Genomic DNA, 115,404 nt, shown 5'->3' with positions numbered 1-115,404 from the left:
TGGCAACAGGTCACACATCTTGTTGCTGTGATGTCACAGCTGTGGTATTGTATTTCAACCAATATCAAGATTGGATTGTTTTCAGATTCTTTGTGGATCTGTGTAATCTGAGGGAAATACGTGTCTCTAATATGGTCATTCATTGGGCAGGAGGTTAGGAAATGCAGTTCGGTCTCCACCTCATTTTGTGGGCAGTGAGCACATAGCCTGTCTTCTCTTGAGAGGCTGGTCTGCCGATGGAGGCCTTTCTCAATAGCAAGGCTATGCTCACTGAGTCTGTGCATAGTCAAAGCCTTCCTTCATCTTGGGTTAGTCACAGTGGTCAGGTATTCTGCCACTGTGTCTCTCTGTTTAGGGCCAAACAGCGTTGTAGTTTTCTCAGTTTTTCTTGGTTGATGAGCGGACCCCAGACCTCACAACCATAGAGGGCAATGGGTTCTATAACCGATTCAAGTATTTTTAGTCAGACCCGAATTGGGATGTCATATTAGATGTTTCTTTTGATGACGTAGAAGGCCCTTCTTGCCTTGTCTCTCAGATCGTTCACAGCTTTGTGGAAGTTACCTGTGGCGCTGATGTTTAGGTCGAGGTATGTATAGTTTTGTGTGCTCCAGTGCAACGGTGTCTAGATGGAATTTGTATTTGTGGTTCTGGCGACTGGACCTTTTTTGGAACACCATTATTTTGGTCTTACTGAGATTTACTGTCAGGACCCAGGTCTGGCAGAATCTGTGCAGAATAGCCAGTAGGAGGCACTCTTTCCTCTGGTCCATTATTTTGGTCTTACTGAGATTTACTTTTCAGGACCCAGGTCTGGCAGAATCTGTGCAGAATAGCCAGTAGGAGGCACTCTTTCCTCTGGTCCATTATTTTGTTCTTACTGAGATTTACTGTCAGGACCAAGTCTGGCAGAATCTGTGCAGAATAGCCAGTAGGAGGCACTCTTTCCTCTGGTCCATTTTTTTGGTCTTACTGAGATTTACTGTCAGGACCCAGGTCTGGCAGAATCTGTGCAGAATAGCCAGTAGGAGGCACTCTTTCCTCTGGTCCATTTTTTGGTCTTACTGAGATTTACTGTCAGGACCCAGGTCTGGCAGAATCTGTGCAGAATAGCCAGTAGGAGGCACTCTTTCCTCTGGTCCATTTTTTTGGTCTTACTGAGATTTACTGTCAGGACCCAGGTCTGGCAGAATCTGTGCAGAATAGCCAGTAGGAGGCACTCTTTCCTCTGGTCCATTGTTTTGGTCTTACTGAGATTTACTGTCAGGACCCAGGTCTGGCAGAATCTGTTCTAGTTCCCCAGTAGGAGTTCATTAAGATCCATTTTGTTGAAGATTGGTCCTTCTGTAGCTCAGTTGGTAGAGCATGGCAGAATTGTAATGCCAGGGTAGTGGGTTCTTTCCTCTGGTCCATTATTTTGGTCTTACAGATTTACTGTCAGAATGTCTGCACACGTGACTGTAAGCCAGTAAAAGCACACTGATAAATGGTCCATATTGAAGGTCTGGGGATCAAGATTCTCACTGTCAGGCCCTGTGGAAAGAAATGGGGTGTTTTCTGCCAATTATAACCATACACTTGCTGTTTGTGCTACATTCATCTTATAATGTTGTTTTCCCCCAACACCATATAGAATGTATGCCATTTGACTGTAAGTCGCTTTGGATAAAAGCGCCTTACAGTCAAATGGCATACATTGAAGAGGGTGGGGATCCCGGGATCGAACCCACTACCCTGTGGAAAGAAATGGGTGTTTTCGCCATGCTCTAACCACACTGAGCATTCATCTTATAAGGACCACTAACACCACTTTCCATCCGTTTGTATAGCAGACCCTCATGCCAGATTGAGTCAAAAGCTTTTTTGAAATCAACAAAGCATGAGAAGACTTTGCTTTTGTTGTGTTTTGTTTGTCAATAAGGGGTTGCAGGGTGAATATGTGTCCTGTCATACGGTAATTTGGTAAAAAGACAATTTGACATTTGCTCAGTACATTGTTTTCACTGAGGAAATGTACGAGTCTGCTGTTAATGATAATGCAGAGGATTTTCCCAAGGTTGGTTGTTGTATCCCAACATATCCCACGGTTTGTTATTTTGTGGTTTGGATGTCTCCATGTTTTGTGGTTTTTGGGGTGATCAGTCCTCGGTTCCATGTTTTAGGGAAGATGCCAGAGCTGAGGATGTGGTTTGGGGTGATCAGTCCTCGGTTCCATGTTTTAGGGAAGATGCCAGAGCTGAGGATGATGTTTGGGGTGATCAGTCCTCAGTTCCATATTTTAGGGAAGATGCCAGAGCTGAGGATGATGTTAAAGAGTTTAAATATAGTGAAGTGAAATTTGTTGTCTGTATAATTAATAATGTCATGTAGGATACCATCAACACCACAGGTCTGTTAGGGTTGGAGGGGTTGTATTGTGTCTGTATAATTAATAATGTCATGTAGGATACCATCAACACCACAGGTCTGTTAGGGTTGGAGGGGTTGTATTGTGTCTGTATAATTAATAATGTCATGTAGGATACCATCAACACCACAGGCCTGTTAGGGTTGGAGGGGTTGTATTGTGTCTGTATAATTAATAATGTCATGTAGGATACCATCAACACCACAGGCCTGTTAGGGTTGGAGGGGTTGTATTGTGTCTGTATAATTAATAATGTCATGTAGGATACCATCAACACCACAGGCCTGTTAGGGTTGGAGGGTTGTATTGTGTCTGTATAATTAATAATGTCATGTAGGATACCATCAACACCACAGGCCTGTTAGGGTTGGAGGGGTTGTATTGTGTCTGTATAATTAATAATGTCATGTAGGATACCATCAACACCACAGGCCTGTTAGGGTTGGAGGGGTTGTATTGTGTCTGTATAATTAATAATGTCATGTAGGATACCATCAACACCACAGGCCTGTTAGGGTTGGAGGGGTTGTATTGTGTCTGTTTAATTAATAATGTCATGTAGGATACCATCAACACCACAGGCCTGTTAGGGTTGGAGGGGTTGTATTGTGTCTGTTTAATTAATAATGTCATGTAGGATACCATCAACACCACAGGCCTGTTAGGGTTGGAGGGGTTGTATTGTGTCTGTTTAATTAATAATGTCATGTAGGATACCATCAACACCACAGGCCTGTCTGCTGGGTTGGAGGGGTTGTATTGTGTCTGTATAATTAATAATGTCATGTAGGATACCATCAACACCACAGGCCTGTTAGGGTTGGAGGGGTTAATTGTTGTGTCTGTATAATTAATAATGTCATGTAGGATACCATCAACACCACAGGCCTGTTAGGGTTGGAGGGAATTGTATTGTGTCTGTATAATTAATAATGTGATGTAGGATACCATCAACACCACAGGTCTGTTAGGGTTGGAGGGGTTGTATTGTGTCTGTATAATTAATAATGTCATGTAGGATACCATCAACACCACAGGCCTGTTAGGGTTGGAGGGTGGAGAGGAGGATCTGATTGTGTCTGTATAATTAATAATGTCATGTAGGATACCATCAACACCACAGGCCTGTTAGGGTTGGAGGGGTTGTATTGTGTCTGTATAATTAATAATGTCATGTAGGATACCATCAACACCACAGGCCTGTTAGGGTTGGAGGGGTTGGATATTGTGTCTGTATAATTAATAATGTCATGTAGGATACCATCAACACCACAGGCCTGTTAGGGTTGGAGGGGTTGTATTGTGTCTGTATAATTAATAATGTCATGTAGGATACCATCAACACCACAGGTCTGTTAGGGTTGGAGGGGTTGTATTGTGTCTGTATAATTAATAATGTCATGTAGGATACCATCAACACCACAGGCCTGTTAGGGTTGGAGGGGTTGTATTGTGTCTGTTTAATTAATAATGTCATGTAGGATACCATCAACACCACAGGCCTGTTAGGGTTGGAGGGGTTGTATTGTGTCTGTATAATTAATAATGTCATGTAGGATACCATCAACACCACAGGCCTGTTAGGGTTGGAGGGGTTGTATTGTGTCTGTATAATTAATAATGTCATGTAGGATACCATCAACACCACAGGCCTGTTAGGGTTGGAGGGGTTGTATTGTGTCTGTATAATTAATAATGTCATGTAGGATACCATCAACACCACAGGCCTGTTAGGGTTGGAGGGGTGTATTGTGTCTGTATAATTAATAATGTCATGTAGGATACCATCAACACCACAGGCCTGTTAGGGTTGGAGGGGTTGTATTGTGTCTGTATAATTAATAATGTCATGTAGGATACCATCAACACCACAGGCCTGTTAGGGTTGGAGGGGTTGTATTGTGTCTGTATAATTAATAATGTCATGTAGGATACCATCAACACCACAGGCCTGTTAGGGTTGGAGGGGTTGTATTGTGTCTGTATAATTAATAATGTCATGTAGGATACCATCAACACCACAGGCCTGTTAGGGTTGGAGGGGTTGTCTGTGACAATTATTGTGGATCTGGGGAGGAGAGGGGAGATAATTAATAATGTCATGTAGGATACCATCAACACCACAGGCCTGTTAGGGTTGGAGGGGTTGTATTGTGTCTGTATAATTAATAATGTCATGTAGGATACCATCAACACCACAGGCCTGTTAGGGTTGGAGGGGTTGTATTGTGTCTGTATAATTAATAATGTCATGTAGGATACCATCAACACCACAGGCCTGTTAGGGTTGGAGGGGTTGTATTGTGTCTGTATAATTAATAATGTCATGTAGGATACCATCAACACCACAGGTCTGTTAGGGTTGGAGGGGTTGTATTGTGTCTGTATAATTAATAATGTCATGTAGGATACCATCAACACCACAGGCCTGTTAGGGTTGGAGGGGTTGTATTGTGTCTGTATAATTAATAATGTCATGTAGGATACCATCAACACCACAGGCCTGTTAGGGTTGGAGGGGTTGTATTGTGTCTGTATAATTAATAATGTCATGTAGGATACCATCAACACCACAGGTCTGTTAGGGTTGGAGGGGTTGTATTGTGTCTGTTTAATTAATAATGTCATGTAGGATACCATCAACACCACAGGCCTGTTAGGGTTGGAGGGGTTGTATTGTGTCTGTTTAATTAATAATGTCATGTAGGATACCATCAACACCACAGGCCTGTTAGGGTTGGAGGGGTTGTATTGTGTCTGTATAATTAATAATGTCATGTAGGATACCATCAACACCACAGGCCTGTTAGGGTTGGAGGGGTTGTATTGTGTCTGTATAATTAATAATGTCATGTAGGATACCATCAACACCACAGGTCTGTTAGGGTTGGAGGGGTTGTATTGTGTCTGTATAATTAATAATGTCATGTAGGATACCATCAACACCACAGGTCTGTTAGGGTTGGAGGGGTTGTATTGTGTCTGTTTAATTAATAATGTCATGTAGGATACCATCAACACCACAGGCCTGTTAGGGTTGGAGGGGTTGTATTGTGTCTGTTTAATTAATAATGTCATGTAGGATACCATCAACACCACAGGTCTGTTAGGGTTGGAGGGGTTGTATTGTGTCTGTTTAATTAATAATGTCATGTAGGATACCATCAACACCACAGGCCTGTTAGGGTTGGAGGGGTTGTATTGTGTCTGTTTAATTAATAATGTCATGTAGGATACCATCAACACCACAGGCCTGTTAGGGTTGGAGGGGTTGTATTGTGTCTGTTTAATTAATAATGTCATGTAGGATACCATCAACACCACAGGCCTGTTAGGGTTGGAGGGGTTGTATTGTGTCTGTTTAATTAATAATGTCATGTAGGATACCATCAACACCACAGGTCTGTTAGGGTTGGAGGGGTTGTATTGTGTCTGTATAATTAATAATGTCATGTAGGATACCATCAACACCACAGGCCTGTTAGGGTTGGAGGGGTTGTATTGTGTCTGTTTAATTAATAATGTCATGTAGGATACCATCAACACCACAGGCCTGTTAGGGTTGGAGGGGTTGTATTGTGTCTGTATAATTAATAATGTCATGTAGGATACCATCAACACCACAGGCCTGTTAGGGTTGGAGGGGTTGTATTGTGTCTGTATAATTAATAATGTCATGTAGGATACCATCAACACCACAGGCCTGTTAGGGTTGGAGGGGTTGTATTGTGTCTGTATAATTAATAATGTCATGTAGGATACCATCAACACCACAGGCCTGTTAGGGTTGGAGGGGTTGTATTGTGTCTGTTTAATTAATAATGTCATGTAGGATACCATCAACACCACAGGCCTGTTAGGGTTGGAGGGGTTGTATTGTGTCTGTATAATTAATAATGTCATGTAGGATACCATCAACACCACAGGCCTGTTAGGGTTGGAGGGGTTGTATTGTGTCTGTATAATTAATAATGTCATGTAGGATACCATCAACACCACAGGCCTGTTAGGGTTGGAGGGGTTGTATTGTGTCTGTAGTTCATTCAATGTAATTGGAGAATTCAGTGGGTTCTGGTCTTTAATAGCTGACTAATATTTTCTATTGTTCATGTATGTGTTTTTGCTGTTTGTTCTTTGTTATAAAAAAACATATGTTTTGAAGTGGCTTACATCTCCATTTTGGATAGATAACTATTTGTGTTTTCCAATTTTCCCAGAAGTGGTTAGAGTCTATGGATTCTTCAATTACATTGAGCTGATTTCTGACATGCTGTTCCTTCTTTTTCCGTAGTGTATTTCTGTATTGTTTTAGTGATTCACCATAGTGAAGGCGTAGACTCAGGTTTTCTGGGTCCCTGTGTTTTTGGTTAGATATGTTCCTCAATTTATTTCTTAGGATTTTGCACTTTTCATCCAACCATTTGTCATTTTTGTTCATTTTCTTAGGTTGTCTGGTTGAAATGTTTAGATCTGATAGTGAAGCTATTTAGGCTTTCTACTGCCAAGTTTACACCTTCGCTACTGCAGTGAAACGTTTTGTCCAGAAAGTTGTCTAAAAGGGATTGAATTTGTTGTGATTAATTACTTTCTGGTCGGTTTCTACACTACTTTCCTTTCATCTATAACATTTCTAAAATGAATGCAGTTTATTCAGCTTGATGCCTCATGATTGAATATTGCTCTGTTCAAGTAGAATGTGATTTTGCTGTGATCTGATAAGGGTAGTCAGTGGGTTCTCTTTCTCCTCTCTCTCTCTTTCTAATGTATAATTTAGTGCATCTTGTTCTCACTTAATAGCAAATTAAAGCTGGAATTGCTCCATTTGCAGACCAGCTCACACATTTACCTCTTCTGGCTCCTGTAAGACCTCTTTGTCTTCACAGAAGAGAGAGAGAAGGGGGAGGGGAGAGAGAGAGAGAGAGAGAGAGAGAGAAGGGGGGGGTGTCTCTGGGATGGATGAGGCTAATATTTCAGGAGAGACAGAGGGAGAAGGGGTATCTGGGATGGATGAGACTAATATTTCAGGAGACAGAAGGAGAAGGGGTATCTGGGATGGATGAGGCTAATATTTCAGGAGACAGAAGGGGTATCTGGGACGGCCCCTGGATGAGTCTGAAGGGAAGTGTGTATCACTTTCTCATAAACTGTTCTAACTCACCACTCAGCCTGTTCCCACTGGAGGCCACAGCAGTCAGTAATAATGCTTTAAGTTCAAGTACACAACTCCGTGAAGAACGGAGTCTCTGGTTCACTCAACCACAAACATGATGATGACTCCCACAGTTAGACAGAGTACGAGTGCAGTTTCGTGTATGACTAAAAATGAATATTCTCTCCATGGTGCCCTCCTACACACGCACGGACACACACGAGCACAAATATATACACACACACACCGACTAGCGTCTTTAAAAACACAGGTCACTGTTTTCATGAGGTTATTGATGTCATTCTGTAAAAAGTGTCAGTGAATTTCTCCAGGAAACCTGCCAAGTAGATTTCCTGGTGTGATGTCACCACCTTGGTCTGTGTTCACGGTTCCCATTAGTTTTCCTGGTGTGATGTCACCACCTTGGTCTGTGTTCACGGTTCCCATTAGTTTTCCTGGTGTGATGTCACCACCTTGGTCTGTGTTCACGGTTCCCATTAGTTTTCCTGGTGTGATGTCACCACCTTGGTCTGTGTTCACGGTTCCCAAGTAGTTTTCCTGGTGTGATGTCACCACCTTGGTCTGTTCCCATTAGTTTTCCTGGTGTGACGGTTCCCATTAGTTTTCCTGGTGTGATGTCACCACCTTGGTCTGTGTTCACGGTTCCCATTAGTTTTCCTGGTGTGATGTCACCACCTTGGTCTGTGTTCACGGTTCCCATTAGTTTTCCTGGTGTGATGTCACCACCTTGGTCTGTGTTCACGGTTCCCATTAGTTTTCCTGGTGTGATGTCACCACCTTGGTCTGTGTTCACGGTTCCCATTAGTTTTCCTGGTGTGATGTCACCACCTTGGTCTGTGTTCACGGTTCCCATTAGTTTTCCTGGTGTGATGTCACCACCTTGGTCTGTGTTCACGGTTCCCATTAGTTTTCCTGGTGTGATGTCACCACCTTGGTCTGTGTTCACGGTTCCCATTAGTTTTCCTGGTGTGATGTCACCACCTTGGTCTGTGACGGTTCCCTTTAGTCCTGGTGTGATGTCCCACCTTGGTCTGTGTTCACGGTTCCCATTAGTTTTCCTGGTGTGATGTCACCACCTTGGTCTGTGTTCACGGTTCCCATTAGTTTTCCTGGTGTGATGTCACCACCTTGGTCTGTGTTCACGGTTCCCTTTAGTTTTCCTGGTGTGATGTCACCACCTTGGTCTGTGTTCACGGTTCCCTTTAGTTTTCCTGGTGTGATGTCACCACCTTGGTCTGTGTTCACGGTTCCCATTAGTTTTCCTGGTGTGATGTCACCACCTTGGTCTGTGTTCACGGTTCCCTTTAGTTTTCCTGGTGTGATGTCACCACCTTGGTCTGTGTTCACGGTTCCTGGTGTTGTCAGTTTTCCTGGTGTGATGTCACCACCTTGGTCTGTGTTCACGGTTCCCTTTTTCCTGGTGTGATTTCCTGGTTCCCATTAGATTTCACCCACCTTGGTCTGTGTTCACGGTTCCCATTTAGTTTTCCTGGTGTGATGTCACCACCTTGGTCTGTGTTCACGGTTCCCTTTAGTTTTCCTGGTGTGATGTCACCACCTTGGTCTGTGTTCACGGTTCCCATTAGTTTTCCTGGTGTGATGTCACCACCTTGGTCTGTGTTCACGGTTCCCTTTAGTTTTCCTGGTGTGATGTCACCACCTTGGTCTGTGTTCACGGTTCCCATTAGTTTTCCTGGTGTGATGTCACCACCTTGGTCTGTGTTCACGGTTCCCATTAGTTTTCCTGGTGTGATGTCACCACCTTGGTCTGTGTTCACGGTTCCCATTAGTTTTCCTGGTGTGATGTCACCACCTTGGTCTGTGTTCACGGTTCCCATTAGTTTTCCTGGTGTGATGTCACCACCTTGGTCTGTGTTCACGGTTCCCTTTAGTTTTCCTGGTGGGATGTCGCCACCTAGTGGTCTTGTGTATTATTAGCTTCTAACCAGTACAGCAAGAGGAGGACGCAGTTAAGCATTTATTGTCATGAATCTTGCCCTAAAGGCAGCCTGCAGAGTGGTCACTAGCTGGCACAGCCACAAAGTCATAAAATATACATTAAAACCTAGCCTTAACCACACTGCTAACCCTAATGACTAATCCCAAACTTAAATGAAGACCAAAAAGCAAATGATTGTTTTCATGAATTTTTACAATACAGACTATTTTGACTTTGCAGCTGGCCCATGTAATGAAAATCACACAGTTCTGCCTCCAGGGCAAGATTAATGACAATAAACGTCAACCTGCGAGAAGGATGGGCCTCCTCCCGCATGAGGGAGAATCTCAAATGCATACTCCTCGCGTCCTCTCTCTCCTCGTCTCCTTCTCAAAAACACATTGGGAAAAAGCTAGAGGTCCTTCCCCTCTGAACTTCTCCTCCAGTGGGTTTTGAGGAGCCGAGGAGAAATTACATTTCTCCCTGACTCTTTGTTTCTCTCAAGGTTTGTTCCTTCTAAGGAGATGTTTACTTGTCACTCTACTGCTGCTTGCATAGGGATCTAGGCCGGCTTACCGTAAAAGCACTTTGTGACTGATGATATAGAAAGGGATTTATGGATGGAATTTGATTTGTCCCAGAGGGCAATTGGTTTAGCAGCAGGTAAGGATGAGACGTAAAAAAACATGTCAAATCCACGAAGATCACAATGATACACCATGACAACAACACAATGATACACCATGACAACAACACAATGATACACCAGAACAACAACACAATGATACACCATGACAACAACACAATGATACACCAGAACAACAACACAATGATACACCATGACAACAACACAATGATACACCAGAACAACAACACAATGATACACCATGACAACAACACAATGATACACCATGACAACAACACAATGATACACCAGACAACAACAATGATACACCATGACAACAACACAATGATACACCATGACAACAACACAATGATACACCAGAACAACAACACAATGATACACCATGACAACAACACAATGATACACCATGACAACAACACAATGATTCACCATGACAACACAATGATACACACTGACAAACAACACAATGATACACACTGACAACAACACAATGATTCACCATGACAACAACACAATGATACACACTGACAAGAACACAATGATTCACCATGACAACAACACAATGATACACACTGACAACAACACAATGATTCACCATGACAACAACACCATTAAAATAACACAATGATACACCATGACAACAACACAATGATACACACTGACAACAACACAATTATTCACCATGACAACAACACAATGTTAGGATCATGGCCGTAACATGTTAGGATCATGGCCGTAACATGTTAGGATCATGGCCGTAATATGTTAGGATCATGCCCGTAACATGTTAGGATCATGCCCGTAACATGTTAGGATCATGGCCGTAACATGTTAGGATCATGCCCGTAACATGTTAGGATCATGCCCGTAATATGTTAGGATCATGGCCGTAATATGTTAGGATCATGCCTGTAACATGTTAGGATCATGCCCGTAACATGTTAGGATCATGCCCGTAACATGTTAGGATCATGCCTGTAACATGTTAGGATCATGCCCGTAACATGTTAGGATCATGCCCGTAACATGTTAGGTTCATGCCCGTAACATGTTAGGTTCATGCCTGTAACATGTTAGGATCATGCCCGTAACATGTTAGGATCATGGCCGTAACATGTTAGGATCATGCCGTAACATGTTAGGATCATGCCCGTAACATGTTAGGATCATGGCTGTAACATGTTAGGATCATGCCCGTAACATGTTAGGATCATGCCCGTAACATGTTAGGATCATGGCCGTAATATGTTAGGATCATGGCCGTAATATGTTAGGATCATGCCTGTAACATGTTAGGATCATGCCTGTAACATGTTAGGATCATGCCTGTAACATGTTAGGATCATGGCCGTAACATGTTAGGATCATGGCCGTAACATGTTAGGATCATGGCCGTAATATGTTAGGATCATGCCCGTAACATGTTAGGATCATGCCTGTAACATGTTAGGATCATGCCCGTAACATGTTAGGATCATGGCCGTAATATGTTAGGATCATGCCTGTAACATGTTAGGATCATGCCTGTAACATGTTAGGATCATGCCCGTAACATGTTAGGATCATGCCTGTAACATGTTAGGATCATGCCTGTAACATGTTAGGATCATGCCCGTAACATGTTAGGATCATGCCTGTAACATGTTAGGTTCATGCCTGTAACATGTTAGGTTCATGCCTGTAACATGTTAGGTTCATGCCCGTAACATGTTAGGATCATGGCCTGTAACATGTTAGGATCATGCCCGTAACATGTTAGGTTCATGCCTGTAACATGTTGTTTCTTACTACATGATGGATGTTGAAGTCAGATTTATTTTTCAAATTATGTAAATTGCCTTTTTTTTCTGTTTGTAATTTTTTTTGTGTGTGTCTTGTTTAGTTTATGATATTTAAAAAGAAGACATTATACTATTACTTAGCGATAGATGTTCTTTCCTTATTGTTTTGTTGAATTTATTTAATATTAGATCAGTTGTTTCTCAACGTGCCATCTGGCTTCTAAGAGTGAAGTGAAACCAAAACGGGGTCAACGATAACCAGTTATTTATGCACTACTTTACCTCCCCCAAAAATAAAGAAATCATTGAAATATTATTTAGTCGTTATCTTTCTTAATTGGAGAAGAACATTTCTTTATGCATTAGACATGGAGGCCCGTTTCCAACTTCCCATTCTGTCTCATTGATCAAACAAATGATTTATAAAAATCACTCACTAGTCAGTTATTGAAAAGAGAATCAGGTCGACACTTTCATTCTTCCACAAAGCAGGACAAAGATGTTGCATCACCCGATTAGTACGTTAAAAAAAATAACTGAAAAATAACTTGAGCTTGTTAATAAATCCCACTGGACTGGTTGGTTCTGATTCAGATGCGTTGGGTTAAATGATGAAGACACAAACGATTGTTTGTTTATCACCTTGTTATCAATGCTTAGTTCACACACAAAAAAAAAAATCATAAACATTTTTTTTTGTCATAGTCATAAATCATAGTACTATGTCATAAATCATAGTACTATATGTCATAAATCATAGTACTATATGTCATAAAATCATAGTACTATATGTCATTAAATCATAGTACTATGTCATTAAATCATAGTACTATATGTCATAAAATCATAGTACTATATGTCATAAATCATAGTACTATATCATTAAATCATAGTACTATATGTCATAAATCATAGTACTTACTTACTATATGTCATAAAATCATGGTACTATATGTCATAAATCATAGTACTATGTCATTAAATCATAGTACTATATGTCATAAATCATAGTACTATATGTCATAAATCATAGTACTATATGCCATAAATCATAGTACTATATGTCATAAAATCATAGTACTATATGTCATAAAATCATAGTACTATATGTCATTAAATCATAGTACTATATGTCATAAATCATAGTACTATGTCATTAAATCATAGTACTATATGTCATAAATCATAGTACTATATGTCATTAAATCATAGTACTATATGTCATTAAATCATAGTACTATATGTCATAAATCATAGTACTATATGTCATTAAATCATAGTACTATATGTCATAAAATCATAGTACTATATGTCATAAATCATAGTACTATATGTCATAAATCATAGTACTATATGTCATAAATCATAGTACTATATGTCATAAATCATAGTACTATATGTCATTAAATCATAGTACTATATGTCATAAATCATAGTACTATATGTCATAAATCATAGTACTATATGTCATAAAATCATGTACTATATGTCATAAATCATAGTACTATATGTCATAAAATCATAGTACTATATGTCATAAATCATAGTACTATATGTCATAAATCATAGTACTATATGTCATAAATCATAGTACTATATGTCATTAAATCCTTATAAAGCAGTAGGATTCAGCGACAGAATAAACTGTTTTCTAAGTGAAGAGCAGAAAGCCGGTAAAGGTGCTGTGGTGATTATTGTCATCAAAGATGTTAAAACCTTCCATCAGTCGAGTGTAGACCTCGTCTCCTGCATCCAACTGCAGTGTGACACCATTGGTTCCACCGTCCTCCGAGTCTGAAACGTCATCGGTCACAGTCACCATTACATGTCCATTTTTATACAGCGACACTCTTCTCCCCTTGCTGTAGGTTGTAAAGGCAGTGTATGTGAAGTAGTAGACTCCATTAACCGGTGCTCTGAAGATACCTGTCACCGGACTGTAAGCCTCACCGATATTGTTGAAGACATGTTTGTAGGCCAGGATGACATCTTCACTATTTGGTCCTTTGGATTCAGACAGCGAGGCTGAGAAGGCCACCTTCGGTCTCTCTCCGTTCTCTCTCTTCAGTTCCTCCACGGTGGCTCCCATCTCATTCAGTTTGGTGCTCTGTTGAGCCACAATGGCTCTCAGCTCCTGGAGTAGGACTCTCTGTTCCTCCAACTGGCTCTCGCTGGTCCTCCGTGTGGTTTCCATAAAGATTGGCTTCTTGTCAATGTCTCTACTGTGAAAAACCTGCAGCTCAGAGAGACAGCTGCCGAGAACAAACAGCAGAGCGACGAAGGTCCTCATCTTTCAGATCAACTCTGGGATCCTTTGGTATCAAAATGCCTAAACTCAAGAGTTCTATACAGATGAATAGTGAACCATTTACTCAGTCATTCAGTGTTAATACTTAACTGTCCTTGGATAGGTGCCGATGTGGCGATGTTCTGATGTTTAAGTTCAAAGTTTTTATTTATCCAATGTGTTACGTTCCCCAGTTTATGTGTTGTAGTTTGTATTTGCATGTGCTTATTTCAGGAAATGGCTTCCTGAAATCCCTCAAGCAGCTGATTGGTCGACTCCATGGCTAATTGGAGAGCTGACCCCGCCCCCTCGTCAAGACGCAGCTGTCTCCAATTACCCATTCATTCTGAAGCTATATAAATGCCAGTGTTCTGTTCAGGAGAGAGAAATTTGCTGGGAGGTCATTGCAGAGATTTTGCTATAGAGATTTTGCTATAGAGATTTTGCTGGGAGGTCATTGCAGAGATGTCAATGCAGAGATTTTGCTAGAGATTTTGCTGGGAGTTCATTGCTGAGAGTTGGTATGTTCTGTGAGTTTGTTGCTCAGAGCTTATTTGATGTCCTTTGTTTCTTAGTTAGTTTGTGAAGTTGTTTAATATTCTGTTTCATTTGTTCCCAGGGTGGAAGGGGAAGGCACGTAGGGAGTGCTTAGGCAAGAGGCCCGCGGGCATACATATACCCGTAGCATATTCGCTGTCTAGGCACACTAGGTAAGACCTGGGCGGACCACCCCCTGTATTTTGGTTAGGGCACCAGGTGGTGCTAAATTAGGTAAGTAGTGGGTAGGCAGGTAAGATAGAGGGGGGGGGGCTTTGAGATTTACTTTCTTTGCTTTGGTTCCTTCCAGCCCCTTTTCCCCATATTACCGAGTGAAGGAATAAAGTCCTTGTAAACGGTACCACATTCTGTCTGTTGTCATTCTTTCTTGCACCTACAGTCCATACCTTTTTCACTTCACGGAGAGTTTAGTTGTAGCAGGGTGTTGCGTTCCCTCTTCATAGAGGCGTGCGTAACGAGAGTAAATGCAGTAAATGGCAGACAGTAAAACACTCTCTGAAATACTTGCCGTGTTGACAGAATTCTTTATATTAAGAGAATGAAATGAACATATGTCTTATAAAAAGATATACGATGTAGAGTGCAGAAAGTCAGTCACAGACATGCTGTAACGGCTGTCGTGGGAAGAAGGTGAGGACCAAAGCGCAGCGTGGTTAGTGTTCATCTAATTTAATGAAAAAAACTGAACACTGAATAACAAAACAACAACCGAAACAGTTGTCTGGTGCAGAAACACACAGACTGAAAACAACCCACAAAACACAATGGAAAACAGGCTACCTAAATATGGTTCTCAATCAGGGACAACGATTGACAGCTGCCTCTGAATGAGAACCATACCAGGCCAAACACTTTGGAACTCGGTAGTGAGTGTTGCAACAGAAGACAGACAATGTTTACGCGTTACGTGCTTCAACACTCAGCGGTCCCATACTGTGAGCTTGTGTGGCCTACCACTTCGCGGCGGAGCCGTTGTTGCTCCTAGACGTTTCCACTTCACAACAGCACTTATATTTGAGAGGGGCAGCTCTAGCAGAGCATACAAGACGAACTAACTTGTTGGAAAAGTGGCATCCTATGACGGTGCCACGTTGAAAGTCACTGAGCTCTTCAGTAAGGCCATTCTACTGCCAGTGTTTGTCTATGGAGATTGCATGGCTGTGTGCTCGGTGTTATACACCTGTCAGCAACAGTTGGGGCTGAAATAGCCGAATCCACTCATTAAGGGGATTCACTATACACACAAAAGTATCTCAATAGTCAGCAGAATCACCCATTCGTATGGTTTAAATAACATGGGTAATATCTGAGTGGTGTAAATTGATATTTAGGTAGACTTCCACATTTGAGTTTTTTATTTAACCTTTATTTAACTAGGCAAGTCGGTTAAGAACAAATTCTTATTTACAATGACGGCCTACCCTGGCCAAACCCGGACAACGCTGGGCCAATTGTGCGCCGGCCTCTGGGACTCCCAATCACGGCCAGATGTAATACAGCCTGGATACAAACCAGGGACTGTAGTGACGCCTCTTGCACGGAGATGCAGTGCCTTAGACCGCTGCGCCACTTGGGAACAACCCAGCCTCTAGAACAACCCAAACCATGAAGACTGCTTCATTGAAGACTGAGCTTGTCAAATGTGTAGGGCAGGGCTGTCCAACCCTGTTCCCGGAGAGATACCCTCCTGTAGGTTTTAACTCCAACCCTGTTCCCGGAGAGATACCCTCCTGTAGGTTCACTCCAACCCCAGTTGTAACTAACCTGATTCAGTTTATCAACCAGCTAATTGTTATAATCAGGTGTGCTAGATTATGGTTGGAGAAAACCTACAGGACAGTAGATCTCTAGGAACAGGGTTGGAGTGAAAACCTACAGGACAGTAGATCTCTAGGAACAGGGTTGGAGTGAAAACCTACAGGACAGTAGATCTCTAGGAACAGGGTTGGAGTGAAAACCTACAGGACAGTAGATCTGCAGGAACAGGGTTGGAGTGAAAACCTACAGGACAGTAGATCTCTAGGAACAGGGGTTGGAGAGCCCTGGTGTAGGGGAATCTCTCTTTATCACGGTGTGGATACAGTATGTAGGTCTACCTGGTCACTGTATTAAGTCTTATGGAGACCAGAGGCTGTAGTGACTGGGTTTAACCAATCAGCACCATGTGGTTAATTCTTATGGAGACCAGAGGCTGTAGTGACTGGGTTTAACCAGTCAGCACCATATGACCAGAGGCTGTAGTGACTGGGTTTAACCAATCAGCACCATATGACCAGAGGCTGTAGTGACTGGGTTTAACCAGTCAGCACCATATGACCAGAGGCTGTAGTGACTGGGTTTAACCAGTCAGCACCATATGACCAGAGGCTGTAGTGACTGGGTTTAACCAGTCAGCACCATATGACCAGAGGCTGTAGTGACTGGGTTTAACCAGCAGCACCATATGACCAGAGGCTGTAGTGACTGGGTTTAACCAGTCAGCAAATGAAATGAAGCGTTTCATCCTGGTGCAGAATAAACCAGGGCAGAGTAGCACATCTGGGTTCAAACACAATACGATATCATTACCAACACTATACCATATCATGACCAATACTTCAGCTGTGACTGAGTTTGGAACTAAAAGTGTAAACCCTGCCTATCTGGCACAAGCAAACATTGTTGAATAGTCTTTGAACCCAGGTCTGTCGAGTAGAGACCAATCATGAATCTCTCCCCGTTTCCCTGCAGAAATCCACCATTGACATGTAATTAAATAACATGAGATCTGGAATGAAGTCTCCCTCCCCGTAGGTCTCCTCTTAGTGGAGCCGGCGCCGTTGGTATCGTCTCAGGAAGTTACACTTTTACAACATGTCCGCCTCCAATCAAAAAGCAGTAGAACATGTTCTCCTCCAATCAGAAGCAGTAGAACATGTCCTCCTCCAATCAAAAGCAGTAGAACATGTCCTCCTCCAATCAAAAGCAGTAGAACATGTCCTCCTCCAATCAAAAGCAGTAGAACATGTCCTCCTCCAATCAAAAGCAGTAGAACATGTCCTCCTCCAATCAGAAGCAGTAGAACATGTCCTCCAATCAGAAGCAGAAGAACATGTCCTCCTCCAATCAGAAGCAGAAGAACATGTCCTCCTCCAATCAGAAGCAGAAGAACATGTCCTCCTCCAATCAGAAGCAGAAGAACATGTCCTCCTCCAATCAGAAGCAGAAGAACATGTCCTCCTCCAATCAGAAGCAGAAGAACATGTCCTCCTCCAATCAGAAGCAGAAGAACATGTCCTCCTCCAATCAGAAGCAGTAGAACATGTTCTCCTCCAATCAGAAGCAGTAGAACATGTTCTCCTCCAATCAGAAGCAGTAGAACATGTCCTCCTCCAATCAAAAGCAGTAGAACATGTCCTCCTCCAATCAGAAGCAGTAGAACATGTCCTCCTCCAATCAGAAGCAGTAGAACATGTCCTCCTCCAATCAGAAGCAGTAGAACATGTCCTCCTCCAATCAGAAGCAGTAGAACATGTCCTCCTCCAATCAGAAGCAGTAGAACATGTCCTCCTCCAATCAGAAGCAGTAGAACATGTCCTCCTCCAATCAGAAGCAGTAGAACATGTCCTCCTCCAATCAGAAGCAGTAGAACATGTTCTCCTCCAATCAGAAGCAGTAGAACATGTCCTCCTCCAATCAGAAGCAGTGCATGACGACCGAACTCTATGTATTCTGAATATGTTTGAGTCTGTAGTGAAGCTTCAATTGTTTCATTAAAAATAAATGACGATGTATTTGACACCTATGTGTTGTAAATAGTTATAATTGTTCTATTACAAAACACACGACACGGCAGTTTAAAAAATTACAATTCCAGAAAGTGTGCTTTCATCCACAATTGTTATTTCATTTTACAATCATTAACAAGACTATTGTACACTTTTCTACACCTGCGTATCGTTTCCCCAAAGCTTGTAAAAAGCAGATAAAACATCCAACGTTATTCATACGTTTTTTTTGTGTTGTTTTTTTTAACAATGTATTTTTTTGTGTGTCATTTACATTTTTCACAGAGCAACTGGGCAAACAGTGGAACAGAAGCATTGATAGTGACGGGTCAGTGCAAAACACCTGCATTTTAAATCAGAGAGAAAGATCAAGAGAGAGGAGGGGAAGAGAGAACTGCCATTTTTCTGTTGTGGTTGTTGTTGAAAAAGCACAATGTCTGTATTCATAAAGGGTCTAAGAGCAGAAATGCTGATCTAGGATCAGTTTAGTCTTTTAGAACTTAAATCAACAAGCTTCAAGAACACAGGTGGGACTCCTACCGAGAAGCTTCAACACAGGTGGGACTCCTACCGAGAAGCTTCAAGAACACAGGTGGGACTCCTACCGAGAAGCTTCAAGAACACAGGTGGGACTCCTACCGAGAAGCTTCAAGAACACAGGTGGGACTCCTACCGAGAAGCTTCAAGAACACAGGTGGGACTCCTACCGAGAAGCTTAAAGAACACAGGTGGGACTCCTACCGAAGCTTAAAGAACACAGGTGGGACTCCTACCGAGAAGCTTCAAGAACACAGGTGGGACTCCTACCGAGAAGCTTAAAGAACACAGGTGGGACTCCTACCGAGAAGCTTCAAGAACACAGGTGGGACTCCTACCGAGAAGCTTCAAGAACACAGGTGGGACTCCTACCGAACTCCTACCGAAGCTTCAAGAACACAGGTGGGACTCCTACCGAGAAGCTTCAAGAACACAGGTGGGACTCCTACCGAGAAGCTTCAAGAACACAGGTGGGACTCCTACCGAGAAGCTTCAAGAACACAGGTGGGACTCCTACCGAGAAGCTTCAAGAACACAGGTGGGACTCCTACCGAGAAGCTTCAAGAACACAGGTGGGACTCCTACCGAGAAGCTTCAAGAACACAGGTGGGACTCCTACCGAGAAGCTTCAAGAACACAGGTGGGACTCCTACCGAGAAGCTTCAAGAACACAGGTGGGACTCCTACCGAGAAGCTTCAAGAACACAGGTGGGACTCCTACCGAGAAGCTTCAAGAACACAGGTGGGACTCCTACCGAGAAGCTTCAAGAACACAGGTGGGACTCCTACCGAGAAGCTTCAAGAACACAGGTGGGACTCCTACCGAGAAGCTTCAAGAACACAGGTGGGACTCCTACCGAGAAGCTTCAAGAACACAGGTGGGACTCCTACCGAGAAGCTTCAAGAACACAGGTGGGACTCCTACCGAGAAGCTTCAAGAACACAGGTGGGACTCCTACCGAGAAGCTTCAAGAACACAGGTGGGACTCCTACCGAGAAGCTTCAAGAACACAGGTGGGACTCCTACCGAGAAGCTTCAAGAACACAGGTGGGACTCCTACCGAGAAGCTTCAAGAACACAGGTGGGACTCCTACCGAGAAGCTTCAAGAACACAGGTGGGACTCCTACCGAGAAGCTTCAAGAACACAGGTGGGACTCCTACCGAGAAGCTTCAAGAACACAGGTGGGACTCCTACCGAGAAGCTTCAAGAACACAGGTGGGACTCCTACCGAGAAGCTTCAAGAACACAGGTGGGACTCCTACCGAGAAGCTTCAAGAACACAGGTGGGACTCCTACCGAGAAGCTTCAAGAACACAGGTGGGACTCCTACCGAGAAGCTTCAAGAACACAGGTGGGACTCCTACCGAGAAGCTTCAAGAACACAGGTGGGACTCCTACCGAGAAGCTTCATGAACACAGGTGGGACTCCTACCGAGAAGCTTCATGAACACAGGTGGGACTCCTACCGAGAAGCTTCATGAACACAGGTGGGACTCCTACCGAGAAGCTTCATGAACACAGGTGGGACTCCTACCGAGAAGCTTCATGAACACAGGTGGGACTCCTACCGAGAAGCTTCATGAACACAGGTGGGACTCCTACCGAGAAGCTTCATGAACACAGGTGGGACTCCTACCGAGAAGCTTCAAGAACACAGGTGGGACTCCTACCGAGAAGCTTCAACACAGGTGGGACTCCTACAGAGAAGCTTCAACACAGGTGGGACTCCTACAGAGAAGCTTCAACACAGGTGGGACTCCTACAGAGAAGCTTCACACAGGTGGGACTCCTACAGAGAAGCTTCATGAACACAGGTGGGACTCCTACAGAGAAGCTTCATGAACACAGGTGGGACTCCTACAGAGAAGCTTCATGAACACAGGTGGGACTCCTACCGAGAAGCTTCAAGAACACAGGTGGGACTCCTACCGAGAAGCTTCAAGAGGTGGGACACAGGAAGCTGGTGGGACTCCTACAGAGAAGCTTCAACACAGGTGGGACTCCTACAGAGAACACAGGTGGGACTCCTACCGAGAAGCTTCATGAACACAGGTGGGACTCCTACCGAGAAGCTTCATGAACACAGGTGGGACTCCTACCGAGAAGCTTCAGAACACAGGTGGGACTTCAAGAACACAGGTGGGACTCCTACCGAGAAGCTTCATGAACACAGGTGGGACTCCTACAGAGAAGCTTCAACACAGGTGGGACTCCTACAGAGAAGCTTCAACACAGGTGGGACTCCTACAGAGAAGCTTCAACACAGGTGGGACTCCTACAGAGAAGCTTCAACACAGGTGGGACTCCTACAGAGAAGCTTCAACACAGGTGGGACTCCTACAGAGAAGCTTCAACACAGGTGGGACTCCTACAGAGAAGCTTCAACACAGGTGGGACTCCTACAGAGAAGCTTCAACACAGGTGGGACTCCTACCGAGAAGCTTCAACACAGGTGGGACTCCTACCGAGAAGCTTCAACACAGGTGGGACTCCTACCGAGAAGCTTCAACACAGGTGGGACTCCTACCGAGAAGCTTCAACACAGGTGGGACTCCTACCGAGAAGCTTCAACACAGGTGGGACTCCTACCGAGAAGCTTCAACACAGGTGGGACTCCTACCGAGAAGCTTCAACACAGGTGGGACTCCTACCGAGAAGCAACACAGGTGGGACTCCTACCGAGAAGCTTCAACACAGGTGGGACTCCTACCGAGAAGCTTCAACACAGGTGGGACTCCTACCGAGAAGCTTCAACACAGGTGGGACTCCTACCGAGAAGCTTCAACACAGGTGGGACTCCTACCGAGAAGCTTCAACACAGGTGGGACTCCTACCGAGAAGCTTCACAGGTGGGACTCCTACCGAGAAGCTTCAACACAGGTGGGACTCCTACCGAGAAGCTTCAACACAGGTGGGACTCCTACCGAGAAGCTTCAACACAGGTGGGACTCCTACCGAGAAGCTTCAACACAGGTGGGACTCCTACCGAGAAGCTTCAACACAGGTGGGACTCCTACCGAGAAGCTTCAACACAGGTGGGACTCCTACCGAGAAGCTTCAACACAGGTGGGACTCCTACCGAGAAGCTTTATGAACACAGGTGGGACTCCTACCGAGAAGCTTTATGAACACAGGTGGGACTCCTACCGAGAAGCTTTATGAACACAGGCCAAGAAAAGAGCTGGATGATGGAATCAAAGGGCTTTCACCACTTCACCACCACAGAAGAAGAAGCAGTACCAAGGGCTTGGACACATTTCCATACAACATGTACATTAGTTTATCAACAATAAAGAAAGATCAGGTTGTTCTTTTCTTCTTTCTCTAAAGTGAAACAAAATGAAGCCTTCAGAGACGGATCACCCCATCATGCACATTATCCTCACGTCTGGGGTATGACTGTTTATGATTTAGAATTTAGTACGGTCTGTTGGTTTGTGTTCATTTGAGAGAGGTGGGGACAGTGTGTGAGTGTGTATTTCACACTAGTGTGTTAGAAGTCCATCTGCTAGTTTGTAGAAAGACTGAGGAGAGGCAGATTCATTCCTTCCATGTTCTCTTCATCACTCAGAGGTCTCATATGGATGGGTCAGGAGGGGGGTCAGAGGTCTCATATGGATGGGGCAGGAGGGGGGTCAGAGGTCTCATATGGATGGGTCAGGAGGGGGGTCAGAGGTCTCATATGGATGGGTCAGGAGGGGGTCAGAGGTCTCATATGGATGGGTCAGGAGGGGGGGAGGGGGTCAGAAGTCTCATATGGATGGGTCAGGAGGGTGGGGTCAGAGGTCTCATATGGATGGGTCAGGAGGGGGGTCAGAGGTCTCATATGGATGGGTCAGGAGGGGGGGTCAGAGGTCTCATATGGATGGGTCAGGAGGGGGGGGTCAGAGGTCTCATATGGATGGGTCAGGAGGGGGGGTCAGAGGTCTCATATGGATGGGTCAGGAGGGGGGGGGTCAGAGGTCTCATATGGATGGGTCAGGAGGGGGTCAGAGGTCTCATATGGATGGGTCAGGAGGGGGGTCAGAGGTCTCATATGGATGGGTCAGGAGGGGGGTCAGAGGTCTCATATGGATGGGTCAGGAGGGTGGGGTCAGAGGTCTCATATGGATGGGTCGGGGGGTGGGGTCAGAGGTCTCATATGGATGGGTCAGGAGGGGGGTCAGAGGTCTCATATGGATGGGTCAGGAGGGGGGTCAGAGGTCTCATATGGATGGGTCGGGGGGTCAGAGGTCTCATATGGATGGGTCAGGAGGGGGGGGTCAGAGGTCTCATATGGATGGGTCAGGGGGGTGTCAGAGGTCTCATATGGATGGGTCAGGGGGTGTCAGAGGTCTCATATGGATGGGTCAGGAGGGGTGTCAGAGGTCTCATATGGATGGGTCAGGAGGGGGGGTCAGAGGTCTCATATGGATGGGTCAGGGGGGGGTCAGAGGTCTCATATGGATGGGTCAGGAGGGGGGTCAGAGGTCTCATATGGATGGGTCAGGAGGGGGGTCAGAGGTCTCATATGGATGGGTCAGGAGGGGGGTCAGAGGTCTCATATGGATGGGTCAGGAGGGGGGGTCAGAGGTCTCATATGGATGGGTCAGGAGGGGGGGTCAGAGGTCTCATATGGATGGGTCAGGAGGGGGGGGTCAGAGGTCTCATATGGATGGGTCAGGGGGGGGTCAGAGGTCTCATATGGATGGGTCAGGAGGGGGGGTGTCAGAAGTCTTATATGAATGAATATTACAGTATAAAGAATGGTATATAAGCACATTGTTCCACAGAGAGAGAAGTGTAGTGAGTAAAGTGGATGACGACTCAGAGGGAGAACAGCAGTCTTCATGTCATAATGAGGGAGATGAGAGGGGAGGCAACAGTCCTGGTTGCTTAAGGGGGGGAAAGAGGGAGGATGGGGTAAGTTGGGACGTGGGGGGTTAAGCGGATGAGCAGCAGCCCCCCGCGGCCGTGGCGGCTTGAGGGTCATCGTCCACGATCTGTACCCCCCTTCGTGATGTCGTTGACTGGCTGGCTCCGTTACCCTTAGCCCTCTCCTCTGCTTGGGCCGTCTCCATCATTCCTGTCAATGAGAGGGAGACGAGAGGGAGAGTCAGTACTGTGGGAGACGAGAGGGAGAGTCAGTACTGTGGGGAGACGAGAGGGAGAGTCAGTACTGTGGGGAGACGAGGTCCTACCAACAAGAGGGAGAGTCACTACTGTGGGGAGACGAAGTCCTACCAACAAGAGGGAGAGTCAGTACTGTGGGGAGAGGGAGAGTCAGTACTGTGGGGAGACAAAGTCCTACCAACAAGAGGGAGAGTCAGTACTGTGGGGAGACGAGAGGGAGAGTCAGTACTGTGGGGAGACGAGAGGGAGTCAGTACTGTGGGAGACGAGAGGGAGAGTCAGTACTGTGGGGAGACGAGAGGGAGTCAGTACTGTGGGAGACGAGAGGGAGTCAGTACTGTGGGGAGACGAGAGGAGAGAGTCAGTACTGTGGGGAGACGAGAGGGAGAGTCAGTACTGTGGGGAGACGAGAGGGAGAGTCAGTACTGTGGGAGACGAGAGGGAGAGTCAGTACTGTGGGGAGACGAGAGGGAGTCAGTACTGTGGGAGACGAGAGGGAGAGTCAGTACTGTGGGGAGACGAGAGGGAGTCAGTACTGTGGGGAGACGAGAGGGAGAGTCAGTACTGTGGGGAGACGAGAGGGAGAGTCAGTACTGTGGGGAGACGAGAGGGAGAGTCAGTACTGTGGGGAGACGAGAGGGAGAGTCAGTACTGTGGGGAGACGAGAGGGAGAGTCAGTACTGTGGGGAGAGACGAGAGGGAGTCAGTACTGTGGGGAGACGAGAGGGAGTCAGTACTGTGGGAGACGAGAGGGGGAGTCAGTACTGTGGGGAGACGAGAGGGAGTCAGTACTGTGGGAGACGAGAGGGAGAGTCAGTACTGTGGGGAGACAGTACTGTGGGGAGACAGTCCTACCAACAAAAGCTGGAAGTCCTTACAACCAAGAAAAGCCAAACATCCTACAAACAAAAAGCTTTATAAGTCCAAGCTACAAAAATCAGAAGTCCAATCTACAAAAATCAAAGTCCTACCAACAAAAATCAAAGTCCTACCAACAAAAATCAAAGTCCTACCAACAAAAATCAAAGTCCTACCACTTGAAATGATTATATTATAATGGACCAAGTATTTTATTTTTGTCTGAACCCGGAGCCATTCCATTCATCATCACTAGTCCATAACATGTGAGAACGGCTGCTTACTTTTACACAAGTCAAGGAAGAGTTCCTCTATCCCCTTGTTTAGTTTGGCTGATGTGTGATAGTGTTTTGCCCCCACCGACTCTGCATACCTGTGGAGGAGAGGAATCCACAGAGAAACACACACCGATCCGTTAGAACAAATCACCATTCCATTGTCAACACTCACAGACAAAATGGGTTTTAGTTATCAATATTCCAACCAAATCACCATTCCATTCAACGTTCACATAACAAAAAGAAGACTGTGGACTTCATGTTTAGACACCGTTATGAAAAAGGTATTGGCAAAGCAGTACAGCACCATAAGCTGATAAGACTGAACACCCCCTGCTGTACAAGGTCTCTCTACGGTACAGTTACAGGAGAAGAGTGACAAAACGAACCCTTCTGCCTCTTCAACTGATACATGTCTCTCCTTCTCCAGATCTACTTTATTACCTAAAGAGAAGAACAAAGAGAATGTATTAGTTTAGAGATCACATACGGTATATTTAAACATTAGCACCACCAACTGTACGTCTAGTTGATCGAAGGCACACTTTATTTAACCAGGAAGAGACCATGGAGGTTAGAACACTCATGTGACAGCGTTAGTTTAACTCATGATCTACAATGCAGAAGTCAATGACCACCACACACAATTACACCAAATTGCATTTTTGTTCAGTGTGCACACACATGTGTGTAGGTATGAAATATGTGTGTGTGTGTACACACACACACACACACACACAGAACAAAAACATAAAATGCAATATTTAAAGTGTTGGTCCCATGTCTCAACAGCTGAAATAAAAGAACGCAGAAATGTTCCACACTGACAAAAAGTGTATTTCTCTCAAATTTTGTGCACAAATGTATTTACATTCCTGTTAGTGAACATTTCTCCTTTTCCAAGATAATCCATCCACCTCACAGGTGTGGCATATCAAGAAGCTGATTAAACTCCATTATCATTACATAGGTGCACCTTGTGCTGGGGACAATAAAGGGCCAGTCTAAAAAGAATTGCAGTTGTCACACAACACCACAGACGTTAAGGGATAAAATCGGTTGACCAATATGTGATTATTATTATCTGACCCTGCAGGTCATCTATGAACATTTGAACATCTTGGCCACGTTCTGTTATAATCTCCACCCGGCACAGCCAGAAGAGGACTGGCCACCCCAGATAGCCTGGTTCCTCTAAGTTTCTTCCTCGGTTCTGACCTTTCTAGGGAGTTTTTCCTAGCCACCGTGCTTCTATATCTGCATTGCTTGCTGTTTGGGGTTTTAGGCTGAGTTTCTGTAAAGTACTTTGTGACATCGGCTGATGCAAAAAGGGCTTTATAAATACATTTGATTGATTGACCAATATATATAATTATTATGTATACACACACAATATATATATATACATACATATACACACACACACACACACACACACGCTGATATGAGTCTTTTACAAAAATATTTGTATCTTTATTCCACAGCTAACGCGCAGATATTATATAGATAGAATAAACAAATCCGTCTGAAGAGGGCGCTCTATGGACAGCTCACTGAGCATCATTCAGCTCTACGTCACAACGTGAGAAACAGTAGCCATGGTGACTTGACAGTGAGTAGTTTTCCACAGCCAGCGACAGCATATTTGAATAAGTAAATAAAGTACACTTCACCAAGCAGCCCTGTCCTTATCACATCTTTCACTTCGTTAATGTTAGCCTAGCTAGCCAGCAAGGTGGTAGTTAGCCTAGCTAGCCAGCAAGGTGGTAGTTAGCCTAGCTAGCCAGCAAGGTGGTAGTTAGCCTAGCTAGCCAGCAAGGTGGTAGTTAGCCTAGCTAGCCAGCAAGGTGGTAGTTAGCCTAGCTAGCCAGCAAGGTGGTAGTTAGCCTAGCTAGCCAGCAAGGTGGTAGTTAGCCTAGCTAGCCAGCAAGGTGGTAGTTAGCCTAGCTAGCCAGCAAGGTAGTTAGCCTAGCTAGCCAGCAAGGTAGTTAGCCTAGCTAGCCAGCAAGGTAGTTAGCCTAGCTAGCCAGCAAGGTAGTTAGCCTAGCTAGCCAGCAAGGTAGTTAGCCTAGCTAGCCAGCAAGGTAGTTAGCCTAGCTAGCCAGCAAGGTGGTAGTTAGCCTAGCTAGCTAGCTAGCCAGCAAGGTGGTAGTTAGCCTAGCTAGCCAGCAAGGTGGTAGTTAGCCTAGCTAGCCAGCAAGGTGGTAGTTAGCCTAGCTAGCCAGCAAGGTGGTAGTTAGCCTAGCTAGCCAGCAAGGTGGTAGTTAGCCTAGCTAGCCAGCAAGGTGGTAGTTAGCCTAGCTAGCCAGCAAGGTGGTAGTTAGCCTAGCTAGCCAGCAAGGTGGTAGTTAGCCTAGCTAGCCAGCAAGGTGGTAGTTAGCCTAGCTAGCCAGCAAGGTGGTAGTTAGCCTAGCTAGCCAGCAAGGTGGTAGTTAGCCTTAGCCAGCAAGGTGGTAGCCAGCAAGGTGGTAGCCAGCAAGGTGGTAGTTAGCCTAGCTAGCCAGCAAGGTAGTTAGCCTAGCTAGCCAGCAAGGTAGTTAGCCTAGCTAGCCAGCAAGGTAGTTAGCCTAGCTAGCCAGCAAGGTAGTTAGCCTAGCTAGCCAGCAAGGTAGTTAGCCTAGCTAGCCAGCAAGGTAGTTAGCCTAGCTAGCCAGCAAGGTAGTTAGCCTAGCTAGCCAGCAAGGTAGTTAGCCTAGCTAGCCAGCAAGGTAGTTAGCCTAGCTAGCCAGCAAGGTAGTTAGCCTAGCTAGCCAGCAAGGTATTTAGCCTAGCTAGCCAGCAAGGTAGTTAGCCTAGCTAGCCAGCAAGGTGGTAGCCTTAGCCAGCTGGTAGCCAGCAAGGTGGTAGTTAGCCAGCAGCTGGTAGCCAGCAAGGTGGTAGTTAGCCTAGCTAGCCAGCAAGGTGGTAGTTAGCCTAGCTAGCCAGCAAGGTGGTAGTTAGCCTAGCTAGCCAGCAAGGTGGTAGTTAGCCTAGCTAGCCAGCAAGGTAGTTAGCCTAGCTAGCCAGCAAGGTAGTTAGCCTAGCTAGCCAGCAAGGTGGTAGTTAGCCTAGCTAGCCAGCAAGGTAGTTAGCCTAGCTAGCCAGCAAGGTAGTTAGCCTAGCTAGCCAGCAAGGTGGTAGTTAGCCTAGCTAGCCAGCAAGGTGGTAGTTAGCCTAGCTAGCCAGCAAGGTGGTAGTTAGCCTAGCTAGCCAGCAAGGTGGTAGTTAGCCTAGCTAGCCAGCAAGGTGGTAGTTAGCCTAGCTAGCCAGCAAGCCGGTAGTTAGCCTAGCTAGCCAGCAAGGTATTTAGCCTGCATCTCAATGCCTAGGTTGTGAACAGTGCAGTTTCAGATTGACTTTGAGACCTTCTTGGTTATTAGTGTGCTTGTGGTGTTTCAGCACAGACACCTCTGCATTCTTATGCACTGCCATAGATAAATATTTGTCTAAGTTGTACCTAAGGTAAACTGAACAACGGTTTTGTATTTACTTTCGTATTTATTTAGGATATAGTAGCTTTTTGGTGGTTCTTGTAAACAACAAATAAAATGTTCTTAAATTATGCATTATTTTAAATTTTTCGTTTAGAAATCATAATTTTGAGTATCTGTTAAACCTTTAGAAAACAATTTGTGAGAAAAGGTGTGTTTTTCATGCCACATCTAAAAACCAATATCAAAATCGGTGACTTTTGCCTCCCTAAAATCAGTGTCGGAACCACAAATCCCATACGGGTCGGGTTCCAGTTAAGATATCACATAAATATTGAGGAGGATGTAACCCCAACAATGTCAACAATGATCTACTCCGTGCAACTCGTCCTGCATTTGAAAGGTTCCCTGGCTGCTGGTCGGAGAAGACTGAACGTCAGGGTTGAAAGTTGTAGGCGTTGACATTTCAGAGGGAGAGAACAACGGGATGTGTCTGGAGCACATTGAGCTGTCCGACAGATGGTCTTATGTGACTGAAATTTGGAGGCAAGAGAATATCAGAGACAAACAAACTATATTCTAGACTCCCTCCATCCTGGCAACATTAAGAAATAATTAGGATTTCTTTTCAATTGCAGTGCCCCGTAACTAAACTAAATTCTCCACGCCACTTTTTAAAATTATTTTTTTAACCTTTATTTAACCTTTATTTTACTAGGCAAGTCAGTTAAGAACAAATTCTTATTTTCAATGACGGCCTAGGAACAGTGGGTTAACTGCCTGTTCAGGGGCAGAACGACAGATTTTTACCTTGTCAGCTCGGTGATTCGAACTTGCAACCTTTTGGTTACTAGTCCAACGCTCTAACCACTAGGCCACCCCTCGCCTCTAACCACTAGGCCACCCCTCGCCTCTAACCACTAGGCCACCCCTCGCCTAGTGGTTATAGGCCACCCCTCGCCTAGTGGTTATAGGCCACCCCTCGCCTAGTGGTTATAGGCCACCCCCCCGCCTCTAACCACTAGGCCACCCCCCGCCTCTAACCACTAGGCCACCCCCCCGCCTCTAACCACTAGGCCACTAGGCCACCCCCCGCCTCTAACCACTAGGCCACCCCCCGCCTCTAACCACTAGGCCACCCCCCGCCTCTAACCACTAGGCCACCCCCCGCCTCCACCCCCCTCTAACCACTAGCCACCCCCCGCCTAACCACTAGGCCACCCCCCGCCTCTAACCACTAGGCCACCCCCCGCCTCTAACCACTAGGCCACCCCCCGCCTCTAACCACTAGGCCACCCCCCCGCCTCTAACCACTAGGCCACCCCCCCGCCTCTAACCACTAGGCCACCCCCCCTCTAACCACTAGGCCTCTAACCACTAGGCCACCCCCCGCCTCTAACCACTAGGCCACCCCCCGCCTCTAACCACTAGGCCACCCCCCGCCTCTAACCACTAGGCCACCCCCCGCCTCTAACCACTAGGCCACCCCCCGCCTCTAACCACTAGGCCACCCCCCGCCTCTAACCACTAGGCCACCCCCCGCCTCTAACCACTAGGCCACCCCCCGCCTCTAACCACTAGGCCACCCCCCGCCTCTAACCACTAGGCCACCCCCCGCCTCTAACCACTAGGCCACCCCCGCCTCTAACCACTAGGCCACCCCCCACCCCCGCCTCTAACCACTAGGCCACCCCCCGCCTCTAACCACTAGGCCACCCCCGCCTCTAACCACTAGGCCACCCCCGCCTCTAACCACTAGGCCACCCCCCGCCTCTAACCACTAGGCCACCCCCGCCTCTAACCACTAGGCCACCCCTCGCCTCTAACCACTAGGCCACCCCTTGCCTCTAACCACTAGGCCACCCCCCGCCTCTAACCACTAGGCCACCCTACCCAAGATGGATCCATTTACAGGGTGAAATGTGATAAACTATAAAAGAAGTGTTGAAAAGTGAAAAGCTATGGTCTGCAATAACTTACCTACTATACATAAACAAATCTCATTCCCCAACATTTTCCTCAATTCTTTGACCCAGTTTTTCACCTACAAAGCAAAGACATTACATTTCAGATCGATTTACAGTTCAAGAAAACAACATTTCAACATTAGAACACAGAGACACCGATGCAAATTAAATATGAATATCAAAAGAAACCATTTTCCATAATAATATATCTTGACATTTCTATGTTACTCATTTTTTAAATGATGTTCTTCTCTCCAGAGAGCTGTGTTCCTAATAGCACCCCGTTTCCCTATGGGCCCTGGTTAAATGTAGTGCACTGTATAGGGAATAGGGTACTCTTTGGGACACGGCTCTCCGCTGTTCTCTCTGAGGAGATCATAGCCACCTTCTGGAAAGAGTCCTCATCTGTGATGTCATAGACCAATATGGCTCCGTTGGAGTCTCTGTAGTAGATGGGACCTAAGGCGTGGAAGCGCTCCTGACCTGCTGTATCCTGGGGAGGAGAAAGAGCGAGAGAGAGTCCACTGTTCAAGCCTCTGGAAAAAGACTGTTTGACATGGACAGTGACTGGCGACAGTTTGGTGGTGAGAACAACATTACACACCAGGAAGAAACACCTGCAAGCCAGACTGATTCAGACAAATAATGTCAACGATGCATCTCTCCCTGCCTGCAACAGACTGACCCAAATCAGAATGGATGCCGAATTCCTGTTCCTATTGCATCAAATGATGCAGGACCATATGTTACAGGACAGAGAGAGATCACTGCAGGACCATATGTTACAGGACAGAGAGAGATCACTGCAGGACCATATGTTACAGGACAGAGAGAGATCACTGCAGGACCATATGTTACAGGACAGAGAGAGATCACTGCAGGACCATATGTTACAGGACAGAGAGAGATCACTGCAGGACCATATGTTATAGGACAGAGAGAGATCACTGCAGGACCATATGTTATAGGACAGAGAGAGATCACTGCAGGACCATATGTTATAGGACAGAGATCACTGCAGGACCATATGTTACAGGACAGAGAGATCACTGCAGGACCATATGTTACAGGAGATCAGAGAGACAGGACAGAGAGAGATCACTGCAGGACCATATGGTACAGGACAGAGAGAGATCACTGCAGGACCATATGGTACAGGACAGAGAGAGATCACTGCAGGACCATATGTTACAGGACAGAGAGAGATCACTGCAGGACCATATGTTACAGGACAGAGAGAGATCACTGCAGGACCATATGTTACAGGACAGAGAGAGATCACTGCAGGACCATATGTTACAGGACAGAGAGAGATCACTGCAGGACCATATGTTACAGGACAGAGAGAGATCACTGCAGGACCATATGTTACAGGACAGAGAGAGATCACTGCAGGACCATATGTTACAGGACAGAGAGAGATCACTGCAGGACCATATGTTACAGGACAGAGAGAGATCACTGCAGGACCATATGTTACAGGACAGAGAGAGATCACTGCAGGACCATATGTTACAGGACAGAGAGAGATCACTGCAGGACCATATGTTACAGGACAGAGAGAGATCACTGCAGGACCATATGTTACAGGACAGAGAGAGATCACTGCAGGACCATATGTTACAGGACAGAGAGAGATCACTGCAGGACCATATGTTACAGGACAGAGAGAGATCACTGCAGGACCATATGTTACAGGACAGAGAGAGATCACTGCAGGACCATATGTTACAGGACAGAGAGAGATCACTGCAGGACCATATGTTATAGGACAGAGAGAGGAGATCACTGCAGGACCATATGTTATAGGACAGAGAGAGGAGATCACTGCAGGACCATATGTTATATGACAGAGAGAGGAGATCACTGCAGGACCATATGTTATATGACAGAGAGAGGAGATCACTGCAGGACCATATGTTATAGGACAGAGAGAGGAGATCACTGCAGGACCATATGTTACAGGACAGAGAGAGATCACTGCAGGACCATATGTTACAGGACAGAGAGAGATCACTGCAGGACCATATGTTACAGGACAGAGAGAGATCACTGCAGGACCATATGTTACAGGACAGAGAGAGATCACTGCAGGACCATATGTTATAGAACAGAGAGAGGAGATCACTGCAGGACCATATGTTATAGGACAGAGAGAGGAGATCACTGCAGGACCATATGTTATAGGACAGAGAGAGATCACTGCAGGACCATATGTTACAGGACAGAGAGAGATCACTGCAGGACCATATGTTATAGGACAGAGAGAGATCACTGCAGGACCATATGTTACAGGACAGAGAGAGATCACTGCAGGACCATATGTTACAGGACAGAGAGAGATCACTGCAGGACCATATGTTATAGAACAGAGAGAGGAGATCACTGCAGGACCATATGTTATAGAACAGAGAGAGGAGATCACTGCAGGACCATATGTTATAGGACAGAGAGAGGAGATCACTGCAGGACCATATGTTATAGGACAGAGAGAGATCACTGCAGGACCATATGTTACAGGACAGAGAGAGATCACTGCAGGACCATATGTTATAGGACAGGGAGAGATCACTGCAGGACCATATGTTATAGGACAGAGAGAGATCACTGCAGGACCATATGTTATAGGACAGAGAGAGATCACTGCAGGACCATATGTTATAGGACAGAGAGAGATCACTGCAGGACCATATGTTATAGGACAGAGAGAGATCACTGCAGGACCATATGTTATAGGACAGGGAGAGATCACTGCAGGACCATATGTTATAGGACAGAGAGAGATCACTGCAGGACCATATGTTATAGGACAGAGAGAGATCACTGCAGGACCATATGTTACAGGACAGAGAGAGATCACTGCAGGACCATATGTTACAGGACAGAGAGAGATCACTGCAGGACCATATGTTACCGGACAGAGAGAGAGATCACTGCAGGACCATATGTTACAGAACAGAGAGAGATCACTGCAGGACCATATGTTACAGGACAGAGAGAGATCACTGCAGGACCATATGTTACAGGACAGAGAGAGATCACTGCAGGACCATATGTTACAGGACAGAGAGAGATCACTGCAGGACCATATGTTACAGGACAGAGAGATCACTGCAGGACCACATCATTTCTTCGAGGAGGAACAGGAAGTCAAAGCAGATGAAGGGATCTACATCCGGTTCCCCATATGAGCTCTGGTCAAAAGCAGTGCACCATGTAGGGAACAGGATGCCATTTGGCACAGAGAGAGAGAGGGCCTTACCCATATGGCCAGGTTCACCCTCTTCCCTGTGATGTTGAGCTTCTTGGTGAGGAAGGACGCCTGGAAGAGACAAAACACATTAAGTCTTGTGTCTGCAGAAACACACACAGTAACAGGCCCTGTTTTAACTGACACAGTATTAACTAGATTCAGCTCCTATCAACAAGGTGCTGTGAAGAAACACGTACGACTCAGGGAGGAACAGGGACAGACATCAGCTGAGACACGGGCCCTGGTGAACAGGGACAGACATCAGCTGAGACACGGGCCCTGGTGAACAGGGACAGACATCAGCTGAGACACGGGCCCTGGTGAACAGGGACAGGCATCAGCTGAGACACGGGCCCTGGTGAACAGGGACAGGCATCAGCTGAGACACGGGCCCTGGTGAACAGGGACAGGCATCAGCTGAGACACGGGCCCTGGTGAACAGGGACAGACATCAGCTGAGACACGGGCCCTGGTGAACAGGGACAGGCATCAGCTGAGACACGGGCCCTGGTGAACAGGGACAGACATCAGCTGTGCCACGGGCCCTGGTGAACAGGGACAGACATCAGCTGAGACACGGGCCCTGGTGAACAGGGACAGGCATCAGCTGAGACACGGGCCCTGGTGAACAGGGACAGGCATCAGCTGAGACACGGGCCCTGGTGAACAGGGACAGACATCAGCTGAGACACGGGCCCTGGTGAACAGGGACAGGCATCAGCTGAGACACGGGCCCTGGTGAACAGGGACAGGCATCAGCTGAGACACGGGCCCTGGTGAACAGGCAGTGGATGTGTCATTTGGAAGACCATCCCCCTTTTAGGCCAGTTATCTACCTGGAAAACCGTCCACGTGGGGAACACGTTCCTTCTTAATGTAATGTAAGAACTACACCATATACTTTGACAACTTTAGTAAGTTAAGTCATTCTGTTCTCATCCACAGTAATGATCTGGTTCTAAGTATCTCTGTTGCGGTAACATCGTCATCTCTCCATTCTCTTCCTCATTAAGACAAAGAGATTCCATAATGAAAAGAGCTCTGATGAGAAATGCAGGCGGAATAGGAAGACAGTTGAATGGGTGTTCTACTCAGGAAAGGCTAGGCAGTAACTTTATAATTCACCCGACCGTCAGAGGAAAGATCACCAGAAAGGAGATCCTCATTTCTTTCTCAGACTGACATCTCAGCATCTGCCTGCCTCGGAGCTTTAGATTTTTACAAGAACTGCCAGTTGGAGAGTGAGAGAAACAGTGAGAAACAGATAATGAGTTTTAAAATAGCTCAAAACAGCATGAAGATACAACAACATCTGCTAATGTCATTAAGGCCCAGCCAGATATACTAGGCTATGAGGACACATTGCATCACCACTCTCACTCAGTCCACAAGCACATGATCACAATCACCTGTTGCTCAGCAGGGTTCTAGAATTCCAGTCAGTCCCCTGTATCCACGGTAACCAGATAGTACAGCAGAACAGTCACGTAGTCTAATCCAGGAATACCTGAGGATCCTGATGGGATTACTAGGTCTTGTTAAAACACTGGGGAGCAGTGGTGCTAGCTGCGTCACTACAGAACCCGGTTCGATTCCAGGCTGTGTCGCAGCCGACCGCGACCCGGGAGATGGCGCACAATTGGCCCAGCGTCATCCGGATGAGGGGAGGGTTTGGTCACATGGGCTGTCCTCGTCCCATCACGCTCCTCGTGGCGGGCTGAGGGACATGCACGGTTGTCAGCTGTACGGTGTTCCCTCCGACACATTGGTGCGTCTGGCTTCGGGGTTAAGCGAACATTGTGTCAAGAAGAAGTGCGGCTTGGCGGGGTCGTGTTTCGGGAAGACCCGCGGCTCAGTTGCAGCGATGGGACAAGACCAACTACCAATTGGATACCCCGAAATTGGGGAGAAAAAGGGGTAAAAAAATAATCTAATACATTGGGGAGCATTTAGATGTAGTTTTTATTTGGACACAGATTCCTAACTAATGAATGTCAGAGAAAGTAGTCTGAAGACAAAGCCTACTGTGTGAGGTATGACAGCCAGGGTCAATTATTGACCATCAGTGTTCAGTTCATACATGACGCAACGCCTCTCAAATGTTGACCTGTCGCTATTGGTTTTTCTTTCTGCAGCTATAAAGACAACACAGACCAGGCCATTTCCACACGCTTCACCCAGGCATCCAGGTGCCCAGTTCGGGTAGAGACATGTTCAAAATGTGCCTTGGTGGAGGAGGGCATAAAGACCGACTCCCTGCCCCACAACTAAACCAGTTACCTCCAAAGCATCTCGTTCTCCTCCAAGACAGAAACTAACAACCACATCACAATCACAGGCAGACTTTCTCCCAGCAGGAGGGTATTTTTACCCAGCATCCTTAGCTTCTAGAGCTGACCAGGATCTATAGTCGGCTCTGGGCAGAGCTAATGGCCTGGATGTCTGCCTGGAGCCTCGGTCTCTCAGCCAGGACCAGCCCATTGATGACTGACTGACCAATAAAAAAGCTTTTGTCTGCTCTGAAGAGGTGGAGACTAACAGAGGAATAAATAAAGTGCCCTGAGAAGAATTGGGGTCTGAGGGAGAGAGACAAACAGCTCTGACAGAGAGAGAGAGATAGGGATGAGGTGAGACTAGGGTCGGTCGGACCTCTTATCAGGCAAGATTGACAAGGTCGACATTTTCTGACCAAGACGCATTCCCCAACAACACATAAAACCTCACATAATTCTGCCCAAAAACAATGACAATTTCTCTCAACCAGTGGCATATTGGCTTTTTTAGGTGAGCGCTGATGTCGCCCGGTGATAAGAAGTGCCCACTTTGTCAAAGGCAGGGGCATAAAATATTTATCTTGTCCCTTCCCGTGGTGGTCCTTCTGTGGCTCAGTTGGTAGAGCATGGCGCTTGTAACGCCAAGGTAGTGGGTTCGATTCCCGGGACCACCCATACGTAGGATGTATGCACACATGACTGTAAGTCGCTTTGGATAAAAGCGTCAGCTAAATGGCATATATTATTTATTATTTTTATTCCCAGCGTGCCTCTCCAGCATGCTGTTGGAGAGATCGGTCGCTGCAGCTTTCCACCAACATCACGACAAAAAAACTAATCTAACATCAATCATGTAGCAGATATAGGATACGGTAGAAAGAGTATGTGGCATGTTCTGTAGCCTTCAGGCTGGAGATAAAATGGACGACAAAGTAACGAGACTGAAACTTTTAGAAATCAGTGGTTTCAAGGTTTGTATCCGTACATTTTTTTTACGAGCTGATCATAGAGAAAAAGAAAATACTTGTGCATTTCTCGCTGTGTAAACAACATTACAAATAGACTCAGGATATATCTCCTCCTGATAAAGTCAGGTAGCTGATATTCAGAGTTTAAATAGCCAGATTGATTAGTCACAGGAATCAGGACTAATGAAGCCAATGCAACAATCTGTTTTTACAGACGGTGGGCCTAACACACGGATGGGCATTCACACACGGATGAGCATTCACACACAAATGGGCATTCACCTGAGCATTCACACACGGATGGGCATTCACACACGGATGGGCATTCACCTGAGCATTCACACACGGATGGGCATTCACCTGAGCATTCACACACGGATGGGCATTCACACACGGATGGGCATTCACCTGAGCATTCACACACGGATGGGCATTCACCTGAGCATTCACACACGGATGGGCATTCACCTGAGCATTCACACACGGATGGGCATTCACCTGAGCATTCACACACGGATGGGCATTCACCTGAGCATTCACACACGGATGGGCATTCACCTGAGCATTCACACACGGATGGGCATTCACCTGAGCATTCACACACGGATGAGCATTCACCTGAGCATTCACACACGGATGGGCATTCACACACGGATGGGCATTCACCTGAGCATTCACACACGGATGGGCATTCACCTGAGCATTCACACACGGATGGGCATTCACCTGAGCATTCACACACGGATGGGCATTCACCTGAGCATTCACACACGGATGGGCATTCACCTGAGCATTCACACACGGATGAGCATTCACCTGAGCATTCACACACGGATGAGCATTCACCTGAGCATTCACACACGGATGGGCATTCACCTGAGCATTCACACACGGATGGGCATTCACCTGAGCATTCACACACGGATGGGCATTCACCTGAGCATTCACACACGGATGAGCATTCACCTGAGCATTCACACACGGATGAGCATTCACCTGAGCATTCACACACGGATGGGCATTCACCTGAGCATTCACACACGGATGAGCATTCACCTGAGCATTCACAAACGGATGAGCATTCACCTGAGCATTCACACACGGATGGGCATTCATAACATTCCACATGAGCATTAACATGAGCATTCACACACGGATGGGCATTCACCTGAGCATTCACACACGGATGGGCATTCACCTGAGCATTCACACACGGATGGGCATTCACACACGGATGAGCATTCACACACGGATGGGCATTCACCTGAGCATTCACACACGGATGGGCATTCACACACGGATGGGCATTCACCTGAGCATTCACACACGGATGGGCATTCACCTGAGCATTCACACACGGATGGGCATTCACCCGAGCATTCACACACGGATGGGCATTCACCTGAGCATTCACACACGGATGAGCATTCACCTGAGCATTCACACACGGATGGGCATTCACCTGAGCATTCACACACGGATGGGCATTCACCTGAGCATTCACACACGGATGGGCATTCACCCGAGCATTCACACACGGATGGGCATTCACCTGAGCATTCACACACGGATGAGCATTCACCTGAGCATTCACACACGGATGAGCATTCACCTGAGCATTCACACACGGATGGGCATTCACCTGAGCATTCACAAACGGATGAGCATTCACCTGAGCATTCACACACGGATGGGCATTCATAACATTCCACATGAGCATTAACATGAGCATTCACACACGGATGGGCATTCACCTGAGCATTCACACACGGATGGGCATTCACCTGAGCATTCACACACGGATGAGCATTCACACACGGATGGGCATTCACCTGAGCATTCACACACGGATGGGCATTCACCTGAGCATTCACACACGGATGGGCATTCACACACGGATGGGCATTCATAACATTCCACATGAGCATTAACATGAGCATTCACACACGGATGAGCATTCACATGAGCATTAACACACGGATGAGCATTCATAACATTCCATTGAGGGCCGATGTCACAGTACATGTTCCGTCCCACTCCTCGCCCCTACCTGGGCTACAACCAGGGACACATCAACAACTGCCTCCCACAAAGCATCGTTACCCATCGCTCCACAAAAGCCACAGCCCTTGCAGAGCAAGGGGAACAACTACTTCAAGGTCTCAGAGCGAGTGACGTCACCGATTGAACCGCTATTAACGCGCACCACCGCAAACTAGCTAGTCGTTTCACATCGGTTAGGCCGACATGGTAGGTTACACCCCAGTAAGCACGGCTCTTTTTTTATTGTGCTGTACGGGAGCGCAGTCTTTTTGTTCTGTTTTACAAATGGTAGTCCTATCACATACAGCGCATTCAGACCGCAGTCTGTTGTGTTTTACAAATGGTAGTCCTATCACATACGGCGCATTCAGACCGCAGTCTGTTGTGTTTTACAAATGGTAGTCCTATCACATACGGCGCATTCAGACCGCAGTCTGTTGTGTTTTACAAATGGTAGTCCTATCACATACGGCGCATTCAGACCGCAGTCTGTTGTGTTTTACAAATGGTAGTCCTATCACATACAGCGCATAGTCCTCTGTTGTGTTTTACAAATCACATACAGCGCATTCAGACCGCAGTCTGTTGTGTTTTACAAATGTCCTATCACATACAGCGCATTCAACCGCAGTCTGTTGTGTTTTACAAATGGTAGTCCTATCACATACAGCGCATTCAGACCGCAGTCTGTTGTGTTTTACAAATGGTAGTCCTATCACATACAGCGCATTCAGACCGCAGTCTGTTGTGTTTTACAAATGGTAGTCCTATCACATACAGCGCATTCAGACCGCAGTCTGTTGTGTTTTACAAATGGTAGTCCTATCACATACAGCGCATTCAGACCGCAGTCTGTTGTGTTTTACAAATGGTAGTCCTATCACATACAGCGCATTCAGACCGCAGTCTGTTGTGTTTTACAAATGGTAGTCCTATCACATACAGCGCATTCAGACCGCAGTCTGTTGTGTTTTACAAATGGTAGTCCTATCACATACAGCGCATTCAGAAAGCATTCAGACCACTTGACTTTTTCCATACTGTTGGGTTACAGACTTGTTCTAAAATTGATTCAATTGTTTTCTCCCCCCCCCATCAATCTACACACAATACCCCATAATGACATCACAATACCCCATAATGACATCACAACACCCCATAATGACATCACAATACCCCATAATGACATCACAATACCCCATAATGACAAAGCAAAAACAGTTTGACATTTGTTAATTTATATTAAAAAAAAATATACATCACATTCACATAAGTATTCAGACCCTTCACTCAGTACTTTGTTGCGACACCTTTGTCAGCGATTACAGCCGGTGTAGGTAGTTATCGTAAATAAGAATTTGTTCTTAACTGACTCGCCTAGTTATATTTTAAGATATAAAATAAATAACTTCCAGGCAGACTTTAATTTACATTGGTCTCCTATAGCAAACTAGGCAAGGAGAGGGGAGAGGTGAGGAAGTGAGTCAGAGACCTTTCAGACAGCAGGTCTGACTACAGCAACCCAAAGAAACAGTTGTTCTCCAAGGGAGCAGAACCAGAGCTCAACTAGCTGCCAAATTGATGGTTTAACACATTCATGAATCTGTGGCTCTGTCGGCAGACGGCCAGGCTGTGGGCCTGTGGCTGTGGGCCTGTGGTTCTGTCGGCAGATGGCCAGGCTGTGGGCCTGTGGATCTGTCGGCAGACGGCCAGGCTGTGGGCCTGTGGCTGTGGCTCTGTCGGCAGATGGCCAGGCTGTGGGCCTACAACTCTCGTGTCTGCTTATTTTACTGTACATGCAGCAGCTGGAGTCTACAGGGTCAGCTCAGGTCAACGTCCAAGCTTCCTACAGCGATGTTTAACCCCCTACAACAATCTGATCCAATCCCCAAGGTCAGCTCAGGTCAACGTCCAAACTTCCTACAGCGATGTTTAACCCCTACAACAATCTGATCCAATCCCCAAGGTCAGCTCAGGTCAACGTCCAAGCTTCCTACAGCGATGTTTAACCTCCTACAACAATCTGATCCAATCCCCAAGGTCAGCTCAGGTCAACGTCCAAGGTTCCCACAGCGATGTTTAACCCCCTACAACAATCTGATCCAATCCCCAAGGTCAGCTCAGGTCAACGTCCAAGGTTCCCACAGCGATGTTTAACCCCCTACAACAATCTGATCCAATCCCCAAGGTCAGCTCAGGTCAACGTCCAAGGTTCCCACAGCGATGTTTAACCCCCTACAACAATCTGATCCAATCCCCAAGGTCAGCTCAGGTCAACGTCCAAGCTTCCTACAGCGATGTTTAACCCCCTACAACAATCTGATCCAATCCCCAAGGTCAGCTCAGGTCAACGTCCAAGCTTCCTACAGCGATGTTTAACCTCCTACAACAATCTGATCCAATCCCCAAGGTCAGCTCAGGTCAACGTCCAAGCTTCCTACAGCGATGTTTAACCTCCTACAACAATCTGATCCATTCCCCTTGAACCGTTTCCTTACCACATCTCTTCCTCATCAGATGGATGTTGCTTATGGGTCTGTTCCTCGTGTAACAAGCGATGGAGTGGAAGACATAGAAGCTTATGGAAAAGCAGGACATGAAAGCTTCCTTTCCAGTCAAATTGATCTTCATTTCCCAGCCCATTAGACATACACTGTACAGTACCGAGGCACAGCCCATTAGACCTATACACTGTACAGTACCAAGGCACAGCCCATTAGACCTATACACTGTACAGTACCAAGGCACAGCCCATTAGACCTATACACTGTACAGTACCAAGGCACAGCCCATTAGACCTATACACTGTACAGTACCAAGGCACAGCCCATTAGACCTATACACTGTACAGTACCGAGGCACAGCCCATTAGACCTATACACTGTACAGTACCGAGGCACAGCCCATTAGACCTATACACTGTACAGTACCAAGGCACAGCCCATTAGACCTATACACTGTACAGTACCATGGCACAGCCCATTAGACCTATACACTGTACAGTACCAAGGCACAGCCCATTAGACCTATACACTGTACAGTACCAAGGCACAGCCCATTAGACCTATACACTGTACAGTACCATGGCACAGCCCATTAGACCTATACACTGTACAGTACCAAGGCACAGCACATTAGACCTATACACTGTACAGTACCGAGGCACAGCCCATTAGACAAATACACTGTACAGTACCGAGGCACAGCCCATTAGACCTATACACTGTACAGTACCAAGGCACAGCCCATTAGACCTATACACTGTACAGTACCAAGGCACAGCCCATTAGACCTATACACTGTACAGTACCATGGCACAGCCCATTAGACCTATACACTGTACAGTACCATGGCACAGCCCATTAGACCTATACACTGTACAGTACCATGGCACAGCCCATTAGACCTATACACTGTACAGTAACAAGGAACAGCCCATTAGACCTATACACTGTACAGTACCGAGGCACAGCTCCTCTCTCTCTCATATGCTAGATCAATAAAAACACACTTAGCAGTCATTCTCTACGGAGGTCATTATTGACTGACCACCTTGAAGTCACCAAGTAAAAGGTCTGTAAACGGACACCTAAAACCTCCCATTACATCATGAGGACCTGTCAACCTGACATTAATACCTCCCATTACATCATGAGGGCCTGTCAACCTGACATTAATACCTCCCATTACATCATGAGGGCCTGTCAACCTGACATTAATACCTCCCATTACATCATGAGGGCCTGTCAACCTGACATTAATACCTCCCATTACATCATGAGGGCCTGTCAACCTGACATTAATACCTCCCATTACATCATGAGGGCCTGTCAGCCTGACATTAATACCTCCCATTACATCATGAGGGCCTGTCAACCTGACATTAATACCTCCCATTACATCATGAGGGCCTGTCAGCCTGACATTAATACCTCCCATTACATCATGAGGGCCTGTCAACCTGACATTAATACCTCCCATTACATCATGAGGGCCTGTCAACCTGACATTAAAACCTCCCATTACATCATGAGGGCCTGTCAACCTGACATTAATACCTCCCATTACATCATGAGGGCCTGTCAACCTGACATTAAAACCTCCCATTACATCATGAGGGCCTGTCAGCCTGACATTAATACCTCCCATTACATCATGAGGGCCTGTTAACCTGACATTAATACCTCCCATTACATCATGAGGGCCTGTCAGCCTGACATTAATACCTCCCATTACATCATGAGGGCCTGTCAACCTCCCATTACATCATGAGAGCCTGTTAATCTGACATTACATCATGAGAGCCTGTCAACCTGACATTAATACCTCCCATTACATCATGAGGGCCTGTCAACCTGACATTAATACCTCCCATTACATCATGAGGGCCTGTCAACCTCCCATTACATCATGAGAGCCTGTTAATCTGACATTACATCATGAGAGCCTGTCAACCTGACATTACATCATGAGAGCCTGTCAACCTGACATTAATACCTCCCATTACATCATGAGAGCCTGTTAATCTGACATTACATCATGAGAGCCTGTCAACCTGACATTACATCATGAGAGCCTGTTAATCTGACATTACATCATGAGAGCCTGTTAATCTGACATTACATCATGAGAGCCTGTTAATCTGACATTACATCATGAGAGCCTGTTAATCTGACATTACATCATGAGAGCCTGTCAACCTGACATTACATCATGAGAGCCTGTTAATCTGACATTAATACCTCCCATTACATCATGAGGGCCTGTCAACCTGACATTACATCATGAGGGCCTGTCAACCTGACATTACATCATGAGAGCCTGTTAATCTGACATTACATCATGAGAGCCTGTTAATCTGACATTACATCATGAGAGCCTGTTAATCTGACATTACATCATGAGAGCCTGTCAACCTCCCATTACATCATGAGGGCCTGTCAACCTGACATTACATCATGAGAGCCTGTTAATCTGACATTACATCATGAGAGCCTGTTAATCTGACATTACATCATGAGAGCCTGTTAATCTGACATTACATCATGAGAGCCTGTCAACCTCCCATTACATCATGAGAGCCTGTTAATCTGACATTACATCATGAGAGCCTGTCAACCTGACATTAATACCTCCCATTACATCATGAGGGCCTGTCAACCTGACATTAATACCTCCCATTACATCATGAGAGCCTGTTAATCTGACATTAATACCTCCCATTACATCATGAGAGCCTGTTAATCTGACATTAATACCTCCCATTACATCATGAGGGCCTGTCAACCTGACATTAATACCTCCCATTACATCATGAGGGCCTGTCAACCTGACATTAATACCTCCCATTACATCATGAGGGCCTGTCAGCCTGACATTAATACCTCCCATTACATCATGAGGGCCTGTCAACCTGACATTAATACCTCCCATTACATCATGAGGGCCTGTCAACCTCCCATTACATCATGAGGGCCTGTCAACCTGACATTAATACCTCCCATTACATCATGAGGGCCTGTCAACCTGACATTAATACCTCCCATTACATCATGAGGGCCTGTCAACCTCCCATTACATCACCTGTCCCTGATTAATATCCCATTACATCAGGGCCTGTTAATCTGACATTAATACCTAACATTACATCATGAGAGCCTGTTAATCTGACATTAATACCTCCCATTACATCATGAGGGCCTGTCAACCTGACATTAATACCTCCCATTACATCATGAGGGCCTGTCAGCCTGACATTAATACCTCCCATTACATCATGAGAGCCTGTCAACCTCCCATTACATCATGAGAGCCTGTCAACCTGACATTACATCATGAGAGCCTGTTAATCTGACATTAATACCTCCCATTACATCATGAGAGCCTGTTAATCTGACATTAATACCTCCCATTACATCATGAGGGCCTGTCAACCTGACATTAATACCTCCCATTACATCATGAGAGCCTGTTAATCTGACATTAATACCTCCCATTACATCATGAGAGCCTGTCAACCTGACATTAATACCTCCCATTACATCATGAGAGCCTGTTAATCTGACATTACATCATGAGAGCCTGTTAATCTGACATTACATCATGAGAGCCTGTCAACCTGACATTACATCATGAGAGCCTGTTAATCTGACATTACATCATGAGAGCCTGTTAATCTGACATTACATCATGAGGGCCTGTCAACCTGACATTACATCATGAGAGCCTGTCAACCTGACATTACATCATGAGGGCCTGTCAACCTGACATTACATCATGAGAGCCTGTCAACCTGACATTAATACCTCCCATTACATCATGAGGGCCTGTCAACCTGACATTAATACCTCCCATTACATCATGAGAGCCTGTTAATCTGACATTAATACCTCCCATTACATCATGAGAGCCTGTCAACCTCCCATTACATCATGAGGGCCTGTCAACCTGACATTAATACCTCCCATTACATCATGAGAGCCTGTCAACCTGACATTAATACCTCCCATTACATCATGAGGGCCTGTCAACCTGACATTAATACCTCCCATTACATCATGAGGGCCTGTCAACCTGACATTACATCATGAGGGCCTGTCAACCTGACATTACATCATGAGGCCTGTCAACCTGACATTAAAACCTCCCATTACATCATGAGGGCCTGTCAACCTGACATTAATACCTCCCATTACATCATGAGGGCCTGTCAACCTGACATTAATACCTCCCATTACATCATGAGGGCCTGTCAACCTGACATTAATACCTCCCATTACATCATGAGGGCCTGTCAACCTCCCATTACATCATGAGGGCCTGTCAACCTGACATTAATACCTCCCATTACATCATGAGAGCCTGTTAATCTGACATTAATACCTCCCATTACATCATGAGGGCCTGTCAACCTGACATTAATACCTCCCATTACATCATGAGAGCCTGTCAACCTGACATTAATACCTCCCATTACATCATGAGGGCCTGTCAACCTGACATTAATACCTCCCATTACATCATGAGGGCCTGTCAACCTGACATTAATACCTCCCATTACATCATGAGGGCCTGTCAACCTGACATTAATACCTCCCATTACATCATGAGGGCCTGTCAACCTGACATTAATCATGAGGGCCTGTCAACCTGACATTAATTATTACATCATGAGGGCCTGTCAACCTGACATTAATACCTCCCATTACATCATGAGGGCCTGTCAATCTGACATTACATCATGAGGGCCTGTCAACCTGACATTAAAACCTCCCATTACATCATGAGAGCCTGTCAACCTGACATTACATCATGAGGGCCTGTCAACCTGACATTAATACCTCCCATTACATCATGAGGGCCTGTCAACCTGACATTACATCATGAGGGCCTGTCAACCTGACATTAAAACCTCCCATTACATCATGAGGGCCTGTCAACCTGACATTACATCATGAGGGCCTGTCAACCTGACATTAATACCTCCCATTACATCATGAGGGCCTGTCAACCTGACATTAATACCTCCCATTACATCATGAGAGCCTGTCAACCTGACATGAATACCTCCCATTACATCATGAGGGCCTGTCAACCTGACATTAATACCTCCCATTACATCATGAGGGCCTGTCAACCTGACATTACATCATGAGGACCTGTCAACCTGACATTACATCATGAGGACCTGTCAACCTGACATTACATCATGAGGGCCTGTCAACCTGACATTACATCATGAGGACCTGTCAACCTGACATTACATCATGAGGGCCTGTCAACCTGACATTACATCATGAGGACCTGTCAACCTGACATTAATACCTCCCATTACATCATGAGGGCCTGTCAACCTGACATTAATACCTCCCATTACATCATGAGGGCCTGTCAACCTGACATTAATACCTCCCATTACATCATGAGGGCCTGTCAACCTGACATTAATACCTCCCATTACATCATGAGGGCCTGTCAACCTGACATTAATACCTCCCATTACATCATGAGAGCCTGTTAATCTGACATTAATACCTCCCATTACATCATGAGGGCCTGTCAACCTGACATTAATACCTCCCATTACATCATGAGGGCCTGTCAACCTGACATTACATCATGAGGGCCTGTCAACCTGACATTAAAACCTCCCATTACATCATGAGAGCCTGTCAACCTGACATTACATCATGAGGGCCTGTCAACCTGACATTAATACCTCCCATTACATCATGAGGGCCTGTCAACCTGACATTAATACCTCCCATTACATCATGAGGGCCTGTCAACCTGACATTAATACCATCATGAGAGCCAACCTGACATCATCCCAGGGCCTGTCAACCTGACATTACATCATGAGGACCTGTCAACCTGACATTACATCATGAGGACCTGTCAACCTGACATTACATCATGAGGACCTGTCAACCTGACATTACATCATGAGGACCTGTCAACCTGACATTACATCATGAGGACCTGTCAACCTGACATTACATCATGAGGGCCTGTCAACCTGACATTAATACCTCCCATTACATCATGAGGGCCTGTCAACCTGACATTAATACCTCCCATTACATCATGAGGGCCTGTCAACCTGACATTAATACCTCCCATTACATCATGAGGGCCTGTCAACCTGACATTAATACCTCCCATTACATCATGAGGGCCTGTCAACCTGACATTAATACCTCCCATTACATCATGAGGGCCTGTCAACCTGACATTAATACCTCCCATTACATCATGAGGGCCTGTCAACCTGACATTAATACCTCCCATTACATCATGAGGGCCTGTCAACCTGACATTAAAACCTCCCATTACATCATGAGGGCCTGTCAACCTGACATTAATACCTCCCATTACATCATGAGAGCCTGTCAACCTGACATTACATCATGAGGGCCTGTCAACCTGACATTAATACCTCCCATTACATCATGAGAGCCTGTCAACCTGACATTACATCATGAGGGCCTGTCAACCTGACATTAATACCTCCCATTACATCATGAGAGCCTGTCAACCTCCCATTACATCATGAGGGCCTGTCAACCTGACATTAAAACCTCCCATTACATCATGAGAGCCTGTCAACCTGACATTACATCATGAGGGCCTGTCAACCTGACATTAAAACCTCCCATTACATCATGAGAGCCTGTCAACCTGACATTAATACCTCCCATTACATCATGAGGGCCTGTCAACCTGACATTAAAACCTCCCATTACATCATGAGGGCCTGTCAACCTGACATTAATACCTCCCATTACATCATGAGGGCCTGTCAACCTGACATTAATACCTCCCATTACATCATGAGAGCCTGTCAACCTGACATTAATACCTCCCATTACATCATGAGGGCCTGTCAACCTGACATTAATACCTCCCATTACATCATGAGGGCCTGTCAACCTGACATTAATACCTCCCATTACATCATGAGAGCCTGTCAACCTGACATTAATACCTCCCATTACATCATGAGGGCCTGTCAACCTGACATTAATACCTCCCATTACATCATGAGGGCCTGTCAACCTGACATTAATACCTCCCATTACATCATGAGGGCCTGTCAGCCTGACATTAATACCTCCCATTACATCATGAGGGCCTGTCAACCTGACATTAATACCTCCCATTACATCATGAGGGCCTGTCAGCCTGACATTAATATCTCCCATTACATCATGAGGGCCTGTCAACCTCCCATTACATCATGAGGGCCTGTCAACCTGACATTAATACCTCCCATTACATCATGAGGGCCTGTCAACCTGACATTAATACCTCCCATTACATCATGAGGGCCTGTCAACCTGACATTAATATCTCCCATTACATCATGAGGGCCTGTCAACCTGACATTAATACCTCCCATTACATCATGAGGGCCTGTCAACCTGACATTAAAACCTCCCATTACATCATGAGGGCCTGTCAACCTGACATTAATACCTCCCATTACATCATGAGGGCCTGTCAACCTGACATTATTTAGGCTATTTCTTTCCATGTAAATGGTTGGTCATCAACACTTTGTCTCAGTATGGTTCTGTTAAATTGTCATATCAACAGGTTGTCCAATTAACATGACACTATAATTAGGCTAGGTACCTCTGCTTGGGGCTGGGCCCAGATAGTACAGGAGAGGACCAGGGGCTGGGCCCAGATAGTACAGCAGAGGACCAGGGGCTGGGTCCAGATAGCAGGGCCCAGAACATCTAATTGCCAGCCAAAATAACCCACTATTCAGATTTACTGGTCCTGGTCAGCCTGATCCTGGATCTGTTTGTGCTGTCTTGCCAGGCCAACCCTGTGTTAATTTCAACCATAAGAGTTGGCAAGACAGCACAAACAGATCCAGGAACAAGGTTAACTCCAACCTGCATGGAAAAATATACTAAAATAGGCCTACAGCATCCACCTCCAATCCCGATCCATAACGCTTAACATGGGGGAATGTGAAACATGCAGATGAGGCTTTTAGCAGCACAGAAGCGGACCCCTCTCACGTGAGCTGGGCTCGATGATGATCCTTTCACCTAGACTTATTACATCATTACAAATCTCTGCCTGCTAAGGCCTTTCCACTGACCATGCCTGATCTGCCATACATCACGTGGTTGTGGCCTCGCCCCACCAGGACAGCCCAGGACACGGCTGCCCCCCAGGACAAGCCCAGGGCACGGCTGCCTACCCCCCAGGACAAGCCCAGGGCACGGCTGCCTACCCCCCAGGACAAGCCCAGGGCACGGCTGCCTACCCCCCAGGACAGCCCAGGGAATCTATTGAAAGGAACAATATATTTCTAAAACAGCGCAATTCAGCTGTATTGCAAATGGGGGAATAAATAATAATAATAAAAATGTGTATTATATAATAGTGACCTAATAAGAATATTCCCTCAAAACACAACACCCATGAGATCATTATAGAATCATTGTGAACAAGCCATTTCAATGACTTCCCAGGGACCCACAACAAAAGGATGATTGTTATGGGTGTTTGGGTTTTATAACACTGCAGAAGCTCCAGTCCAGCATGTAGTCTACTGGACCAGAGGAACCCAGACTGGTATTCACACAACACCAGCATGTAGTCTACTGGACCAGAGGAACCCAGACTGGTATTCACACAACACCAGCATGTAGTCTACTGGACCAGAGGAACACAGACTGTTATTCACACAACACCAGCATGTAGTCTACTGGACCAGAGGAACACAGACTGTTATTCACACAACACCAGCATGTAGTCTACTGGACCAGAGGAACACAGACTGTTATTCACACAACACCAGCATGTAGTCTACTGGACCAGAGGAACACAGACTGTTATTCACACAACACCAGCATGTAGTCTACTGGACCAGAGGAACACAGACTGTTATTCACACAACACCAGCATGTAGTCTACTGGACCAGAGGAACACAGACTGTTATTCACACAACACCAGCATGTAGTCTACTGGACCAGAGGGACCCAGACTGTTATTCACACAACACCAGCATGTAGTCTACTGGACCAGAGGAACACAGACTGTTATTCACACAACACCAGCATGTAGTCTACTGGACCAGAGGGACCCAGACTGTTATTCACACAACACCAGCATGTAGTCAGTCTACTGGACCAGGGGAACACAGACTGTTATTCACACAACACCAGCATGTAGTCTACTGGACCAGAGGAACACAGACTGTTATTCACACAACACCAGCATGTAGTCTACTGGACCAGGGGAACACAGACTGTTATTCACACAACACCAGCATGTAGTCAGTCTACTGGACCAGGGGAACACAGACTGTTATTCACACAACACCAGCATGTAGTCAGTCTACTGGACCAGAGGAACACAGACTGTTATTCACACAACACCAGCATGTAGTCTACTGGACCAGAGGAACACAGACTGTTATTCACACAACACCAGCATGTAGTCAGTCTACTGGACCAGAGGGACCCAGACTGTTATTCACACAACACCAGCATGTAGTCAGTCTACTGGACCAGAGGGACCCAGACTGGTATTCACACAACACCAGCATGTAGTCTACTGGACCAGAGGAACCCAGACTGTTATTCACACAACACCAGCATGTAGTCAGTCTACTGGACCAGAGGAACACAGACTGTTATTCACACAACACCAGCATGTAGTCTACTGGACCAGGGGAACACAGACTGTTATTCACACAACACCAGCATGTAGTCAGTCTACTGGACCAGGGGAACAAAGACTGTTATTCACACAACACCAGCATGTAGTCTACTGGACCAGAGGAACACAGACTGTTATTCACACAACACCAGCATGTAGTCAGTCTACTGGACCAGAGGAACACAGACTGTTATTCACACAACACCAGCATGTAGTCTACTGGACCAGGGGAACACAGACTGTTATTCACACAACACCAGCATGTAGTCTACTGGACCAGAGGAACACAGACTGTTATTCACACAACACCAGCATGTAGTCAGTCTACTGGACCAGAGGGACCCAGACTGTTATTCACACAACACCAGCATGTAGTCAGTCTACTGGACCAGAGGAACACAGACTGTTATTCACACAACACCAGCATGTAGTCTACTGGACCAGGGGAACACAGACTGTTATTCACACAACACCAGCATGTAGTCTACTGGACCAGAGGAACACAGACTGTTATTCACACAACACCAGCATGCAGTCTACTGGACCAGAGGAACACAGACTGTTATTCACACAACACCAGCATGTAGTCTACTGGACCAGGGGAACACAGACTGTTATTCACACAACACCAGCATGTAGTCAGTCTACTGGACCAGAGGAACACAGACTGTTATTCACACAACACCAGCATGTAGTCTACTGGACCAGAGGAACACAGACTGTTATTCACACAACACCAGCATGTAGTCTACTGGACCAGAGGGACCCAGACTGTTATTCACACAACACCAGCATGTAGTCAGTCTACTGGACCAGAGGAACACAGACTGTTATTCACACAACACCAGCATGTTATTCACACAACTCACCAACCATGAGTGAGCTTAAAAGATTAATATTCTAAAACTTATATTCATATTAGAGTGTGATGAAACAAAGCTGGATTACAGATTTGCATCCCAAATGGCATCATATTCCCTATGTAGTGCACTACCTTTGACCATAGGGCCCTGGTCTAAAGTAGTGCACTACATAGCAAATAGGGTGCCATTTGGGATAAGAGTTAGTCATCATGGGACTATGTCCAAACATTGCCTAATGGAGCTGACAGTTTGGACGAGTATTTAAATGAGAGTTGAGAGTCAGTCATGATTAACTAAACCTGAATCCTCTTCAGCTAACGAACTGCAAGTTATTCTCTCCCCCCCCCCCCTGGTTTCTCCTTTACTGTTCAGCTGAGGAGTGTGTGAACCTAAAAGACCCAGTTACCCAAAACAATAGGCCTGGGTTGTGTTCATTAGGCAACAAACGGAAGAAACAGAACGGAAACGAGGGGACGGACTACTACCTGGTGTCCAATAAGAAACACTCACATTCGTTTTCATTTGTGTGTCCTAATGAATACGACCCTAGTTCGTACTCCTTCCTTCCTCTCTCTCTCTCTCTACTTGTGGGAGGGTCAGGTTACAGCCAAGGCAGCGTTTTCACTAGAAACAAAAGCAACTTGGCTCTGAGGTAGCTGTGCTAGAAAACAGGCACTTTCCTTTCCTTTTCAGACATGTAGAAACCAGGAGCCTGTGTGGGAGGGTTTGTTGAAGAGTTTAGAACACTGACAGCACAAAGCCAGTGAAGAGCTATTGATCACAATTCAGAGTTAGTAGACGAAACCTTTCTTCTAAAAATGGACGGTTGATTAGGTTAACCATACGTAAACACGTGTGATATCTAAGCCTCACTGTTTAAATGAAAGAAGAAAATAAAATGCTACGGCTATATTTTATCTACACTTCACAGCAGCCATTACTGTGGAGGTTAAACGGCTGTGGTGGTAGGCCAAGTCAGTTCAGGACACTTTCTCTAAACCTGACCCTTGCTGACCTCTGGACAACGGGAGCACGTCTAGGCCAGGCTATAAAGCTGAGCGCGTCTAGGCCAGGCTAACAACCTGAGCGCGTCTAGGCTACGCTAACAACCTGAGCGCGTCTAGGCTAAGCTAACAACCTGAGCGCGTCTAGGCTAAGCTAACAACCTGAGCGCGTCTAGGCTAAGCTAACAACCTGGGCCCAGTTTCCAGATAGCGATGGAATTTAGGCTTCTGAGTGTTTTATCGATCATCTTTCCTACAACGGCCGAAGTTGTAACGTGTTTCCCTAAACAGCACACAGAGGGAACGGTCACGTCGTTGAGGCGTTTGTCAATACTGATAGGATGGAAAGACAAAAAAAGGTACTGCTGCTCTCGGATCAGCTTTCCCCATTCAAATTTTACCTGAACATTATAATTATTCCACAATACTGACAATGGATCAGCTCCTAGAGAAATATTGTCACCTGTGGCTGCAAATATTGAAGCGGCTTATTCTAATGCTTACCCTACAAATGACGATTTGGCACATCGTTGCATACCCGTTAGGCTACACGTCATGAAATTGAGCCAAGAATGACAAGACAGTAGCCAAAGAGCAAAACACTAACTAAATGGAATGAACATGAAATTGTAGCCTATACTGCAGGTAGTGGTTTGAGATGCCTGTAATAAACTGACACGCACCATAAACACACCCTAACCAGACTGTGTTGGCTCAGATCATTGCTTTTCACATCGTCCTTTCCAGAACAGTTCCGGCGACTATGGTGGATGTGTAACCAGGCCAGAACAGAACAGCATGGCTCAGTAGTGTGAGAAGGGTCTGAGAGGTCTAGGGTGGTCTGAAGACAAGAACAGCTTGGCTCAGTAGTGTGAGAAGGGGTCTGAGAGGTCTAGGGTGGTCTGAAGACAAGAACAGCTTGGCTCAGTAGTGTGAGAAGGGGTCTGAGAGGTCTAGGGTGGTCTGAAGACAAGAACAGCTTGGCTCAGTAGTGTGAGAAGGGGTCTGAGAGGTCTAGGGTGGTCTGAAGACCGGGTTCAGCACAACTCGAGGTTGGCATGACTACTACACTACAAACTAGCTTACATGACAGTAGAATTATGGGCTTGTGCCAAAGTTCACTCATCGTCGAGTCTGTAGTAGCCTGTAGTGGTCTCTGAGTGGCTCATTTCATGGCTCATTTCAGAGGGAAGAGCAAACATGGCATAACATCTGCTCGGGGCTGTACAGGCTAATCTTCCTGTGTTGTCATTTCAGGCTGATGTTTCCACGGCATCAATGGATGTTGACATTTAGTCTAGCCTAGGTTAGGTCAGCATGGGGACAGATGATCAGTAATAAGTCTAGCCTAGGTTAGGTCAGCATGGGGACAGATGATCAGTACTAAGTCTAGCCTAGGGTAGGTCAGCATGGGGACAGATGATCAGTAATAAGTCTAGCCTAGGTTAGGTCAGCATGGGGACAGATGATCAGTACTAAGTCTAGCCTAGGGTAGGTCAGCATGGGGACAGATGATCAGTAATAAGTCTAGCCTAGGTTAGGTCAGCATGGGGACAGATGATCAGTACTAAGTCTAGCCTAGGGTAGGTCAGCATGGGGACAGATGATCAGTAATAAGTCTAGCCTAGGGTAGGTCAGCATGGGGACAGATGATCAGTACTAAGGTCTGGGGACAGATGATCAGTACTAGCCTAGGGTAGGTCAGCATGGGGACAGATGATCAGTAATAAGTCTAGCCTAGGGTAGGTCAGCATGGGGACAGATGATCAGTAATAAGTCTAGCCTAGGTTAGGTCAGCATGGGGACAGATGATCAGTAATAAGTCTAGCCTAGGGTAGGTCAGCATGGGGACAGATGATCAGTAATAAGTCTAGCCTAGGTCGGCATGGGGACAGATGATCAGTAATAAGTCTAGCCTAGGTTAGGTCAGCATGGGGACAGATGATCAGTAATAAGTCTAGCCTAGGGTAGGTCAGCATGGGGACAGGTGATCAGTAATAAGTCTAGCCTAGGGTAGGTCAGCATGGGGACAAATGATCAGTAATAAGTCTAGCCTAGGGTAGGTCAGCATGGGGACAAATGATCAGTAATAAGTCTAGCCTAGGGTAGGTCAGCATGGGGACAAATGATCAGTAATAAGTCTAGCCTAGGGTAGGTCAGCATGGGGACAAATTATCAGTAATAAGTCTAGCCTAGGGTAGGGCAGCATGGGGACAGATGATCAGTAATAAGTCTAGCCTAGGTTAGGTCAGCATGGGGACAGATGATCAGTAATAAGTCTAGCCTAGGTTAGGTCAGCATGGGGACAGATGATCAGTAATAAGTCTAGCCTAGGGTAGGTCAGCATGGGGACAGATGATCAGTAATAAGTCTAGCCTAGGGTAGGTCAGCATGGGGACAGATGATCAGTAATAAGTCTAGCCTAGGGTAGGTCAGCATGGGGACAGATGATCAGTAATAAGTCTAGCCTAGGGTAGGTCAGCATGGGGACAGATGATCAGTAATAAGTCTAGCCTAGGGTAGGTCAGCATGGGGACAGATGATCAGTAATAAGTCTAGCCTAGGGTAGGTCAGCATGGGGACAGATGATCAGTAATAAGTCTAGCCTAGGGTAGGTCAGCATGGGGACAGATGATCAGTAATAAGTCTAGCCTAGGGTAGGTCAGCATGGGGACAGATGATCAGTAATAAGTCTAGCCTAGGGTAGGTCAGCATGGGGACAGATGATCAGTAATAAGTCTAGCCTAGGGTAGGTCAGCATGGGGACAGATGATCAGTAATAAGTCTAGCCTAGGGTAGGTCAGCATGGGGACAGATGATCAGTAATAAGTCTAGCCTAGGGTAGGTCAGCATGGGGACAGATGATCAGTAATAAGTCTAGCCTAGGGTAGGTCAGCATGGGGACAGATGATCAGTAATAAAAGATTAAACACTAGACCTGTGTGTTTACCGGGCCTGTTCAGGCTACCATAGTATTTGGCCTACTAAACTAGGTAAATAGATTGTAAGCAACAGTTTATGACAGTCATAATCAGTGTTGGGATAAGTTACTTGAAAAAAGTAATATTAACTTGTTACATTTATCTCAAATCAAATGTATTTATAAAGCCCTTCGTACATCAGCTGATATCTCAAAGTGCTTTACAGAAACCCAGCCTAAAACCCCAAACAGCAAGCAATGCAGGTGTAGAAGCACGGTGGCTAGGAAAAACTCCCTAGAAAGGCCAAAACCTAGGAAGAAACCTAGAGAGGAACCAGGCTATGTGGGGTGGCCAGTCCTCTTCTGGCTGTGCCGGGTGGAAATTATAACAGAACATGGCCAAGATGTTCAAATGTTCATAAATGACCAGCATGGTCGAATAATAATAAGGCAGAACAGTTGAAACTGGAACAGCAGCACGGCCAGGTGGACTGGGGATAGCAAGGAGTCATCTAAATGTATTACTTTGTGTGGAAAGTAAATGTGTTATATTACTGTTGCTTTCGCGAAGAAAAGAAACCTCACCTTTGATTGTGGGAGGGAGCAAGGAGAACCGCTCTTGCTCGACCAAAGACAGGCGACTTCCTAACCCAGGTTTGATCACTAGATTCTCCTCTGATCTGTGCTGCTGCTTTCTGTTCTTGTCTACAAGTTCTGCCCCATCATATGGGCTGCTGAATTAGCCACGTACAGAGCCTTCGGTGCTTCAACAAAGTACTGAGTACAGGGTCTGAATACATGTGGAAATGGAAATGTGATGTTTCCGTCAAGGGTTCTGAATACTTTCTGAAGGCACCGTAAACCAAGCCAAACATCTCTACAGATTTCCTATCTTTAAAATCTCTCCGTCCAGCTGTCAGTTATGATTATGGACCGCATGTACATGGACCCATAGAGACGTATAGAGGGCACACTTTCCAACACAGACCCATAGAGACGTATAGAGGGCACACTTGCCAACACAGACCCATAGACGTATAGAGGGCACACTTGCCAACACAGACCCATAGAGACGTATAGAGGGCACACTTGCCAACACGGACCCATAGAGACGTATAGAGGGCACACTTTCCAACATGGACCCATAGAGACGTATAGAGGGCACACTTTCCAACATGGACCCATAGAGACGTATAGAGGGCACACTTTCCAACATGGACCCATAGAGACCCATAGAGGGCACACTTGCCAACATGGACCCATAGAGACGTATAGAGGGCACACTTTCCAACATGGACCCATAGAGACCCATAGAGGGCACACTTGCCAACATGGACCCATAGAGACGTATAGAGGACACACTTTCCAACATGGACCCATAGAGACCCATAGAGGGCACACTTGCCAACACAGACCCATAGAGACGTATAGAGGGCACACTTGCCAACACAGACCCATAGACACGTATAGAGGGCACACTTTCCAACACAGACCCATAGACACGTATAGAGGACACACTTGCCAACACAGACCCATAGAGACGTATAGAGGGCACACTTGCCAACACAGACGTATAGAGGGCACACTTGCCAACACAGACCCATAGAGACGTATAGAGGGCACACTTGCCAACACAGACCCATAGACACGTATAGAGGGCACACTTGCCAACACAGACCCATAGACACGTATAGAGGGCACACTTGCCAACACAGACCCATAGAGACGTATAGAGGGCACACTTGCCAACACAGACCCATAGAGACGTATAGAGGGCACACTTGCCAACACAGACCCATAGACACGTATAGAGGGCACACTTGCCAACACAGACACGTATAGAGGACACACTTGCCAATACAGACCCATAGAGACGTATAGAGGGCACACTTGCCACCAGACAGGAAAACTATAGGCTTTGTCATCACAAGCTATCAACGGCAAAGATCAAAAGTGCGCATTTCGATGGACAGCAGCTGTCATGACATTTCTTCAAACAGCCTTTCTCTGCCTGCTTGAGAACGAAATGAGGAAATTAGTCAGTTAATTAAGAACAAATTCTTGACAGCCTAGGAACAGTGGGTTAACTGCCTTGTTCAAGGGCAGAACAACAGATATTTTACCATGTCAGCTTGGGGATTCGATCTTCCAACCTTTCGGTTACAAGTCCAACGCACTAACCACTAGGCTACCTAGTTGTACAACACATCATTGCCCCCCCACGATGAAATCGGGGAGGGAACTGTGGATCCGTCTCCGTCCGTTAGTACATTAGTCACACGCAATCTCAGGTGAAATGATGAGTCTTGACATAGAGATCCGGCATTCATTAAATGACACTGATTGGACCTAGACGGGAGCTATAGTAATTCACTGGAACGGGTTGGTCACAAGCAATCTCAACTGGCCTAAGGGGAGGGAAGCACATCATTAGTGGGGGAACGCCTTGTTTACTGTTGATTTAAGTCGTTTGTAATTAGACAGCAGTTGCCATATTATTCTCGTTTCTAAGTATTGTTTGAGGTGTTTTTTGTGTATAAAAAGCCAGCAGCATACCACCCTGTATCCCACCTCTAGGAGCTAAGCAGGGTTGGTCCTGGTCGGTCCATGGATGGGAGACCAGATGCTGCTGGAAGTGGTGTTGGAGGCCTAGTAGGAGACACTATTTCCTCTGGTGTAAAAAAAAAGGGAAAAAAAGAAGACATCCCAATGCCCCAGGGCAGTGATTGGGGACATTTCCCTGTGAAGGGTGTCGTCTTTCAGATGGGACGTTAAACGGGTGTCCTGACTATGTGGTCACTAAAGATCCCATGGCACTTATCGTAAGATTAGGGGTGTTGACCCCCGGTGTCCTAGCTAAAATCTGGCCTTCATACCATCATGAGCCCCTAATCATCCCCAACTTCCAATTGGCTCATTCACCCCCCTCCTCTGCCCTGTAACTACGCCCCTGTAAATGAGAATGTGGACTCTTGAAAATGAGAATATGCATCGGAATAGATTTTATCGTGCAAAATGTCTAATAAATGAAGAACAGTCTCTTGTTGCCTATTGTAATCTCAGGAAACAATGCAATGAACAAACACGTTGAACAGGAAATAAAGTAGGACCACGGTGGATTGTATTTAACTAATTGTAGTTAGTTCACACACAAGCAGTTTCACAACTGTTTTCTGCCTGAGTGTGTAGTTTCAAAGGTTCTCTCTCTCCAAATATTCAAAACAATGAAACTGCTATTTCCCAGCAAACAAGTTGGCCATTCATGACAGGTTTAACACATTTTTACTTTGACCCCAAAGGATTGACAGCAAAGAAATGCTAATATTCCCTTTGCACTGACGAGAGAGACCTACCAGTCACCTGTGAGAGAGTCCACAAGCAAGGGCAAGCTCCCGGAGAGATTATATTGGTATTAGTAATACGGGTGTGACACCAGCCTGTTGGCATCACAGCTGCCCTTTTTTTACCACAATTACCTTGCTTAGTGGGCGTGAGATTAAGAGCACCATCGTCATTGAGGAGACTGACTGTAGCCTACCCTACTGCTGTCAACGTAGGCCCTAGTAAGTATTCACTAACTACTATCCAGTGTATGAGCTGGCACTACTACTAAAGTAGGCCTACTACTATAAACAAAACAATACCAGTACTACTGACAGGAGAAAATGGTCACCTGACAACTAGGCCTATTGCAATAGGCCTTGAAACAACTGTTAGATACACCGGAACTGCCGATAGGTACTTATCACAGTGGGAGGCTGTTCCTTCTCCTGCTAGAACAAAAACGGTACCTGCGGCGTGCCGAACCAACCTATCGCAATGCTCGTCAGTGGCCAACAAGTTGACTTTGAGCCAATCAGAGAGCATGTAAAATTTTAAAGTTAACTTAAGAGGCCATTTTCTCCATACATCCACAGATGAGACAATCACACTTCATATCACACCAATCACACTTCTAGCACCAGCTGTCAGAGCAGCTCACAGATTACTGCACCTGTACATAGCCCATCTATAATTTAGCCCAAACAACTACCTCTCCCCCTACTGTATTTATTTAGCTCCTTTGCACCCTATTATTTATCTCTACTTTGCACATTCTTCCACTGCAAATCTACCATTCCAGTGTTTTACTTGCTATAATGTATTTACTTTGCCACCATGGCCTTTTTTTTTTGCCTTTACCTCCCTTATCTCACCTCATTTGCTCACATTGTATAGAGACTTGTTTATACTGTATTATTGACTGTATGTTTGTTTTACTCCATGTGTAACTCTGTGTTGTTGTATGTGTCAAACTGCTTTGCTTTATCTTGGCCAGGCCGCAAGTGTAAATGAGAACTTGTTCTCAACTTGCCTACCTGGTTAAATAAAGGTGAAATAAATAAATAAAATATGCTACCATCAGACTGCCTAAGTGCACACCACACTAAATACTTCCTCCAAGCCAGCTAACCACTAGCTAGTTGACATAATTAAATCACAATGGACTAGCTAGTTTCCATGAGTTAGTGCAGTGTCCATAGCATGCTAGCAATGTTGTGCCAGCTAGCGAATATGCTATGGAGTATGCTATGGAGAGTGAATTCAAATGTTTAATTGTCATCTTGCTAGGTAGTGATCTAGCCATGGCCATCTGGCTAGTATAAAGAAGGGCTTTCTACAAAAAATGGCAACATCAGCGCAGACAGCTTGGAATCTAGACCACAAGCAATACGCACGGATATGCAATGCCAAACAACACTACTGCCACCTTCCGGTTTGGAGTATTGTAACAAGGCTGAGTGGCTGACGACTTCCAAGGTCTTTGCTGTGTGAACACAAAAGAGATTGAGTGTCGACAGTCAGAGAGCTGCCAAGTACTTTCTCCAGGAAACATTTGACAATCCTACCGGAGTGTCTGAGTTTTAAGACTCAAGGCTCACTGGCAGTGCAGTAGAGAGCAAACTCTAGTCTAGAGGGCTTCACAAATATACCCGAAACCTATTACCCCGAGAAGGAACTCAGATCTGTGTGAAAATATGTGAAATGCCGACTAAATCTGAAATTATATTTGAAGAAAATATCCAGATTAAAATCACTTTTGCTGCGCATGGCAGTTGGTTCAGGTTCTTTCAATATATGAATCTCTATCCTCCGCTGTCTCTGTCTGGCTTGAGCAGCTCTCCCTACAGGGAACTTGTTTCAACTGGGCCGCTTGGGCCCTCACCGTCTCCCATGCCAATGATGCGCTCAGGACAGACAGGTGTATTTGTGCAAGGGATAAGTGTTAAGGTAGCCTATCTTATGACCAGTTTCCAGTAGAGATATGGGTTTCAGAAATATGATGCTAATTCACACCGAGGCACGATGGTCAGGCCTATCAAGGACTTTTGAAAAGATGTTTTGAATACAGTAAGGAACTATTTGCCATGGATGCATTGACGTAATATGACGCAAAAAAAATACTCAGAAGCTGCACAGCTCAAGTGATGGTGAGTTACTGAGAAATACTATCAGACATGAGCAAATGGAAACTTTTAGACCTACAGGCCTTCATCTCCACACAGGCCGGGAACTTCATGCTCTCGAGCTAAATATATTAAAAACAAATAAACATTCAAAAGCGTCAACAATTAAATAATGAATGTGAATTAGCAGGAGACAGAGCGCATTCTGTAGAGAGACACGCCGATGCATCTCCACCACACACCCTATCCCTTACAGAGCGCATTCTGTAGAGAGACACGCCGATGCATCTCCACCACACACCCTGTCCCTTACAGAGCGCATTCTGTAGAGAGACACGCCGATGCATCTCCACCATCTCCACACACCTGTCCCTTACAGAGCGCATTCTGTCACGCCGATCATCTCCACCACACACCCTGTCCCTTACAGAGCGCATTCTGTAGAGAGACACGCCGATGCATCTCCACCACACACCCTGTCCCTTACAGAGCGCATTCTGTAGAGAGACACGCCGATGCATCTCCACCACACACCCTGTCCCTTACAGAGCGCATTCTGTAGAGAGACACGCCGATGCATCTCCACCACACACCCTATCCCTTACAGAGCGCATTCTGTAGAGAGACACGCCGATGCATCTCCACCACACACCCTGTCCCTTACAGAGCGCATTCTGTAGAGAGACACGCCGATGCATCTCCACCACACACCCTGTCCCTTACAGAGCGCATTCTGTAGAGAGACACGCCGACGCATCTCCACCACACACCCTGTCCTTACAGAGCGCATTCTGTAGAGAGACACGCCGAGCATCTCCACCACACACCCTGTCCCTTACAGAGCGCATTCTGTAGAGAGACACGCCGATGCATCTCCACCACACACCCTGTCCCTTACAGAGCGCATTCTGTAGAGAGACACGCCGACGCATCTCCACCACACACCCTGTCCCTTACAGAGCGCATTCTGTAGAGACACGCCGACGCATCTCCACCACACACCCTGTCCCTTACAGAGCGCATTCTGTAGAGAGACACGCCGATGCATCGCCACCACACACCCTGTCCCTTACAGAGCGCATTCTGTAGAGAGACACGCCGATGCATCTCACCACACACCCTGTCCCTTACAGAGCGCATTCTGTAGAGAGACACGCCGACGCATAAACCACACACCCTGTCCCTTACAGAGCGCATTCTGTAGAGAGACACGCCGATGCATCTCCACCACACACCCTATCCCTTACAGAGCGCATTCTGTAGAGAGACACGCCGATGCATCTCCACCACACACCCTGTCCCTTACAGAGCGCATTCTGTAGAGAGACACGCCGATGCATCTCCACCACACACCCTGTCCCTTACAGAGCGCATTCTGTAGAGAGACACGCCGATGCATCGCCACCACACACCCTGTCCCTTACAGAGCGCATTCTGTAGAGAGACACGCCGATGCATCTCCACCACACACCCTGTCCCTTACAGAGCGCATTCTGTAGAGAGACACGCCGATGCATCTCCACCACACACCCTGTCCCTTACAGAGCGCATTCTGTAGAGAGACACGCCGATGCATCTCCACCACACACCCTGTCCCTTACAGAGCGCATTCTGTAGAGAGACACGCCGATGCATCTCCACCACACACCCTGTCCCTTACAGAGCGCATTCTGTAGAGAGACACGCCGATGCATCGCCACCACACACCCTGTCCCTTACAGAGCGCATTCTGTAGAGAGACACGCCGACATCTCCACCACACACCCTGTCCCTTACAGAGCGCATTCTGTAGAGAGACACGCCGATGCATCGCCACCACACACCCTGTCCCTTACAGAGCGCATTCTGTAGAGAGACACGCCGATGCATCGCCACCACACACCCTGTCCCTTACAGAGCGCATTCTGTAGAGAGACACGCCGATGCATCTCCACCACACACCCTGTCCCTTACAGAGCGCATTCTGTAGAGAGACACGCCGATGCATCTCCACCACACACCCTGTCCCTTACAGAGCGCATTCTGTAGAGAGACACGCCGATGCATCGCCACCACACACCCTGTCCCTTACAGAGCGCATTCTGTAGAGAGACACGCCGATGCATCGCCACCACACACCCTGTCCCTTACAGAGCGCATTCTGTAGAGAGACACGCCGATGCATCTCCACCACACACCCTATCCCTTACAGAGCGCATTCTGTAGAGAGACACGCCGATGCACGCGCATTCTGTAGAGACACACCACCCCCTGTCCCTTACAGAGCGCATTCTGTAGAGAGACACGCCGATGCATCTCCACCACACACCCTGTCCCTTACAGAGCGCATTCTGTAGAGAGACACGCCGAGCATCTCCACCACACACCCTGTCCCTTACAGAGCGCATTCTGTAGAGAGACACGCCGATGCATCTCCACCACACACCCTGTCCCTTACAGAGCGCATTCTGTAGAGAGACACGCCGATGCATCTCCACCACACCCCTGTCCCTTACAGAGCGCATTCTGTAGAGACACGCCGATGCATCTCACCACACACCCTGTCCCTTACAGAGCGCATTCTGTAGAGAGACACGCCGACGCATCGCCACCACACACCCTGTCCCTTACAGAGCGCATTCTGTAGAGAGACACGCCGACGCATCGCCACCACACACCCTGTCCCTTACAGAGCGCATTCTGTAGAGAGACACGCCGATGCATCGCCACCACACACCCTGTCCCTTACAGAGCGCATTCTGTAGAGAGACACGCCGATGCATCTCCACCACACACCCTGTCCCTTACAGAGCGCATTCTGTAGAGAGACACGCCGATGCATCTCCACCACACACCCTGTCCCTTACAGAGCGTATTCTGTAGAGACACGCCGATGCATCTCCACCACACACCCTGTCCCTTACAGAGCGTATTCTGTAGAGAGACACGCCGATGCATCGCCACCACACACCCTGTCCCTTACAGAGCGCATTCTGTAGAGAGACACGCCGATGCATCTCCACCACACACCCTGTCCCTTACAGAGCGCATTCTGTAGAGAGACACGCCGATGCATCGCCACCACACACCCTGTCCCTTACAGAGCGCATTCTGTAGAGAGACACGCCGACGCATCGCCACCACACACCCTGTCCCTTACAGAGCGCATTCTGTAGAGAGACACGCCGACGCATCGCCACCACACACCCTGTCCCTTACAGAGCGCATTCTGTAGAGACACGCCGATGCATCGCCACCACACACCCTGTCCCTTACAGAGCGCATTCTGTAGAGAGACACGCCGCATCGCCACCACACACCCTGTCCCTTACAGAGCGCATTCTGTAGAGAGACACGCCGATGCATCGCCACCACACACCCTGTCCCTTACAGAGCGCATTCTGTAGAGAGACACGCATGCATCGCCACCACACACCCTGTCCCTTACAGAGCGCATTCTGTAGAGAGACACGCCGATGCATCGCCACCACACACCCTGTCCCTTACAGAGCGTATTCTGTAGAGAGACACGCCGATGCATCGCCACCACACACCCTATCCCTTACAGAGCGCATTCTGTAGAGAGACACGCCGATGCATCGCCACCACACACCCTGTCCCTTACAGAGCGTATTCTGTAGAGAGACACGCCGATGCATCTCCACCACACACCCTGTCCCTTCTCGTCTCAACATTTTAAATTCTGGATGTCACTTATAATATATGCCATTTTAGCAGACGCTTTTATCCAAAGCGACTTACAGTCATGTGTGCATACATTCTACGTATGGGTGGTCCCGGGAATCGAACCCACTACCCTGGCGTTACAAGCGCCATGCTCTACCAACTGAGCTACAGAAGGACTTATGGAAAATACTAAAACAAAAAATATCAATTATTTTAAATACATCTAAAAACACATGTGCAACATTAACATTCACTGCCAGACAAGTCAAAACTACACAACTAAAATAAGTAAAGTGTTGAAATAAAAGAGCCCTGAAAATGTCCACACAAAACCATCCTCAAATTGGTTTCCATCCCTGATAGTGAGCATTTCTCCTTTGCCAAAATAACACATCCACCTAACCGGTGTGGCGTATCGAGAAGCTGATTAAACAAGTTCACCTTGTGCTGTGGACAATAAAAGGACACATGTAGTTATGTCACACAACAATGCCACAGATGTCTCAAGTTGAGGTTGTGTGCTACTGGCATGCAGGAACGTCCACCAAATATGTTGCATTATTTCATTCCCAGTCATGTGAAATCCATAGATAACGACCTAATCAATTACTTATATTAACTTTAACTCGTTCAAATCTTTGACGTTGTTGCATTTATATTTTTCAGCATATTTTGCTTGCTTTTGTGTAAATAAAACAGCATTTTAAATCTTTTGGATCTGATACAGACACTGGTCCATCTCGGATCCAATATTGATTTTGAAGAAGTAGAAAAAAAATGACTGGGTCTCGGATGGGAATTTCACAGATCCAATTCAGTTTTGGAGCTCATTTTCAGGATCCGAGAAGACTACTTCTCTAGTCCCTAAGACTCGAGGCCCACTGGCAGTGCAGCAGTGAAACCACTTTCCCATTCAGCTCCTCTCATCATTGCCTTGAGTAATAAACACCCTCTTGTGATGTCCTGGTAGAAAGAGACAAGGAGTTATGCTGCCTCTTTCAGGAGAGCAATAAACACAGTCCATTCTAAGTTCATAACTAACCTATCGGTAAGCCAACTTCACTACAGTTACTACAGTTTCCAGGAGTCAGCAACAGGTTTAACTGTTTGCAGTAATGCAAAGTACAAACAAATTGCTTAGTACACTAGTTAGACTGCTTGACAGCAACTGTGATCGTATAGGATTGAATTTGATACCCTAGTAATGTGTGATTATGTGGCAGCACAAGCGTATTGATTCATATAAGAGGATAAGTTTAGCAACAGCACTGTAAAGGCCTGCTACAAACACCTAGAAACCTTATCACGTCCGGCATTGCAAAACCACATATTGTGTAACCTACTGCTATGAGAAGCCCTGAGCTTACTGACAGATCTAGTCTGTGTTGTCCATCTCAATGCGATTTTAGGTGTGGAGTAAACGTGACCCTTCTCTACTCTGCATAAATGCAATGTCATAGTAGTAGTTCAATCCTTGTTCAGTTCAGTCAACTGTCCTGCAGGGCCACGTTTGGGGCAACGAGTGAAGCTTTCTGACCACTGGACAGGAACTTAAACCTGGCTGGTTGTTGTTGATTTGGTAACTCTTGAGTGGGCTACTTCCTGTTCATTGGGGCAAATTCACCTCTACCACATTCACGTTGAAGAACACTTGTTTCATGTTGGATAGCACCAATGTATAGTTGAGATAAAGCTTTTAGCTCGATTATTATTTTATTTGTTTTACAGCTGTGACAGTTGGCTACTAGGAAAACTAGCTAGCTACAGTAGCTAGCAGGCGTTTGTCAATTTTAGTTGGCGTTATCAGGATTGCTAGCGAGCTAGTTAGCCATCTTGGTAAACACCCTAAATAACCATGTTGAACAGGTTGCAGTGACTTGTTGTGGGTGGACTGTCCTAAACTAGCTAGCGAGCTGCGACACAGATGAATGGCTGTTGCTGTGAGTTAGTGACAGGCTATCACTAGCAGCTAGGCTAACGTTAGCTAGCTCACCTTTTTCTGTTTTCTACATACAGCACATTTAACCCTTTTTTTTTTGTCGTCGTCCGGACAAGATTGAATCACACATCCAGCTAGCCACGTAAATCAACGTACCTGAAGTGTGGTGATGTGTTTGTCGTTGAATTTATTTTCACAATAGCGCAACACGAGCGAGGTCTTGCCGACACAACCCTCTCCCAACAAAACCACCTTGAACGAGTAGGTTTTGTTACCCGCTCCGCCACCAGCCGCCATGGTGAAATTAGATATGATTGGGAATATAAGTAGCCCCAGTCGAATAGTAATGTCCCTCTAATCACATGAGATGTGTCAACTCGAAATCAATAAGTCGAAGACAACGAATCAGAATAGGAACCAATTTGACACTCGCCCAGCTCTTTGTAGACCCAAACTGATTTCCCCCCCCACCCTCAGCTTGGCTGGTTCGCTCTGCTCTCCCCTCTCAACACCCCTCCTCCTCCTCCTCCTCCTCCTCCTAATGGCGTCGCTCTCTGCGTCATGCTCTGGGATCATATGATCAACTGGACAGCAACAATCCCAAAGTGCTGGAGCTGAACAGAGAAGCTCAGTCTATTTTCCCCAATGGATCATCAATCATAATATATGTTAGAGTAAAGAATACAGAAACTAGGACATTTTATTTAACAAAAAAAAAACATAAACAAAATAAGACAGTTTGAAAGACGGAAAGTAAAGATACCCAGAAGTCAGTATAACTCCTAAAAACAGAATATTGTTTTGACCGTATTATGATAGGTTATCATTATTGTGGTTGGTTGGTTTACCCAGGATCATTATCACTGCAAGACCCTCCCGAGTGAGAATAATTTGTCACACAAAAATCATGAGGAATCTATTTCTCCTCTGAGCCATACGACAGTGCTATTTTATTTATGAATTTCTGACAAATCTGCTTATTTTCACATCAAAAGATCATAATTCTTGGAAGGCTCCCAGAACAAGATGTGGAAATCCCCCATGCTGTACATACACACAGTGAGCGAAGACTACGTGATTTCCTTGAATCTTCGTTTCAGAAAGAAGTATGCTTGTTTTGTTCAAACTTAACTTATTTCTGTTTCTACTAGAGACTTAAGGGGTAATTTTCTGAATGTCTACCCTAATCTTAACTAGATAACGTTCATACTTCAAAAAAAATCCCAAGGCACTGTTGTGGAAAAGTTCAAGCCTTTCTTTTAGCAATCGCATAGCAAAAAAAATGTAAGCGCACAAACGACGAGCGGCTCACCGGCCTTCTTCAGGGTGGCGCGTGAGTCGCAACGCGCTGGTGGGACTTCTGGTCAAATTGGTATTGAAATGATCTCTTGGACATATCAAACCAAACAAAGAGCTTCACTACAGCCTTATCCAACACTAGTTACGGTCACAACAAACCTCTTGAATATCACTTTCAATGGAAACAAACAAAACGTAAGACAGGTATTTTCATACATGCCTGATGACTCGGTGACACACAAGTGATCTCTTCCATATCAAATATGTTTATTGAAAGCAGTGAGCTAAGTCCTTTTTTTTTGCTAGTTACATATTGAAAACTGAGCAACATAAAGCCAATGTACAAACAGAATATAAAGTAGTCTAATTTTTGTTTTATTTTCTTAAACCATGGAAATCTACCTGTGCAAAGGGCACACATACAGAACACTTGTTTGAGATAACACCCCCACCACTTAAAGTAGTGTACAATGAACAGCATATGTCCTCTAAAGTGCAAATAGCATTATACATTCACAAGAATAACAATAAACCCGAACAGTGCGATTTAGATTAAGAATATACACCCCCCCCCCATATGAAGAATATAACAATATTGATGAAGAATATAACCCCCTCCCCCCATATTGCATAGTGGATCAATAAAGTGTGAGCAGCTTGGTTAGTAGGAACATCTTAAACACAGTATAATGTCAGGAAAGTGTCAATGATTGATTGATCTGACCATCTTAGCAGAGAGAGGAATACCGTAAAGACATCACACTGTACATAAAAAGGTCATTCATTTATTTGCAGTGTTCTCTTTCGCTTCCCGTCTGGGTCTGGGAGATGACGGTCTGGAATCAAGAATAAACACGTTTTAAAAATGGCATTTAGACATGCTCCAGATACAGAAAGGGGGTCAACATAGTCAAATCCACATACTCCAAATGTCAAGTCAAATGACAAAAACAAAACCAATAACATTTGAATTATACTTACATGTCCTTGATAGCTTTCTTCATGAGCTGTCTTGTACATGGGGACATCACACTGTCTGTTGGACTCCTTATTGCAGACCTACATTGCCACACAAGGCAGTAGAGAGAGAGAGAGAGAGAGAGAGACAGAGAGAGAGAAGAGAGAGAGAGAGAGAGAGAGAGAGAGAGAGAGAGAGAGAGAGAGAGAGAGAGAGAGAGAGAGAGAGAGAGAGAGAGAGAGAGAGAGAGAGAGAGAGAGAGAGAGAGAGAGAGAGAAGAGAGTAGAGCAAGAAAGAGAGCGAGTGAGAGAAGAGAGCAAGAGAATATATCAGGCAATCAGCCAACTAGTGAAAGCCAAATTACAGAGGAGGTACTTCTTGATGCAATTAAAGCCTTTAAGTCCAGGAAAACTCAAGGGTTGGATGGCCTACCAGTGGAGGTATACCAAACCTTTTGATATACTCAGAGGACCATTATTAGCACGTTTTAACCACTCATACACACACACATATATTTCATTATTACTGAAACAGGAGCCATGTGGTAAATATAAAGATCCAGTCCATTAAAAAAATAATTGGAGGCCTCTTACACTTCAGTGTTATGATGCAAAAACTCAAGCAAAATGCTTTAGCGCATAGAATTAAAAAAGGTGTTGTCAGATATTATTCATCCTAATCAGACAGGTTTTTTTTTTTTTTTTTTACATGGACAATACATTGGAGATAATATAACACAAGTACTGGAAACAATAGAACACTATGAAACATCTGGGAAACCAGGCCTGGTTTTCATAGCAGACTTTGAAAAGGACTTTAATAAAGTAGGACTGGAGTTTATATATAAATGCCTGGAATATTTCCATTTTTGAGAATTGTTTATAAAATGGGTTAAAGTTATGTATAGTAATCCTAGGTGTAAAATAGTGGCTACTTCTCAGAAAGTTTTAAACACTGTCAAGAGAAGTAAAACAAGGTTGTCCACTATCAGCATATCTATTTATTATTGCCATCGAAAATGTTAGTTGTTAAAAATCAGATCCAACATTAATATTAATGGTTTAGAAATCCAGATCACTCGATCTGCTGAATTCTCTCTCTGCTCAGGTTTTCCTTAATAGGATGTCAGTGGGCGGAGTCGGGAGGGTTGTCAGTGAAAAGGGACACACCTGGGCTCGGGTGCGTCCTGGAGATAAATACACCTTTCATAGACAAACTGTTGGGTTTGGCTGTTTTGTTTTGGCACCTTTTAAAACACATCTATGTACACAACCACACACACACCATTGTTACTTGTATATAGTTTACTTTAGTTAAATATATTTGTTATTCCTTGATCTCTTATTCCTCGCAAACTTTGATGGTGTTGGAGTTGTGTTAGGCCACTCAGTAGTGGGTGAATAGGGAATACAGGAGGGGACTAAGTACACACCCCTGAGGGGCTCCAGTGTTAAGGATCAGAGTGGCAGATGTGTTGTTGCTTCAGTGTTTCTTGCCTCGAAGCGAGCATAAAAGGCATTTGGCTCGTCTGGTAGGCTCGCGTCACTGGGCAGCTCGCGCCGGGGTTTCCCTTTGTAATCCGTAATAGTTTAAGCCCTGCCACATTCGACGGGCATCAGAGCCGGTGTAGTAGGGTTCAATCTCAATCCTGTTTTGACGCTTTGCCTGTTTGATGGTTCGTCTGAGGGCATAGCGGGATTTCTTATAAGCGTCCGGATTAGTCTCCTGCTCCTTGAAAGCGGCAGCTCTAGCCTTTAGCTCGATGCGGATGTTGCCTGTAATCCATGGCTTCTGGTTGGGATATGTACGTACAGTCACTGTGGGGACGTCGTTATCGATGCAGTCCCCGACCACTAGGAGTGCCACTTCTGGGTGAGCATTTTCTTCTTTGCTTATGGCCTCAAGAGTTGGTTGAGAGCGGTCTTAATCCCTTCTAGCCATGACCCTGACTAGGGGCACTCTCCCATGGGTTATAGGTCACCTCTCACATGGTAACCGGAACTATTTGAAAAGGTGAGAGCTTATTATACCTCAGTGGGTGAATTGAATCAAAGATAATGAATATACTGGCAAGATACACGTCTCACCGCTCTAAACGGGAGTTGTTGTCCACAAAGCGGCACGGCGGACTGTCTAGCTCCCGCCTATCCTTTCTTTGGATGTATTTTTTGGTTGAACAAATTCAACATTCCATACAAACTCCTTGCTTGGTGGGTGGGAAAAAAACCCACCACCTGCTGGAGGAGGCCAGATTTTCTACTGAGTGGGGCCTCTCTTCCTCTCTAAATTGAGTTGAGGAGAGGCAAATCTGTATATAATGGAGGAGATGCTCATGTCAGTATGAGTCATAATACCCATAAAACCTAGCGGTCAAACAGGGAAATGGTTCCAAATGGTTTTCCACCATTACATTTCTCCTTGTAGGGGATTTTAGAAATACTTACAATAAGCGCTGTGTTTCATGTAGGCTTACCCTGGCTTGACGTTTTGATAACAAGTCTCTCGGGACAAGGTGACTTATCAATATATTTGCTTCCAACAAATTAAATGCTGGTTAGCTGCTACTGTGGCTATCATAAATAACTACAAATGCCATGTTCTGGACGAGACTGCCGAATCGAGGCAAAGGTATGAATCTCTGGATTAACCATCTAATATTGACGAAATGTAGTAATTTTAAAAAAGGGCTACATTTCTTTAAATGTACCCGTTTGCAAAAGGTTCCAGCTAGAGATAAATGTCCAAGAGCTTGCTGGGATTTGTAGTCTTGCACGATGTCTACTTTGACGCTAAATAACATTTTCAAATCACACAGTAAATAGAGCGGTATCACCGTGTCCGCGAGAGACTTACATGGTTATCAAAATGTCACGTAAACCTACACAAAACACAGCCCTTATTTTAAGTGTTTCTCAAATCCCTTATGGGAAAAACGATTGGAACTATTTCCCTGCTTGACCGCTAGGTTTTATGGGTATTATGACACCTCCACTGAGGGGCTCTCGGGCGGGAAGGAAGGCGACAAGCCACTATTGTAATACTGTATAAAAACAACTGTTGGTTTAACATGCATTAATCTAACAATCATTCCTACTTTCATAACTTACATCTCTTGAATCTTCTTTCTTTTCGCCAGGCTTGGTGTCGGCGGCGGTTGATTGTTGTGAGGAGACACTGACTGTAGTGCATTTCCAGAGCTCATTTTCTCTGCAGAAAGCCATCATGACATTAGCGACAGTTTAGTGTTTTAATACATTGTATCCATAACTAATTAGGTAAACATTAGTATAACTTGCATACAATAACGTACGCTGTAGCTTTGCTGCATGTAACATTGGTACTAATACGAACTGTTAATCGTTGAAATTGTGTAATTGATTATACCAAGTACATTTTCATTGAAGCAGTTAAGAACCCACCTTCTTTTATAAAATCTTATTAGCCACAGTCGTGTAACAAGTAGGAAAAAGTAGACAAGGCTTGAGATCCAGTTAGTTTAGTAACGATCAGCTGAGTTCGTGCCACTTTTCGAAAGTGGTGCTCCATGACGTATTTCAAATACGCTCCTCTCATTGGTAGTTGCCACGGAACAAGCATAACAAACCCCACCCTCTCAGAAAACATTTTTTGACATACCTCATCATTTATTTTCTCAGAGTACGTTGTGATTTAGGGGGGAAAAATAAACTCCGAGTCGAATACTTTTAATTATTGTAAAACACATAAAAGCCATTTTCTGCTTTAACGCAAACATGCCTTGTGAGTGCACAAGAATGTTTTGGGCATTTATTTATTATTTATTTAAATTCATTATTTTTTTATGTACAGGAGGAACATGCACTTTTTCTATATATTAAACCCACAGCACCAGACTTCAAGTGTAGAGAATATCAAATGTTTTGCTCAAACTAAGAACGTCGTTTATTATATACTGAGAAGGTTTAAAGCGATCTTTCAAAAAGACATGCGCCCAACGTGGGGCTCGAACCCACGACCCTGAGATTAAGAGTCTCATGCTCTACCGACTGAGCTAGCCGGGCTTGCGTAACATGAGGAAACTCCCCCTTTACAAACCATGACTCGCGAACCCTGCCCCCTTCCTGCCCTCTCTTTTCTTAGAATTCACACCAGAGCTCGCTCCAAAGACTGATGTAATTACACAGCGTGTTCACCACTGCATTCACACAGCTTCTGAGTAGGAGTGCTGATCTCGAATCAGGTTCCTTCCTGTCCATGTCATATCATTCAATGTAAATCTAAACGGAAAACTGATCATAGATCAGCACTGTTACTCTAAAAGGTTTTGTGAATACAGACACTGATTCTAGATAAGCTGCTGGTGTAATATGTACTCATGGTCATGGTCATAGAAAGGGTCATGGTCATGGAAAGGGTCATGGTCATGGAAAGGGTAATGGTCTTGGAAAGGGTAATCATCACTGGTAATGTTGCCCTCTCAACATTCATATGATGCAATAAGGCAAAAGATCCATCAAATATTTATTCCAGTATTTATTCCAATGCTAATTGCTTTTCAGCATCAATGAATCACTTACCACAGGATTGCCAGACACTTGATCAAAACAACCATTACAAAGCACATTCATAAAGGAGTTCATCCGGGTTATATTATAGGACAGTGTTATGTTTGGGGGGCTGGCAACATAACACTCACCCCTACCCCATCTCTTCTCTCGTGTAGGGTGTAGGCTTCTCTCACCCCTTCACTTCTCCCACCCCTTCTCAAGTGTAGGGTGTAGGCTTCTCTCCCCCCTTCACTTCCTCCCCCCTTCACTTCTCTCCCCCTTCTCTAGTGTAGGGTCTAGTCTTCTCTCTCCCCTTCTCTAGTGTAGGGTCTAGTCTTCTCTCATCCCTTCTCTAGTGTAGGGTCTAGTCTTCTCTCATCCCTTCTCTAGTGTAGGGTCTAGTCTTCTCTCTCCCCTTCTCTAGTGTAGGGTCTAGTCTTCTCTCTCCCCTTCTCTAGTGTAGGGTCTAGTCTTCTCTCATCCCTTCTCTAGTGTAGGGTCTAGTCTTCTCTCATCCCTTCTCTAGTGTAGGGTCTAGTCTTCTCTCTCCCCTTCTCTAGTGTAGGGTCTAGTCTTCTCTCATCCCTTCTCTAGTGTAGGGTCTAGTCTTCTCTCTCCCCTTCTCTAGTGTAGGGTCTAGTCTTCTCTCTCCCCTTCTCTAGTGTAGGGTCTAGTCTTCTCTCATCCCTTCTCTAGTGTAGGGTCTAGTCTTCTCTCATCCCTTCTCTAGTGTAGGGTCTAGTCTTCTCTCTCCCCTTCTCTAGTGTAGGGTCTAGGCTTCTCTCATCCCTTCTCTAGTGTAGGGTCTAGTCTTCTCTCTCCCCTTCTCTAGTGTAGGGTCTAGTCTTCTCTCTCCCCTTCTCTAGTGTAGGGTCTAGTCTTCTCTCCCCTTCTCTAGTGTAGGGTCTAGTCTTCTCTCATCCCTTCTCTAGTGTAGGGTCTAGTCTTCTCTCATCCCTTCTCTAGTGTAGGGTCTAGTCTTCTCTCATCCCTTCTCTAGTGTAGGGTCTAGTCTTCTCTCATCCCTTCTCTAGTGTAGGGTCTAGTCTTCTCTCATCCCTTCTCTAGTGTAGGGTCTAGTCTTCTCTCTCCCCTTCTCTAGTGTAGGGTCTAGTCTTCTCTCCCTTCTCTAGTGTAGGGTCCCTTCTCTAGTGTAGGGTCTAGTCTTCTCTCTCCCTTCTCTAGTGTAGGGTCTAGTCTTCTCCCATCCCTTCTCTAGTGTAGGGTCTAGTCTTCTCTCATCCCTTCTCTAGTGTAGGGTCTAGTCTTCTCTCATCCCTTCTCTAGTGTAGGGTCTAGTCTTCTCTCATCCCTTCTCTAGTGTAGGGTCTAGTCTTCTCTCTCCCCTTCTCTAGTGTAGGGTCTAGTCTTCTCTCTCCCCTTCTCTAGTGTAGGGTCTAGTCTTCTCTCTCCCCTTCTCTAGTGTAGGGTCTAGTCTTCTCTCTCCCCTTCTCTAGTGTAGGGTCTAGTCTTCTCTCTCCCCTTCTCTAGTGTAGGGTCTAGTCTTCTCTCTCCCCTTCTCTAGTGTAGGGTCTAGTCTTCTCTCATCCCTTCTCTAGTGTAGGGTCTAGTCTTCTCTCATCCCTTCTCTAGTGTAGGGTCTAGTCTTCTCTCTCCCCTTCTCTAGTGTAGGGTCTAGTCTTCTCCCATCCCTTCTCTAGTGTAGGGTCTAGTCTTCTCTCATCCCTTCTCTAGTGTAGGGTCTAGTCTTCTCTCTCCCCTTCTCTAGTGTAGGGTCTAGTCTTCTCTCTCCCCTTCTCTAGTGTAGGGTCTAGTCTTCTCCCATCCCTTCTCTAGTGTAGGGTCTAGTCTTCTCTCTCCCCTTCTCTAGTGTAGGGTCTAGTCTTCTCTCTCCCCTTCTCTAGTGTAGGGTCTAGTCTTCTCTCTCCCCTTCTCTAGTGTAGGGTCTAGTCTTCTCCCATCCCTTCTCTAGTGTAGGGTCTAGTCTTCTCTCTCCCCTTCTCTAGTGTAGGGTCTAGTCTTCTCCCATCCCTTCTCTAGTGTAGGGTGTAGGCTTCTCTCATCCCTTCTCTAGTGTAGGGCGTAGGCCTATTCAAGAGTATTACAACAAGTTTAGCAAAATATTCAATCAATCAAACCAACAAAAAATGCCTCTCCTATAGTCCATGCACTTAATGCATTTTAGGAAACAACTGAAATCTCGATGATTAAACTAAGATCAACAAATGTATTACCACAAAGACAAACACAGAGTTGTAAAGGTTAGTTGTAGCATGGTAACTCTATTTCCTTAGACAGCAAGCTACACCATCCTGGGTAAAGTATAAAAACACTAGACTTCAATACAACAAGCAAAACATTTTTTTTTTTTTTTACAAAATACAAAAATCAGGGAAGCGCACAGAGTTCCTTCCCTAGTGAGGCCAGAAGCTCCACGCAACACCAGGAAGTACCAGAGCTACAATGATGGAAGAGAAGAGGTTAACGCCATTGTTGTCCAGGATAGGCTTCCCACATATCCGCTTAGTTGTCACCGACGCATAGTTCACAACCTTTCCCAGGCTTACGTCATAACCTGGGGAAGAAGGGACATCATACAGCCGGCCGTAAGAGTGGAGAAGACGTGTTTTTTTTTAAATGACTGCAATGTTTTAAATTCAAGAAAGACACTTCAAGCACCTGCTAATACTTGGATATCAAACATCTATCAATCATTTTTATCCAAATAAATAACATTTACAGTGCATTCAGACATTATTCAGACCCCTTGACCTTTTCCCACATTTTGTTTCAGCCATATTCTAAAATATATTAAATGAAGAAGAACACATATATATCTACCCACAATACCCCATAACGACAAAAGTGAAAACAGGTTTTTAGACATTTTTGCAAATGTATAAAAAAATAAACAGATACCTTATTTGCAATGAGACTCGAAATTGAGCTCAGATTAATCCTGTTTCCATTAATCATCCTTGACATGTTTCTACAACTTGATTGGAGTCCACCTGTGGTACATTATATTGATTGGACATGATTTGGAAAGGAACACACCTGTCTATGTAAAAGGTTCCACAGTTAACAGTGCATGTCAGAGCAAAAACCAAGACACACGGTCATGGTAATTGTCCATAGAGCTCAGAGACAGGATTGTGTCAAGGCACAGATCTGGGGATGGGTACCATGAGAAACCAGATTCTCTGGTCTGATGAAACCAAGATTGAACTCTTTGGCCTGAATGTCAAGCGTCACATCTGGAGGAAACCTGGCACCATCTAAGACAGTGAAGCATGGTGGCGGCAGCATCATGATGTGGGGATGTTTTTCAGTGGCAGGGACTGGGAGACTAGTCAGGATCAAGGGAAAGATGAACAGAGCAAAGTACAGAGACCCTTGATGAAAACCTGGTCCAGAGCACTCAGGACCTCAGACTGGGGCCAAATTTCACCTTCCAACAGGACAATGACCCTAAGCACATAGCCAAGACGACATGGCTTCGGGAAAAATCTCTGAATGTCCTTTAGTGGCCCAGCCAGAGCCCGGACTTGAACCTGATCGAACATCTCTGGAGACCTAAAAAAAATAGCTGTGCAGTGACGCTCCCCATCCAACCTGACAGCGCTTGAGAGGATCTGCAGAGAATAATGGGAGAAACTCCCCAAATACAGGTGTGCCAAGCTTGTAGCATCATACCCCAGAAGAATCAAGGCTGTAATCGCTGCCAAATGTGCTTCAACAAAGTACCGAGTAAAGGGTCTGAATACTTATGTAAATTATATATTATTATTTTTTATTTTTTTTGCTCAAATTTCTACAAACAGTTTTTGCTTTGTCATTATGGGGCATCGTGTGTAGATTGACTTTAAAAAAATCTATTTTAGAATAAGGCTGTAACATAACAAAATGTGAAAAAAGACAAGGGGTCTGAATGCACAGTATATATTCAATATCTGTAGTTAGTTATTTATACTTTTCCCTGATAATAACGTGAATATCTAATCCCTGATGATAATGTGAATATCTAATCCCTGATGATAACGTGAATAACTCATCCCTGATGATAACGTGAATAACTCATCCCTGATGATAACGTGAATAACTCATCCCTGATGATAATGTGAATAACTCATCCCTGATGATAATGTGAATAACTCATCCCTGATGATAACGTGAATAACTCATCCCTGATGATAATGTTTTAATAACTCATCCCTGATGATAATGTGAATAACTCATCCCTGATGATAATGTGAATAACTCATCCCTGATGATAATGTGAATAATCCCTGATGATAATGTGAATAACTCATCCCTGATGATAATGTGAATAACTCATCCCTGATGATAATGTGAATAACTCATCCCTGATGATAATGCGAATAACTCACCCCTGATGATAATGCGAATAACTCACCCCTGATGATAATGCGAAGAACTCACCCCTGATGATAATGCGAATAACTCACCCCTGATGATAATGCGAATAACTCATCCCTGATGATAATGTGAATAACTCATCCCTGATGATAATGTGAATAACTAATCCCTGATGATAATGTGAATAACTAATCCCTGATGATAATGTGAATATCTAATCCCTGATGATAATGTGAATAACTAATCCCTGATGATAATGTGAATATCTAATCCCTGATGATAATGTGAATATCTAATCCCTGATGATAATGTGAATAACTAATCCCTGATGATAATGTGAATAACTCATCCCTGATGATAATGTGAATAACTCATCCCTGATGATAATGTGAATAACTCATCCCTGATGATAATGTGAATAACTCATCCCTGATGATAACGTGAATAACTCATCCCTGATGATAACGTGAATAACTCATCCCTGATGATAACGTGAATAACTCATCCCTGATGATAACGTGAATATCTAATCCCTGATGATAATGTGAATAACTCATCCCTGATGATAATGTGATTAACTCATCCCTGATGATAACGTGAATAACTCATCCCTGATGATAACGTGAATAACTCATCCCTGATGATAACGTGAATAACTCATCCCTGATGATAACGTGAATAACTCATCCCTGATGATAATGTGAATAACTCATCCCTGATGATAATGTGAATAACTCATCCCTGATGATAATGTGAATAACTCATCCCTGATGATAACGTGAATAACTCATCCCTGATGATAACGTGAATAACTCATCCCTGATGATAACGTGAATAACTCATCCCTGATGATAACGTGAATAACTCATCCCTGATGATAATGTGAATAACTCATCCCTGATGATAATGTGAATAACTCATCCCTGATGATAATGTGAATAACTCATCCCTGATGATAATGTGAATAACTCATCCCTGATGATAATGTGAATAACTCATCCCTGATGATAATGTGAATAACTCATCCCTGATGATAATGTGAATAACTCATCCCTGATGATAATGTGAATAACTCATCCCTGATGATAATGTGAATAACTCATCCCTGATGATAATGTGAATAACTCATCCCTGATGATAACGTGAATAACTCATCCCTGATGATAACGTGAATAACTCATCCCTGATGATAACGTGAATAACTCATCCCTGATGATAACGTGAATAACTCATCCCTGATGATAACGTGAATAACTCATCCCTGATGATAACGTGAATAACTCATCCCTGATGATAACGTGAATAACTCATCCCTGATGATAACGTGAATAACTCATCCCTGATGATAATGTGAATAACTCATCCCTGATGATAACGTGAATAACTCATCCCTGATGATAACGTGAATAACTCATCCCCGATGATAACGTGAATAACTCATCCCCGATGATAACGTGAATAACGCATCCCCTGATGATAATGTGAATATCTAATCCCTGATGATAATGTGAATAACTAATCCCTGATGATAATGTGAATAACTAATCCCTGATGATAATGTGAATATCTAATCCCTGATGATAATGTGAATAACTAATCCCTGATGATAATGTGAATATCTAATCCCTGATGATAATGTGAATAACTAATCCCTGATGATAACGTGAATAACTAATCCCTGATGAAAACGTGATTATCTAATCCCTGATAATAACATAACTAATCCCTGATAATAACATAACTAATCCCTGATAATAACATAACTAATCCCTGATAATAACATAACTAATCCCTGATAATAACATATCTAATCCCTGATAATAACATAACTAATCCCTGATAATAACATAACTAATCCCTGATAATAACATAACTAATCCCTGATAATAACATAACTAATCCCTGATAATAACATAACTAATCCCTGATAATAACATAACTAATCCCTGATAATAACATATCTAATCCCTGATAATAACATAACTAATCCCTGATAATAACATAACTAATCCCTGATAATAACATAACTAATCCCTGATAATAACATATCTAATCCCTGATAATAACATAACTAATCCCTGATAATAACATAACTAATCCCTGATAATAACATAACTAATCCCTGATAATAACATAACTAATCCCTGATAATAACATAACTAATCCCTGATAATAACACATTAATAACTCATCGTTGACAGACCCACCTGAGTACTGCCAGTGTGCTCCCAGGACAGAGTCCAACATGGACCCCATTAGGCCAGCCATGGCTCCATAGATTATGATTGGCCACTGGGGATCAGCCAGGTGCAGGTCACGGACCAATAGGATCTGAGAGATATAGTAAGCCACGCCCACTGCCAGGCCCCCCAGGAAGCTAGCCAGTAGACCCACTGGGGTCACTCCTCCATTGGTCCCTGTGAAAAGAACAGTTGAACAGTTAACACCATGTTGTTTCACTAGTCTCATGGGGAGGAGCATTGTTAGAAACAGGATGCAGCAAGACTACACTATTTACAGGAAGTGATTAATGGATCTACTTTGAAACTGCATCAAAGTCTGTCTCAAAGACTAGCACTCAACGCAAAACACATCCGCCCAACGTGGGGCTCGAACCCACGACCCTGAGATTAAGAGTCTCATGCTCTACCGACTGAGCTAGCCGGGCCTGAGGGTAGCTGGAATTCCCCAGCACATAGGAATGTCAAAATGAGTCAGGAACCCCGCCCCCCCCTTCTAGTTTTCACATCACCTGCCACAGTCAGTTACGCAACACTGTGAATAGTTGTTAGTGGAGATGTCAATAGATAGTTCATTGAAATGTAATGTAAATAATGTCTGACTCCAACCATGTCCCCTTTTACATTTCACCCAGTCTTTTATTCTCAATGTGAAAAGTTGTTGACTGAACAGTCAGTCAACAGATTATTGACTTTCTTTGCAACCAAGCCTCTCGTGTCTGACGCACCGGTGCCCCTGTATATAGCCTCGTTATTGTTCTTTAAAGGTTACATTTTATTTCATTTTTTACTTTAGTTTTATTTAGTTAATATTTTCTTAACTCTATTTGTTGATCTGCATTGTTGAAGACCTTGTCAGGAAGCATTTCAATGTAAGGTCTATCTGTTGTAATCGGAGCATGTGAGAAATAACATAATTTGCTTGCATTTATCAGAAGACAGGCTTTCAAATCAAAAGTTTATCGCCCAACGTGGGGCTCGAACCCACGACCCTGAGATTAAGAGTCTCATGCTCTACCGACTGAGCTAGCCGGGCTTGCATTACTATTTAACACCACCCACATACAGACCTCACAGGGCGTGAACCAACGCTGCCCATTGGCCTAGCCAGTCTCCAGACCTTATCCCATATAAATTCTGTGGAGGGAGCTGAAGGTTCGAATGCCAAACGTCAGCCTCAAAACCTTAATGATTTGGAGAAGATCTGCAAAGAGGAGTGGGACAAAATCCCTCCTGAGATGTGTGCAAACCTGTTTGCCAACTACAAGAAACGTCTGACCTCTGATTGCCAACACGGGTTTTTCCACCAAGTACCAAGTCATGTTTTGCAGAAGGGTCAAATACTTATTTCCCCCATTAAAAATGCAAATCAATTTATAACATTTTTGACATGTGTTTTTCTGGATTTTTTTGTTGTTATTCTGTCTCTCACTGTTCAAATAAACCATTAATATTATAGACGGATCATTTCTCTGTCAGTGGACAAACGTACAAAATCAGCAGGGGATCAAATACTTGTTTCCCTCACTGTACATCCAAGTTCCTTCAAAAAGTATTCAGACCCCTTGGTTTTCCCCAAAATGTGTTACCTTACAGTGTTATTCTCAAATGGATTAAATAAAACATCCTCAGCAATCTACACATAATACCCCATAATGACAAAGCGAAAACAGGTATGGAGAAATTGTTGCAAATTTATTAAAAATTAATTAAAAATAAACCCTTGAATGAGTAGGTGAGTAAACGTTTGACTGGTTACTGTGTATCATATCACACAAATAACATTTGATTTGCTCACATTTATCATAAGAAAGGCTTTTAAATCAAAAGGTAAGCGCCCAACGTGGGGCTCAAACCCACGACCCTGAGATTAAGAGTCTCATGCTCTACCGACTGAGCTAGCCGGGCTTGCATTACTATTTAACACCACCCACATACAGGCCTCACAGGGCGTGAACCAACCCTGCTCACTGACAGATCTCAGGGTCTGAACCAACCCTGACTCTTGTATTTCATCACCCATGTACTTATCCCTATGGTGATGAAGCAACACAGTCAACCAATACTGGTCATCTATGTTGCATGTGTATTAACCACTATACCTCTAAGGCTGGTTTCCCAGACACCCATGAAGTCCTAGTCTAAAAAACATGTCCATTTGATATTGTTCAGAGGTAGTGCTTTTCAGTGGAGGACTATAATCTGTGTCCAGGAAACGAGCCCCAAGCCTCTGAGGATCAATGTTATCCAAATCAAAAGTTCAGCGCCCAACGTGGGGCTCGAACCCACGACCCTGAGATTAAGAGTCTCATGCTCTACCGACTGAGCTAGCCGGGCTTGGAGATATAACCCACAACATCCCAAAATAACACAACTGTCAGACCAGGTTGGTAAATAACCCACCAACATGTAATAACTGTCAGACCAGGTTGGTAAATAACACACCAACATGTAATAACTGTTAGACCAGGTTGGTAAATAACACACCAACATGTAATAACTGTCAGACCAGGTTGGTAAATAACCCACCAACATGTAATAACTGTCAGACCAGGTTGGTAAATAAACACACCAACATGTAATAACTGTTAGACCAGGTTGGTAAATAACACACCAACATGTAATAACTGTCAGACCAGGTTGGTAAATAACCCACCAACATGTAATAACTGTCAGACCAGGTTGGTAAATAACACACCAACATGTAATAACTGTCAGACCAGGTTGGTAAATAACCCACCAACATGTAATAACTGTTAGACCAGGTTGGTAAATAACACACCAACATGTAATAACTGTCAGACCAGGTTGGTAAATAACACAGCAACATGTAATAACTGTTAGACCAGGTTGGTAAATAACACACCAACATGTAATAACTGTTAGACCAGGTTGGTAAATAACCCACCAACATGTAATAACTGTTAGACCAGGTTGGTAAATAACACACCAACATGTAATAACTGTCAGACCAGGTTGGTAAATAACACACCAACATGTAATAACTGTTAGACCAGGTTGGTAAATAACACACCAACATGTAATAACTGTTAGACCAGGTTGGTAAATAACCCACCAACATGTAATAACTGTCAGACCAGGTTGGTAAATAACACACCAACATGTAATAACTGTTAGACCAGGTTGGTAAATAACACACCAACATGTAATAACTGTCAGACCAGGTTGGTAAATAACACACCAACATGTAATAACTGTCAGACCAGGTTGGTAAATAAACACACCAACATGTAATAACTGTCAGACCAGGTTGGTAAATAACACACCAACATGTAATAACTGTCAGACCAGGTTGGTAAATAAACACACCAACATGTAATAACTGTCAGACCAGGTTGGTAAATAACACACCAACATGTAATAACTGTCAGACCAGGTTGGTAAATAACACACCAACATGTAATAACTGTTAGACCAGGTTGGTAAATAACACACCAACATGTAATAACTGTCAGACCAGGTTGGTAAATAACCCACCAACATGTAATAACTGTCAGACCAGGTTGGTAAATAACACACCAACATGTAATAACTGTCAGACCAGGTTGGTAAATAAACACACCAACATGTAATAACTGTCAGACCAGGTTGGTAAATAACCCACCAACATGTAATAACAGACCAGGTGGTAAATAAACACACCAACATGTAATAACTGTCAGACCAGGTTGGTAAATAAACACACCAGACCAGGTTGGTAAATAAACACACCAACATGTAATAACTGTCAGACCAGGTTGGTAAATAAACACACCAACATGTAATAACTGTCAGACCAGGTTGGTAAATAAACACACCAACATGTAATAACTGTCAGACCAGGTTGGTAAATAAACACACCAACATGTAATAACTGTCAGACCAGGTTGGTAAATAAACACACCAACATGTAATAACTGTCAGACCAGGTTGGTAAATAAACACACCAACATGTAATAACTGTCAGACCAGGTTGGTAAATAACACACCAACATGTAATAACTGTCAGACCAGGTTGGTAAATAAACACACCAACATGTAATAACTGTCAGACCAGGTTGGTAAATAACCCACCAGCATGTAATAACTGTCAGACCAGGTTGGTAAATGACCCAGCATGTAATAACTGTCAGACCAGGTTGGTAAATAACCCACCAACATGTAATAACTGTCAGACCAGGTTGGTAAATAACACACCAACATGTAATAACTGTCAGACCAGGTTGGTAAATAAACACACCAACATGTAATAACTGTCAGACCAGGTTGGTAAATAACCCACCAACATGTAATAACTGTCAGACCAGGTTGGTAAATAACCCTCCAACATGTAATAACTGTCAGACCAGGTTGGTAAATAACACACCAACATGTAATAACTGTTAGACCAGGTTGGTAAATAACCCACCAAAATGTAATAACTGGTTGGTAAATAACACACCAACATGTGAACCAACGCTGCCCATTGGCCTAGCCAGTCTCCAGACCTTATCCCATATAAATTCTGTGGAGGGACTGAAAGCTCGAGTTGCCAAACGTCAGCCTCGAAACCTTAATGACTTGGAGAAGATCTGCAAAGAGGAGTGGGACAAAATCCCTCCTGAGATGTGTGCAAACCTGTTTGCCAACTACAAGAAATGTCTGACCTCTGATTGCCAACACGGGTTTTTCCACCAAGTACCAAGTCATGTTTTGCAGAAGGGTCAAATACTTATTTCCCCCATTAAAAATGCAAATCAATTTATAACATTTTTGACATGTGTTTTTCTGGATTTTTTTGTTGTTATTCTGTCTCTCACTGTTCAAATAAATCTACCATTAATATTATAGACGGATCATTTCTTTGTCAGTGGACAAACGTATAAAATCAGCAGGGGATCAAATACTTTGTTCCCTCACTGTATATCCAAGTGCCTTCAAAAAGTATTCAGACCCCTTGGTTTCCCCCAAAATGAGTTACCTTACAGCTTTATTCTCAAATGGATTAAATAAAACATCCTCAGCAATCTACACATAATACCCCATAATGACAAAGCGAAAACAGGTATGGAGAAATTGTTGCAAATTTATTCAAAATAAACCCTTGAATGAGTAAGTGAGTGAACGTTTGACTGGTTACTGTGTATCATATCACACAAATAACATTTGATTTGCTCGCATTTATCAGAAGAAAGGCTTTTAAATCAAAAGGTTAGCGCCCAACGTGGGGCTCGAACCCACGACCCTGAGATTAAGAGTCTCATGCTCTACCGACTGAGCTAGCCGGGCTTGCATCACTATTTAACACCACCCACATACAGGCCTCTCAAGGTCTGAACCAACCCTGACTCTTGGATTTCAGCAGTCCTCTATTTCATCACCCATGTACTTATCCCTATGGTGATGAAGCAACACAGTCAACCAATACTGGTCATCTATGTTGCATGTGTATTAACCACTATACCTCTAAGGCTGGTTTCCCAGACACCCATGAAGTCCTAGTCTAAAAAACATGTCCATTTGATATTGTTCAGAGGTAGTGCTTTTCAGTGGAGGACTATAATCTGTGTCCAGGAAACGAGCCCCAAGCCTCTGAGGATCAATGTTATCCAAATCAAAAGGTCAGCACCCAACGTGGGGCTCGAACACACAACCCTGAGATTAAGAGTCTCATGCTCTACCGACTGAGCTAGCCGGGCTTGCATTACTATTTAACACCACCCACATACAGACCTCACAGGGCGTGAACCAACTCTGCCCATTGACAGACCTCACAGGGCGTGACCCAACGCTGCCCATTGGCCTAGCCAGTCTCCAGACCTTATCCCATATAAATTCTGTGGAGGGAGCTGAAGATTCGAGTTGCCAAACGTCAGCCTCAAAACCTTAATGATTTGGAGAAGATCTGCAAAGAGGAGTGGGACAAAATTCCTCCTGAGATGTGTGCAAACCTGGTGGCCAACTACAAGAAACGTCTGACCTCTGATTGCCAACACGGGTTTTTCCACCAAGTACCAAGTCATGTTTTGCAGAGGGGTCAAATACTTATTTCCCCCATTAAAAATGCAAATCAATTTCTAACATTTTTGACATGTGTTTTTCTGGATTTTTTTGTTGTTATTCTGTCTCTCACTGTTCAAATAAATCTACCATTAATATTATAGACGGATCATTTCTCTGTCAGTGGACAAACGTACAAAATCAGCAGGGGATCAAATACTTGTTTCCCTCACTGTACATCCAAGTTCCTTCAAAAAGTATTCAGACCCCTTGGTTTTCCCCAAAATGTGTTACCTTACAGTGTTATTCTCAAATGGATTAAATAAAACATCCTCAGCAATCTACACATAATACCCCATAATGACAAAGCGAAAACAGGTATGGAGAAATTGTTGCAAATTTATTAAAAATTAATTAAAAATAAACCCTTGAATGAGTAAGTGAGTGAACGTTTGACTGGTTACTGTGTATCATATCACACAAATAACATTTGATTTGCTCACATTTATCATAAGAAAGGCTTTTAAATCAAAAGGTAAGCGCCCAACGTGGGGCTCAAACCCACGACCCTGAGATTAAGAGTCTCATGCTCTACCGACTGAGCTAGCCGGGCTTGCATTACTATTTAACACCACCCACATACAGACCTCACAGGGCGTGAACCAACCCTGCCCAGTGACAGATCTCAGGGTCTGAACCAACCCAGCCCATTGACAGGCCTCACAGGGCGTGAACCAACCCTGCCCAGTGACAGATCTCAGGGTCTGAACCAACCCAGCCCATTGACAGGCCTCACAGGGCGTGAACCAACCCTGCCCAGTGACAGATCTCAGGGTCTGAACCAATCCTGACTCTTGTATTTCAGCAGTCCTCTATTTCATCACCCATGTACTTATCCCTATGGTGATGAAGCAACACAGTCAACCAATACTGGTCATCTATGTTGCATGTGTATTAACCACTATACCTCTAAGGCTGGTTTCCCAGACACCCATGAAGTCCTAGTCTAGTCTTGATATTGTTCAGAGGTAGTGCTTTTCAGTGGAGGACTATAATCTGTGTCCAGGAAACGAGCCCCAAGCCTCTGAGGATCAATGTTATCCAAATAAAAAGGTCAGCGCCCAACGTGGGGCTCGAACCCACGACCCTGAGATTAAGAGTCTCATGCTCTACCGACTGAGCTAGCCGGGCTTGGAGTACTATTTAACACCACCCAGGCTAGCCAGGCTTGGAAATACAACCCACAACATCCCAAAATAACACAACTGTCAGACCAGGTTGGTTAGTATTCAGACCCCTTGGTTTTCCCCCAAATTTGTTACCTTACAGCGTTATTCTCAAATGGATTAAATAAAAAAATCCTCAGCAATCTACACATAATGACAATGCAAAGACAGGTATGTAGAAATTGTTGCAAATTCATTTTTAAAAAACACTTGAATGAGTAGGTGAGTAAACTTTTGACTGGTACTGTGTATCATATACAACACACACACACACACAACATTTGATTTGCTCGCATTTATCAGAAGACAGGCTTTTGAATCAAAAGCATTTAGCGCCCAACGTGGGGCTCGAACCCACGACCCTGAGATTAAGAGTCTCATGCTCTACCGACTGAGCTAGCCGGGCTTGCATTACTATTTAACACCACCCACATACAGACCTCACAGGGCGTGACCCTATCCTGCCCACTGACAGACCTAACAGGGTCTGACCCAATCCTGCCCACTGACAGACCTAACAGAGACTCTCTCTCCCTATATCAATAACAGTCAAAAGTTGACACACTCATTCCAGGGGTTCTTAATTTTTTACTATTTTCTACATTGTAAAACAATAGTGAAGACAAATGATGAAATACCACGTATGGAATCATGTAGTATATATTGTATATTCTTCAAAGCAGCTAACATTTGCCTTTGATAGCTTTGCACACTCTTGGCATTCTCTCAACCAGCTTCATGAGAAATGATTTTCCAACAGTCTTGAAGGAGTTCCCACATATGCTGAGCACTTGTTGGCTGCTTTTCCACTCTTTCTTTTCCACTTTGTGGTCCAACTCATCCCAAACCATCTCATTTGGCTTGAGGTCAGATGATTGTGGAGGCCAGGTCATCTGATGCAGCACTCCATCCCTCTCCTTCTTGCTCAAATAGCCCTTACACAGGCTGGAGGTGTGTTGGGTCATTGCCCTGTTGAAAAACAAAATGTTAGTCCCACTAAGCGCAAACCAGATGGGATGGCGTATCGCTGCAGAATGCTGTGGTTGCCATGCTGGTTAAGTGTGCCTTGAATTCTAAATAAATCATTGACAGTGTCACCAGCAAAGCACCATCACATCGCCTCCTCCTCCATGCTTCACGGGGGGAACCACAGATGCAGAGATCTTCCGTTCACCTCCTCTGAGTCTCACAAAGACACAGAAGTTGGAACCAAACATCTCAAATTTGGACCCTTCAGACCAAAGAACACATTTCCATCGGTCTAATGTCCATTGATCGAATTTCTTGGCCCAAGCAAGTCTCTTCTTATGATTGGTGTCCTTTAGTAGTGGTTTCTTTGCAGCAATTTGACCATGAAGGCCTGATTCACACAGTCTCGTCTGAACAGTTGATGTTGAGATGTGTCTGTTATTTGAACTCTGTGAAGCATTTATTTGGGCTGCAATCTGAAGTGCAGTTAACTCTGATGAACTTATCCTCTGAGGCAGAGGTACCTCTGGGTCTTCCTTTGCTGTGGCGGTCCTCATGAGAGCCAGTTTCATCGTAGCGCTTGGTGGTTTTTGCGACAGCACAGGAAGAAACTTTCAAAGTTCATGATATTTTCCAGATTGACTGACCTTCCTGTCTTAAAGTAATGATGGACTGTTGTTCCTCTTTGCTTATTTGAGCTGTACCTGCCATAATATGGACTTAAGTCTAATACCAAATAGGGCTATCTTCCTTTTCACAACACACCTGATTGGCTCAAACGTATTAAGAAGGAAAGAAATTCCACAAATTAACAAGGGACACCTGGTAATTGAAATGCATTCCAGGTGACAACCTCATGAAGCTGGTTGAGAGAATACCAAACATGTGCAAAGCTGTCAAAGCAAAGTGTGGCTACTTTGAAGAATCTCAAATATAAAATATATGTTCATGTGTTTAACACCACATGATTCCATGTGTGTTATTTCATAGTTTGTCTTCACTTATTCTACAATGTAGAAAACAGTAAAAATAAAGAAAACCCTGGAATGAGTAGGTGTCCACATTTTTACATTGCATAAATACACTACCTTTCAAAAGTTTGGGGTCACTTAGAAATGTCCTTGTTTTTGAAAGAAAAGCAAAATTTTTTCATCCATTAAAATAACATCAAATTGATCAGAAATACAGTATAGACATTGTTAATGTTGTAAATGATTATAGTAGCTGGGAACGGCTGATTTTTTAAAATGGAATATCTAGATAGGTATATCTCAGACTGGCCAAAGATTCTTTGGCCAGTCTGAGACAGAGTTGCAAAGAAAAAGCCATGTCTAGAAGGCCAGTATCCCGGAGTCGCTTCTTCACTGTTGACGTCGAGACTGGTGTTTTGCGGGTACTATTTAATGAAGCTGCCAGTTGAGGACTTGGAGGCGTCCGTTTCTCAAACTAGACACACTAATGTACTTGTTCTCTTGCTCAGTTGTGCACCGGGGCCTCCAACTCCACTTTCTATTCTGGTTAGAGACAGTTTGTGCGGTTCTGTGAAGGGAGGAGTACACAGCGTTGTACGAGACCTTCAGTTTCTTGTCAATTTCTCTCATGGAATAGCCTTCATTTCTCAGAACAAGAATAGACTGAAGAGTTTCTTTCAGAAGAAAGGTCTTTGTTTTTGGCCATTTTGAGTCCGTAATCAAATCCACAAATGCTGATGCTCCACATACTCAACTAGTCTAAAGAAGGCCAGTTGTAATTGCTTCTTTAAAATCAGCACAAAAGTTCAGCTGTGCTAACATAATTGCAAAATAATTTTAATGATCAATTAGCCTTTTAAAATGATAAACTTGGATTAGCTAACACAACGTGCCATTGGAACACAGGAGTGAGGGTTGCTGACAATGGGCCTACGTACGCCTATGTAGATATTCCATAACAAATAAAGGACATTTCTAAGTGACCCCAAACTTTTGAACGGTAGTACACACACACGCTCTCTCTCTATGGCCCTTTACATAGGTGATGAGCCTGGGTTTGGTCTGACTGAGGGCGTGCCTCACCCCTGATTCCCAGGTGTGTGTGTGTGTGTACCTGTAGGGACCTCTCTCCAGGAGGTGATGAGGCGGGGTTTGGTCTGACTGAGGACGGGCCCCACCTCTGAAGCCCAGGTGTCCCCCGTAGAGCAGGCCAAGGCCCCCAGCAGAGACAGACACATCCAGGAGGCTGAGTACTGCTTCCCAAAGTCCACCGGTATCTCCCCTGGACCCACCTGATTAGAACCAGGACCACACAAAGGAAATAACCTCAGATGAGTGACAGACGTGTGGCCGGCTCACTTGGCTGAGGCAGCTGTTATATGTATTCAAATATATTATTCATTGATTGATTGATTGATTGATTGATTGATTGATTGATTGACCTCGATCATATAGAGCAGCGCCAGCTCTGTGGGGACACCACCGTTACAGAACACCTGCACCCAGTTCCTCTGACCACCTGGAGGGCAAAGGGGACACACATTAAAATGATAGTTCACCTCCAATGTTTCACTTCCTTTTGACTTCCCTGGGGGTGGGTTTCCTTGTTAAATAAGATACACTTCAGGCAGACTATGCAATCCAGTAGCGGGCTGTTGCTTACTGGAGTGTGGCCTGACGGGTGTGACCTGACTATCTCTCGAGAGTCATTTGGCCTTGCTGATGGCTTAGCAGCTGGCCCTAGCAGATGGCCTATCAGATGGTCTAGCCGCTGGCCTAGCTGATGGCCTAGCTGATGGTCTAGCCGCTGGCCTAGCCGCTGGCCTAGCTGATGGCCTAGCCGCTGTAACTCGTTACCTTCTTTATAGTCAGAGTCTAGTTTCTTCTTGACGTCTCCTTTCCAGCGTGTCAGCTTGGAGGAAGTGATGAAGAAAGCCAGCAGAGCAGAGAAGAAACTTATGTTGGCCATGGTGAGGATGAAGCCGACCAGCAGGGCTGTAGGGGACAGGGAACAAAAGCATGAAAACAATACAACTCAAAACACTCTTACCTGATCCCAGATCTGTTTGTACTTGTTCATAGCCAACTCTTTGGGCCGTTGTTATGACCACGGGAGCCGGCTCTAACAGATCTGGGACCAGGTTACAAACTAGGTCTAACTACCTTATCAGAACAGTGCTACAGAACCTCTACTCTCTCGGTATGTTTGAGAAAATCATGATGAAAGTGGCCATTTTATGCCCTTTTTAGATCTACTGTATATATGCCTCCTGTAAGACCCTATGATCTGTGAACTGTACACGATACAGACATCTTGTTGTCAACATACTCCTTATAGTGTGTCATATGGAGTATGTCTTGATTTTTTATTATTACATTCATTTATTCAACATTAAATATTCAAATGAATATCTGAAAATTAACTTTTTTTGATTTAGTTCATTTTATATTGTTTGTGACAATATACTCTACAAATACATCACATTACCAGAGTGGGCTCTCTGCTGATTTAAGTTATGATACATGTTATGAACACCAACACAGTGAATGGGGGGAAAACGGTTGTTTTCTTTAAACTCCCTCTGCTGGTGATTTGCTGAATGTGCAATCATGTCATTGGTCAATTACCTACAATGCACATGTCTATGTAGAACATGGGTTTATATCTTCAAAAGTACTAGAGAACCCACTTTGAGGAGTATATTGTTGAATTAATATTCATATTTTTGTTATGTTGGGTAAAGTAAATGTGATAACATTTATTTCTGAATCTAGATGTACTCCATATTTGAGAGGACACGGAGTATATTGACTCCAAGATGTTGTCTGTATCATGTACGGTTCAAGGGTCATAGGGTCTTACAGGAGGCATGGATAGGTTTAAAAAAAATAAAAAGTCTAAAATTAACACCTCCCTCATATTTTAAATAGTTTGGGATACAAAATGTCAAAAGAACATTCCTCACAGTTTCCTTGTGAGAATTGCCAGAACAATCTGTTATACCAAAAATATTTATGGGCTATTCTGCTGTGGAATGTACCAATTAGTACATGAATAAACTGCTTTAGTCAGTTGAATAATGTGATTCAGCACAGACCCTGATTAAAAGAATGGTGACTAATTAATTCCTCTCAGATCCAGATCACGAGGACTGCTGATGGCCTGGCTAACGTGTGACTGACATCAGGGGCAACCCCTCTTCTCACACGCATACGCCTGGGGCTGCTGGAACTGTGTGGAATGCATCTTAGAATTAATAATAGCATTAAAACACCCAACAGAGACTCCTAAGGTTAAACTGATACTTGGGATATTGGCAACGAGGCCCTTTATGTACTTCCCCAGAGTCCGATGAACTCTCGGATAACATTATGTCTCCATGTCCAGTATAAAGGAAGTTAAGATGTAGATAGCACATTGCTTTGAAGTAGATGGGTGATGCTAGTTAGCGTTGGCTCACAAAACTACATGTAACTTCCCTCATACTGGACACGGAGACATACAAATGGTATGAGGTCATCTGATCAAAGAGCCTCATTACCAAAATCTCTAATAGTTTTTTCCCCTAATAATTTGTTGGGTGAGTTTGAGATTTGATGGATCAATATATATACACACACATATATATACATATATATACATATATATATACACATTTTTTTTAAATGAGGAAGATAAAACATGAATGATATTTTTTAAGGATGTTTTAAAACATTTCTGCTCAGTTTCTGCTTGCTGTTTCTTTGTTCCCATGCTGCCTTGCAGCAAATCATTCACTTTATCAAGTCTTTGCTTTTGAAATGGCAATCTTTATTTGGTTGGCATTTCATATTCAAAATAACTAATTAATGTGGAAATATTGGACATTGTTTCATCAACAAACAAAGCATGTACAAAATAGTAGTATGCAGTACCAGTCGAAGTGGTAGTAGTAGTAGTAGTAGTAGTAGTATATAATGTGGTCTTACCTCTCCAAGGGAGGAGGGGGTAGCCCCTATCAGCTGTTGTTGTCTTGGTGGTAGTAGTAGTAACAATCATTTTTATGGGAGCATCATTTGAGGAGAATATTTATTTGACACAGACTATTAGTACCAGCATCATGATGCTATGTGTAACATGATGATATCACAGGTGAACGAAACCAATGACTGATCATAACAGAAACCAGTATTGAATCACAGTCTGATTTGGCAAAACAAAAGCTGAACATGCCAGTGCTTCCCCTATATTCATTTAGCAGCGGCGGGCCGCCACATCAAAACAGATCAACATGGTGAAAAACGTTTTCAGTGTGAACTTAAAACGACTAAAACCAGACAAAGTATGTAGAAAAGATAAACGGAGCGATACCTTTTGAAATAAGATCATCTTTGAGAACTAACCATCACCAAAATAAAAAAAACTAGACAGTGAGAGAGAATCTAAAATGTTTATTAAAGATGTCCTGGCATGGGGCCCCAATAGACTTGTTTTAACAAAGTTTTAGTTATATGACATAAGCCACATGGTCAAATGTGGAGAATTGCAGGAAATTCTCTTTTTTTTAAATACAAAAAAATTCTCAGCCCCATGAAAAGTGTATAACTGCAAGAAACTCTTTAAAAACTGTGGCCACGCCCACAACCACACCCACAACCACGCCCACACCCAGAAGTATCATTACCTACTAGCTACAGTGTTGTTGTTGCTGCGTTTTAGACTACTAGCTACAGTGTGTTGCTGTTACGTTTTAGATTTAAGTTGGTTCGTGTCGGGTTTGTTCTTTCAACCGTTTCTGCGTTGTTTCTCAGTAGACAGGGGCAATACGTTGTCAGGTAGAGGCGTTTGAACTTAGTGCTGCTTAAACAGTACACAATTGGGTCCACTAGACAGTCCATGTGGGAAAAAACTATGAAACCATCATAGACCTGAACCGCTATATTCTCAGCATTGTCTAAATCCATGGCTCTGACAATCAACAGAACAATTCTAGCGATGGTACAAGGCAGGAAACAGAAAGAAAAGAGCAGCATGACAGAGGTGACCAGAAACACTGCTCGACGTAGCTTGGTCCTGTCACCTACTGTCTTCTTTTTGAGTCTGTTGACAATGCGGATCGTGCAGTACACCAACACAAAGAAAGGGATGAGAATCTGGGTGAAGAATACAACCTCTCTCAGAGTGTCAGTGATGTCCCCATGACTGCTACAGCAGCCGGTCTTCAGCATGGTGGGGATCGTCAAAGGGAGCAGTACTAGCCAGATGACGACAGATATATGAGGGGACTTTTTGAGGACAAAGTCCTTGTTCCCAGGATGAACCACGTTGAAGTAGCGATCGAGTGAAATCACAGCCAGGAAGCCGATACTGGCGCCTCGGTTCAGAAACAGCATGAAGAGCATGGCTTTGCAGATCTTTCCGTCCACACTCTGACGCTCTCCGCGTAGAAAATTGTAGGCGTTCACTGGCAAACAGCCCAGCAGAAGGAGGTCAGCCAACACCAGATTGAACAGGAAAAGGTTGTTGGAGTTCAGCTTCCAGAACTCCAGCTTGAAGATGAAGAGGTAAAGCACTGAGAGGTTAAGAGGCAGAGCCAGGGTGAACTCCACAATCATCACAGAGGCGTAGAATGTATACAAGGGCAGATTATCTGCTGTGCAGTTATCGTTCAGAAGATCCTCTTCCATAATATGAAGCTGGCAAAACCTGTCCCCTTTTTACAGTCAAAGCCTGATCCTGTCCGAATCCTTAAGGAAAAGCAGTCCTCTAGAGTCCTCCACGCCAAGTGAGTCTGTTTAAGGGAAGGGAAGCTCTTATTCCGTGTGCAGACCTGGTGAAACTGAAGGACTGTACTTCAGTCTGGAAGTAATTCCCCCCCCAGGCAGCCGTTGTAAACTGTTCAGACTTGTTGGTTGAGCACCTTCCATTCCTGAGTAGGCGAGTCGCCACAGGACCAATAGATAAGCAGTTGGTCCCACGAGGGATTGAGAATATAGTGGAAGACATTGCATCAACACACAACAACTATTTTTTTTCCCATATTTGTCATATTGGGGCGGCAGGGAGCCTAGTGGTTAGAGCGTTGGGCCAGTAACCGAAAGGTTGCTGGATCGAATCCCCAAGCTGACAAGGTAAAAATCTGTTGTTCTGCCCCTGAACAAGGCAGTAAACCCACTGTTCCCCTGAACAAGGCAGTAAACCCACTGTTCCCCTGAACAAGGCAGTAAACCCACTGTTCCCCTGAACAAGGCAGTTAACCCACTGTTCCCCTGAACAAGGCAGTTAACCCACTGTTCCCCTGAACAAGGCAGTTAACCCACTGTTCCCCTGAACAAGGCAGTTAACCCACTGTTCCCCTGAACAAGGCAGTTAACCCACTGTTCCCCTGAACAGGGCAGTAAACCCACTGTTCCCCTGAACAGGGCAGTAAACCCACTGTTCCCCTGAACAGGGCAGTAAACCCACTGTTCCCCTTCCCCCTGAACAGGGCAGTAAACCCACTGTTCCCCTGCTGAACAGGGCAGTAAACCCACTGTTCCCCTGAACAGGGCAGTAAACCCACTGTTCCCCTGAACAGGGCAGTAAACCCACTGTTCCCCTGAACAGGGCAGTAAACCCACTGTTCCCCTGAGGCAGTCCCACTTTCCCAGTAAACCCACTGATAAATAAGATGTTTTTCCTTAACGGACTTGCCTGGTTAACAGTAAACATCTGTATATAAAGGCAGTTATCTTTTCAACAAGGCTACCCATATTCTCCCTGCTGAAACCCACTGTTCCCCTAACAAGAAGTAGGCCCCTAACAAGGCAGTTAACCCACTGTTCCCCTGAACAAGGCGTGCTTCTGGTTGCACAACACATCCGTGGGAATTAACATGTAGGTGAGGCTGTCATAACACGTTTTGATTGATTAAACACACAGAACTACAAGGTGAAGACACAGGAAGTTCTTCCGCTGAAAGTCATAGAATACCTCCTGAGCAGGAAGGTTTTTATTTTGATTGGTTGATTTATGTTCTATTGTTTGTTTACCTCCCAGGGCTCCGCCGTGGTCCAGACTCCTCTTCTTCAGGGCCCGTGTGGTGAGAGTCAGAGGAACCAGGATGGAGAACAACCATCGCCACGGAGACACTGGCTGGAGAGTGCCTGGAATGAAGCATTGAATTAGGTTATAGCTCTAGCTAATAATCAGTGTTTCATCAAGTCGTGCTTCATCCTCTTTAACAAACATCTACTACTGAAACCATCTCTCCTTGTCTATATTCTGAATGAAGGTTTCAATAGAAGCCTTTATTTCTATTGGCAGGGCTCCGCAACATAACTCCTCTTCTTCAGGGCCCGGGGGAGCAACAGAGCTAGGAAGGGGGACAACCAGCTAGGAAGGGGGAGCAACAGAGCTAGGAAGGGGGCTAGCAATCAGAGCTAGGAAGGGGGATCAACAGAGCTACTACTGAAGGGGGAGGTGCAATAGAGCTAGGAAGGGGGGAGCAACAGAGCTAGGAAGGGGGAGAGCAACAGAGCTAGGAAGGGGGGAGAGCAACAGAGCTAGGAAGGGGGAGAGCAACAGAGCTAGGAAGGGGGGAGAGCAACAGAGCTAGGAAGGGGGAGAGCAACAGAGCTAGGAAGGGGGAGAGCAACAGAGCTAGGAAGGGGGGAGAGCAACAGAGCTAGGAAGGGGGGAGAGCAACAGAGCTAGGAAGGGGGGAGAGCAACAGAGCTAGGAAGGGGGAGAGCAACAGAGCTAGGAAGGGGGAGAGCAACAGAGCAAGGAAGGGGGAGCAACAGAGCTAGGAAGGGGGAGCAACAGAGCTAGGAAGGGGGGAGCAACAGAGCTAGGAAGGGGAGAGAAACAGAGCTAGGAAGGGGGAGAGCAACAGAGCTAGGAAGGGGGAGCAACAGAGCAAGGAAGGGGGAGCAACAGAGCAAGGAAGGGGGAGCAACAGAGCTAGGAAGGGGGAGCAACAGAGCTAGGAAGGGGGAGAGCAACAGAGCTAGGAAGGGGGAGAGCAACAGAGCTAGGAAGGGGGGAGAGCAACAGAGCTAGGAAGGGGGAGAGCAACAGAGCTAGGAAGGGGGGAGAGCAACAGAGCTAGGAAGGGGGAGAGCAACAGAGCTAGGAAGGGGGAGAGCAACAGAGCTAGGAAGGGGGAGAGCAACAGAGCTAGGAAGGGGGGAGAAACAGAGCTAGGAAGGGGGAGAGCAACAGAGCTAGGAAGGGGGGAGCAACAGAGCTAGGAAGGGGAGAGCAACAGAGCTAGGAAGGGGGGAGAAACAGAGCTAGGAAGGGGGGAGCAACAGAGCTAGGAAGGGGGAGAGCAACAGAGCTAGGAAGGGGGAGAGCAACAGAGCTAGGAAGGGGGGAGCAACAGAGCTAGGAAGGGGGGAGCAACAGAGCTAGGAAGGGGGGAGAAACAGAGCTAGGAAGGGGGGAGAAACAGAGCTAGGAAGGGGGAGAAACAGAGCTAGGAAGGGGGAGAAACAGAGCTAGGAAGGGGGGCCCATCTTGCTTATATAGTGTTGAGAGAAAGTTTGCACTCTTTAGCATTGTCTCTATTTCTGCAACAAAACATGTTCTCACCTCTTATGGGTAACGATGAGAGCATGTTTTGCAGCCTCTAAACTTCTCACTCATCCGTATTCATGATTCATTCGTGTTTTTTTCTTAATCATGGCACTATCAAGATTAATTTAGAAGTGTTCTGAAACATCTTCTATATGGGACCAAATACTAAACTTTTGACTACTTTAATCCACTTTGAGCTCATTAATCTAGAGATTTACATACTTTTTTTCCCCACAAAGAAATGTAATGTTGGATCAATTTTCTCAATAAAGAAATTCTAAAGTACAATTGTTTGTGTTTTATTTGTTTAAAGCAGATGAACTTGATCTATTATTAGAAGTAGGACTTAGATGAAGATCTGATGACATTTATGTAGAACATTTATTATTATTTTAAAAGGGTTAACAAGCTTTTTATAACCCACAATGGTAGGGAAAACACTGGACATAACTGACAAGGAGTGTGTGAGCATGTCCACGCACGCAGGTGTGTCTTACCGTAATATGTGCTGGCTGTGATGGAAATGATCCAGAAGAAGAGGGAGATGGCCAGGGTGGCACACAACACGATCATATCAGTCATCATCTTGAGGTATTCTTTCATTTGTATCTCATCCTCAAAAATCATTGTGGAAGAAGTGAATAGAACCTGTGGAAGTCATCGACATTACCTTGGGCACTGGTTTAGTTATATGACAGATGGCTTACAGGGGACGGTTAGTAGCCTGGTCCAAGGTCTGTTTGTACTGTCTTGCCAACTCCTGTGGGCACATTGACACACCAGGCAGAACTCGGACCAGGCTAGTCTGGGCAGCGGCTGGTGGGCTTTATGGATCTCCATCATAAACCCACTAACAGCTGCCCAGGCTAGGTAGGACCAGGACATTACTCCTAAAAACCTAAGACTGATCGGACAGCGTCATAAATCGCTAGCCAACTAGCTAGTTAGCGGTCTACTGGTGTGGGACTAGCAGCCTGCTAGCAAGCTAATAAATCGGAAAGTGGGCTAAAGAAAATAGGGTAAAGTTTGCACCTGAAGTAGCCGAAGCCATGGCTTTGTATCCCGCTTCTTCCATTGTGGGGAAAGTGCCAATACAACTAGTTAATGACACTTGTCTCTCCCTATAAGATAACTTAGCGAGATGAAACGATTCACAGCTGTCACAGTCCTGTAGCGGAGTCAGATTTCAAAACACAGGACTCGTTGTTCATCTTCTGTGGATTTTATATGGCGGTTGGAAACCAACGTTAAGGTGCATTACCGCCACCAACTGGACTGGATTGTGGACCAAAGACAGGCAAAGTCGAAATCCTACCCAATTTTCTCAACTCCCTAAGAAAACATAATACGTAATGAAATACTACATTCCCTTATTATTTCCCCAGCAAGTTCACTTTCATTGTTGACTGAGAACCGGATGTGGATTTAAAGAAATACATGCGTACTTCCGCTAATCTGTCAGATTAAAACGTCATATTTCACAAAAATAAATTATTCACCAAACACAAATCCATCAATACGTTTGAGTAATAAATACAAAATCAAATATATTATTCGGCGTTAATGTGATTTTTCACTATTAGGATATCCATGTATTACTTACATACATTTAAACATCATGAATTTCAGGGGCCTCATGTATCAACCAAGTGCAGGCACAAATCTGTGCATAAACCACGCGTGGGATAATTTCCACGCAAATTGTGAGATTAATCAATATGAACGTTTGCTTGAGCGTGACTGAGTAAATGTACGCACAGCCATAAACATGCGTAGGCACAGTGCCAAATGGTGGAATAAGGGAACTGCTTGTCAAGCGTGTGGAAAATATATGTTGAAAATGTGTGAAATTCTTCCGAGTAATAATTAAATAATTTTTCGATTGAATTGTATTTAAATTGTGAATTCATGAAACACATATTGACAGGCTATATATAATTTGACCACATCAGTGCATTTGTTATGATAATAATCCATATAATGTACAGTTGTTTGTTAAATTAGAGGCAAGTGTTAAAGTTAAACCATTGTAGAAATACTATAAAAGACTGAGATAATGGAAATCACATGAGAGATGGCTGATCATGCGCTGTTACAAGATCTGGCACACACTGCATTTATCAGAGCGCGTTTTTAGAGACCGGTGGTACTTTTTACAGAAAGTACAGATTGGTTTATCAGATATCGTTCACCAAAGAATTTGTTCTTAACTGACTTGCCTAGTTAAATAAAGGTTAATTAATATATAATGAATTAATCTGGTATATATATATATATATATATATATAGGGCCTAATTTATCAACATTGCTAGAATATTGCTAGAAACTATTCTAAAATACTAATTATGAACGGAATGTAGACTGTTCCTACGCATAGAAAAAGTGTGATTTGTTTATTTATTTTAAATAGAAAAAGTGTAACAAATCACACTTTTTCTATGCGTAGGAACATTCTACATTCCGTTCATAAGTAGTATTTTAGAATAGTTTCTAGCAATGTTGATAAATTAGGCCCTGACATTTTATGAAGAGTGTAAGCCAGGCGTGTTTTATTATAGTGGCTAGCGTAGCACATGGAGATGTGTGAAACTTACTCCTTAGCCGAGGTGTCCCGCTTGCATCGCCTCATTAGTTAGCTGTTGAGGTAACATGACCGTCTTTTAATGGAAGAAGGCTCAGGTCCCGAGTTCGCGCCAGATATGGATCGAATCCGAGAAAGTGGTACTAGCTAAGCTACTAGGTATTTTACATGTTGAATATACTTATGTACAATTAATTCACATGTGTGTCAATAAGAGTAGTCATGAGCAGGCTATTACTGCAATTTCATAAAACGATCAAGTTCCGGGGAGTAGAGTGGTCTTCTTTTAAAATATAAACTAAACATAATACTCTTTACAAACAAACTCACCACCAATAGTTTACCATCAAAGTACAATAGTGTGTACACTATAAAGCATTATGATTAAAAGCCCTTGTTACCTACCCAAATATAACGAAATTGTCTGCTGGTCGAAAATCCTCTATCACTACCTTCTGAAATCAAACAGTCATAGTGACTTTTTAAAGCGGACTTGGATTCACCCTGAATCAAAAAGCATGTCAAATAATTAGTAGTATGACGTGATATCAAGAAGCCCCAGCCACTGACTGAGGACTCTTTGATTGAGCCTCATAATACCAGGAAACTTCATAGCTGTTTTCCTGTAATACCAGGAAACACGGCTTCACAGTGGTGTGTTGGTTCCAACAGTTCAACCACACGGTTGTTATCTCAGTAGTATGTCGTTAAAAATATTGATTCGTTCCAATTATTATTTTCAATGTGCCCTGCCTTCAAGAAAGACGAACTGAAAGACATACGTTATGTTTATATACTGTAATGAAACAGCCAGGGAGCAGGTCTCGAACCCTTGACCATCGAGCCCGAGGTCCGGCGCGCTATCGACTGTGCAGCAAAAGCATGCTCGTGCAGCAGGGTCGATTTCCGCGCTTATAAACATTCACAATACATTCATAGAGGGTTTAGATCGTATCTACGGCAGAGTAATAACCACGTCTGGTCTATAGGACATATGTGGGGGAAATTCTTGCAACATTCAGAACCATGAATTAAGGAATAGGTTTATCAGATTTGCAAATCCCCCTGATAAAGCCCCAGGCTGGACATACTAATTAAGTAATAGGTCTATCAAAGTTTCAAAACCCTCGATAAACCCCAAGGCTGGACCGAGACTAATTAATGAATAGGCCTATCAGAGTTACAAAACACCCAACAAAACCACAGGCAGGGCCGAGACAGTAGGAGACTATTTCAGGAGTAGAGCTGGATACCTGTAGTTACAATATCCGCCCAGGAGAGGGGGACCTCACCCCACTTTAAATCACATCAATCCATGATCCATGAATCCACTCAAACCAGATTTCAACCCATGTATTCAGCTCGGTCTAACACACATTATACTCATAATGACTAAGCACTCTCAAGCAGTTGGCATTTAGGTGTTAATGCCCGAGAGGCTGGTGTTTGGAGGATATATTGACACCGGGGTGTAGTTCGTCGAGGAAAGTCTGCAAACTAGCTGCACTTCGTTTTGTTTGACCTTTTTTCAATAGTTTTTTGTTGTTGCATATATCCATCAAAATGATGCCAACTGATTCCTGATTTTGACTGGCTGAGAAACGCTGCCTGTCTCTCGTCCCCGACACGTTCATTTCAATGGGACTGGTGGAGATCGAAATTTGATTTTTCTTTTTTTTTTTTTGCAAATGTCAGAGAGATTTATTCAAATCTACGCTGTCGAAAACTACATGTTAGTCTAAAAGAAATGTGAGATAATGTCTAGATGCTTTTTATAGTGGAGATCAAGTTGATAAATTGCCTGGCTGGGCTGATGAGACAGTGGATGGCGCAGTCAGATGGAACAGAGTAAATGGGCATTTTAACATCCTAGATTCAGCCCGTGGTAACTTGTGGAATAGACACCGTCTGGAACACGGTTTTAACCAATCAGCATTCAGGATTAGACCCAACCGTTGTATAATAAACAAATAACGTGTTGTGATGGAACACCTATGTGAGAATGCTGTTCATTGACTACAATTCAGCGCTCAACACTGTTGTTACTCCAAGCTGGGTCAGGGCACCAAGCTCAGAGCAGAGCCCTGGGTCAGGACACCAAGCTCAGAGCCCTGGGTCAGGACACCAAGCTCAGAGCCCTGGGTCAGGGCACCAAGCTCAGAGCCCTGGGTCAGGACACCAAGCTCAGAGCCCTGGGTCAGGACACCAAGCTCAGAGCCCTGGGTCAGGGCACCAAGCTCAGAGCCCTGGGTCAGGGCACCAAGCTCAAGCCCAGAGCCCTGGGTGACACCAAGCTCAGAGCCCTGGGTCAGGACACCAAGCTCAGAGCCCTGGGTCAGGACACCAAGCTCAGAGCCCTGGGTCAGGGCACCAAGCTCAGAGCCCTGGGTCAGGACACCAAGCTCAGAGCCCTGGGTCAGGACACCAAGCTCAGAGCCCTGGGTCAGGACACCAAGCTCAGAGCCCTGGGTCAGGACACCAAGCTCAGAGCCCTGGGTCAGGACACCAAGCTCAGAGCCCTGGGTCAGGACACCAAGCTCAGAGCCCTGGGTCAGGACACCAAGCTCAGAGCCCTGGGTCAGGACACCAAGCTCAGAGCCCTGGGTCAGGACACCAAGCTCAGAGCCCTGGGTCAGGACACCAAGCTCAGACCAAGCTCAGAGCCTGGGTCAGGACACCAAGCTCAGAGCCCTGGGTCAGGACACCAAGCTCAGAGCCCTGGGTCAGGGGGGACACCAAGCTCAGAGCCCTGGGTCAGGACAGAGCCCTGGGTCAGGACACCAAGCTCAGAGCCCTGGGTCAGGACACCAAGCTCAGAGCCCTGGGTCAGGAGCCAAGCTCAGAGCCAAACTGTTATAGTGTCTGGGGATAACAAAATGGGTCAGGACACCAAGCTCAGAGCCCTGGGTCAGGACACCAAGCTCAGACACCAAGCCCCTGGGTCAGGACACCAAGCTCAGAGCCCTGGGTCAGGACACCAAGCTCAGAGCCCTGGGTCAGGACACCAAGCTCAGAGCCCTGGGTCAGGACACCAAGCTCAGAGCCCTGGGTCAGGACACCAAGCTCAGAGCCCTGGGTCAGGACACCAAGCTCAGAGCCCTGGGTCAGGACACCAAGCTCAGAGCCCTGGGTCAGGACACCAAGCTCAGAGCCCTGGGTCAGGACACCAAGCTCAGAGCCCTGGGTCAGGACACCAAGCTCAGAGCCCTGGGTCAGGGCACCAAGCTCAGAGCCCTGGGTCAGGACACCAAGCTCAGAGCCTCAGAGCCCTGGGTCAGGACACCAAGCTCAGAGCTCAGACCAAGCCCTGGGTCAGGACACCTCAGAGCTCAAGAGCCCTGGGTCAGGCTCAGAGCACCAAGCTCAGAGCCCTGGGTGGGTCAGGGCACCAAGCTCAGAGCCCTGGGTCAGGACACCAAGCTCAGAGCCCTGGGTCAGGGCACCAAGCTCAGAGCCCTGGGTCAGGACACCAAGCTCAGAGCCCTGGGTCAGGACACCAAGCTCAGAGCCCTGGGTCAGGACACACCAAGCTGGAGCCCTGGGTCAGGGCACCAAGCTGATGGGTCAGGACCACTCAGGGTCAGGATCTGTGAGGATTGGGTCAGGACAAAGCTCATCCTGGGTCAGGGACACACTGAGCCCTGGGTCAACACCAAGCTCAGAGCCCTGGGTCAGGACACCAAGCTCAGAGCCCTGGGTCAGGACACTCAGTCCTGTCTGGTACCAAGTCTGGACACTACCCTCTGCAACTGGATCCTGGACTTCCTGATGGGCAGACCACAGGCTGTGAGGATTGGCAACAAGTCATCCTCCACACTGACTCAACACAGGGCCCCCCAGGGGTGTGTCCTCAGTCCTCTGCTGTACTCCCTGTTCACCCACGACTGTGTGGCTTTACACCACACCAACTCCATCATCTAGTCTCCATGACGACACCACGGTTGTAGGCCTGATAACCAACAACGACGAATCAGCCTATAGGGAGGGAGGTAAGTGAACTGGCATTGTGGTGTCCGGACAACAACCTCTCCCTCAATGTCAGCAAAACAAAATAGTTGATTGTTGACTTCAGGAAGCAGAGGAGGGAACATGCCTGATCCACAGCGAAGGGACTGCAGGAGGGTCAATACATTTTAATACATTTGTCCATTACCAAGTCAACTCAAATGTCATTGGTCACATGCTTCGTAAACAACAGGTGTAAACAGTGAGCTTTACCAACAGGCCCTTTCTCAACAATGCAGAGGAAAAATAATTGAAACATTATAACACAAGGAATAAATACACAATGTAATAAAAAAAAATAAAAAAATAATAATAATAATAATAATTTAATAAGATAATAAATGGTCTCAGCAGCGTATGTGAAAAGAGGTCAATGCAGATCGTCCAGGTACTATTTAATTAGCTATTTATCAGCCTTATGGCCTGGGGGGTAGAAGCTGTTCAGGGTCCTGTTGGTTCCAGACTTGGTGCATCGGAACCGCTTGCTGTGAGGTAGCTGAGAGAACAGTCTATGACTTGGGTGGCTGGAGTCTTTGACCATTTTTAGGTTTCTTCCTCTGACACCTTGTCTGGTGTAGAAGGACTGGATGGCAGGGAGCTCGGCCCCAGTGATGTACTGGGCCGTACTCACTACCCTCTGTAATGTCTTGCAGTCGGACGCCAAGCAGTTGCCATACCAAGAGGTATGCTCTCTATTGTACAGAAGTAGAACTTTTTGAGGATCTGAGGGCCCCATGCTGAATCTTAGCAGCCTCCTGAGGGGGAAGAGATGTTGTCGTTCCTTCTTCACGACTGTGTTGGTGTGTGTGGACCATTATAATTCCTTAGTGATGTGGACACAGAGTCAACATTCTCTGATGTGTGGACCTCCAACCATCTTTGTGGTACCATTCTCTGATGTGGGGACCTCCAACCATCTTTGTGGTACCATTCTCTGATGTGTGGACCTCCAGACATGTCTGTCTCATGGTACCATGATGAAGACATGTCTCTGATGGTATAGTGGACAACCATCTTTGTGGTACCATTCTCTGATGTGTGGACCTCCAACCATCTTTGTGGTACCATTCTCTGATGTGGGGACCTCCAACCATCTTTGTGGTACCATTCTCTGATGTGGGGACCTCCAACCATCTTTGTGGTACCATTCTCTGATGTGGGGACCTCCAACCATCTTTGTGGTACCATTCTCTGATGTGGGGACCTCCAACCATCTTTGTGGTACCATTCTCTGATGTGTGGACCTCCAACCATCTTTGTGGTACCATTCTCTGATGTGTGGACCTCCAACCATCTTTGTGGTACCATTCTCTGATGTGTGGACCTCCAACCATCTTTGTGGTACCATTCTCTGATGTGGGGACCTCCAACCATCTTGGTACCATTCTGTCTGATGTGGGGACCTACAACATTCTCTGATGTGTGGACCTCCAACCATCTTTGTGGTACCATTCTCTGATGTGTGGACCTCCAACCATCTTTGTGGTACCATTCTCTGATGTGTGGACCTCCAACCATCTTTGTGGTACCATTCTCTGATGTGTGGACCTCCAACCATCTTTGTGGTACCATTCTCTGATGTGTGGACCTCCAACCATCTTTGTGGTACCATTCTCTTATGTGTGGACCTCCAACTATCTCTGTGGTACCATTCTCTGATGTGTGGACCTTCAACCATCTTTGTGGTACCATTCTCTTATGTGTGGACCTCCAACCATCTTTGTGGTACCATTTGAAAGTTGACATTTCAATTTGATTCCTATTTTAGTACATTTATCAGCCAAAACACGACACCCACCCTGTATTCAGAGAGCATGTTGTGTCTCAACTGATGGTGGGCCCAACACAAAAACCTCAGATGATGTAGAATAGTGACTAACCTACAACATATCTGATTATGAAAAAAAACGGAGTTTACACGTTTTAGATAATTGATGTTTAATGTATCTAAAAACAAAAATGTATCTCAACAGATGATTTAAAAAAGTTTGACAACCCTGTTTGTAAGCTTTTAACCTCTCTAGGGTAGGGGGCAGCATTCAGAATTTTGGATGAAAAGCGTGCCCAAATTAAACCGCCTGCTACCCGGGCCCAGAAGATATGATATGCATATAACTGGTAGATTTGGATAGAAAACACTCTGAAGTTCCCCAAACTGTTAAAATAGTGTCTGTGAGTATAACAGAACTGATTTGGCAGGCGCAAACCTGAGAAAAATCCATTCAGGAAATATTTTTTGTTGTTGTAGGTTTTGTAGTTTTATATTCAATGCCATTACAGGTGATGAGGACATGTCTGTCTCATGGTATAGTGGGGTATGAAGACATGTCTGTCTCATGGTATAGTGGGGTATGAAGACATGTCTGTCTCATGGTATAGTGGGGTATGAAGACATGTCTGTCTCATGGTATAGTGGGGTATGAGGACATGTCTGTCTCATGGTATAGTGGGGTATGAAGACATGTCTGTCTCATGGTATAGTGGGGTATGAAGACATGTCTGTCTCATGGTATAGTGGGGTATGAAGACATGTCTGTCTCATGGTATAGTGGGGTAAGAGGTGATGAGGACATGTCTGTCTCATGGTATAGTGGGGTATGAAGACATGTCTGTCTCATGGTATAGTGGGGTATGAAGACATGTCTGTCTCATGGTATAGTGGGGTATGAAGACATGTCTGTCTCATGGTATAGTGGGGTATGAAGACATGTCTGTCTCATGGTATAGTGGGGTATGAAGACATGTCTGTCTCATGGTATAGTGGGGTATGAAGACATGTCTGTCTCATGGTATAGTGGGGTATGAGGTGATGAGGACATGTCTGTCTCATGGTATAGTGGGGTATGAAGACATGTCTGTCTCATGGTATAGTGGGGTATGAAGACATGTCTGTCTCATGGTATAGTGGGGTATGAAGACATGTCTGTCTCATGGTATAGTGGGGAGGTGATGAAGACATGTCTGTCTCATGGTATAGTGGGGTATGAGGTGATGAAGACATGTCTGTCTCATGGTATAGTGGGGTATGAGGTGATGAAGACATGTCTGTCTCATGGTATAGTGGGGTATGAAGACATGTCTGTCTCATGGTATAGTGGGGTGATGAAGACATGTCTGTCTCATGGTATAGTGGGGGGATGAAGACATGTCTGTCTCATGGTATAGTGGGGTATGAGGTGATGAGACATGTCTGTCTCATGGTATAGTGAGGTATGAGGTGATGAAGACATGTCTGTCTCATGGTATAGTGGGGTATGAGGTGATGAAGACATGTCTGTCTCATGGTATAGTGGGGTATGAGGTGATGAAGACATGTCTGTCTCATGGTATAGTGGGGTATGAGGTGATGAAGACATGTCTGTCTCATGGTATAGTGGGGTATGAGGTGATGAAGACATGTCTGTCTCATGGTATAGTGGGGTATGAGGTGATGAAGATATGTCTGTCTCATGGTATAGTGGGGTATATGATGGTATAGTGGGGATGAAGACATGTCTGTCTCATGGTATAGTGGGGTATGAGGTGATGAAGACATGTCTGTCTCATGGTATAGTGGGGTATGAGGTGATGAAGATAGTCTGTCTCATGGTATAGTGGGGTAAGAGGTGATGAAGACATGTCTGTCTCATGGTATAGTGGGGTATGAGGTGATAAAGACATGTCTGTCTCATGGTATAGTGGGGTATGAGGTGATGAAGACATGTCTGTCTCATGGTATAGTGGGGGATGAAGACATGTCTGTCTCATGGTATAGTGGGGTATGAGGTGATGAAGACATGTCTGTCTCATGGTATAGTGGGGTATGAGGTGATGAAGACATGTCTGTCTCATGGTATAGTGGGGTATGAGGTGATGAAGACATGTCTGTCTCATGGTATAGTGGGGTATGAGGTGATGAAGACATGTCTGTCTCATGGTATAGTGGGGTATGAGGTGATGAAGATAGTCTGTCTCATGGTATAGTGGGGTATGAGGTGATGAAGACATGTCTGTCTCATGGTATAGTGGGGTATGAAGGGATGAAGACATGTCTGTCTCATGGTATAGTGGGGTATGAAGGGATGAAGACATGTCTGTCTCATGGTATAGTGGGGTATGAGGTGATGAAGATAGTCTGTCTCATGGTATAGTGGGGTATGAGGTGATGAAGACATGTCTGTCTCATGTCTGTCTCATGGTATAGTGGGGTATGAGGTGATGAAGATAGTCTGTCTCATGGTATAGTGGGGTATGAGGTGATGAAGACATGTCTGTCTCATGGTATAGTGGGGTATGAGGTGATGAAGACATGTCTGTCTCATGGTATAGTGGGGTATGAGGTGATGAAGATAGTCTGTCTCATGGTATAGTGGGGTATGAGGTGATGAAGATAGTCTGTCTCATGGTATAGTGGGGTATGAGGTGATGAAGACATGTCTGTCTCATGGTATAGTGGGGTATGAGGTGATGAAGACATGTCTGTCTCATGGTATAGTGGGGTATGAGGTGATGAAGACATGTCTGTCTCATGGTATAGTGGGGTATGAGGTGATGAAGACATGTCTGTCTCATGGTATAGTGGGGTATGAGAGGTCTGTCTCATGAAGATAGTCTGTCTCATGGTATAGTGGGGAATGAGGTGATGAAGACATGTCTGTCTCATGGTATAGTGGGGTATGAGGTGATGAAGATAGTCTGTCTCATGGTATAGTGGGGTATGAGGTGATGAAGACATGTCTGTCTCATGGTATAGTGGGGTACGAAGGGATGAAGACATGCCATTCAAAATGGACACAGAACACTAGTTAGATTGTATAACATAGAACACAGTTGCGTCTCTATGGGTGGATACACGGACCTCTGTTCCCAGAACTAGGTGATGTCATGATGTTCAGTCTGCTCTGGGAAAGAATGGCCTGTAATTCCCTTTACTGTCCCAGATTATCATGCCCATAATGCACTTCTCTTGGGGAGCGAGTTTTTTGTTGTTGCTTCCCAGTAGTTGTGTGTGGATGGTGGGGCGACGGTGCTTGTTTATGTGTGTGTAGGGTATGTGTGTATGTGTAGTGTATGTATGTGTGTGTATGTGTGTATGTGTAGTGTATGTATGTGTAGTGTATGTATGTGTAGTGTATGTATGTGTAGTGTATGTGTAGTGTATGTGTAGTGTATGTATGTGTAGTGTATGTGTAGTGTATGTGTAGTGTATGTATGTGTGTGTATGTGTGTATGTGTAGTGTATGTATGTGTAGTGTATGTATGTATGTGTAGTGTATGTATGTGTATGTGTGTGTGTATGTGTAGTGTATGTGTGTGTAGTGTATGTGTGTGTAGTGTATGTATGTATGTAGTGTATGTGTGTGTAGTGTATGTGTGTGTAGTGTATGTGTGTGTGTGTATGTGTGTGTAGTGTATGTGTGTGTGTGTATGTGTGTGTGTATGTGTGTGTGTGTGTGTGTGTAGTGTATGTGTGTGTGTGTGTGTGTGTGTGTGTAGTGTATGTATGTGTGTGTATGTGTGTGTAGTGTGTGTGTATGTATGTATGTGTGTGTGTTGGTGTGTGTATGTGTAGTGTATGTATGTGTGTGTGTTGTGTGTGTATGTGTAGTGTATGTGTGTGTGGTGTATGTGTGTGTGTGTATGTGTAGTGTATGTATGTGTGTGTATGTGTGTGTGTTGGTGTGTGTATGTGTAGTGTATGTATGTGTGTGTGTTGGTGTATGTGTAGTGTATGTATGTGTGTGTGTTGGTGTGTGTATGTGTGGTGTATGTGTGTGTGTGTGTGTGTATGTGTGTGTATGTGTGCATGTGTGGTGTATGTGTGGTGTATGTGTGTGTGTTGGTGTGTGTATGTGTGTATGTGTGTGTGTGTGTGTGTATGTGTGTGTGTGTGTGTGTGTGTGTATGTGTAGTGTATGTGTGTGTGTTGGTGTGTGTATGTGTGGTGTATGTGTGTGTGTGTGTGTGTGTGTGTGTGTGTGTAGTGTGTGTGTGTGTGTGTGTGTGTGTGTGTGTGTGTGTGTGTGTGTGTGTGTGTGTGTGTGTGTGTGTGTGTGTGTGTGTGTGTGTGTGTGTGTGTGTGTGTTTGTGTGTGCATGTGCGCGTGTGCATGCATACTTCAAAGATAGACGGAGAGAAGGAGAGAGATGAAATACACAGAAAAACTAAGACATCATTTACCAACCATGAGATGGATCTTTTGGATTCCGTGGTCAATAAATATTTGGTCTTGTGCTTAGCCTATGGCTGTTCTTGGAACATTTACAGAATAAACCAGTCAACCAATCAACTCAATGGGTATTGGTGTGTTTCCAACAACCCAGAAGAGAACAGAACCACTCAGAAGAGCCACATAAACTCAAAATAGAAACGCCCCTTTTTCAGGACCCTCTCTTTTAAAGATAATTCGTAAAAATCCAAATAACTTTCTTCATTGGGGTTTTAACACTGTTTTCCATGTTTGTTCAATGAACCATAAACAATTCATGAACATGTACTGTGGAACGGTGGACACTAACAGCTTACAGACGGTGGGCAATTAAGATCACAATTATGAAAACTTAGGACACTAAAGAGGCCTTTCTACTGACTCTGAAAAACACCAAAGAAAGATGCTCAGGGTCCCTGCTCATCTGTGTGAACATGCCTTAGGCATGCTGCAAGGAGGCATGAGGACTGCAGATATGGCCCCACGGCAATGAATTGCAATGTCCGTACAGTGAGACGCCTAAGACAGCGCTACAGAGACAGGACGGACAGCTGATCTCCCTCGCAGTGGCAGACCACGTGTAACAACACCTGCACAGGATTGGTACGTCCGAACATCACACCTGAGGGACAGGTACAGGATGGCAACAACAACTGCCCGAGTTACACCAGGAACGTACAATCCCTCCATCAGTGCTCAGACTGTCTGCAATAGGCTGAGGGCTGTACTGAGGGCTTGCAGGCCTGTTAAAAGGCAGGTCCTCACCAGACATCACCGGCAACATCGTTGCCTATGGGCACAAACCCGCCTCACTCGACCAGACAGGACTGGCAGAAAGTGCTCTTCACTGATGAGTCGTGGTTTTGTCTCACCAGGGGTGATGGTCGGATTCGCGTTTATCGTCAAGGAATGAGCGTTACACCAAGGCATGTACTCTGGAGAGGGATTGATTTGGAGGTTGAGGGTCCGTCATGGTCTGGGGCGGTGTGTCACAGCATCATCGGACTGAGCTTGTTGTCATTGCAGGCAATCTCAACGCTGTGCGTTACAGGGAAGACATCCTCCTCCCTCATGTGGTACTCTTCCTGCATATGACCCTCCAGCATGACAATGCCACCAGCCATACTGTGAGTGTTTTCCTGCTAAAGGGAATGTCAGTGTTCTGCCATGGCCAGCAAAGAGCCCAGATCTCAATCCCATTGAGCACATCTGGGACCTGTTGGATCAGAGGGTGAGGACCATTCCTCCCAGAAATGTCCAGGAGCCTTGGTGGAAGAACTGGCAAATCTGGTGCAGTCCATGAGCAGGAGATGCACTGCAGTACTTAATGCAGCTAGTGGCCACACCAGATACTGACTGTTACTTTTGACCCCCCTTTGGTCAGGGACACATTATTCCATTTCTATTTTTTTTTTTTTTTAACTAGGCAAGTCAGTTAAGAACAAATTCTTATTTTCAATGATGGCTTAGGAACAGTGGTTTAACTGCCTTGTTCAGGGGTAGAACGACAGATTTTTACCTTGTCGGCTCGGGATTTGATCTTGCAACCTTTCGGTGACTAGTCCAATGCTCTAACCACTAGGCTACTTGCCTCCCTATTAGTCACATGTCTGTGGAACTTGTTCATTTTATGTCTCAGTTGTTGAATCCTGTTATGTTCATACAAATATTTACAAATGTTACGTTCTTATATGCTGAAAATAAACGCAATTTACAGTGAGAGGATGTTTCTATATATGCTGAGTTGAGATACTGTTACCAGAAGCATCCATCCAGAGATGGTTAGTGTCTTCATGTTCAACATATTGATTACCACAGACAGAGATGGTTAGTGTCTCCATGTTCAACATATTGATTACCACAGACAGAGATGGTTAGTGTCTCCATGTTCAACATATTGATTACCACAGACAGAGATGGTTAGTGTCTCCATGTTGACCACAGACAGAGATGGTTAGTGTCTAATGGTTAGTGTCTCCATATTGATTACCACAGACAGAGATGGTTAGTGTCTCCATGTTCAACATATTGATTACCACAGACAGAGATGGTTAGTGTCTCCATGTTCAACATATTGATTACCACAGACAGAGATGGTTAGTGTCTCCATGTTCAACATATTGATTACCACAGACAGAGATGGTTAGTGTCTCCATGTTCAACATATTGATTACCACAGACAGAGATGGTTAGTGTCTCCATGTTCAACATATTGATTACCACAGACAGAGATGGTTAGTGTCTCCATGTCAATCTATTGATTACCACAGACAGAGATGGTTAGTGTCTCCATGTTCAACATATTGATTACCACAGACAGAGATGGTTAGTGTCTCCATGTTCAACATATTGATTACCACAGACAGAGATGGTTAGTGTCTTCATGTTCAACATATTGATTACCACAGACAGAGATGGTTAGTGTCTCCATGTTCAACATATTGATTACCACAGACAGAGATGGTTAGTGTCTCCATGTTCAACATATTGTCTCCATGTTCAACATATTGATTACCACAGACAGAGATGGTTAGTGTCTCCATGTTCAATCAACATATTGATTACCACAGACAGAGATGGTTAGTGTCTCCATGTTACAATCTATTGATTACCACAGACAGAGATGGTTAGTGTCTCCATGTTCAACATATTGATTACCACAGACAGAGATGGTTAGTGTCTCCATGTCAATCTATTGATTACCACAGACAGAGATGGTTAGTGTCTCCATGTTCAACATATTGATTACCACAGACAGAGATGGTTAGTGTCTCCATGTTCAACATATTGATTACCACAGACAGAGATGGTTAGTGTCTCCATGTTCAACATATTGATTACCACAGACAGAGATGGTTAGTGTCTCCATGTTCAACATATTGATTACCACAGACAGAGATGGTTAGTGTCTCCATGTTCAACATATTGATTACCACAGACAGAGATGGTTAGTGTCTTCATGTTCAACATATTGATTACCACAGACAGAGATGGTTAGTGTCTTCATGTTCAACATATTGATTACCACAGACAGAGATGGTTAGTGTCTCCATGTTCAACATATTGATTACCACAGACAGAGATGGTTAGTGTCTTCATGTTCAACATATTGATTACCACAGACAGAGATGGTTAGTGTCTCCATGTTCAACATATTGATTACCACAGACAGAGATGGTTAGTGTCTCCATGTTCAACATACTGATTACCACAGACAGAGATGGTTAGTGTCTTCATGTTCAACATATTGATTACCACAGACAGAGATGGTTAGTGTCTCCATGTTCAACATACTGATTACCACAGACAGAGATGGTTAGTGTCTCCATGTTCAACATATTGATTACCACAGACAGAGATGGTTAGTGTCTCCATGTCAATCTATTGATTACCACAGACAGAGATGGTTAGTGTGGTTCTCCATGTTCAACATACTGATGGATGATGAAGGGGAAGGGAGATGTGAAGGATGGTTAGTGTCTCCAAGACAGAAGGTTAGTGTCTCCAGATGTGAAGACAGAGAGGAAGGGAGATGTTCAACATATTGATTACCACAGACAGAGATGGTTAAGTTCAGGAAGGGAGATGTGAAGGGAGATGTGAAGGGGAAGGGAGATGTGAAGGGAGATGTGAAGAGGAAGGGAGATGTGAAGAGGAAGGGAGATGTGAAGGGGAAGGGAGATGTGAAGGGGAAGGGAGATGTGAAGGGGAAGGGAGATGTGAAGGGGAGATGTGAAGGGGAAGGGAGATGTGAAGGGGAAGGGAGATGTGAAGGGAAGGGAGATGTGAAGAGGAAGGGAGATGTGAAGGGGAAGGGAGATGTGAAGGGGAAGGGAGATGTGAAGGGAAGGAAGGGAGATGTGAAGGGGAAGGGAGATGTGAAGGGGAAGGGAGATGTGAAGGGGAAGGGAGATGTGAAGGGAGATGTGAAGAGGAAGGGAAGGGAGATGTGAAGGGGGAGATGAAGGGAGATGTGAAGGGAGATGTGAAGGGGAAGGGAGATGTGAAGGGAGATGTGAAGAGGAAGGGAGATGTTATTTCCAAACACTCCTTGGATGTGGTCTGTCTGAAAGGTGTGGCATGCTGCTCACCCAGTAGTCAAGTTGAGATGAAGCGCGCCATTTTGACTTGAGTAGAAGAGGCACATTAAAAAAAGAGCCTGTATGCATCCCAAATGACACCCTATTCCCTATTTAGTGCACTGCTTTTGACCAGAGTCCTGTGGGCCCTGGTCAAATGTAGTGCACCACATAGGGAATAGAGTTTGGTTTGGAGGCAGCCCAGTGTACACAACACA

The 115,404-nt window shown here is 44.9% G+C and overlaps 6 protein-coding genes, 4 long non-coding RNA genes and 9 other non-coding genes across 39 annotated transcripts; 3 read left to right on the top strand and 16 right to left on the bottom strand.

The window, feature by feature from the left end:
- Positions 1 to 7,426: 7,426 nt before the first annotated feature.
- On the bottom strand, positions 7,427 to 9,691 carry LOC127927261 (splicing factor 3B subunit 1-like). 17 transcript variants are annotated; one of them, XM_052513378.1, is made up of 5 exons: positions 9,085 to 9,691; positions 8,807 to 8,908; positions 8,603 to 8,704; positions 8,202 to 8,558; positions 7,427 to 8,080 (listed from the first exon to the last, which is right to left on the bottom strand). In XM_052513378.1, the coding sequence occupies exons 1-5, from the start codon at positions 9,413 to 9,415 to the stop codon at positions 7,872 to 7,874; spliced, it is 1,101 nt and encodes a 366-aa protein (XP_052369338.1). In that variant the 5' UTR covers positions 9,416 to 9,691; the 3' UTR covers positions 7,427 to 7,871. The 17 variants fall into 17 exon arrangements, with proteins under 17 accessions (XP_052369338.1, XP_052369341.1, XP_052369334.1 ...); XM_052513381.1 differs by having other exon boundaries at positions 8,654 to 8,704; XM_052513374.1 differs by having other exon boundaries at positions 8,603 to 8,806; positions 8,858 to 8,908.
- An 8,758-nt stretch (positions 9,692 to 18,449) lies between these two features.
- On the top strand, positions 18,450 to 22,423 carry LOC127927260 (uncharacterized). The gene is made up of 14 exons (XM_052513370.1): positions 18,450 to 18,494; positions 19,053 to 19,082; positions 19,114 to 19,283; positions 19,316 to 19,349; positions 19,384 to 19,451; positions 19,495 to 20,480; positions 20,719 to 20,783; positions 20,944 to 20,977; positions 21,148 to 21,181; positions 21,300 to 21,485; positions 21,548 to 21,733; positions 21,793 to 21,916; positions 21,976 to 22,229; positions 22,264 to 22,423. The coding sequence occupies exons 1-14, from the start codon at positions 18,450 to 18,452 to the stop codon at positions 22,421 to 22,423; spliced, it is 2,376 nt and encodes a 791-aa protein (XP_052369330.1).
- A 59-nt stretch (positions 22,424 to 22,482) lies between these two features.
- Positions 22,483 to 23,898, top strand: LOC127927271 (uncharacterized). The gene is made up of 3 exons (XR_008126730.1): positions 22,483 to 22,695; positions 23,081 to 23,124; positions 23,772 to 23,898. It is a non-coding gene; the product is annotated as an uncharacterized LOC127927271 (long non-coding RNA).
- Positions 23,636 to 67,775, bottom strand: rab21 (RAB21, member RAS oncogene family). The gene is made up of 7 exons (XM_052513395.1): positions 67,439 to 67,775; positions 33,982 to 34,041; positions 31,105 to 31,212; positions 30,733 to 30,796; positions 25,732 to 25,786; positions 25,349 to 25,437; positions 23,636 to 24,160 (listed from the first exon to the last, which is right to left on the bottom strand). The coding sequence occupies exons 1-7, from the start codon at positions 67,577 to 67,579 to the stop codon at positions 24,018 to 24,020; spliced, it is 660 nt and encodes a 219-aa protein (XP_052369355.1). The 5' UTR covers positions 67,580 to 67,775; the 3' UTR covers positions 23,636 to 24,017.
- LOC127927272 (uncharacterized) lies at positions 25,799 to 28,579 on the top strand. 4 transcript variants are annotated; one of them, XR_008126732.1, is made up of 4 exons: positions 25,799 to 27,301; positions 27,516 to 27,767; positions 28,216 to 28,327; positions 28,456 to 28,579. It is a non-coding gene; the product is annotated as an uncharacterized LOC127927272 (long non-coding RNA). The 4 variants fall into 4 exon arrangements; XR_008126734.1 differs by having other exon boundaries at positions 27,488 to 27,767; positions 28,484 to 28,579; XR_008126731.1 differs by having other exon boundaries at positions 27,488 to 27,767.
- On the bottom strand, positions 34,931 to 39,723 carry LOC127927269 (keratin-associated protein 5-5-like). The gene is made up of 2 exons (XM_052513394.1): positions 38,460 to 39,723; positions 34,931 to 37,681 (listed from the first exon to the last, which is right to left on the bottom strand). The coding sequence occupies exons 1-2, from the start codon at positions 39,151 to 39,153 to the stop codon at positions 37,437 to 37,439; spliced, it is 939 nt and encodes a 312-aa protein (XP_052369354.1). The 5' UTR covers positions 39,154 to 39,723; the 3' UTR covers positions 34,931 to 37,436.
- LOC127927273 (uncharacterized) lies at positions 45,026 to 46,366 on the bottom strand. Its single transcript, XR_008126735.1, has 3 exons — positions 46,181 to 46,366; positions 45,717 to 45,800; positions 45,026 to 45,603 (listed from the first exon to the last, which is right to left on the bottom strand). It is a non-coding gene; the product is annotated as an uncharacterized LOC127927273 (long non-coding RNA).
- A 1,404-nt stretch (positions 67,776 to 69,179) lies between the features above and the next one.
- LOC127927267 (uncharacterized) lies at positions 69,180 to 73,108 on the bottom strand. 2 transcript variants are annotated; one of them, XR_008126727.1, is made up of 4 exons: positions 72,959 to 73,108; positions 72,647 to 72,746; positions 69,563 to 69,640; positions 69,180 to 69,417 (listed from the first exon to the last, which is right to left on the bottom strand). It is a non-coding gene; the product is annotated as an uncharacterized LOC127927267 (long non-coding RNA). The 2 variants fall into 2 exon arrangements; XR_008126728.1 differs by lacking the exon at positions 72,959 to 73,108 and adding an exon at positions 72,850 to 72,910.
- A 398-nt stretch (positions 73,109 to 73,506) lies between these two features.
- trnak-cuu (transfer RNA lysine (anticodon CUU)) lies at positions 73,507 to 73,579 on the bottom strand. The gene has a single exon. It is a non-coding gene; the product is annotated as a tRNA-Lys (tRNA).
- A 2,478-nt stretch (positions 73,580 to 76,057) lies between these two features.
- tmem19 (transmembrane protein 19) lies at positions 76,058 to 99,745 on the bottom strand. Its single transcript, XM_052513393.1, has 8 exons — positions 99,366 to 99,745; positions 98,831 to 98,981; positions 96,803 to 96,916; positions 91,649 to 91,786; positions 91,234 to 91,310; positions 90,906 to 91,083; positions 80,614 to 80,823; positions 76,058 to 76,601 (listed from the first exon to the last, which is right to left on the bottom strand). The coding sequence occupies exons 2-8, from the start codon at positions 98,958 to 98,960 to the stop codon at positions 76,441 to 76,443; spliced, it is 1,008 nt and encodes a 335-aa protein (XP_052369353.1). The 5' UTR covers positions 98,961 to 98,981; positions 99,366 to 99,745; the 3' UTR covers positions 76,058 to 76,440.
- Positions 81,002 to 81,074, bottom strand: trnak-cuu (transfer RNA lysine (anticodon CUU)). The gene has a single exon. It is a non-coding gene; the product is annotated as a tRNA-Lys (tRNA).
- On the bottom strand, positions 81,610 to 81,682 carry trnak-cuu (transfer RNA lysine (anticodon CUU)). The gene has a single exon. It is a non-coding gene; the product is annotated as a tRNA-Lys (tRNA).
- On the bottom strand, positions 82,482 to 82,554 carry trnak-cuu (transfer RNA lysine (anticodon CUU)). The gene has a single exon. It is a non-coding gene; the product is annotated as a tRNA-Lys (tRNA).
- trnak-cuu (transfer RNA lysine (anticodon CUU)) lies at positions 82,911 to 82,983 on the bottom strand. Its single transcript has one exon. It is a non-coding gene; the product is annotated as a tRNA-Lys (tRNA).
- On the bottom strand, positions 85,842 to 85,914 carry trnak-cuu (transfer RNA lysine (anticodon CUU)). The gene has a single exon. It is a non-coding gene; the product is annotated as a tRNA-Lys (tRNA).
- Positions 87,166 to 87,238, bottom strand: trnak-cuu (transfer RNA lysine (anticodon CUU)). Its single transcript has one exon. It is a non-coding gene; the product is annotated as a tRNA-Lys (tRNA).
- trnak-cuu (transfer RNA lysine (anticodon CUU)) lies at positions 87,744 to 87,816 on the bottom strand. Its single transcript has one exon. It is a non-coding gene; the product is annotated as a tRNA-Lys (tRNA).
- Positions 88,185 to 88,257, bottom strand: trnak-cuu (transfer RNA lysine (anticodon CUU)). The gene has a single exon. It is a non-coding gene; the product is annotated as a tRNA-Lys (tRNA).
- LOC118378846 (12-(S)-hydroxy-5,8,10,14-eicosatetraenoic acid receptor-like) lies at positions 93,847 to 96,198 on the bottom strand. Its single transcript, XM_035765837.2, has one exon. It carries the CDS (start codon positions 95,456 to 95,458, stop codon positions 94,499 to 94,501), a length of 960 nt encoding a protein of 319 aa, XP_035621730.2. The 5' UTR covers positions 95,459 to 96,198; the 3' UTR covers positions 93,847 to 94,498.
- Positions 99,746 to 115,404: the final 15,659 nt, after the last annotated feature.

The sequence above is a fragment of the Oncorhynchus keta genome, unplaced genomic scaffold (assembly GCF_023373465.1).
Source record: "Oncorhynchus keta strain PuntledgeMale-10-30-2019 unplaced genomic scaffold, Oket_V2 Un_scaffold_1044_pilon_pilon, whole genome shotgun sequence".
Lineage (NCBI taxonomy): Eukaryota > Metazoa > Chordata > Actinopteri > Salmoniformes > Salmonidae > Oncorhynchus > Oncorhynchus keta.
Note: the sequence above shows the minus strand (reverse complement) of the source record. Positions and strands in the feature narration are given on the sequence as shown.

What these genes read in the sequence shown, in the direction of transcription:
- LOC127927260 (XM_052513370.1), top strand. Translation starts at nt 18,450, where the DNA reads ATGTCCTCCTCCAATCAGAAGCAGTGCATGACGACCGAACTCTAT. An exon ending in GAGAAGCTTCATGAACACAG is followed by an intron (nt 21,182 to 21,299) that starts GTGGGACTCCTA and finishes GCTTCAACACAG; the next exon opens with GTGGGACTCCTACAGAGAAG. An exon ending in ACCGAGAAGCTTCAACACAG is followed by an intron (nt 21,917 to 21,975) that starts GTGGGACTCCTA and finishes GCTTCAACACAG; the next exon opens with GTGGGACTCCTACCGAGAAG.
- rab21 (XM_052513395.1), bottom strand. Translation starts at nt 67,579, where the DNA reads ATGGCGGCTGGTGGCGGAGCGGGTAACAAAACCTACTCGTTCAAGGTG. An exon ending in TCAGTTGAAGAGGCAGAAGG is followed by an intron (nt 25,438 to 25,731) that starts GTTCGTTTTGTC and finishes TCTCCTCCACAG; the next exon opens with GTATGCAGAGTCGGTGGGGG. An exon ending in CTTCCTTGACTTGTGTAAAA is followed by an intron (nt 24,161 to 25,348) that starts GTAAGCAGCCGT and finishes TCTCATTGACAG; the next exon opens with GAATGATGGAGACGGCCCAA.
- LOC127927269 (XM_052513394.1), bottom strand. Translation starts at nt 39,153, where the DNA reads ATGCTCATGTTAATGCTCATGTGGAATGTTATGAATGCCCATCCGTGT. An exon ending in AGGTGAATGCCCATCCGTGT is followed by an intron (nt 37,682 to 38,459) that starts GTGAATGCTCAT and finishes GTGAATGCTCAG; the next exon opens with GTGAATGCCCATCCGTGTGT.
- tmem19 (XM_052513393.1), bottom strand. Translation starts at nt 98,960, where the DNA reads ATGATTTTTGAGGATGAGATACAAATGAAAGAATACCTCAAGATGATG. An exon ending in CCACGGCGGAGCCCTGGGAG is followed by an intron (nt 91,787 to 96,802) that starts GTAAACAAACAA and finishes TGTCCCCTACAG; the next exon opens with CCCTGCTGGTCGGCTTCATC. An exon ending in AGCACACTGGCAGTACTCAG is followed by an intron (nt 76,602 to 80,613) that starts GTGGGTCTGTCA and finishes CTTCTTCCCCAG; the next exon opens with GTTATGACGTAAGCCTGGGA.
- LOC118378846 (XM_035765837.2), bottom strand. Translation starts at nt 95,458, where the DNA reads ATGGAAGAGGATCTTCTGAACGATAACTGCACAGCAGATAATCTGCCC.
- LOC127927261 (XM_052513371.1), bottom strand. Translation starts at nt 9,415, where the DNA reads ATGGGAACCGTGAACACAGACCAAGGTGGTGACATCACACCAGGAAAA. An exon ending in AACCGTGAACACAGACCAAG is followed by an intron (nt 8,559 to 8,602) that starts GTGGGACATCAC and finishes TCACAGACCAAG; the next exon opens with GTGGTGACATCACACCAGGA. An exon ending in AACCGTGAACACAGACCAAG is followed by an intron (nt 8,081 to 8,201) that starts GTGGTGACATCA and finishes ACACAGACCAAG; the next exon opens with GTGGTGACATCACACCAGGA.